This window comes from Cupressus sempervirens, chromosome 10 (assembly GCF_028749045.1).
Source record: "Cupressus sempervirens isolate cs-2001-9-10 chromosome 10, ASM2874904v1, whole genome shotgun sequence".
In the NCBI taxonomy this organism is placed as follows: Eukaryota; Viridiplantae; Streptophyta; class Pinopsida; order Cupressales; family Cupressaceae; genus Cupressus; species Cupressus sempervirens.
The window spans coordinates 703,982,653-704,126,831 of record NC_143127.1 but is presented as its reverse complement, the minus strand read 5'-3'; the positions used below and the strand labels follow the sequence as shown (position 1 = coordinate 704,126,831).

Here is a 144,179-nt window from a genome sequence, read left to right as displayed (position 1 = left end):
GTTAGAGTTGGTAACAATACCCCTTGTCCTATTATGGGAAAATAATTTATAACACTTTATGGAAAAATTAACACCAAGGATGTCTATTTTATTAATGGTTTGAAACATAATCTTTTGAGTGTTGGAAAATGTGTTGATAAGGGATATATTTTTCAATTCACTAAGAAAACATGCATAATCAAAGACAACGATGGTAAGTTGATTAGAACAATTGTAAGGACTAAATGTAATATCTTTCAATTGAATTCTAGTGAGATAACATGTTTGGTTGCTAAGATTAATGATAGTTGGTTATAACATAAAAGATTTTGCCACATAAACTTTGGAAATATTGTGAAGATCAGTAGCACTAATGAAGTAAGACATTTACCTAAGTTTCTGAAACCTTCTAGCATGGTTTGCAAGGAATGTGTTATGGCTAAATAGAGAAAGAACTGTTGCCCAAGGAAATTATTCACTATGACAAGAAAATTGGAGATTGTGCACACATATATATGTGGTCCTACAAGAACAAGAGAATTTTATGGTGAAAGTTACTTTACTCTTTTCATCGATTATTTTGAAATAGAGATGTGGTTAGTGTATGCTAAAATGTGAGTGCACTTTTATAAATCATTATTCTCAAGTAATCCCATGGGTTAAGAGAATCAAGAGGTGGCTTATAGCTCCTATCTATTATGCGCAAGAACCAAAGTGATGTGATGGTGGATCTCAAATAAACCCAAAGATGGAGACCCTTGCAAGGTGCACCTTAGAATGGAGGATTCAAGGAGTAAGAGAAAGAATTATAGTATCCAAGACCTTCAAATGAGAATGCAATTCAAGCTAACTAGAATAAGAGTACATGATTAAGCTAATATGACAATGCAAGTACAAGAAAAGGAAACTGAGCTAACAAGGTCAAGATTACAATCCTCCTAGTTAAGCTATGTGAGGTAAGATAAATGTAATAATGAACTAGAATGCAAGTACAAGAGTACAAGTGAATGCTCAAGTTCTCAAGAAATCAATAATCAAAGCAACAACATAACATTAGCATGAAGACATAAGATATGAAATAGTTAGGAGAGAGCCTCCTTTTTAAAGAGAATTAGATAGTTAGAGATTAAGAGGTAAAATCAACAGTGGAGATTTGTTCTTTAGTTGATCCATGTGCAAGAGATTCTCAAGAGGCAAATATGGATGTGATTCAGAGGTAAAAGATGAGATGAGGAGATTATGAGGCAAAATAGATTTCACTCACCTTGGAAAGTGTACATTCAAGTTGTAGACAACTTGTTTTTTATTTTTATTTTTAAATTAATAAAATACTTTTTTATGTGCACACATAGAATAAAGGGGATTTTTATTTAATTAAAAGGGACTATGTTCTCCTAATTAAATAAAACCTAGGATAAGATAGTCAAACCATAGGTTAAGATTGAATAAATATTCAAGTCATGATTTCATCAAGAAATATAGATTAGATAATTATGCAAAATTGATTAAGCACATGATGTGGTTTAGCATATAGGTTTAAAATGCTCATGAAGTGGGCTTATAGTTTACTAAACCATTTTTGGGTGATTATATTTTCCCCTCTTTAAATCAATGTGTGAGTGGTCTAAGTAAGCACATTGAGTCAAAGAATTATGATGACAAGATAATAAGAGATATGACTATAAACCTGATTGAACAAATTCTAGTGAGATAGATGATTATGAATGCACAATTTGATGTGAAGCTATGAAACTAGTCAATAGGGCAAGGTTGATAAGACAATACCAAAATTAAGAAGATGCGATGAGAATTGTTATGTCCAAAGAGTAATTAGATACACATACAAGGGATTGTGACTTCATAGTATGCATGTCTATTTTTCTCAAGTCCAAATCCTAAGCTTGAGCCAATTGTCCTAATAAATATGACAAGTATCTAATTTATTTACCTTTCAAAATTCTTCAAAATGATGTGAATTCAAGATTTTTAACCTTTGATTTTGACTTGTACTTTATCTTTTTGACGAGTTTTCTTACTGAGTTTGTGGGTCCGTTGTGATTTTTAGATATAATTAAATCAATCAAAGATATTATTACATGATTCAATTAAATGAAAATTTTTATAAAGAAAAATTAATTATATTATATTTAATTAATTGAGAAACTAATTAAATAGAAAAAATAAATTTAAGGATTTAATTAAAAGACTAAATTTGGCACAGTTATATTTATTTAATTTAATAATAATAAATTTAGAAGTTACATTTAAATAATAGATTTTAAATATTATTATTAGTTAAATTAATAAATATGTTTTTTTTTTAATGTCTTTCTTATTTAAAATTAAAAAAATTGAAGTGGGAATAATTTAAATAAAGTTTATTATAATTAAATGCAAAAATGTGCATAATGGAATTAAATAAATTAAAATAATAAAAGTTTATTTTAAGGAGAGGCCTTTGCATGTTCAAAAATTGGAAACCCTAGGTAGAATTAAACTCTTTATTAAGGGATTCAAGCTCATTCCTACACACAAATTTTGGAGGAGCAATTTCTGAGATTGAAAGACAATATATTTCTGAAGGATCTAGAAGACATGAATTTTTGTAATCATTGAGCTTTTTTCAGATTGTAGTGTCAGATCGAGGTAAGAATCTCATAGAATTCATTGTAGGCAATCTCTTGAAAAACCTTTGTCTTCTTTGCGCCTCTAAGAATGAGAAGATTATTGTGATAAATTTGTGAAAATTTTATGTTACTTCCATTTTTGTAAATCTAGTAGAAAGAATCTAAAACCCTTGTTGGAAAATGGATTTATCTTGATTGGGAAACATTTGTGAAAATTACAATTTGAAAAACCCATTAGAAGATTTCAATTTAGAAAAAAAAAAACCCCAACTAGGACTTGAAAATGAAAAAATGAAAACCAAAATTTAATTGAACAAATTTGATTGCTTGAGATTATTTCCCCCATCAAACTATTTGACTAGATTATGTTATATATATATATAATTGCATACTTACAACAATAAATAATAATTTACTATTTAACCCTTTTTGTTTGGTTGCTTGAGAAAAATGAATTTTTTATTATTAAAAAAATGATTAAATAAAAGAGAGGCGAGGGCCATGATTCCCCCACCTCCTTGTCATTCCATCGTAGCTTGACTGTGAAGGCAACAACATTTGTTGTGAGTAGCCGAAGTTGCTAGGAGAACTGAGGCAGCCTAAGCAACCAAGGGCAACCAACCCTTAAAAAAATTATAAAGTTTTTTTTAAATAGTTTTTTTTTTCTTTATAAAAAAAATATATAATAAATGACTATTAATATTAAATATTATTATTAAATGTAATGGCATTTAATATTATTTCAATTTGATTTAAATAAAGTTAATTATTAGCATATTTGATATTATTTTAACTTATTTTTTCAAAAAAAGAAGTTATTATTATCATATCAATATTTATTGAATGTAAAAATTATTCAATAGTTGGACTTTTAAAATATTATTAAATGTGAATCATAGGTAAAGTTTAGATAAAATATTTTTTCCATGTGAACTATCATTCGATTGAAACAAACATGTAGGTTATTTGAAAGGCATAGACACATTAGATTATAAACATGAATCTTGTATTTTGATCACTCTAAACTTGAAAACCTTTATCTAACTCCGAAACAATTATGAAATGAAAACTTGAAATTGACGCAAATCAATTTTATGGAATTATATCAAAAAATCAAATTGACTAAATAACTACTCTTGTTTTAAATGCATGTTGAAATCTCATGTTTTATCTTGTGATGGGCTTTGGGAAACCTAGTATTTTGACCAGTTAGGCATGTTTACTAGAGGCTTGGGAAGTGATTATTTTATGATGTTTTCATGTGATGTTGTTTAATCACAATTATTTCATTCACAACCATTGTGATGCATTCACATAATTCTGTGCTGAGAACTAGTTATGTTATATCAGCTCATGTGTTGTGATTTTCGTGATATCACCTTTGAGGGTTAATCAATTATCTTTTGGTGCTTTCTAGTTGATTGTATAGGATTGATGTGGTTATTGTGATTTTATGAGATTAGGGTAGGTTATCTATATGTATACTGGGAAGTGGCTTGGAATGGAAGCTAGAGCCTTAAAGAGGTTGCCTAGGTAACTCATTATAAGTTGTATTAATAAGTGATAACATTTCATTAATGGGAGTAGGTATGTTACCTTTCCCATGCCTCAAGTTCTAGTACAAACTAGGATGAGATTAGAGAGGATTATTGGTTGCGACCTTGCCTAATTAGTATGCCTTGTCTGTAAGAAATGATATTGGTGCCACATGGATTCACCAGGGGGACGGAGTCCAAAGAGATTGCCAGGGTAATCTTAGAGTTGAATCATGTGATGAAACTTATCCACATGCATATTAGGTTTCCTACATGTCTTTGTTGCCTTTGTAATTATATATTACTTGTGTACTTGGTACCTTTGAGATAGATTGCTATCATGATTCCTTTACCTAGATTCTTGTTATGACTTTTGGATTGTTATTCATTTAGGACTTGAGATTATCTCCTTATCACAATGGGAGTGGGCCATTTAGGTTCCATGAGGTTAGGTGGTAGTGTTTCTTATACCATTGAGATCTAGCAGCTAGAAGTCGATACTAGATGTACCTTGTGTATTTGTTCTATTCTTTTGAGCTTGTGATTATGTTCTATGGTCATATTCTGGTAAATTGTACTTTAGATCCTATGGGATGTTATATCTTATCATGATGTATATTCTTTTAGCATTTCATATCCTATGACATGTGCAAAGGATGAGTATGCATTATGGTTATGCCATATAGTATCTTATGTACTTGTATATTCTTTCATGTGATTTTGTACCTAAGGCTATTATATGACATGAACTTTCTTTACTTATAATATTTTATCTTATTAAAACTTACATCTATGATTCAATTTTATGGAACCCTTGAGAGATGTAACTATTATTGTATTGCTTATATATGGGTAAAAGCACAAACCTGTGTCACCCTTTTGTAGAGGAAAAGGATAACAAAAGTATAATTGTTCGCCTTCAATGACATAAAACTAATATTATTATTTAGAATTTGAAAATGAAGTAAATTAATAAAATGTGTAGGAATGGATGATGTTTAGGATTATAATTTTTAATAATTATTTGGAATAAGAATTGATATATTTTCCTCCTTTTTATAGAGAATTTTTTAGTTGGTGAAAATTAGGGGTCTAGTTCCCACCACAAAACTATATAGAAATAAAATTATTTCCCTTTGATTTATGGCTATGTTATAGATAACATATATAGCTAAAAGAATCAAAAATAAAAATTGGCTTTAGACCTATATTTTTGATGAATAGTCCTTTTCAATTAATAAAATTTACTAAGATTACAATTCACAAAAAAGGGGTCAGGGGATACAAGATCACCCCGCGAATGAGTTCAAATGGTCGAAGCCGGAAAAAACAACATGGCCTTAGCCATAAACTATTCACTATTCAACAAAAAAAACTTTTAACAACCTCAGGCTGCCAAGGCAGTACCAGCAGAGGGAGGATCGTCTTTATGCAGATCCTACTGATGTTAGACCTATATTTTCTCTTTTGTAATGATCCAAAATTGAACTCACCTAAAATTGATAGTTTTCATCTCCCACCACATTTTTCAAAACAAATCTATTCTTACCAGAAGAAAAATTTTACATTCATGAAGAGGTCTCTCTCCTCTAGAATGTTATATAGTTTCCAAATTTTGTTGATATGATTTAATATTTTTTTCTTTCTCAAAATTACATCTTTTCAAGTGTTAAAATACGTTCTTGTAGAATTTTTTAATTACTATATACTAAATCTAATTAAAACACTATATACTCTATAGTATAATTTTCTTGGCTTTGAGCTCTATAAAATGGTGTTTATATGTTATAAAAAAATATCATAAAAAATAGTAAGATTCATTGAAACGTCAATTTTCTAAAATAATTTTATTTATTTTGTACTTAGATACAAACTAGTATAAAATATGCATTTAATAGACATTTCCAATTGGAAAAGTGTGAGACCATATATAACTTACTTAGAATGAATTTATCTATAGATCATATATTTGAACAAATTTGATTTTTTGGTAGAAATACTCAAATTCAGTCATTTTGATAAGTCAGACCAAAAGGTGACACAACTTTGTACTTTTACACATATGTATGTGAGTTATTGCTTCCGCTTTGTATCTCTTGATTGTTTTAATATTTCAAAAAAAAAGTTTAGCAAACATGGTAACATTATAAGTTAATTTCTCTTGGGCTCTCTGATGAGGCGTTACACTAAATCCTATCATGTTTCATGGATCAAGGATGACCATAAGTTGTTGGTAAGTGATAAATGTGTTGTGAAATTGAGATTGAAAACTATTTGGATGAATTCGTATGTAATATTATGTCTATGGATTGTTGTCAAATTCTTTTGGGTAGACCTTGGTAGTATGATAGACATGGTGTACATGATGGTCGATTGAATCAATATACTCTTTGGGTGAATGGAAGAAAGAAAACATTATTGGCTTTGATTGAAGTTGTAGATGAGGTAAATTGTACTACTATTAGATTTGGCATGGTTAATGGGAAACAATTTTAAGAAGACACGAAGAAGAACAAAGTTTTCTTTGTTGTGATTCCTAGAGGACTAAGTTGTGATAGTATTCATCGAGTAACATAAGAAAGTATTGATGGAGTGACAAAAAAAGATGTAGTGTGAGCTGAGTGTCCACATAAATTGAGAAATTTCTCAATGAGTACAAATAGATTGTTGCAAAATATATACTTGATGGTTTTCCAATAATAAGAAATATAAGCCATTGTACGGATCTGATTCTTGGAGTGAGTTTTCCAAATAAAGCACCATATAGATTGACACCTATTGAGAATGAAGAACTTAACATGAAAGTGCAAAAGTTATTATAGAAAGTTTTGATCAAAGAAACATTTAGTCCATGTGTTGTATCTATTGTATTGACACCTAAGAAGAATGGATAATGGAGAATGTGTATCGATTCCAGAGCCATTAAAAAGATAATAGTGAAAATAGGATTCCTATGTTGAGAATGGATGCCATAATGGATTGTTTTAGTGGAGCAAGGTATTTTACCAAGATTGATTTGAAGAGTGGCTATCATCATATTAGAGTTAGAGAGAGTGAGGAATGGAAGTATGCTTTCAAAAAAAAAGATGGTTTGTATTAATGGTTGGTTATGCTTTTTGGTTTTACTAATGCACTAAGTATTTTCATAAGGTTGATGAATGAGGTTCTAAAGAGATTCTTGGGTAAGTTTGTGATTGTTTATTTGGATGATATTCTGATATTCAGTTAGGCTAAGGTAGAATATCTTCTACACATTAGACAAGTGTTACAAATATTAAAAGGGTATAAATTGGTGATTAATTTGAAGTGTTAGATTGTGGTGACTAATTAGGAAAGTACTGTACATACTTCATAAATTCTTTGGGGCCTATTTTATCAAAAAATTTGGGCCGACATGTAATTATTAATTATAACCCTAAAGCAGTTAAAATACTTGTATAAAAGGGTTTAGGGTTAGGGATTTCTTGATAAGGTGTGATGTGAAATTGGTTCTTGCATCAGTATTGAGTTGTAAGGGATTACGGATTGTAATCAGGTTGTAATCACTGGATCATAAAATATTGGACTTGCTATTTGGTGGACGTAGCCCAGGGATTGGGTGAACCATGTTAAATCTTGGTGCCTTGTGTTCTTTTTTGTGTGATCTATTATTTTCTAGTTATTGGTTATATTTGCATGTAATTGTTATTTCTATCTGTGCTTTAATCCTAACAAGTGGTATCAGAGCCTAGTTGTTTTTTAGTTATCCTCTACAGGAAAGTTTTACAGTTGAGTGAGAGTCTCACGATTGAGTGGGAGCAATGGTAGATGAGGGCAAACTGAGGGTTGATAAGTTTAATGGGTAGAACTTCTAGTTATGGAAGATGCAAATGGAAGACTATCTGTATCAGAAGGATTTATGGAAGCCGTTGGAAGGCAAAGCCAAGAATCAAGGATCTATGTCAAATGATGAATGGGATCTTTTGGATAGAAAGGCACTTGGAAGCATTCAATTATGCTTAGCACCATCAGTGGCATTTAATATTGCAAAAGAAAATACAAAAGAAGAATTGATGAAAACCCTAGTGGCACTGTATGAAAAGCCCTTTGCTTCAAACAAGGTATTTCTCATGAAGCATTTATTTAATATAAAAATGGCAGAAGGTGGATCTATTATAAATCATTTAAATGAGTTTAGTACTATTACTATTTGATTATCTTTTGTGGGTATCAATTTTGAAGAAGAAATTAGGGCTCTCTTGATTTTGTGTTCTTTGCCTGAAAGCTAGAATGGCTTGGTAATGGTTGTGAGTAATTTTGTTCCTAGATCTAGTACCCTAAAATATGATGATGTGATTGGTCTTATTTTGAGTGAGAAAACTCGTAGGAAAACCTCAGGTGGATCTACATTAGGAAGTGTTTTCAATGCACAAAGTAGGGGCATAACGACTAAGAGAGGAAGTAATTTTGGAAATCATGGGAAATCAAGAGGAAAGTCAAAGGGGAGGAGGTATCAATCGAGAGGAACGAACGATTGCTGGTACTGTGGGAAACCAGGGCACAAAAAGAAAGATTGTTGGAATTGAAAGAAAAATGAAGGAGATAAATCAGATGGAGACAAGGAGGCAAATGTGGTAAGTAACAAATTCAAAGAGGATGCTTTGCTTCTGTCTTTAGAAAGTGTTGATGATTCATTGGTTTTAAATTTTGGTGCTTCATTTCATGCTACACCTCATAGAGGTTATTTCATTGATTATGTCCAAGGGGATTTTGGGCTTGTTTATTTGGGGGATAATGAACCCTGTCAAATTGTTGGAAAGGGAAAAATTAAGATTAAGTTTCAGAATGGGAATCATTGGCTACTACATGAGGTAAGACACATTCCAAGGCTGAGTAGGAATTTAATTTTAGTAGGGCAACTTGGTAATGAGGGTTGTGTAGGTACTTTTAATAATAAAAATTGGAAGGTTTCAAAAGGTTCCCTTGTAGTAGCAAAAGGTGTGAAAGTAGGCACCTTATATCTTTGTACATGTCATATTGTTCCTTCTACTTTAATTGTTTCAGAGAAAAATAAATTTTTAGGAACAATTGTTGTAGTTGAGCAGGGAGAACAAACAGCTACTATAGATTCTAATACAGTGTTGTCGCACAATAGACTTGGGCACATGATTGAGAAAGGTAGGAAAGTACTTCATTCAAAGAAAGTTTTACTAGGTTTGAAATGTGTTGATATGAATTTTTGTGAAAGTTGTGTATAGAAAACAAAAGAGAGTGAGTTTTGCAAAGACTGGGAAGGAAAATAAAAGGGAGAAATTATAGCTTGTGCATATTGATGTATGGGGACCAGCTCAGGTATCTTCCATTGGTGGCTCTCATTACTATGTTACATTTATTGATGACACAACTAGAAAAGTATGGGTTTATTTCCTTAGATAGAAATATGATGTATTTCAAACTTTTAAGAAATGGAAATGCTTGGTTGAAAATGAGACTGGTAAAAAATTGAAATGTCTCAGATCTGATAATGGTGGTGAGTATTGTAGTCATGAATTTGAAGATTATTGCTCCACTAATGGTATTCGTAGACAAAAAATTGTTCCAAGGACTCCATAGGAAAATGGAGTAGTTGAACGCATGAACAGGACTATAATGGAACGTGCAAAGAGCATGAGGTTGCATGTTGGGTTGCTCTTACACATATGGGCAGAGGCTGTCAATACTACTATATATTTGATTAATAGAGGTCCCTCTACTCCTTTGGGCTATGGTATTACAGAAGAGGCATGGACTGGTAAGAAGGTGAGTTATTATTTTCTCAAAACCTTCAGTTGTGAAGCAGATGCTCACATAGATTCTGAAAAATAGAACCAAGCTAGAAGCTAAGTCAAAGAAATGTGTATTTGTTGGATTTGGAATTAATGAGTTTGGTTATAAGCTTTGGGATTTGAAAATCATAAAATTGTAAGAATTAGGGATGTCATATTCAATGAGAAAGTGTTGTACAAAGATCTATTGGAGCAACATGAGAAGAAAGAAGATGATTATGTAGTATTGGATGATACTCCAAAAGCTAATGTTCTAGCCATTCCTCATGATGTGTAACAACCGCAACAACAAATACCACACACACCAGTGAATGTTAGATGATCAACAAGGAAAATTAGACCTCCATAAAGATTTTCTCCCTCTTTGTATTCTATTTTACTTACTAATGTTGGTGAACTTAAAAGTTATGATGAAGCTATGCAGGTGGATACTAAGATTCAGTGAGAGTCTACAATGAAAGATGAAATGGACTCTTTACTGAAGAACAAGACATGGGATTTATGCAAGTTGTCTGCAGGTAAAAAGCCTTTACAGAATAAGTGGGTTTACAGGTTAAAAGAAGAGGATGAAGGTAAGAAAAGATTTAAAACTAGGTTAGTTGTAAAAGGATTTGCACTGAAAAAAAGAATTGATTTTGATGAGATATTTTCTCCTGTTGTTAAAATGACTTCTATCCATATTGTTTTAAGTCTAGTGGCTACTGAAGATTTGCATTTAGAGTAGCTGGATGTTAAACTAGCCTTCCTTCATGGTGATTTGGATGAAGAGATATATATGGCTTAGCCACAGGGATTTGTGGTCAAAGGTAAGGAGAACTTAGTGTGCAAATTGAAGAAAAATTTATATGGCTTGAAGCAAACACCTTTGCAATGGTATCTGAAATTTGACAGTTTTATGCATGAGCATGGTTACAGTAGGTGTCATTCAGATCATTATGTCTACTTTAAGAGGTTGGATGATGATAGCTACATTATTTTATGTTTATATCTTGATGATATGCTTATAGCTGGGTCTAACATGGATCACATTAAGGGGCTAAAAAGCCAATTAGCACATGCATTTGCTATGAAGGATTTGGGGGCAGCAAAACAAATCCTTGGTATGAAGATTTGCAGAGATAGGAAAAATAGAACATTGATGCTATCTCAAGCTAATTATGTTGAGAAGGTGTTACAATTTTTCTCTATGGAGAATGCTAAAGTTGTTAGCACACCTTTACCTGGTCATTTGAAATTGACTAAGGAGATGTGTCCCAAAACAAAAGAAGAGGAGGATAAGTTGTCTAAGGTACCCTATGCTTCAACTGTATGAAGCTTGATGTATGATATGGTATGTACTAGGCCAGATATTGTACATGCAATGGGAGTTATTAGCAAGTATATGAGTCATCCAGGAATTGAACATTGGAATGTAGTCAAATGAATTCTTAGATATTCGAGAGGAACATCCAATAAGTGTTTACACTTTGGGGGCTCTACTATTGATTTACAGGGCTATGTTGACTCAGATTTGGTAGGGGATATTGATACCAAGTAGAGTACTACAGGTTACGTCTTTACTGTTGGTGGGGCAGCCATGAGCTGGGTTTCTAGGTTACAAAAGGTTAATGCTTTATCCACTACAGAGGCAGAGTATGTAGCTGCAACCGAGGTAGCCAAGGAGATGATATGGCTTTAGTTCTTCTTGCAAGAATTGGGACATCCTCAGAAGGATAATTATTTTTTCATAGATAGTTAGAGTGCCATTCATCTTGCAAATAATTTTGCTTTGCATTCAAAGACCAAACACATATAGTTGTGGTACCATTTTATTCGGTTAGTTTTGGAGGATGGACAGTTAAAGCTGGAGAAGATACATACCAATGATAATCCAACAAATATGTTGACAAAGTTAGTAACAAGGGAGAAGCTGAACTCCTCTTCAGCTTTGGTTGGTCTTCTAGACTGAATATGAATAAAAGAATAGTAGAGTCCAAGGTAGTTTGATCCAGTGGGAGCCCCATGTGGTAGCGGTATTGCTACAGGATCAGTCTCCAAGTGGGAGATTTTTGTTTAGTGTGGAGTTTAATCAGTCCCCAAGTGGGAGATTGTTAGATTGTGGTGACTGATTAGGAAAGTACTGTACATACTTCATAAATTCTTTGGGTTTCAAAAAAATAATTTTGGGCCTTATTTTATCGAGATTTTTGGGCCGACATGTAATTATTAATTATAACCCTAAAGTGGTTAAAATACTTGTATAAAAGGGCTTAGGGTTAGGGATTGTTTGATAAGGTGTGATGCAAAATTGGTTCTTGTAGCAGTATTGAGCTGTAAGGGATTACATATTGTAATCAAGTTGTAATCACTAGATCATAAAATATTGGACTTGCTATTTGGTGGATGTAGCCCAAGGATTGGGTGAACCGCGGTAAATCTTGGTGCCTTGTGTTCTTTTCTGTATGATCTATTATTTTCTGTTATTGATTATATTAACATGTAATTGTTATTTCTATTCGTGTTTTAATCCTAACATGAAGAAGTGTTCATCCATGCAAAAGGAGATTGTGTATTTAGGATTTTTTTTATTTCAGTTGATGGTTTGCTGATGAATCCTGAGAAGGTTAAAATAATTCTTGAATGGCCTACACCTGAGAATGTGGGTGAGGTAAGGTCATTTCATGGTTTGGCTAGTTTCTGTTAGAGTAATAAGATATTTCCTTATTAATTAAATAATTTTGATTTAATTATTAAGTCACTTATTATCTCTAGTTTACTTAAGCTAAACTTTAGGTATATAATAATTAATTATTTTATTAATTATTATCATGCAACTTAGGTTTTACCTATTAGGGTTTTGATCTCCTTTATAAGGATGATCTCTCTTTGTAATTTATTCATTCAATTTTGATAAAAGTAATTTCTCTTTTTGCTCATCAAGAATGTCTCATCTATGGATCTGGCAATTCCAACCTCCATAGCTTTTTTCTTCTCTCTTCTATGACAGTTTTTTGCATGCAGATGATTCTTGGGAGCTTTGGGGTTGATCTTTTATCAACTTCAACATGGTATCAGAGCCCCAGATCTTCATGCCTCTGTTCTATTTATGAGAAGTTTGGCTTTCAGATCTGTGCTTTTTGTTTAAAGGGTTTCATTTTTTAGAATTTTTTTTTTGTATTGAATCTTGGGGGTCACAAAATTTTGGGTCACTTTGAGCCCAAATAGACATCACTATTGAGCTCAAAGCACCTAAGAACCCCTATTTTCATATAAAATTTCTCCAATTTGGACACAGTTGGAATTTGAGGCAAAATAATATTGCTTCTAGATTAGGCATGTTTCTTGAGGTAGTGATTTTATGATTTTTTGGCATGTTTTCGGAGGCAGTGATTTTTATATTTTTGACACAAATCAAGATTTTTTGGTTCAAAAATTGAGATTTTTGGCATGTTTTTCAAGGTGTCAGTTTTCTAAATTTTACACCCAAATAGAGATTTTTAAAAAATTTGAGACTTTACATGCTTCTTGAGGCCATGATTCTGTGATTTTTGGGTATTAAAATCGAGATTTTTTTGCATGCAAAAAAAGATTTTTGGGCACACAAACCAAGATTTTTGGTACGAAAATCAAGATTTTGGTATGAAAATCAAGACATTTTGTACGAAATTGGCACACTTCTCAAGGTAATTATTGGTACTAATGTGAACTCTTCTTGGTGAATTATGGCACGAATCCTAAGGCAATGCTTTTTTGACCTACTTATGTTTTTTGGTCATAATTTGCTCGTCCGAACTCTGTTTTTCACAAACAAAATATCGTTGGAAAGATGGTTCCAAGCCCATCGTGATGGTGCAGTTTGTTTGGATTTTTGATATTAGTTGGTTTTCAATTTATGCAGTCAAAGTTAGAGCTTCTATTTTGCACTTTGGGAGACATATTTTGAGACATTCTATTTTCTAAATTCTGCTCCAAGTACATCCCATTCATTTTTTTGTTTTTTTGCATTCTGGAGGATATCTTGGTTATTTCAGGTCTGGAGATCAATTTTTTTGTTTCAGATATTTTTTCATGGGTTATATTATCTATTATATCAGTCTTATGTCTCTTTGATATTTGTTGACATCCTTTTGTAGTATTTTTGCAAACACACTAAGATAAAATGTCACTCTATTGCAATTTGGGATCTTGCACATCTTTGTGTTTTGTTGTACTCGCACTACATTATAAAATGCCTTAGGGGGTTTCATGTTGGTCATATTTATCATCTTCCTTTTTCTAGTGAGTGTTCCTTCCATGAAATTGCCTCATGATGTGTCAATGACACGTGCCATTATAGGTGATTGCACTTCTTTTGCACTGTCAATGTTCCTGGTTCTTTCTATAGGAGATATTGCATTCAATTTTAGTATTCATCTCTTACCTCCTAGCATTATAGGGGGGTATGTTGGTTCTATTGCTTTCTTGGTTCAATGGAGTGAGCTATATATTCAATATTTGGTACTATGTACTAGTCGATTGCAGTGGCTGGATACCTATGCATTTCGGTGAGATGAATCATTTACCATATATATATATATATTCTTTCATTCTTATTTTTGGAGGCCATGAAAATACCTTCCATCTTTGATTGATCAGCTCTTCAGACTTAGTCTTCTCTACCTAGTCATCTTCTATACAATGGAGGTTCTTTAGATCAATAGTTTGATAGTGTTTGCAGCTTCATGCTTCAGTGGTGTTCTTCATAATCATCCTTTTGTTCCTATCTTTTAGAACATTCTTTCCATCTCTTTATGGAGTAGGGTTTTTCCCATGTGGTTTTCTCTATTTCTTCTCTTTTCATAGATTTGGTTGTGCTTAGGTAACTGATTAGGCCTTGTTGTTGGGACCCAAATTTTCTTTTAGTAGTAGTTTCTAGGTCTTTAGCTACTCCCTGTGTTTATCTTAAGGGGGGTGTTAGAAAAATAAGATATTGCATTATTAATTAAATAATTTTAATTTAATTATTAAGTCACTTATTATCTCTAGTTTAATTGAGCTAAACTTTAGGTGTACAATAATTAATTATTTTATTAATTATTATCATACAACCTAGGTTTTACCTATTAGGGTTTTGATCTCCTTTATAAGGATGATCTCTCTTTGTAATTTATTCATTCAGCTTTGATAATAACAATCTCTTTTTTTCTCATCAAGAATGTCTTAGCTATAGATATGGGAATTCTAGCCACCATAGCTTTTGCTTCTCTCTTTTTGTGACAAGTATTTTTATGCATATGATTCTAGGGATCTACGGGGTTGATTTTTCATCAACTTCAACAGTTTCTATAGAAAATTCATAAGGAATTTTATTTCTTTCTATATTGTTTTGACTAAGACAATGAGAGGACATAAAAAGGATTTTAAATGGACACATAATGCTGATAATAGTTTTGAGAAATTGAAACAAAAGGTTGTCAAGTTATAGAAGATTAGCTTTACTTGATTTCAATAAGGTATTTAAAGTTGAGTGTGATGCAAGTGGTAGTGCAATAAGAGTTGTGTTGAGTCAAGAAGGAAAACCTGTTGCTTTCATTAGTGAAAAGTTGAATGATGTTAAGAGGAAATATTATGCATATGATCAAGAGTTCAATGCTATTATTCAATCCTTGAAGAAGGAGACATTATTTGCTTCCTAAATAATTTATGTTGTATACTAATCATAAGGATTTACAATACTTGGGAAGTCAACATAAGTTGAATCAGACACACGTGGAGTGGGTTGAGTACTTGCAGAGTTTGAAATTTATGAAAAAGCATAAAATTGGAGTCACTAATCATGTTGTAGATGCATTAAGTAGAAGGCATTCATTGTTGACTGAGATGGATGAAGATTGAAGTTCTTGGCTTTGATGAGATGAAGGAGTTGTATGATACTGACCTTGATATTTATGAGGCATGGAGAGAGTGCAAAGCACTAAATATATTAGATCAACGGAGTAAGTATGATGAGTATTTTATTTAAGAAGGTATGTTATTCAAAGGGATTCATTTGTGTATACCAAGAAGTTCTATGAGGGTTAATTTGATTAAGGAAAAGCATTGTGGTGGATTGGCCGGACAGTTTGGTATTGATAAGACATTGAGTTTTCTTAAAGATAAGTATTATTGGCTACATATGTATAAGGATATTCAGAAGTTTGTAAAGAGTTGTGGAATTTGTCAAGTTGCAAAAGGAGTATGTTAGAATATTGGATTGCATACACCTATTTATGTCCTTAAGAAACCATGGAGATACATTGGTATGGATTTTGTTCTTGGCTTACCTAAGACAACAAGAGGGTATGATTCCATATTTGTTGTTGTTGATAGATTTTCTAAGATGACACATTTCATATCGTGTAAGAAGAAATCTAATGCAGTGGATGTTGTAGAGCTTTTCTTCAAAGAGGTTATTAGATTGCATGAATTGCCAAGAAGTTATCTCTAACCTAGACAATAAGTTTTTTGGTTATTCTTGGAAATCTTTGTGAAAGAAAATGGATGTGGAGCTAAAGTTTAGTTCTACATTCCATCTATAGACTAATGGATAGATATACGTTGTGAATAGAATCTTGGGTAATTTACTGAGATGCTTAGTTGGGGATAAACCTAGTAATTGGGATATGGTATTGGCAAAAGTTGAGTTTACATATAATAATTCTATGAATTAGAGTAGTGAGAAAACATATTTTCAAATTATTACTGGAATGTGACTTAGAGGTATATTAGATTTGAGGGATATTGGTGGTGAAGAGAAGAGAAGTGTTGAAGGAGAAGTGTTTTCTGATATCATGAAGTCTTTACACGAGGAAGTGAAATCAAGGTTGGAACAAAGCAATAAAAAATATAAGGAGCATGCAGACAAGTCTAGAAAACACCATATTTTGAAATTTGGTGATGAGGTGATGGTTCATTTGAAAAGAGGTAGATTTCCTATGGGTACATAAAGTAAATTGAAAATGAAGAAGTTTGGCACTTGCAAAATCATGAGGAAGTTTGACTATGGTAATGCATACAAAGTTGAGTTACTTGATGACATGGATATTGTTACTAAAATTCTATGCATGCTGGAATTTTACTTTAAGTAACATTACAAAAGGAATTGCAGAAGAAAAAATTCATTTTCTATTCACTTATATTTCATCATTTTGCAACCATTTTAAAATCATGAGAAAAAGGAGATATAATGTTCATTGTATCAATCATCACTGATATGTACAATTTTCATTTTTATAAAGTATGGAATGAATGGAAAATGGTGGAAATGAAAAATCTCACACAGGCCGCGAGTCTAACTACTGCCTTTTATACATATTGAGAATAAGAAAAACATAGCACGAGAAGGTAGAGTTGGAGATAACTAATCATTTCCTTTTTAGCATTTGACTGGTTATGTGATCTTCGATGTTGCTCCTAGTCCAACTCTCAATCTGGTAGATCCTATTCTTCGTTCTCTTGCAAAAGAAAGAAGTGGGATTAGATCTATAAAGATCTAAGCAATGACTAGGTACCTACAACTAGGTACCCACACATGTTATATTTCTCTTATTCTGAATACATATAAAAATAGTAAGTGTATTCTAAATGCTTAGATACAAATCACAGAAAGGTAGTTTGTGAGTGTCACGAGCCCATGCTTGAACTTCATAAAAAACCATTTCAAATATTCTATTGAGAGAGAAAAGAGTGTTGTACTATATAAAGCAATAAGAAGTATGAAGGAAATAAGAGAAACTCAAGGAGTAGATTCATTGTAAGATTTCTCTTGATGAAGCTAAATTAACATAATCAACATATTTAGTTACACAAAAAATTGGCTGCAGCAACAATGGAAAATAGCTAGAGTTTTAGTAGTGGAAAGTTTTTGGAAATTGCCATGATAAGCAACAAAAAATAGAAGTTTGGGAGTCATATGCAAGTCAATTTTGTAAAAGAAAGCAAGTAGGAATTATGTTAAATGACATGGAAATATGCTATTACTCCACACTGTGAAAGAAAAGGTATTTAGCAGGAAGGAAATCCTTGAAAAAGTTGAAAAATGAATATCAAAATATGATAAAAATAGACAGCAACTGTTAGAGTAAATAATTAATTGTTAATTATTTATTCTATTTGCTTAAGCTTACTTAGGTCATGCATTTATTTAATATTTAGTATTTAATGCATGTAGTGGTTAGTTGTTGACAACTCGGGAGTTTGCTCCTATTTTAGCATATTCCACTTTTTGTGGATATGTGCTGAGTTGTCATTCTTGTCCTCTACCTCCTTCTAGCTTGTTCTACAAGCTTCCATGAGCTCTTTATAAGCGGGCTCTTCTCATTGTATTTTCATATCTCATTGTGCATATTGTAAATACATTTTCATTGTGTTTGCACATTTGTCTCTCATGTTTGTTTAGGGTTTTTCCCTTGCTCCATGCTCTTCCCCTTCTTGGCTTCTCTTTGACAAGTTTTGCATGCAGGTGATCTTGGGCATCTTCGGAGTTGGCTTTCCTCAACTCCAACAACAACCTCCATTAACAAGAGTGAAAAGTTCAATTTGTAGCAGAGAGGATAACACTATGGGCTTTCCTATTGAGCCTCCAAGGGTAATAATTTTTTTAGCTAAGTCTTGTGGAACTGAATTTTTGCATTGCATAAGTAATTGAAGCAAGTAAAGTAAAGTCTTGGTGGGCTTTTCCTTGCCATTGATACAAAGAATCATGAAAATGGAAGCAAGGATTTGATGAAGAACATCAAAAGCAATTCCTTTTCAGCAGCATAAAAACTGTGATTGACATGTTCAATTGAAACTTGAATCCTGTACTCGTGGAATCTTCAAAGATAAGTGATTCACAAAAAGTGATCGTGTTGAACAAATCATTGAAATTGGCAAAAGGATGGGTGGAGCAAATGGATGTAGTCGAAGACAACAGCTTATATCAGTCAAAATGATTTGCATATTGTTGAGAAGATAGTGAGAGAAACACTGGATTTTGCAGCTAGATGCCAAGGAGTTGGTACCAAACATGATCAGTGGTGCATCACAAGCAAATGTGGGAGTTTTGGTGTTGACTGCTCGAAAGAGTGAGTTGGAAGCTGGATTAAAAAAAAAAAAAGCAAAGTGGGGAGGATTCTATTCATGATGAAGGTCAAAAAGAAGAAGAATTGGGTTTATATTCTTTTACTGCGGATAACAATGCATTGCACATATTTGAAGCAAATGTAATGGAGAATACAACAATACTAGCAAATGAAAAATCCCCAGTTTACGCAAAAACTACATGCTCCAAAAAATAATATAATGATTAACGTAATAAACCCTTACAGCCATAAGTAATAGTCAATGATTATGGAACTTCAAGAAGATGATACCTGAGGTATCTACCATGCACTCTTCAAAACGTATAGCAAGCTTGCTGCCAACAAAAGAGAAATTCGAAAAAACCCAAAAGAATGCATGACAGTATATAAAACACAACAATAAATTTTTTCCATCAAATAACAAGTACCTTCTATGTTCATGGCGGGATAAAGACCAGTAGATCCCTTTCATGGCGGCTTCAAGATGGCTATAAAACACTAGAAAAAACCCTCATTTTTCCTCTTGACATCTCTAGAGTATTCATGTAAAATGTGAACCTTTTAGGGCTGGGAAGGGATATAATGTGCACTTTGTTATTTTTAACTTTTTTTTTGAAATCCACAAGCTATTTTATGGGATTTTTATCCTTTCAATGTTTTTTTGTTTTATATTGAATATAGAAAGGGGATGGGTTTTTCTCTTTCTAACTTTTATTTGCACAAAGTTAATATTGTTAAAACAAGAAATATTAAATGATATTCATAAATCATTTAAATATTTTTTTTGTTATTTTGAATGCAAATAAAGGGTCATTTGTGTCTCATAATTAATAAGTCAAATTTTCAACAATTGATAAATGATAAGTATTAGGGAGTTATATCCTAGAATTTATGATTGGCATCATTATTTGACTGAAGTTATGATCAGTTGGGAAACATATGGAGGGAATATAGAGTTGTCAGTCAAATTTGATTTTGCTAAGGTAGTTGAGGGGTCTTTATTGACTATTGGAGACTTTTTGGGGTGGTTTTATGCGAGTCATAGTGTTCCTAATGACTTAGTGGAGCTTTTTCAGAGATAGGTCATTATTTTAGAAGTTTCTAAGCCCTCATTTCTAGGCTTTCTTTTTGCATTCGACCCAAGTGCTAGTATTGTATTTAGTAAAGTTTGTAACTCATTTTAGAGGGTTCTGATTATGCAGAAGATTTTTTGTGACTATTTTTTGAGTCCTTAACTTTATTTGCAGAAATTCATAATTCATTTTGGAAGTTCAATATAGATAACAACAATTGTGTTTATGTTATTTTGTGTCAATCTTTGGACCTTCTTTCTTTCTGCAATTCTGTGTGTAATGATAGAATGATTTGATAAAACAATTTGTGAACTATTCATGTTCCTCATTAATTTGTCTCATTTCAACACCTAGTTGTAGAAAAGTAAGTCTATTTGTAGGTTGTAATTTGTGTTTTTAAAAGGTGAAATTGGTAAGAGAGGGGCATCTCTATTCCTCCTTTTACTAATTCATTCCTCACACCTTATTAAAAATTACTTATGCAAGTCTTTACAAAAAGAAGTGTTTTGTTTGTACTTCAAATAGTTGTCAGTTGTGTTTAAAATTTCATATCTCTTTTGGTGTATCACCCATTTGTTAGTTTAACTGTAGGTTTTAGGTTTATTTCCAGTAATCTCTCTCCTTTTTCCCTGCAAATTTAAATTAAGCTCATAGAGATTTCACTAAATATTTTATAGGAGCTGACCTAGAACCTGGAGGTCTCACCTCATTTGCATGTCCTACATAGTGAAGTGATTCCTATGTTAGGTCATAATTACTAAACTTTTTTAGTTCAGTACTGGGTGCAAATTCTGATACTTAACAGATATATCTCCTATATCGAATGTTGTTGATTTATATGACTATAATGAGGTAGATGATGAAGTTGTTGTACCAAGTGATTATCCTAAGAAGAATATTGAAGGGATTAGATAGATATTGGACTAGAGAGTTAGCAAGAGTATAAGAGGAAAAGATTACCATGAGTATTTGGTAAAGTGGATGAACATAACAGTTGAAGATGCTACATGGATTTCCCAATATGAGTTGGATTCAGCTAAGATTGTGACACCTTCATGATTTAGGAGAATCATTTCTTTTCAACCCCAGTTGTCTGATGTAGGAGCATCCTAGGTTGCTTTGCTATCCTACTTATCTTTGTTGTTTTGTCGAGTTCCAGTATTGGCCGAGTTTTAACATTTATCAAGTTCAAGTCTAGTGTTGGCCGAGTTGCAATTTTGACCAAGTTCAAGTCCAGTGTTGGCCAAGTTCCAGTGTATGTTGAGCACTAGTATTCATTGAGTGCTATTTTGGTCGAGCCCATTTGGTGGTCATTTTGCCTGATGCTCTGTCTTGTCTAAATCTTTCTTTGGTCAAGTTTCTCTATGTGTTTGTTCTTTTATGAGTTACATTGTTAATTTATTTCAAGTTATGATTTTGTGCATTTAATGCAAGGATTGTGCATTGGGATGTACGTAGACCATTATGTGGTCAACCTTCTCTAATTTGAAGATCTAGAATCTTTTGTAAGACATTTTGGCAAGTATAAATAAAAGTATCTAGACTTCAGTTAGAGAGTTATTTTAGTGGAAGGGAGTAGTGTATAGAGTTAGATTAACAATGATATTGGATCACAATTTATGATTTGTAATTATTTTGTTGGGCGCAACTTGGAATGCCTTGCGGTCAGGCATGCTTGTGGATCATTTGATGAATTTGTAAGATATTGTTGTTTCTCTCTCTTGTTGGCATTTTTCTCTATGTTTTTATTCTATTGTGTTTACTCAACAAGGTAGTTTGATAGTTAGGTGTTCCTATGACTCTAATTATCTTTACCTACCTTGCATAAAATGTACTTGATGACTTAACTCCTAGGAGAAGTATTAGTCATTGTGTGGATCTGATACCTAGAGCTACTTTGCCTAATAAAGCACCACATAATTTGACACTTGATAAAAATGATGAATTGAATAGACAAGTGTAATAACTACTTGAAAAGGGTATACTTAAAGAAAGTTGGAGTCCTTGTGTTGTAACTATTGTATTGGTACGTAAGAAAAATGGAGAATGGAGAATGTGTACTAATTCTAGAGCTATAAACAAGTTCATAGTAAAATATAGATTTCCCTTGCCTAGGATGGATGATATAATGGATTATTTGAGTGGAGAAAAGTATTTTACAAAGATTAATTTAAAAAGTGGTTATCATCATATTAGAATTTGGGAATGGGGTGAATGGAAAACTTCTTTTAGGGCTCATTTGGTTGTGGGCATAGGAATGGAGAATAGGGATGTAATATTGGGAATAGGAATGACTATTCCAACAACAACTATTTTTTGGAATGGGTATAAGCTCATTTTAGAGGCAAAGTGGGAATATGTATTCCTATTCCATATTCCAATTGATGAACCAAATGAAAAATAGAAAACATATTCCAATTTTTCTATTCCTATTCTAGCAACCAAATGGGCCCTTAAGACAAATGAAGGTTTGTATGAATCGTTGGTTATGCCTTTTGGTTTAGCTAACACACTTAATATTTTCATGAGGCTGATGAATAAGGTTTTGAAGAAATTCTTGGGTAATTTTGTGATTGCATATCCTGATGACATTTTGATATTCAATAAGACTAAAGAAGAACACCTTGAGCATATCCGACAAGTATTGCAGAGATTGAAGGAAGAAAAGTCGTTGATTAATTTGAAGAAATGTTCTTTTATGAAGGAGGATATTTTGTTCTTGGTTTTGTAATTTTAGCTAATGGTTTGAAGATGGATCTTGAAAAGGTAAAAGTTATTCTTGATTGGCCTACAACTGAGAATGTTGGAGAAGTTAGATCATTTCATGGATTGGCAAGTTTCTATAGAAAGTTCATCAAAAATTTCAGTTTAGTATGCAATGTTATGACATAAATTTTGAGAGATGACAAAAAGGAATTTAGGTGGACACATGGAGCACATTAGAGTTTTGAAACATCAAAATAAAGGGTAGCATAATTTCCTACACTTCCTTTTCTTGATTTCAATAAAGTTTTGCAAGTTGATTGTGATGCTAGTAGAAGTGTCATTGGAGCTATTTTGAGTCAAGAAGGAAGACCTATAGCTTTCTATAGTGAAAAGTTGAATGATCCTAAGAAAAAATATTCATTTTATGATAAGGAATTCTATGCTATTGTTCAAGCTTTGAAGAAGTGGGGACATTATTTGATGCCTAGAGATTTTGTGTTGTACATTAACCATAAAGCTTTGTAGTATGTGGAAAGTCAGAATAAATTGAATTAGAGACACATTAAGTAGGTTGAGTATTTGTAGAACTTTTCCTTTGTATTGAAACATAAAAGTGGACAATCAAATAAGGTTGTTGATGCCTTGAGCAAAAGAAGGAATTTGTTGATAAAAATGAGAATTAAGACACTTGGTTTTGATACTTTGAAGCATTTGTATGAAACTGATCTTGATTTTGCAAAACCTTATAAAGCTTGTAAAAATCAATTGATGAGTGAGCGAAATAAGTGGATTGATTTATTCATTTAGCATTGATACATGTTGTTTAAAGGAACTCTATTGTGCATACCTAGAGAATCTATGAGGGATAATATCATGAATGAGAAACATGGTGGGTAACTTGTTGGACATGTTAAAATTGAGAAAACAACAAAGTGTATTTATGATAGGTATTTTTGGCCTCAAATTTACAAGGATGTATAGAAGATGGTTAGAAGTTGTAGATTTTTTCAAACAACAAAAGAAACTAATCAGAATTTGGGATTGTTTTTACCATTATCTATACCAAATAAACCTTGGGAAGATATCAATATGGACATTTTTCTTGGTTTACCTAGAACTCAGAGAGGTAATGATTCTATTCTGGTAGTGGTTGACATATTCTTAAAAATGACTCATTTCATACCTTGTAAGAAGACATTTGATGCATTTCATGTGGTTGAATTATTCTTTTTAAAAGAGATAGTGAGATTGCATGGGTTGAATAGGAGTATTGTTTTAGACATAAATACCAAGTTTACTGGTTATTTTTGGATGGCACTTTGGAAAAACATAGATATGAAGTTGAAGTTTAGCTCTACATTTCATCCATAGACAGATGGACAAAATAAGGTTGTGAATAGAAGTTTGGGTAACTTACTAAGATGTTTGGTTGGGTATAAGCCTGCTAACTGGGATTTGATTTTACCACAAGCAGAGTTCACACATAACAATTTTGGAAATAGAAGTACCAAGAAGACACCTTTTGAGATTGTTAATGGACTGAATCCTAAAGGAACTACAAAATTAAGATATTTCAATATTGAGGTAAAGAGAAGTGTTGAAGAAGAGGAATTTGCAAATTTTATGAAGACTTTGCATAGGGAATCAAAGAAGAATATGGAGGATAGTAACCTTGAGTATAAATAGAGACTAGATAAAGGGATAAATCTTTTGAAGTTGTAGATGGAGTGATGGTTTATTTGAAGAAAAATAGATTTCTAGTTGGTACTTATAGTAAGCTAAAGAGTTATAAGTTTGGTCCTTGTAAAATCCTAAGGAGGTTTAACAGTGGAAATCGTTTTGAAGTTGAATTACTTGAAGACATGGACATTTCACCAATATTCAATATTGCAGACATCTTTCAGTACTTTGAAGTAGATGAGGAATTAAAAGATATCCTGGATTATCCCAAGAAGAAGGTTTGCATCATTGAGAAGGTTTTGGATAGGAAAGTAAATAAAAGTACCAAAGGAAAAGACTACATGGAATACCTTTGTTCAGTAGAAAGATAAATCGGTTAACGATAGTTCATGGATAACACAAGGTGTTTGATGTAGGAGGGTCTTGGGTCAATAATCAATCTTGCATCACCTTAAAACATTTTTTATTTTCTATACTAGTTTGTTGTTTGTGAAGTAGCCATTGCTACCTTGAGTTTTGTGCCTTGCATGGTTAGCATCTTATTGAGGACCTATTTTTAGTCCTTACCTTAAGAGCACAAAAGTTGATGTGTCATGTTCTTTGAGTTCTATGTCATTCTTTCCAGTCTCTATTTGTTGCAAATTTGATCCAACAAGGTGTGATATTTCTTTAAATGGCGTGGTTCCCTATGATGATGTGTCATCTTATGTTGTTGGGAGCTAACTCCTTGATTGTGTTTGGAACTATCCTCAAGAGTGCGTTAATAATTGATGCCCATTACTTGGGTTATGGCTTACACCTCCAAGGTAGGACCTATATTGTAATTAAATGGCTGACTGACTGACTTGTGGTCTAGCCAACTATATTAAGACTTGGATTTATTGTATGTAAAAATGTTCTAAGGAGTAAAAAGGTAGAATAAGTCTTTTGAGAACCTTGATATTGTCCACAACCCAAAAGGACTCATAGTCGAGTATATTGGATGTTATCACATATATCTTATTATACTAGCTATGTAATCAATTGGTAAACTTGTGAATTCTATTGTCTCTTGTGTTGCAATCCCGTATTTGCTTCCGTGTGTACTCTTGGCAAGGCTGTTAGGTGATCGGACTTCCATTCCCTCATCTACCTCCCCTACATTAGAGGAGACCATTACTCTATTCCAAAGGTGCTATTGGAGGGCCTCTCATTTATGTTGTTACTAATACATCCATTTGGTGGGGAATCCATCTCCATATAATAGTCTTAGACAATGTGATTAATGAATGATACAATATATTATGTTTCATATTTCTTTTTGAGTAATTGTACAAACTTGCTATGTGTATTCTTTGATGGACACAAAAACTTTTGTAAAGTGATAGAAATATACCATGATTTGTAGGGTCGTATAATAATGTATAATATGCAAAACTATCTCAATTCTAACTTAAACTGGAAGAAGGTGTACTCAGTTTATAAACTATTTTAATATTAAAAAATCAATAGAAAAAAATAAAAATAAAACTTAATAAAAATATTAATATTGTCATACAACCATATTATACAATATTTTAAAAAAAACCATAGCTACCTAAAAATTAACAAAGATATTCACATTTTATAATTGCAAATATTACCAATTTTTTAAATCCAAATTGAAAAGTCTCAAGTATTATAATAATATTAATAATAGTAAATAAGTATTTTTTTTTGGTTTTTCATTGGTAAGTTGAAATCAAGATTAATTATTATCGTTTGTTGCAAGTAATTATTTAGATTATTAGTTAATTTGAATAGATTCAAATTTAAGACGTTGCAATTAAGAAGCTCACAATTCACCCTTGTAGTGTAGGCTCTTGCCTAACAATTAAATAATTAATTATATTCAATATAATTTGAAAAAATCTGTGTATCCCGAAAAATAAAAAATAAAATCAACTAAAGAATATAAAGAATTTAGATATCAAAGAAAATACGTTTGAATCTGTCATAATCCAGTTTTACTATTAAAGAACGGGAGAACGCTAAAATAGAAGATTGAACGAAGACCACCCTTTTATAATCGGACAATCACCTTATCTGGCTACGACATAATATCATCTAACCTGTGTTATCAGCAGAACAATATCATGCATTCGAAATGGCTACGGCAGTAATGGCTACCGCATCTGCAACTCTGGTCGGTAGTCCTATTCATCCTCCTCGTCACCACAACGAAAAAATGCATTACAAAATCGCTCATACATGGGTAACTAACTTATCGATTTTCACGCTCCCAGATTTCTATTTTAATATGCAACCCATTGATCAATCCTTCAAATTTTATGAAGGCTCAGGTTCAATGCTACCAGGGATCACGTTTCAGTACTTGTCACAGTCAAAATCAGGCTAAGGTTACAATTCTTTTTCTTCCTAATTGCAATTATATGGAAAATTTTATACTAATTATTGGGTTTATTACAGTAGATTTATTTGCTCAGAAATTGTTTATGTGATTGTCCGAAATTATTTTCTCTTAATTGTGTTGTCTTTATTTTAAGAGTTAATGCAATAGGTAATGACTGCAAATATCTTTGCCATCACGTAGGTTGGTAGCAGCAGACTTAGGCCCGGTTCATGGAGAATTCACGGTTTTCCAGATTTGTCTTGGTATAATTTGGCAGTTGAGCAGCTGCCAGAGTTAATAGAAAGGTCAAATTGGCATCTAGACGAAGAAGCTACAAAAAATGTTTGTAAGAGCTTTGATCTGTGTATCTTTTTGTGTGAACAGATTGTTAGCTCAGAGTGGTATTCTCCCGTGCCTTCTCGTTTAGGTTTTAAATAATAATAAATATCATTTCGAATAAAAATGGTTAATTGCACAATACGAAACTTGCCATACAACTAATTGTAGGAAAACTGGAGCAGTGAACAGTTTTCTTTTAAGGGCTTGAGGATGCAAGAGTGCTTGTAAGGTCTACCATATCAATGTTTCCAGTATATTTGTTATGCGTAGCTTCCCAGGGGCTTCTGAAATTTGGCGTTCAGTAGCATTTTATCTTTTAGGGTACACGGAATCATTTTTAGGATGGGAAATCATTTAGCTCAGATTGATGTATCTTCACAAAGTCTTTCCAATTATGCTGTGGAACTAGTAGCCGGTTTGGTTTCAGGTTTCGAACTAGGTTTGAGAACCCACATTGAAAATTAGAACCAAAATCATGGTGACAGCAGATAAAAAAGATAACTTTCAATATTCATATAGATCTGGCTGCACACATAAAATCAGATTACATGGCCTCTATAAATAGAAGACTTCCAGCTACAAAATAAGAATCTAGAGCCTACATGTGGATGGTGTAATGTGACAGCACTAACACTAAATTTAACAACCTTGCCATGTGTTTGGAGACATATTCAATCATGCACACACATGGTGGAGTAAATTGCAGTTTCAGTTGCAATAGGAGAAAGACGTGGAGATCTATTCCAATACCCTCCTTTAATTTCTACCACTAAAGACTTTGTTTGTGGGGGAAATTAGTACAATGAAATAATTCAAATAGGATGGGTCCCGGCATTAAGCCTTCTTAGGTACCCATTTACAACATAAGATTTTGGTTCCCCTTATCACTATCAATTTGAAAATTACTTTGGGTTTTTAACCGGTTTACCCATAACGATTTGTAATTTCCCCCAACTAATGCAATTGATTTGCTTTTGGGTTTCTCACCCAAACAAGTGTTTTTGGCTTACCACAAACCCTTCAAAAAACTTTTAGGTTTTGCACCTAAACAAGTGGTTTTGGCTTACCACAAACCGTTCAACAACTTCACCTAAACAAGTGGTTTTGGATTACCATAAACCCTTCAAACTTCACAAAAACATTGTTCCAATGACGGGGAAACCAACTCTAAACTTTTCTCATGCACACTAATATTGAGCCCATATGAAAAAAATAATCCATCTACCGAAAGACATGGGTACCCAGCCGCTGTGCTCGCTAGTTCTCTAGGAATGATTTTCAGATACATGGTTCATCAATAAAGTAAAAAAGATATTTAGGGTGTCGGCTACTACCAATAATGCACCCCTTAAAAATGATCAAGCACAATAAGTTCTAAATCAATCTTCATCACTTTGTTGAGAGATATCAATCCAACAATCTTCTATTGCATGACTACTTTCGCACCAACATAGCCTTCATAATTAATTAAACATTTTCTCACGGACCTTTACATCATGACAACATTCTTACGACACCATCTCACCTTTTATTGAAACATTTACATCAGGCATACATAGTGTGTTCACATGTGCATGGACTAAAACAATACCATCTTTCTTACCAGCAACTTTAAGTTAAACACCTTTTCGATGACAACTTCAACAGATTTTGTATGTATGGCGACTTCTTCATGCATGGACAGACCTTTCAAAAAAAAAATTTTTAACACAACTGCAGCTTTCTGTTCGGAGACTTTAGCTTCAAATAACACTCGATCACATAGCTCAGAAAATATGATCACTTTGCATAGTATTATTGACAGCCTTCTTTATAGTGATTCTTCCTTGAATACCAAGAATCACACTCACAGATTTTCTTGATTCTCAGACGGCTGATAAACAATGGGCTGCAACACTCTTGGATAGTTGATTATCACATAAAAACCAATACAAAGATAAACACAACACAAAACTTTCATTTAGACCTCTGATCTTTCCATTGCTACAATAGTCTTTGTTTGCAGATAAATGAATCACTGCACACTCTCAGATCGCAGCTGTAAGAATACAGATTCATACAAAAAGAATAGTATTCACAGCCCAAAACATCACAAAGGCTCTGATACCATATTGAAAATTAGAACTAAAATAATGTTGACAGCAGATAAAAAATGATAACTCTCAATATTCATATAGATCTGGCTGCACACATAAAATCAGATTACATGGCCTCTATAAATAGACGACTTCCAGCTACAAAAGAAGAGTCTAGAGCCTACATGTGGATGGTGTAATGTGACAGCACTAACACTAAATTTAACAACATTGCCATGTGTTTGGAGACATATTCAATCATGCACACACATGGTGGAGTAAATTGCAGTTTCAGTTGCAATAGGAGAAAGACGTGGAGGTCTATTCCAACAACCCGGTTTATCAGTATAGCAAAGTTTTGAAAAGGTATTTTGGGTTTGTTTGTATAAAACTAATATGTGTGTATTAAATATTTATATTTGCATGTATTCATTTATGCAGTGTAGAAGCATGTATTAAGATTATAATGTCAGATAGTATCTTATAAAGTTTAAACAACAAAAACACCATCAAGGTGTAAACATAGCTTCGCCATTAATCATCATATCTTAAATTTCTGTATAGAAGTAGAAAAACTAATATCTTCTATGGTTTGATTGACTGGCAAGACCCACAGGCACACTAAACCAAGACCTCAACCGGGTTCAAACTGGACTGGTACTTGGGGTGCCAGGGGTCAAATCCTGCAACTTAACTAGCTTTTAATAGCATCCATTCCTGTATATATCAGCAGTTCTTTTGAGTTAGAAAGTTGTGTTAACTGAATCAAGGAATTTGGAAATTAGACAGTTTAAAACACATTTCTACGCCCTATAATCTTTTTGAACCTTTCCCTTAATTCTATTGCCACCCCTGCCTGGTGGACTGTCTAGGCCACTAGAATGCATAACTCAGCGGCTTTATACCCACTAACCCTACATTTCTGTGCATCTGCTTAAGTACAATTTCTACTTAAAACTCAGCAGTTGAAGGGTTCCCATACAAATTGTTAACAGGAAAATGATAAATTTAAATCTTTCCTCATTTTAGTGGAGCAATTACTGCTTGAGAATTGAAAATAAAATCTTTGAAACCAAGGCAGCGCTGGAAATGAACAACAACTGTTTATTGAAAAAAATAACACATGGCTCCATAAATTATTTTTCCTCATATTTTATTTATTTCCATTTTTTTAAATTTTAACCTTCAAAAAATTTTATTAGTAATTTCATTTAAAATTAATATTTAACATGACTTGTTCAAAATAAGTAAGGTAGCTATTAACTTCACAAATAGCTGCTCAAAAAATTGAGCAGTAACTCTAACCAAAGTAATTGTAAAATTGGGTCCTTTGTGACACGGTCTTAAAGACATGCTGGATGGGGCCAATTTTACAATTATTTTTCTTAAACACATCATATTTGAGCTTTATTGGTTGTGAAATGTTTCCTGTCCAACTAAGCTATTTGTATTTTGTTTTACTAGATAAATTCAAACAGCTAGTGTCCTATTCGATTCTGCAGGACAATATGCAGCTGGAAGGATTCAACTTTGAAAGCTGTACCTTACAAGTTTATGGAAAAGTTTTGTATTTGTGAGGAGTTTTTTAAGTTCAATCATGAAATCTTGTGAAAATTGACATTAGACAGTGAAGTTGATATTTTTCTATATATGGTAACGAATTTGATCAAGTTTGAGCTAAAAAATTAGAATGCAGAATCGGATCATTGGGTACTATTAATAGCGTCTTTTTGATATTAAGAGAACAATTTTTGATGGGGATAGCTACTCTGTTACAGTGATCACTAAGGATCTGCACTTTTCCTCTCAAGATATCTTAATCTCATGATTATAGGAAGAAGATAATGTTGTCTTCCATGGTTGGTATCCAAGTCTTCAGTTCATAGAACCATGCAAATTAGTTGATGCTATATGCACTCATAATATGATATTGTAAAAACCCTTGGTTTTTCCTTTGCAAATCTTAGACAGCCAATGAACTAATTCCACTGTTTTATTTTATTTAACCTATATCTCTTTGAATTCTTCAGTTTGCATATTAACACAATGGAGAACACAATGACCATAAAAACAACTCCAGATTTATTTAAATTTATTGAAATGGAAAGATGAGTTTTTATGAGCAAACTTATTATCAAACTACAATATTTTGCAAGAACCTGTTTGCTGAATATGTTTGCAGTTGCCTCCAATTAGCAAGGACGTCTAGAATGCATTCACGTGGCTTCAATATTTGGCGGCTGCTACCTCCAATTTCAAATGCAACCCGACTTCATGCCCAATATCCGAATGGTGAATTCCGATTCTAATTACAACAGCAGCAGAATTATAAAGGACGTTTGATGTCAATGTCACTTCACAGGTTACCCATGTGATTGCAGAAGATTTACTTGGCCACTTGCTAGCCGTATTTCAATGTTGCCAATCACTTGCAATACCTTAGTAATGTCCAAACTGAAACCCCCAATACCACACGTATTTCCAGAGTGACACTTCCAGCTATCACAATAACTAGTTCAATCCCTCCTTAATTGCCAAACGCCCGCAGTTAATTAACCTCCAGGATATTCGTCTGCTTAGCCACAGTGAACATAGTAGGAGAATCTAACAAATATCAAATCCACTATACTTCAATAGTGGAATGAAAAACTGCTCAGATACAGTGATGAACAGTAGAGAAGTTGGGCAAACTTAGCTATACCTCAGCAGTTAAATTGCAAAACGAATTTCCACCCTTATACATCAGCAAGGGCATATAGTTTAGAACCCAAGAAAAAGCCATGAAGGCACAAAATCAAATATATAATTAAGCGTGTCTTTACCAATGAGCTTGGCAAAAGTTTCCATAAAACTCCATTTCAGAAAACGTGCAAGTTTTCCAAAAGAACTCAACGCTAGAAACTTTCCAACTTTCTTTTTAGAAATATCTCTAAAAGTCATTATTATAATAATATAAACATTATAATAATGCAACTCAATGAATAATAAATAAATAAGAGCTCATGCAATTATTAGCCTGATCAACCGCAGGTGACGACCAGCAGCCAAGCCACCCACTGCACTGCCAAGAATAGCAACTATTAAAAATAGACTTACTAAAAATAGTAAATCCATAACTGAGACCCCCAAAATGCCCTGTCAGCTCACGAGGGTCGCTATGGTGAACTAACTTGGCCAACTGCAAGAACCTGCTAAAAATGGGGATAGTATAGTCCTCCCTCCTTAAGATTGCTTGTCCCCAAGCAATCCTAGAGAAAAATGAACACACAATCCACTTGGATCCCAAAGGTAGAATTGTGTACCATCCTTGCTGTGTACAAACAACTCCTATAGCACCAACAGCCAAATAATGGATATCAACATTAGAATCATCTGAAAACTAACCTGAGGTGCTAATGAAGGCAACAACCCATTAGAACTCAATGCAATTGTAATACCAATTCTATCCACACTTGAGTTCCCATCAAAGTGATAATCACACCTAACTGCACTATGGAGATGGTAATAACCACAAGTACCTGAATCACTAACACCAACTTGAACCTTTGTCAGATTGTCTTGGGTGTGTAGATACTGCAAGTGGTCTAACTTGCAACCGTCAATCGCATTTGCAAAAGATGGTGCTATCCCATCCCATAATGGATGGTATGAAATTGGAGCCAACCCACACCAACATGAAACCAAGTCCTCTACCTGTGGGTTAGAAGAAAAATGATAAGCACACCTCACAGTGTAATGCCAATAAAAAATCCCAATCTCTATCAAGGGCTCATCATCATCAAACTGGGAATTGAAAGATGGCTCCAATCTCTGACTTTGAACTATTGGTCGGCTAGGATCCTGGGCAACCCTTTCAACAAACCCAACCTCAAAATCCCTGTGGGGAAGCATAGCAGATAAAGTCTCTACAATCTTTCCCACAACCTCTGAATAGCATGAGAGCCTCGGATGAGAGTACCCTTAGACACTCTGTATGAATCCTTCCTAATATCCGAACTCTCCAATAGATACTCCATGAAGGACTCTCTGCTGTAGAAATTATATGTGGAAGCATTCACTTGCTCCCCTGCGACCCACAACTGATCCCTTTGAAAATGTGGCACTGCTAACTATCCAATGCTATCAACTGTATGAGATGAAGAAATAGATTCGCTTCCAGTAGAAGGAAGCAAATCAGCATGAGAGCCCAACTCCCTTGATGCTCTCATCTCATCCGTACCTACTGCACCCATATCTTGGACGGATGTGTTGGCCACATCATCACGTCCATCATCCCTAATCGTAGAAGCAAACTCACCACCAATATGCAACTGAACTGGATCTGGGGCTGGTGTGGTCTGAACATGCTCCAACTCCATGGTCACCTCATCCAATCGTGACTGTGACTCTTCAGAGCCAACTGAGTACACTGAAAAGAGTCTGCAGTCACCTCAAGCTCTTGGGTGAGCTCCACCACCTCCTCCTCTTTCTTTAACAATGTCTCATGATAGGTGCTACCCCACTCCAGAAGGTAATCCCGATCAACAACTAGCTGCAAGTAATTATGCTTCAAGATCCTGACAACCTCTCGAAGCGCATGAACCTCTGCTAGAGAAAGAGTACTACCATCGCGCTTCTCAGACATAGGAGCACCCCAACCAGATGTAGCTAGCATCTGACAGACAACATCATGATGCCCAAGAGCTAAAGAAATGTCACTATCGCTCACCTTCAACTGACTGGTCACATGATGTCTCTGTAACCCTTGACTTCAATGCAATCTCTCTGTCTCACTAACTGCACTGTGATAGGAAACTGAATCAGAACTGGCCACCACTAGATCACTCATATGTGTGCCGTCATCCTCCCACAACTCCATATCTGAGATACAACTACTAGATATCTCAACCAACTCCTCATCTGAAGAAATGGAAGCCCTCGCAATATCAATCTCTTTGCATGTCTTAGCTTCTACCTCAAATATAAGATCATGTAAACATTAATTCTGGACGCATCAAAAATCTCCTCAAAGTCATCACCCAATATCTGATAAGGGATATCATACCCGGTGCAACTCATAGTATCATCAGATGCGTCCATACCATCTGCATCCACATCTCCCAACTTCGTTGTAACACCTATATCACCAACATCATAGTTGGGTGACTCCATACATTTCTTGGTCCCACCTAAGGAAGCAGTTGCCTCTTGTATTGGAGCAACACTGCAGTAGTTGACATATAAGTCGCCAATAACAACTCCCTCCTCCAGTGAGTCTGAAAAGTCAGTGACAACTACATCATCAACTGCCTCTGAACTAACCATAGCTACTACATTGGGAGCCTCAACCTGCTGAGTGTTGCTATCCATCACGGGCACATCCACATGTCCCAGTGAAACGAGTCCATCATCAACACTGGGGATAGGACTAGCAGGTGCCGTACTAAATATAGGTACATCAGCACCATGGACACCTGTCGAGGAAAACTCAAGCTTCCTTCCCTGCAACCTTGATGTCGGCCTTCTAAAGGCAGAAACCATATACTTTGTTGCCCTCTCAACTGTCGCTAGATCCGACAAGCTCTCCACCAACCTCTGTTGATGAAGCTTCAGTTTCTCCAAACTCTCCTGCAAAGCATTCATTTTTACGCTAACTTCCTCATTACTCCACCGACTTTTAGAACTGCCAGTCCTGTGTTTGTCCATAATTGGAGAAATTAAAGTGTTGGTCACTCTAGAAATCAGATCTGAAAATCTTCAAAGTCAGCACCAAACAAAATAAAAACTGAGCTCGATTCCTGCAGGCTGGCAGGAAACTGCTCTAATACCACTGTAAAAACCCTTGGTTTTTCCTTTGCAAATCTTAGACAGCCAATGAACTAATTCCACTATTTTATTTAATTATATCTCTTTGAATTCTTCAGTTTGCATATTAACACAATGGAGAACACAATGACCATAAAAACAACTCCAGATTTTATGAGCAAATTTATTATCAAGTTACAATATTTTGCAAGAATCTGTTTGCTGAATATGTTTGCAATTGCCTCCAATTAGCAAGGATGTCTAGAATGCATTCACGTGGCTTCAATATTTGGCGGCTGCCACCTCCAATTTCAAATGCAACTAGACTTCACGCCCAATATCCGAATGGTGAATTCCCATTCCAATTACAATGGCAACAGAATTATAAAGGACGTTTGATGTCAATGTCACTTCACAGGTTACCCACGTACTCTGTTAAAACTCTTCTAAACTTTACTTTGTTAAAAGTTAAAACCCATGGTATTACTTTCAATGCCCCTCAGTGTTCCAACTCTCACAGACCAAGACACGTCCATATATTGGTAACATTTGATTTGATTATTAGGGCCCGCTTGAACCTTGGTTATTTCGCATAGGATTTGAAATTTATCAATCTGCCCCTTACCTGATTATAAAAACTGACAAATTCAAGTGATTGAAAAATGGCACTCAGTATAAGTGTTCTCTGGTCCAAAAGTTCTCATCCTGTAAGTTTGCATCTTATGATGACACCCAGATCAAAAGATGTTCATTACTGAACATGCATATTTCATTTAACTCTGCAACTAAGAATACCAAACACCAACATTTTGCATTTCATTTAATCTTGGTAAAAATACCAAATGGAGTCTTTGGCTGAGAAATTTGGCCAATGAGTATATGAAGATATAATAAATTCAGGATAGTAATTAAGATTTTATGATAATTTATAGATGAATAGATATAAGACTCCAACATAGTTACCTGAAAACAAGTTAACTGCCACTGTGGTAAGCAGAATAATTGCGTTTAGAATTGGCTCCAAAAACTTAGCAAGTGATCACATGGAGGTCTGCAACTTGGGACATCGAATATTTTTGATATGAAGAATATGTAGATTCAATTTGGGCTCTTGAAAGTTGATTGGGCACATTAAGCAAGCCTCTAAAGTTGGCTACTTCAAAATGCAGAAGTTGACACATTTGCAGAACAAAGTTTTTTGCAAATGAAATGGAGCTGGAAAAGTGGGCAAAATGAATTGGTGAAGACCTGAAAACTGGCATGGTGGCAGTTTTTTTAGCATAGAATCCAGGGGTAGCATTAATTCATGCTCATCTATCACAGGTTCAGAACTATGCTATCACAAACAGGGCATCCAATAATTATACAAGACTTATTAGTATCAAAACATGAGGAAATGTATTTGGAATCCTATTGGCAAGCTGATCAAATGGATTCATCATGACCTGAAAATTGGAACATAGACTGTCTCTGACCCCTAGAATAGTAGTGCAGGAATTTCCTCATTTGGGTCAATTGGACAAAAGATATTCAACTTCAAACAAGGCTACTTGGATTTCTCGACAAAGTGTAACAATAGGATAACCAAATTTGAGAAATTGGAAAACCTATCAAAACTTGTCATATTGACTTGAAATCTAAAACAGAAGTTATCTGATATGCATATAAGACATCCCCAAAGTGTAAAGCGATGACACATAATAGGACACAAGATATTCAAATGCAAAGTAGGCCTGTTACAACAATTTGACACTACAGCAAAAATGCAGAACTGACAAGTGCTCAAAATGGCATCTCATCAAATGATTTGGAATCACAATCTAATGACCTGAGATGCATGGATATGCTAAATGAAAGTTGTGGAGCACTTGAAACTCATGGTAGACCTCTAAACATCGGCTGGGTACATGTGCACTAAAAACTCACATAGGGGTCACAATTGCAAAGTTTTCAACATGGCACTCCAAAATTCTTGCAAATTTTGAGAGTACCAACAGGATACAAGGAGACACAGTTTCAATAATGAACTGTCAACTGTTTTGGATGCCATATGCTAAGTATCATAAAGTTTGTCGCAATGCCATATCAAGACACTTGCACATTAAGTCTAAATAGTGATGGTTGTGAGTGGTTGATGCTACATGTAAGAAGGAGCTCTCTCACAGCTACTATAAACAATTAAACTCCCTCTTAGCAAGAGAGTGAGCATTCATATGCCATAGCGTGTCTCAACCTGACAAGTGCAATGGAGCTGCAGGCAAAAAGTGTTAATAACAAAATCTCATCACAGATTTTTCTCAATGTGATATTGTCATCTCAACATGACATTCACCATGGCTACTCCTAGAGGGTGAAAGACCAAAAAATAATGGCATGGATTCTCTCATATGAAATCCACCCTGGCTACTCCTAGAGGATGAAAGAACAAATACCAAAGTCATGCATTCTCTCACATGACATCTACCATAGCTACTCCCAAAGGTTGGATCCATCATGACTACTCCAAGAGGGTGGAACAAGGGCTTTCACCTCAAAATTCTCTTGCAGAGAATAAAGCATTAACAAGTGATTGCACCTCAAACTTCTTCTTTTTAGAGAAGAACTCAATAATAAGGGATTGTACCTCGAACTTCTCCTTTACAAAGAAGAACTTCATTAACAAGGGATTGCACCTCGAACTTCTCCCACACAGAGAAGAACTCATTAACAACATGAATAAGAATCATGAAGCTGAGACTATTTCTCAATAGGGGCTCCCTCTTAGCAAGAGCAACATTCTCCCTACTTCAATTACCACAATATAAAGAACTAATTCCAGGTTTGACCAAAGAAGGAACTTTTATAGTCACACTGCTACACGAGCTTGTTGATCCTCTTCAAAGGGCTCAACATTCTCCCTCTATCACAAGTTCCCTTTGAATCTCATCTTGAAGAAACAAATCACAATGACAAATTGAATAGAATCTTCATCTATTATGAAGTTATGTGACACTAATTCAGTCCTGTGGCTGCAAGCAGTGTCTCTATGAACATTTTTACAGCCTGCATGACTTTGCATGTAATGTCTCATCATTCCATTGCTTCTCGATCTGTCTTGGAAGCATTTTAGGAGAATTAGAAGTAGTTCATAGACTATAATAAGAGAAATATACAGACCAATGATAAAAGCATGCATGATTCATTATTCCAGTGATATAACATGAATCAATATTAACTACATAATTTAGATGTGCAAACATAAAATACTTATTCCTTATTGTTAAATTTCCTCGAAGATTTTGATCTCCATATTAATATGATAAAGTTACTCTTCCAGATGATCTCCATGACCCATTGGGTGTGAAATGCTAAGTGTTGGTTGATGATCAATAATTCTGGTTTGGGATCTTTACATAGACCTGCTCTGATACCATGTTAATGTTTTGAACCAGAATAGCAAATAACAAATAACAGATAATCATAGAACACATAACACCACAGATACCCTGGGAAAACCCTCCACTTGAGGGAAAAACCTAGCCACGCCCAAAAATGATCCTTTATAGATAATCAAGAGTTTTAATACAAAGCTTCACAAGCTTAAATTGCAGATAGACTTCTTCATCAACTGTTATCACATGACAGATATTAGAAGTATATCCTTCAAGGATTAGTTATCTACAGAATATATATGTCTTCACTTTTAATCACAGACAATATGTATAAAAACAGGTTAGATTATCATATTTCTGAGAATGAATTTTCACATAATAAAATTACCCAACTATCACTGTATATCTGTCAGAACATTATCACGGTGATCAACTTAATAGATTTTCCAATCACACTGCTGGCCAGAAACGACCATGAGCAGATTTAACTTCTGAGCACTAAAAAATGAATAACCTATAAGCTGAATATAAAACCCAGCCAGCCATCATGTTTATATCTCCCATAAGCATAGACTTTTCAGTTACAAGACTCAACTTGGCCCACAAGGAGATGATGACAATTACTCTTGCAGTTGCAAGGCATGAGAGCTACTCAATTCTTTTAAAACTACACAATGCTTCAGCACTAAGGTCACCTATAATAATTCTTCAGAATCACCATACAGTAGTCTCTATACACGCCGCTATTTTTAGTGCTAAAATTTGTACAAATAGCCTTTTTCCTAGAATACAAGGAGACACATGGTTTCAATAATGAACTGTTGACTGTTTTGGATACCATATGCCAAGTATCATACATGCAGTCACAATGCCATGTCATAACACTTGCACATCAAGTCTGGGCAGTGACAGTTGTGAGTTGTTGACTTAACATGTAAGAAGGAGCTCTCTCGCAGTTACTATAAACATTAACATATTGCACTACACAAGTACTGTACTGGCTTAAGATTTTCCATGTAGCCAGTAAACTCAATCATTCCTAAGCATGCCTTTTTTCATTAGTATAGTTTTTACACATATTTTTGTGAAGTGCTTAACTCATTAGTACAACAAGATTGCTATGTTAAATAGAAATAGAGGTGACAATTTCAAAATGAATGAGCACTACACAACTCAAAAATACTCATAACCCAAGGTTTACTCTACAAAAATCCTTTTGCTACAAAACTTACAGAACACTCTATGTATTATCTTCATCACCTAGATTACTATGTAACAACTAACAACACATATCAGAGTAGCAGTCATTTCAACAGAAACCTTCAAGTTGTGTCTGAAGAAAATCAAGCGGCATAACCCCTGCAAATCTACAAATGTGTATTGCCTCCATCTTGAGTGTCCAATAAATGGAGCAAGACCAAATTGGAGACCATGAGCCAAATCTAGGATCCAAATCAGTCTTTCCAATTCCAGCACCACTGTCATAATGAGTCAAAACTCCTGATCTCATAATTACACCTACCAAACTTGTGTGTTTCATTTCAGACCATTCAAATCTCCTACAAGATTCTCTTATATGTCACGGACTAGGTAAAGGTCATCCACAAAGCGCCAATTTCTAATAACCCCATCTAGGTTATAGCTACAACAAGCTTCAATTTCTTTCACATTTCAATGGTTTGACATTTTGTCAAACACTTGGCAGGCTAACTCAAAATAACTGTAGTGACAAATCTCTCGTGAAGTTTGAGTTAATTACCTTTGTATTTAGAACATACATATTGAATAATGAAATCATTATTGGTATTACAACTTTGTAAGCACAATTTTTAAGTGAATGCCAATGCTGAAACTAACACAATCACATAGACTAATAACCATCTTTATTCGATGCAAATCTTATTGCTATCATGATAGATGGCAATGGTATAAATTATAATCAATTACAATGGAACCTGTGTTTGTCATAATGATACAATTTCCTTGTAATAACAACTTGCCAATCAATCACAGCTTCCTAGCAACCAGACCAGACCTTCAAAATCTCCAATGCAAGCCACCAACACAGGCCTAGCAAAAACAAATCGCAGCCCCTGCAAATTACATCTGCTGTCCTCAAACAAATATGCAGCCACTCTCACAGATTTCAACTGATGCCAAACACTGCTACAGGGTAAACAAGAGCCTCCAAACATGTACAAAAGGCTCCCAAGCCAAACCGCAGGTCTGCAAATATATGCTAGACTTCCATATAACGCCCAATGCTGCCCAGTTCATGGCAGTCTCACAAACACAAATCAATGTCCCAAATCTGAAACACAGTACAATTATTTTCTTCCAAGCCACAGGAAATACAGTAATGGAAGAGTAGGAACAATTCCCAGGATTGATTCACAATACCTCAGCTGTGAATCCAAACCTTTTTACCTCAGCAAGGGCATAGGAAATTAGAACTTCAGAAATGTTACTAAGACACAAAAACAAATAAGATAAATAAATGATTGGATGCCTTTCCCATCAAATGGCCTCATATATATAATCTTCAAAATGGCACAAGTTTCCCAAATGAAGTTCACTTAAGAAGCTTCCTCCACACAACATTAAAATATAATAAAGTGTCATTATAATATAATTTATTAATTGCTTTTGGTTTAAAAAATGACCTTTTCCACCATAACATAATAACTGGACACACAAGGCCATTGTTTCTTATTTCCACAATTTACAACTTTTCATCCCGGTTCCAATAGGCTATAATACTGAGTTGACCAGCAAACAACACCAATAAAAATAGCAACCTTAGTGTATTTAGATGAATAATAATAATAATTCACCACTTTTGCGAAAATAATTGAAGAAGCATCAAAATCGAGATCTGACAACACCAAAGAGATCCTGATGATGAAAGACGATGAATGAATCTGATGGGGTGACTTACTATAATATACGTTCCCTCCAAGATTCTTGGAGCCCAATCTAGAAGCCCGAAATAAAAACTAGAGTATCACTCAACTATGCTAACTCAATTGAGCTAATCAGAACCAACAACTTGACTTACTATAAATAATGAGCTCCTTAATGGAGCTAAAACACACCATAGGCTGTTGAAAAGCCTTATAACTCCACAATTGAGACCTTCAAATCTCATTGTTAGCTCATGAGGGTTGCGATGATGAATTGACCAAGCCAACTGCAAGAACCTGCTAAAAATGGGGACATTACACAATTCTATTCTGTATTTCCCTTGTACGCGCTCTTCATATCTTGTAATGTCATAAACGCTATTATGCATCGGATATGACAGATTCTTTTACATGTTATAATACTATGTTCCTCGGGGATGTGTACCCCGCCTAAAACCAAGAGTTTCAGAAATGGGGACGTCTCGGGGATAGGGGACGGTTATGTGACATCCCCCAGCCATCCCTAGAAAAGGCAAATTAGCAAGGGACATCCCTGAAACTTGGGGACGGCCGGAAAAAAAAAGGGGACGGCTGGTCGTCCCTGATACAAAAAGGGGACGGCTAGACGTCCCCCAATCGTACTGGGTACGGTCAACCGTCCCCAAATGTTTTTATTTTTTTAGTTTTTATTAACAAAAAATTTATGCAAATAAATAAAAAAGCTAATATTAAAAAATAATTTAAAGGCTCCTTACTAGGTCGCTGAGGTGGGCCCCACCCCTCCAAATGCGGTAGAGGCAGAATAGGAGCAGTAGTCTATTTCATTTTTCTATGTTATGTTTTTTATGTTAAACGTGAACATGATTATGATAAATTTATACTTATTAATTTATGACAGCTCTCTAGCCTTTGGGCGTATAGCTTTAGGCATATAAGGATTTAGATTTTCAGGTTTATCATGTTTATCATTATGATATTGTTCACTGATATTGATATGCATTTTGACAATTGAGTATTGAAATCGGATATTATTTTGTAGATGGCATTCAAATGTTGTATGTTATGGTTCTATAATGTTTAAATGACATGCTTTGTGCTTAGTTTCATATGAATGATATGTATATTTGCAAATTTCCCTATATATATAGTCGCTCCCCCTTCCAAATCGCCAAAAAAAATTGCCGTCTTGGAAACCTGTCTCGCTGTCCCCCGCCGTCCCCGTACCAGAAACTCAGGGGAACATAGTTATAATACAAAAAGCCAAGTGACATAATCTGCTGTACCAAGGAATCCTGAGATGTAACTTCCCCATTTGAGAAGAATAAATTTGTTAGCTTTTAGCTTAGTTTCCGAGTTTTTCCATAAGCTTCTTCATCAGTTAGGGAGAACTCTAAACTTTTTGGAGCACTTTGGGCTGGTTAGCAGGGATTGGGTTGTTCTCCGAATTTCTCAGAGAGAATGTCTATTGTAAGAATGTCATTTGGTTGTTTCTGATCATAATCCTACTTTAGTTTCATCATGGTTTGATTAGAGTTGGATTCTAATATTGTTGTAGTGCTTACTGCAACTTAGGTGAAATATTTTATTATTATTAATTTGACAACGAAGTATAATATTGTTTTAAACAGATGATTATGTACCTCAGAAGTGAACATGTAGGAGAGATAAGGGGGACTTCCTGCTAATATTTCAAACAGTCTTTTAAAGTGATAATAAATTATATAACTTTGAAATGCTTTTTTCCTTCCAAGAAGCTTTAAAAGGAGGTTGAGGGAGCTCATTTTGGATATACTAATAAAAGCTAGTCATTTTATTGGAATGAGGTCAGAATTCTTCCAAATCTTTTGAGTGTAAAGGCCCTCTTAAGATTTCTAGCTTCAAGGACAAGATTCCTCTAGCTAGATTGACGTGTTTTCAACCAGGAATGACCATTCATACGAATGAAAGCTTCAATTTACTGGTTTCAGTGGCGGATGTCTTTGATGTTTTACTTGAAGGTTTAATAGGCTTTGTGTTTTTCAAAATTTTGTAGAGTTGTCTGAAGATCATCGAGGGCGCTTGAAGATTTCTTATGAGTTGGCTGAGCAATATAATTGTTGGCCATAGTACATACTACTTCATACCTTTCTGTACCATTTTCAGGTAGAAATTTTCTTTGCTAGAGGATACAGTGTTGTTTAGTCACCATTATATGAAAGTGCAAGCCTAAAATTGGAGGTTAAAACAATCAAGTGGATGCTGGCCATACAACAGGAGGAGGTTGTGCCTTTCCTGGAGGGGCATGTGAACTTGTTGCTCGAGTGCCTCATTTAGTGCTTTCTTCTCTTTGGTTGATGTCACCAAGAGTTTACAACTTCATTTGAGGCAATTTTAGAATCAACTTTTTGATTCTTTGTTGAGTTTTGAGCATTTTCGTTCCTGTTGCTCTATTATCAGCACTATGAAATGTTGTTTTAGATCTGTAGTGTGCTGTTGTATCCATTTCAACTTGTCCTATTTTAATTAGCAATGTTTTGAGGTGAATTCAGTGATCTTTGAAGAGATTTCTGTACTGGGTACGTTTTTATGCTTTAATGCCGAGTTTCCAAAGCTTACCACAGTGATTACAGTCTGGTTTACCTGTGATACAGCAACAAGTGCCAACAAACCTGCAAATGTCTGAATACAATTCCCAGTCTGATTTATGCAGGTGTTTATATGAAGTTTGATTGTGCTGGATGTTGTTCTTTATTGGCAAGTTGGGTATGTGCGTAATGTCCCCTTTCTAGCATTCATAGCATGATGTGTCGTTAGCCTATTTCCCTATGGTCCCATAGGCTAATTAGGACATCAAAGGGACTTAGAGGCCATTTGACCTAGAGAGTTTTAGTTGCAGGTGTCTTTGTGGGTTTTTGAGGTAGTTTTGGGCATACTTACTATTTATAGTAAGTCATTCTGGATATGATTGGACATCCTATGGCAGCAACATATCGATGGTAAATGTTTAAAATCGACAAAAAGATTCATTTATTATTGATATGATTTGTTTTGCATTAATAAAGTCATTTTATAAAGTTAAATTCAAATATTTAACTTTGTTAATGCTTAGACTATAGTTGGTGGGAAATATTTAAATAAAAGAGTCCTTTTTATTTTATTAGAGACATAAGTTACATAAGGGAGTTATGTTTTATCCCACATTGACAAGACGAAGGCATGGGTTTTGTGAGAACAAAATAAAAGAGGTGGAAGAGCTTCCATTGAGGCATGCTTGGGTTGATTGAAGAAATTACTTGTTTAGTTTGGAGATAATCTTTCTGAGGCTTTGAGGACGAAATCCCTCTCAGCTATCAATCTCCACGCTATTGCAATATACAGTTTGGGGATTTATTTGGTGCCTGCAAATCAGAAACTAATATGCAAAGTGAATGTTGAACAGTGACAGCGCTACAGTACTTGCGTGAACAGTACCTGAGGGAATAGTGCTGCGCTACAGTAACTCGTGAACAGTAAAATCGCTACAGTAAGATGCTTGAGTTTCACTGTTTTTTCTGACCTGCATTGGAGTTCTGGGTGTTATTCTCCAGTCCTAGCGGATTAAATCAGAATCACAGTTGGAGATGAGAAGATGGACTTGTTCTTGGTGGCTGCCAACAATATAACAGGTTTCTTGTTAATTCTGGGTTTGCATTTCTGGTTGTTACACACAGCAAGTTGGTTATAATCATTGTAGTTGCATTTGAGGCATTCGTAGGCATGTAAGTTTAGTCTTCCAAGCATTGAAAAATCAGTTATTCACTGTTGCATAAGTTTGCATTAAGTTGCTGCTGTAGGTACATGTTGTATCAGCATTTGCTATGAGGGTTTGAAATAATCAGTCACAGCTGTACATGTTATTGGCATTAAGATTTCATGTGCTGTCCATATATCATGAAGATTTCTAGATTAAGTTGTTGAAATTGTACCCAGCTGTGTAAGTGATTGGTAAAGTAGAATTTGTGTGCCAAATTGTTTGGTCTGGAAGTTGCAAACCGATTGTAAAAAAACCTATATCTTTGTTGAGTGAATATATTGGTACTAATTTGCATTAGTAAGTTGAGTGGATTTGTTGCTCAACACTTTGTCCATATTCAGTCCTTACTTTCCAGCAGTATAGTTGTTTGTTGCCAACTGTTTGACGAAATTTCATAGTACATATTCTCCCACAGCACAGTTCAGATTGCATGCCAAGTGTTTGACAAAATCCCATACTTCAGCATTGGTGAGTTTTAGAGGTTTTCTTTGGCAAGGGTCATTACAATGTGTTGGTTGTAATTTTTGAGTGATAATACATCTGTTCACCTGTAGCAGCATTTTCCCTATGCCTTCTGGCCTGTACCAGGTTGTATTTCACCAATCATAAAGGTATATTGCTGCTAATTTGAGCTGGGTGGATTTGTTCAAGTTACTTAGCATCATTTTGGGGTATAACAATAGTTTGCTTTATATCAGCATTGTTATTAGCATCTTTATCAGCAATTAATCACTGAAATGTTGCATAGGGACTATAACACTGTTTTGCTTTGTGTTGCTGAAAGCTTTCGTTTCTATGTGCTTCATTTTGTAACATCGATTGCTACCACTAGTGATTTCTGCAAGTTTATTACTGAAACTTACCCCATTGATTAAGTTGTCGTTGTAATTGACTGCAATTGGATAAGTGGAAGGAGCTTGCTTTGTATTTCAAATTTGTTTAAGCTTTCCCACTGAAAAGCTGATGTGCTCATGATATTTCCCATTTAAAAGTAGAAGTGCCGTTTTAATGCCCACTAAATAAATGAATCTTTACTATTTTCAATATCACAATGCATCCCACTGAATAAGTGGTATTGGTTGGCTGTTTCATTGATGCTTTCTTTTTTACAATTTTCTTTTAGTTATTATCCTGAACATCATATGTTCTCACCTTGCCCTCTCCAAGATTTGGGTGAGCAAAAATTGGGAAGGAATTTGCATTGTCTCTTGTAGTTGAAGATTGTTTTAAAACAAATTAGGAGTGTATATTACAGGAGATATCTTCCAAGTGAGGAGCTCTTTTCAATGTGAGCTCAAAGTTGCATTATATTAGAATATAAAATAAATTAAGTGTTTCATAAACATGCAAGGTGTACAACACCTCATCCTAGCATATGCATTAGTGGCAATTTTATATTTTTAACTAGAAAATTGCGGTCCACAAGTGGTAAGAATGCTTTCTAGAGATATTGATGATTAGGTTATCACTTGAAGTAATATCAAAAGGCTTTTATGTACTGTTTCTGTTTTGACCAAGGAGCCTAGATGCCATACTATGGAAATTTAAACAAACTTATAATTCATGTTATCTAATGAGAGATGGAATTTGTTGTCTTCAAGTAAGAAATGAATCCATTTTGTATGTAAAAGGGTTAGCTATTCAATGTTCATATTTTGATAGATTTAAGGGAGAGGGGCAATAATGGCACATGTTTGTATGTTTTCTTACCCTTTGGTTTTAAAAAGTCAAGAGATAAAAATGATTCAGTTTAAGATGAAAATGTCCTTCATATTCTTTAAAAGTCATAATAAAGGCCTAAATAGAGTCCTTGACATATGCTTTCAAAGTTTCTATACATTGGAGTAAATCATGTTTCAATGGAAGAATGATGTTTCTTTATTTTTCCTCTCTATCTGAAAGATCCCTGATGGATCTCTTTTGCTGACCTGCTGTAAATTTATATTTTAAAATTTGTTTTCCCTGTTTATTAAAATTTTCTTGCAGAGCTAGACAAAAGTTGCAAAAGGGTTTGATTGTTTTGTATTTTTGATGATTTTCAATAAGTAATAACAGAAGTACATTAACATGAACCAGTTCTGAAAATGTATTCCAAATATATTTAAAACAAAGTTGCTTCAAGCAGATATTCTTGAATATACGCCTAATAAGTAACTAGATGAAGATTTATAATCATATCTAGATGAATACAACCAAGGATAAAGCCAACCTGAAGGTGTGAATGAGAAATATGAGCCCAGAAAGAACTTATGGCTAGATTCCAGCTCTTCAAGTGCTGCACGTGGGAAAGAATATGGCTGCCAGGCACGGCCGTACAGCTGCAAAGTGCCCACACGTGGATAAAATGTCCAAGCCCTAGCTAAAACTCTGACTCAATATTGCGTTCCCCTGAAGAAACAATGCACAATCTCCAAGATGCTTCTGACTGCTAAGAATCCAAACTACTGTTTTGGGGGCTACGTCCCAAACAAGCAAAGCAAGAGGGTTGGCGTCTCAAATGCTGAAGCTCAATCAGAGCCCAAAACCCAAATCCAAAATGTAATATGTCAATAATGCCTTCAAACTTTGCCTTTATCTCCTTATAACCAACCAAACCTAGCTCAAACCCTAAAAGTGTCTTCATGTGGTGTTGGGTTATGAAATAATATATTTCTCATTTTTAAAGTGGTTAAGTATCTAGAAAATGACCTTGTTCCCAATAGAAAGAAATCCATTCACCAAAATGCTCCGAGTCAGAGAAATATTTCGAAAAGTTCAAGACCTTTCCAACAAGCTATTACACCAAGGGATAAGCAATCCAGATGAGGCAAAAAACCCCTTATTACTCCAAAATGGCTAATAACTTAGCCTTATTTAATTATTAAATGCTAACTTAGGAAATATTAAAAATATAACCCAAATAGCCACAAAATGCCCAACTGACATCACAAACCATAAAATCATCCTGTCACCTGTTTGTGGCTGAAGTCGGAAATCAAGGATCCACTGGCAGTCTCATCCCTAAAATCTAGGGATGCTCCTAAAATTTAGGAAACAAGTCTTATTCCTCTGAAACTGAACCCAAATAGTAATCTCATGGAAACCCAACCTTGGGCATGATCATACCTCCTAAAAAGTAGGAACTGCCTCCTAAAAACAAGGAATGTCTCCCAACTGATCAATAACTGCCAAAACATCAAGTCCCCAATACTGAATAACCATACTGGGTCTCTATCCAACCCTGTCAGCCTACAAGACCCCATAATAAGCTCACTCACATGTCTGTCTCTGCTAGACTGAGCTAAAAGAGGGGACATGACAGTCCTCCCCTCTCGGAGATGCTTTCCCACAAGAAATACAACACTAATCCTCCACTATCCCAAGCAATCCAAATAGAGAGCACTGATTGACCCCAAACTTGAAGTGTCTCGTCAGGACAAACATTCTCCCCACTGTAAGGTGTAGAAGTGAAGTAGATCACATCGTCACAGTAGAGTATCCACCCCTGAATACCCTTGCGTCCAAGAACCCAAACAAATGGCCATCCTGTCCTCCTGTCAAAATTCAGACCAGTCGGTCCCAAAATAGTCTTGTTATGCAACCCGTCCCAAACCTCATACAATCTCCATGGCAAATCTAAGGCACCTGCTCCTGTGTGTTGAGATATTGAGGGACATGGGGTTATGATCAAATCACTGTTACTATCTAAGTCCTGATCAGTAATCATACTCCTAGCTGATCCACCCTGAGACGGAAGTGGGCATACCTTGAGCACGATCTTCCTTCTCCCAACCATAAACTCCAGTTGTCTTGTCCTGAAATCTTGGCTGTATCTACCCAACTATTGCAACCACTGTACACCTGAAACTACATCTGTGCCCTCTAGATCACACATGTAAAAGTCATCTATCAAGGTGTATCCCCTCATGCCTATGCTCAACTGTGGGATACCCTTGACGCATTGCAGAGTAAGATGATTGGCCACAGTCACATTGATTCCTGAAAAATTTTGTGCTTGCAGACTACATCGGTCTACCATTCTTGTTTTTATAAAATTATGTGTAGACCCACTGTCCACCTAACAATACACAGTATGCCCATGGATCATACCCGAGATGTAGAAGAGGTGAATCATCGGTGCACTTGACAACGTAGCCATAGTCCCATGTATTGCGACAGCTACCTTAGCATCTTTGAGCTCAATTTGGACACCATCATCTTTGTCATTTATATCCCGAACCTCCTCATCGTCTGCATCTGATATGACCTCAATAAGATGTGCCTTTCCCTGCCCAAGGCACCGATGTCCTGGTACCCATGGCTCCTTACAAGAGAAACATAATTTCCTCCTCCTTAGTTCATTTCTAGAATCCAGGTCTACTTTGGGAGGTGGAGGTGGCATGTCCTTAGCCTGTAAAGGAGGCCTCTGTGGTCCCTGTATATTCCCAGATGGTTTCTTATCAGTCTGATAAGAGGTAGGAGTGGTGTCCAATCTCAATGTCACATCAATAGCATCCTTAAGAGTGGTCGGCTGGAAAGCACGAACCAATCCCTCAAGCCTATCCTGCAATCCCTCAATGAATAGCATTACACTACGCTTCTGTGTCATATCAGGTACCATAACTGAAATGCGCTGGAACTCATTAATATAAGCTTCTACATCACTAGTTTGTCTCAGATGAGCCAACTCTCTATAGTAAAGTTCTGTATCCTTACGGTCAAACCGTGTAATGAGTCGCTTAGTGAACTCAGCATAGGAATGTACTAAGGCGTGATCCTGGGTAACCAATCCATGGTGCCACTAATCATAAGCAATCCCCTCTAGATGCAACACAACAAACTGAATAGCCTCACGCTCAAGCATGGGCCGTAATGAAAGATATATATCTAGCCTGTGAACCCAAGCTCGTGCGCTCATATCTCCTGAGCCATTATATGTAGCCAATGTGATCTTCCCAGTAGCTCTATTGAGGTCATAGTTTTGCTACTGCTGTGGCGGTCTATAACCACGATCTCCCCTGAACCTAGCTGTATCTCTACGCTGTGCACAATACTGGGGAAGAGGGAAGACATCCCTAACCTCAAAGGGTAGAGCTCTCCACTCAGCTGTGGCTGCCAAAACTGACTCCTGGAACCCCACCTCTGGTGGTTCCACTTGTGCTGACCGTTCACCTGGTATGAACTGAGGAAGCAATGGTCTATTTGTAGTAGGTGTACGATGGCGATGCCTCCAATTGGAATGGAGCTCCCAACTAAAGAATGAGACTAATGGCTGCGTTGACTACCAGCCACTGAAACTGATCTACATCGCCTACCTCTGTGTCCATCCATCTCCAAACGATCCAAGGTATCCTGTAATCTGTTTAAAGCTTGTGCGATCCTGGGCTGAGTAGTGATTAGGGTCCGCACCATCTCTCTCTCTTCATCATCCTAATTCCCTTTGCCGCCCACCTGTTCTTCTGCCATAATAGGTCCTTGGTCTATTCCAAACCCTTGCTCAAGTTGAGCTCTCCTGCGCGTATAAAATCTGTGTATCTCAGCTCTTGGGTGCATAGATTTGTATTCAGTCCACCAACTAGTGACTACCGAGATGCTAATATGAATTGTCAAAACTTTCTAGCCAGCACCTAGATGTCAAAATGAATTATCAAAACTTTTTATCCAATACCCAGATGCCAAAATGAATTATCAAAACTTTTTAGCCAATACTTAGATGCTGAAATGAATTATCAAAACTTTTTATCCAATACCCAGATGCCAAAATGAATTATCAAATCCTTTTAGCTAGTACCCAGATGCTGAAATGAATTATCAAGACTTTTGTTGAAATTTGTTGTGACAATTTCTCACAAACCTTACAGACTGGCAGGATGTAAACTTTGATATCACTGAAAGATCCCTGATGGATCTCTTCTGCTGATCTGTTGTAAATTTATATTTTAAAATTTGTTCTCCCTGTTTATTAAAATTTTCTTGCAGAGCTAAACAAAAGTTGTAGAAGGGTTTGATTGTTTTGTATTTTTGATGATTTTCAATAAGTAATAACAGAAGTACAATAACATGAACTAGTTCTGAAAATGTATTCCAAATATATTTAGAACAAAGTTGCTTCAAGCAAATTTTGTTGAATATACGCTTAATAAGTAACTAGATGAAGATTTATAATCATATCCAGATGAATACAACCAAGGACAAAGCCAACCTGAAGGCGTGAATGAGAAATATGAGCCCAGAAAGAAGTTACGACCAGATTCCAACTCTTCAAGTGCTGCATGCGGGAAAGATTATGGCAGCCAGGCATGGCTATACAGTTGCAAAGTGCCCACACTTGGATAAAATGTCTAAGCCTTAGCTAAAACTCTGACTCAATACTGCGTTCCCCTAAAGAAACAATGCACAATCTCCAAGATGCTTCTGACTGTTAAGAATCCAAACCACTGTTTTGGGGGCTACGTCCCAAACAGGCAAAGCAAGAGGGTTTGGCGTCCCAAATGCTAAAAGCTCAATTAGAGCCCAAAACCCAAATCCAAAATGTAATATGTCAATAATGCCTTCAAACTTTGTCTTTATCTCCTTATAACCCACCAAACTTAGCTCAAACCCTAAAAGTGTCTTCATGTGGCTTTGGGTTATGAAATAATATATTTCTCATTTTTAAAGTGGTCAAGTATCTAGAAAATGACCTTTTTCCCAATAGAAAGAAATTTGTTCATCGAAATGCTCTGAATCAAAAGAGAAATATTTAGAAAAGTTCAAGACCTTTCCAACAAGCTATTACACCAAGGGATAAGCAATCCAGATGAGGCAAAAAACCCCTTATTACTCCAAAAAGTTCAAGACCTTTCCAACAAGCTATTACACCAAGGGATAAGCAATCTAGATGAGGCACAAAACCCCTTATTTAATTATTAAATGCCAACTTAGGAAATATTAAAAATATAACCCAATAGCCACAAAATGCCCAACTGACATCACAAACCATAAAATCATCCTGTTACCTATCTGTGACTAAAGTCAAAAATCAAGGATCCACTGGCAGTCTCATCCCTAAAATCTAGGGATGCTCCTAAAATTTAGGATCCAAGCCCTATTCCTCTGAAACTGAACCCAAAGAGTAATCTCATGGAGACCCAACCCTGGGCATGATCATACCTCCTAAAAAGTAGGAATTGCCTCCTAAAAACAAAGAATGTCTCCCAACTGATCAATAACTGCCAAAACATCAAGCCCTCAACACTGAATAACCATACTGGGTCTCTATCCAACCTTGTCAGCCTACAAGACCCCATAATACGCTGACTCACATGTCTCTGCTAGACTGAGCTAAAAGAGGGGACATGACATTTGTGTTCCAATTGGAGGAAGTATTTCTATAGAGAGAATCTTATAAATATTAGGTCGAACAATATTAGCCTCGTCTTTGGAGCAAGTTTCAATCATGACTTCATCCATTATAGTCAATACAAGAAATTGACTATTTTAATTTATATATAATCAACGATTGTGGTAGAAATCTTAGCCTTGTCTTTTGATTCAGGGGAAGTTTTTGCATAATGCTATTTTGTTGTTGTGTTTGTAGTAGTGAATGGACATCCTTCAATTTCATGCAAAGATACTTTTGATTAGGAAGGATCAAGTATTTGAGCTAGAATTGAGATCTGAAATCAACAATACATTTGCATTAATAATCAGGTCATATCATTGTTACTCTCTAACCATTGTAACAGTGTATTAAATCTCTTAATAGAGTTGGCTTAACAGTTATTTGCCAAATCCTCTAACAAGGTGACATTTCTAGATTGAAGTGTCTAAAGACCTCTAACAATGCCACTCTTAATAGGGTGATTAAATCCTCTAATAGGGTCACACCTAACATTGTGTTTTGTAACCTTTAATAGGGTTGGCTCTTAACAGGGCTCACTTCAGAAGAGTGAAAAACAATAACTAGTTGCAATTGGTGGTTTTTCCCAAATTGGGTTTCCACGTTAAATCTTGTTGTCACTTGTGTTCATGCTATTTCTTTCATGTGTATGCAACTAAGTTAATTAAGCTTAATCACAGATAAATATCTTAAGATCTGCATGTTCAGTATTTGCCGAGTTACAACATATTGTTAGTGTTAACTGAGTGCCTGTGTGTTAACTGAGTAACAACAGTTTCAACAGATTTTATGTTTTGTATTGACATCTAAGGGATCTGGGATTTATTTTTGTAGTAAATGATTCACCTCTCCCCTCTCAGTTCTCTTATATTTCCAACAATTGGTATCAGAGCTTTTGGTGCTTGCAGAGAAGGTTTCAAGGACCCTTGCTGAAGATCAAGATGTCTTATAGAAGAGAGATTCCTAAGTTGAATAAAGATAACTTTGAGGCATGGCAAGAACTTATGAAGCTACATTTGGTGACCATCAGTAATTCAGGTTTGAAATATTTGAATACTTAGTATAAGGCTCTTGTTGGAACAATGACTGTGGAGGAGATTGCTGAAAAGAAGAATCATAACATTATGATGATTGACATTGCATCAACTCTTAACTATGCTGAATTGTTGAGGTCAAAGGATGTGCTATTGCTCATGAAATGTAGACCAAACTAAAAGATATCTATGGAGGTGATGATAATGTAAAAAGAGCCAAGGAAGAAAACTTGAGAGGTCAGTTTGATCAGATGAAGATGAGAGAGGATGAAAATATTTCAAAATATGTTGACAGGATCAAAGCTAGTGTCAGTGCAATCAAATCCTCTTGAGGGAAAATTGAAGATGCAATAGTGGTAAGCAAGGTACTCAGAACCCTTCTTCCTATCTATGCAATCAAAGTGTTTCCTATTCAAGAGATGAGATGTGATCCAAATAATAAGATAACCTTGGATGCTCTAGTGGGAAGATTGACAACATTTGAGCTAGATAACTATGATAATTATGTTCCTAGTTCTAGCAATCTTGAGTCTGCATTTGAAGCCAAGTTGTTACTCAAGAAGAAAGATGCAAAGTCTAAAGACAAACAATCTGAAAGTGAAAAGGAAGACAGTTCTGATAGTGATCTTGAAGCTATTGAAGCTTTAGTTGCAAGAAGGTATCCCAAAGGCAAAGGAAAGTTCAAAGGTAAAATTCCTTTAATCTATTTTTCATGTGAAGAAGTAGGTCACATTGCTGCAAGGTGTCCAAACAGAGAAGACAAAGATGAAAAGAACAACAAATTCAAAAGCAAGAAGGATTTCAAAAGCTACAAGGATAAAGGTAAGAAGTCTTCATTTATGGCTAAAGATTCAGATAGTAGTGATGATGATGAAATGGTCTATATTGTTGTAAAGATGAATCTGATGATGGAGAAGATAAAATGATACTTATCTTTCATGTTAGCAAAAAAGATACATGGATTATTGATAGTGGTTGTTCTCATCATATGACTGGTGATAGAACAAAGTTTGAACATATGAAACACTATGATGGTGGAAGTGTAAGATTTGGAAACAATGAACCATGTTGCATAAAAGGAAAATGTTGTATTTCTCTAACCAATGAACTTAGATGTGATAATGCTTATTAGGTTGAAGGACTGAAGCATAATCTACCGATTGTCACACAATTGAATAACATTGGATTCAAGGTAGAATTCATGAATTGGAAGGCCAAACTGCTAGATGGAAAATGAAATCTAGTTGGGTCTGGTAACCAAACAAAAGGTAACTTATTCTACTTAGATCTTAGTGAGAGTTCATGTTTCACTGCTCAAATAAAAGAAAGCTGGTTATGGCATAAAAGGTAATGTCATGTGAACTTTGATAACTTAATCAAGATAAGAAAAAACAAAAGAGTGAGGTATTTCTAGATTGAAGAAACCTGATATGGGCCTATGCAAAAATTGTCAAATTGGTAAGATGGGCAAGACAAGTTTCAAGAGCAAGAACTATTATTCTGAAGAAGTCTTGGAGCTAGTTCATACAAACCTTTGTGGATCTATTAGCATTGAGAGCTACAATGGAGGTAAGTACTTTATTTGATTTGTTGATGATTATTTTAGAATGATGACAATAATGTATCTGAAAGATAAGTCTGAAGCTTTTCAAAAATTTAAGTGGTATCTGGCTAGAGGACAAAAGGAAACAAGAAAGAAGCTGAAGTGTTTGAGGTCAGACAGAGGAGGTGAATTCATTTTTAATGAATTCAATGAATTTTGCATTGAAAGAGGAATTAAAACACAAGTATCAACCCCTGGTACACCACAACAGAATGGTATAGTAGAAAGAAGGAACAGATCAATCATGGATTGTGCAAGAACCCTAATGATAGAAAAGAATGTTGCAATCAAATACTGGAAGGAAGCAATTAGTACAACAGTTCGTAGCTTGAATAGAGTACAATTTGTTACATCCCAAATTGACCTAATTTTAAATTTAGTTATAGCCGTTAGATTGAACGGATTTACCTTCATAATCATGTGAAGAAGGTAGTTAAATATATCCATTGTATTCATTATGTTAATTGTTTAAGGAAGATGGCTGTTGTCCATTATTTGTCATGTGATGTTTAGCAGTTGCTTGATTTTGGAATTATGGTTAATAAATTAAATTCTTTATCTATATTGAATGTTATTGTGAAATTATTATGGAACTTGTTATTATCGTGGAAATATTGCACGGGTGATTGCAGGAGAAGATGAAGGGGGGAAGCATTGCTAAACGGGATCAACGGAATGGGAGACTATCTTAGTCCAATTATCAGGTTGATAGGTATGACCTTTAATTGCCTTGGTAAGGACCTAGCGACTTGAACATCATGATACAATCAATGGACCTGCATGAGCTATTCAATAAACATTTAAAATATAAACTAAATTAATTAAAATAATACGTACCTCAAATGGTTTTTGATTGATTTTTCTACCACATTATTATAATGTATACCCATGTACGTGCACATAGATATAGAAATAAAGTGACACCATAATATTATTTTTATAAATAATATGATGCCACCTCATAAGTATATTTATGTGCAAATAGATGGATATGAATTATAATTATTCTCGAATTATAACCTTCAAATCTTTTTCCATATTTATTCATTTTTCTCGCTAAAAACCATATGAACACTTGGCATATTTATTTGGTGACCAAGAGCCAAGTCTCTTCTTTAGGAGTTACAGCTTCTTGAAAGCCAAAGAGACTTATAACCTTCTTATATTATGAAGTCAAGAGAGGCGTAAGGCATGAATATATCACTTGACTAACTTGTTCATCACTTGACTTCCTTGTTTATCACCCAACTTCTTTCATAATACCCGACCTCAGTTTCATAACACCTGATACCTTTGCAGTATAAATTGCATTATTTTCCTTCCACGATTTCCCTTTTATACTGATGTTCTGCTGAAATTGTGAATGACAATCATACTGGGAATTGCGTTAAAGATTTCTTTCGTGAAGAGTGAGGTGGATTGTTAGCGTCCAACAAGACTCCATTCTTTTCTAGATTATACCAGGTTATGTGGTTATCCAAAATCCAAGCATTGCAATATGTTTCATTATCATTTGTTACTGCGTTCTGATTTATATAGCAGTAAGCTACAATTTATATCACGATGCAATCATCTTGCTTAATATCATAGGTTAGACCTCCTCTAAGTTAGAGTTGTTTATGGCAAATAAAAGCCAAGTATCCATGATATGAAATCATAATTTATTTATGCCATTGAAAGTCATAATCAAATGATATTTTTTTGCAAGTCTTTAAGAACACATTTTTCAAATCACAGATTGTGATAAGTCGGAAACATATAATATACATGTATTAGTTGAGGATCAACGGACAAAGCCGATGGCTTTGAGATTCGAGCACTTAGGACTCATTGGTTGTATAGCCATGGTAAAGGTGAAGAGGTGAGATGGAATCTGCAAATGACATGGAAATAAAAGTCAGACATGATACAAAAAATCTAAATTAATTTCATTTAATAGCTCATGCTCGTTCATATTATTGTTCCCCCATTGTCAAGTTAAGCGGTGGTGATCGTGTCATTGAACCCATCAGAAAACCTTGGCCGAGGTCGTTTTAAGGCATGTCTTCCATCTATGATCACTTGATGTCAGTAGAGCCAGTTATTCAGACGTGTCCGTCCATAACTGTGCAGACATTCTAAACACCGGAATGCTCAGGTGGTTGGACTTAAGGTATTCCAAGCCTGATCCCGAGGTAGGGAGGGCCTTTCTATTCAATAGATTGTGTGGGGATAAATATGATCCGAGGTTGGGAGGTTAAGCCTAAGTCAATGCTTCTCTTCTTACTGAAAGCCGAGGCTTGCACAACCAATTAAAGACTCACCAGATACATCTCCTATGTTCTTCTTTCTTTTTCATGTTATGCATTTACTTTACTTATATGCATGGAAAGATAGTAAATCGTTATTTCAGTTATTACAGTTGATCATTGTTACAGTTATTTCAGTTGAACGTTATCATAGTTATTTTCGTTAATCGTTATTTTAGTTATTACAATTGATCATTGTTACAGTTATTTTAGTTAAACGTTATCATAGTTATTTTAGTTAATCGTTATTATACTTATTACAGTTGATCATTGTTACAGTTATTTCAATTGGTCATTGTTATAGTTATTTTAGTTGAGCTTTGTTATCTTGGTTAATCGTTGGTAGTTAAAAGTAGTTAATGTCTCATGAAAAGGATTCAATATATTTGTTCAATAAATAGTTGAGGAAAACTCTTTATAGATTATTTTTATTTTGTTATGAAAATCCGTTTGCTACATATGTTATCAGAGCGCTGGGTTCGACACTGAACCTAGGGCACACTACTTTCTAGTAAACCTGAAAATTCCTAGAATAAATGTACAGGATGCAAGTATGTAAACATCTCACAAGAAGGCATGACATCCCATCTTCTTGTACTTAATTGAGAACATGGCAAACTTCGACTACACTTGTTCCATGCCTCAAGACAATGACACCTTGAAACAAGCTTTGCAACGAATAAAGAAGGAAAGAGTTAGGTGGACTCCTACTAGTAAAGCAACATATAGAAACGAACTAATTCAAAACTGGAACGCTCGTCAGGGAAATTCTCTTATGCACTTCCATAGATCTTGGATAGAGTAGGATGTGTACAAATCTGAATCAAAATTGAATACTGAGAAGTAAAATTTAGATTCCATAATGTAAACATCCTTAGAAGAGGAAATTTTTGTAAATAAAGGCTGCTATAAATGCAACAATAGAAGTATTACAGTTGATTAAATAAATTGGTTTATTCATGTGTTATATTCACTTGCAAACTCTTTAAATTGACAATTTTTTTTGTAAATTTCCAGGTTAAACCAGTAAACAAACAAAATGAACAGCGATGAGAATGTTGCAGGTCATGACATGGTTCATGGAAATAACACACAATCATCCACTAATTTATTACTTCAGATTTTGCAAGAAACGCAACTGAAGTTGGATAATATGGAAAAAATAATGAATGAGATGACATCCCAGATGGGGCAGAACCAAGGGGAAACACAATCTTCGCCTCCTCCCAAAACGGAGACAGAAGTCTTTGAATGCAACAAGAAAACCTCACAAGTTTCACCCACTCAAACCGAAAAACAAAAGAAACAAGAAATAGTGAGTGATTTGTTCGCAGATATTAAGAAGATCAAACCACCCAAATTTGCTGGTGCTGAATCCGGAGACAATGCAGAGGCCTAGTTAATCGAAATGGAGCAGTATTTTGAAATTAGGAACTTCTCAGAAACCTCAAAAGCAGTTTAGGGAATATATCACTTTATTAGAGAAGCTGCTACATGGTGGCCAAACAACGAGGTTGAGCTAAATATTAAAACCACTGAGATTACCTGAGAAAAATTTGTAACCATTTTTAGGAACTATTGGTTACCTCAAACCTTTTATGACCAAAAGTTGTTGGATTTCCAAAATCTTAAGCAAGGAGACATGACTGTACACAAGTACTAGGAGAAATTTACTCGATTATTGAAGTATGTACCACCATGTCAACAAGATAGGAATCTGAAAGTGAGGAAATTCATCATGGCTCTGAATAATAGAATAGGAGCAGTTGATGTTCTCACTCCTCGAACCATAGAAGCTGTAGAGAAGGCCGTCCAACAGGAATATAAAATCAAGAGAGATGACTCCATCTGGGATAATAAAAGAAAAACAAACTGGAATACAAAAGGTACAGATACTGGATCTCGGAAGAAACAGTTTAAGGATTATAAATTTAGCAAATCAGAATCGAAAGGGAATGGAATCAAGGATTTTAAAAGTAATTTCAGTACAAGTAAGAGTAATAAGAGTAATGAAAAAAAGGGGCCACCTTCAGGATGTTTCAATTGTGGAGGAGATCATTATGCTAATAAATGCCCTGTCAAGACTAACACCAATCAGCTGCACTGACCACCCCTTCTACAACAACATGTTTATCAACAAAGGATCCAAACAGCCCTTGACAATAGACAAGTAGAACAATAGTTAGGCCCGATCAAAATTCCGAGTAAGATCTACGAGAACCACGTTTCTATTTTAATTGATACTAGAGCTTCTGAATGTTTTATATCACCTAATCTATTAAGTAGATTTCCAAAGAGATCTAGTTTTATGGCAAAACCATGGATAGTCAAGTATGCTAACCAGTCAAGGGCTATGGTAGAGTAGTGTTTGTTTGAGGCTTGGGTTGATTTTCCAAATTTCTCAACTGAATTGAATTTGTATGTAGCACCTCTTGGGCATTACGATATTATTATAGGCATTAATTGGCTCAGTGAGCATAAGGCCAAGGTTGATTGTCTTGCTAAAACTGTAGATTGTATGGATGATCAAGGCAAACTTGCAAGCAGTAAAGGGATTAAACATGAAATTAAATCAAAATCGATATCCGCCATGCAACTCAAGAAATGTGGAAGAAAAGGCTATGAGATTTTTGCAGTAAGAGTTGAAGATACGAGAGATCCTATAAACACCACATATGGAGATGACTACATTTTTGAAGATGGGGAAATCAGAGAAAAATTAAAGGAATCTTTCGAAGAAAAGTATCCCTACCTTAAAAATTATCAGGATGTGTTTCCCGAAGACCTCCCCAATTTACCTCCATCTCGATCTTTGATTTTATTATAGATTTGTTACCAGGAGCATAACTCATCTTTCGAGCACCTTATCGGATGACCGCCACAGAATTAATGTAGTTACAAATACAATTATAGGATATGTTAAATAAGAAACTGATACGGCCCAGCGTTTCACTATGGGGAACCCCAGTATTGTTTGTTAGGAAGGACAAAACTATGAGATTATGCATAGATTATAGAATGCTCAATAAGGTTACTATCAAAAACCGGTACCCACTTCCTAGAATTGACGACCTCGTTGATCAAATGAAAGGCGCTACAATATTTTCAAAGATTGATTTGAGGTTAGGATATCACCAACTTCATATTAAGGATGAAGATATTCACAAAACTGCATTTAAAACTAGGTATGGGCATTATGAATTCACAGTGTTACCTTTCGGGTAAACCAATGCTCTAGCAGCTTTTATGAACTTAATGAATAACATATTCCAAGATTGTCTAGATAAGTTTGTGCTAGTCTTTATAGATGATATCCTAATCTATTCAAAGAACGAGAAAGAACATCAAGAACATCTGGAAAAAGTCTTACAAAGGTTGAGAGAACATATATTATACGGAAAATTATCTAAGTGCGCTTTCTATCAAAAGGAAATTTAGTATTTGGGACACATTATATCAGCTCAGGGAATAGCTGTAGATCCGTCAAAAGTCAAAGCAATCAAGGAATGACCCGTACCTAAAAATGTGATAGAAGTCAGAAGTTTCATGGGATTGGCAGGGTTCTATAGGAGGTTTGTCAAAAATTTCTCCAAGATAGCTTACCCGATCACATCACTTCAGAGAAAGGGAAGGAAGTTTGTTTGGACTGAAAAATGTCAATCAACTTTTGAATGTTTGAAAGAAAAGTTAACTACAACACCCATACTAAGAGTACCTGACCCACAAAAGAAGTTCGTCATCATAATTGATGCATCAGGACGAGTAGCAGGTGTGCTAATGCAGGATGAGCAGGTAATTGTATATGAGTCTAGGAAATTGAAGAATTACAAGAAGAATTATGCCCCTCATGATTTGGAATTAGCAGCTATTGTTCATGCTCTTCAAATATGGAGACATTACTTGATTGGAAAACCTTTTGATGTTCAATCTGACCACCATGGACTAAAATACATTTTTACCCAACCCAACCTTAATGCTAGACAAAGGAGTTGGCTGGAATATCTAGCAGATTATGAGTTTGACATTAATTACATCAAGGGCAAAGAAAACAAAGTGGTAGATGCCTTAAGTAGAAGGAGACGCATTTTTGCAATGGCTATTATAAATTTCAAATTAAAAGATCAGATTCTAGAACATCTAGAGTATGATGAATTCTATGTAGAGATCAACCAAGCTCTCATCAGAGACCCACAGGATTCCAAGTATTCAGGATTTAGGATAGAAGAGCATGGAATGTTAAGATATCATGACAGGATTTATAAACCCAACAAAACTGAACTTCGGAGAATGATTCTAGAAGAATCTCATTCAGCTTCATATTTAGGACACCCTGGAGTAACTAAAATGTTGTTAGATATAAAACTCCTATATTTTTGGAAAGGAATGAAAAAAGAAATAACAAAATTTGTGGCAAGATGTCTGGAATGCCAAAAAGTAAAAGTAGAACATCGTTACCCCGCTAGCCTTTTGCACCCAAATGAGGTACCAGAATGGAAATGGCAGATAATTTCCATGAATTTTGTACAAGGGTTACCCATGACACAGAATAGACACAACACCATTCTTGTAGTAGTAGATAGATTGACAAAAGTTGCTCACTTTATACTAGGAAATCTAATCGATGGAGCACCAAAAATCGCTCATAAATTCATAAAGGAGATTTTCAGATTACATGGAGTTCTAGAGAAAATTATTTCGGATAGGGATGCTAGGATAGCTTCCAGATTTTGACAAACATTATTTTTAACATTAGGGACTAAACTAAACATCAGTTCAACTTATCATCCTGAGATTGATGGTCAAACAAAAAGAGTAAACCAGGTATTAGAAGATCTTTTAAGAGTTTACTATATGGATTAGCAAATACCAGTCGGAAACATATTTACCCTTGGTAGAATATAATAATTCCTATCAATCCACCATTAAAATGGCCCCCTTGGAAGCTCTATGTGGCCACAAATGTAGAACCCCTGTGAGCTGGAATCAATTGGAGGACAAAATTATTGTTGGACCTGAAATGCTTAAGGAAATGGAAGAACAGGTAATCTAAATTCGTCAGAGATTGAAAGAAGCCAAAGATAGAGAAAAAATTTATGCAGATGCAATAAGAACACCTAGAGAATTTTCAGTGGGAGAAAAGGTGCTATTACGAGTAAAACCTCAGAAGAGTACCATCAAGTTTGGTAAGAATGCCAAGTTAGCCCTAAGGTATGTGGGACCCTTTGAAATATTGGAAATAATGAACTCAGTAGCCTACAAAATTGCCTTATCACCAGCTCTTGCAAGAATGCACGACGTCTTCCATGTGCCATACCTTAAGAAATACATCACTCATCATGATCATATAATTGATTGGAACCTATTATAGGTGCAAGAACCTGGGGTGGTGGAAATAGAACCACTCAGAATACTTGAGGTGCGTAAGCTATGCTTATGAAATTGAGAGGTGATTCAATGCAAGGTCTAGTGGGATCCGTATGTAGAGGATAATGCTACCTGGGAAGATTATCATGAAATTTTTCAAAAATACCCTCATCTTTTCTCCAGGGCTAGATCCTGAACTTTTACTTTCTTGAAATGATCTGAACAGATATTGTTTTAAGTTTTGTTGTGATATTCATCGAGGATGATGAAAACAATAAGGGGGAGGGTATGGTACATCCCAAAATTTGACCTAATTTTAAATTTATTTATAGCCGTTAGATTGAACAGATTTTCTTTCACAATCATGTGAAGAAGGTAGTTAAATATATCCATTGTATTCATTATGTTAACCGTTTAAAGAAGATGGTCGTTATCTATTACTTGTCATGTGATGTTTAGCAGTTGCTTGATTTTGGAATTATGGTTAATAATTAAATTCTTTATCTATATTGAATGTTATTATGAAATTATTATAAAACTTGTTATTATTGTGGAAATATTGCACGGGTGATTGCAGGAGAAGATGAAGGGGGGAAGCATTGCTAAATGGGATCAATGGAATGGGATACTAGCTTAGTCCAATTATCAGGTTGACAGTTATGCCCTTTAATTGCCTTGGTAAGGACCTAGCGACTTGAACATTAGGATACAATTGATGGGCCTGCATGAACTATTAAATAAACATTTAAAACATAAACTAAACTAATTAAAATAATACGTACCTCAAATGGTTTTTGATTGATTTTTCCACCACATCATTATAATGTATACCCATGTACGTGCACATAGATATAGGAATAAAGTAACACCATAATATTATTTTTATAAATAATATGATGCCACCTCATAAGTATATTTATGTGCAAATAGATAGATATAAATTATATTTATCCTCAAATTATAACCTTCAAATCTTTTTTCATATTTATTCATTTTTCTTGCTAAAAACTGAATGAACACTTGGCATATTTACTTGGCGACCAAGAGCCAAGTCTCTTCTTTAGGAGTTACGGCTTCTTGGAAGCCAAAGAGACTTATAACCTTCTTATATTATAAAGTTGAGAGAGGCGGAAGGCATGAATTCATCACCTGACTTCCTTGTTCATCACTTGACTTCCTTGTTTATCACCCAACTTCTTTCATAATACCCGACCTCGGTTTCATAACACCTGATATCTTTGCAATATACCACTTAGTAATCATTGCATTATCTTCCTTCCATGATTTTCCTTTTATACTGATGTTCTGCTGAAATCGTGAATGATAATCATACTGGGAATTGCGTTAAAGTATTCTTCCGTGAAGAGTGAGGCGGATTGTTAGCGTCTAGCAAGACTCCATTCTTTTTCGGATTATACCAGGTTATGTGGTTATCCAAAATCCAAGCATTGCAATATGTTTCATTATCCGTTGTTACTGCATTTTGATTTATATAGCAGTAAGCTACATTTTATATCATGATGCAATCATCTTGCTTAATATCATAGGTTAGACCTCCTGTTAATGTTTGGTAGCTTCTGTCGGATAACTCTATGGATATACATGTAATTATGTGTGATATAATTCTATGTGAGATATGAACTTATTAAATGTGAGAAATACATTTATATATAACAATAATTAAGTTTATATAAATTAATTATTTGATTATTGAATAGACATGTCTATTGAATAATCTATGCTCAATATAAATGAGAGGATGTTGCATATGGAAAACATATACCTTATTACAGGCGATGCAAGTACATTTGCAGCAATCCGAGAAACATTAACATGGTATCAGAGCCGCCTGCAAATGTTAAAGGATATATTTTGAAATTACTATTGACTTCTTTTGTTGTAGACAAAAATTAAGAGAACATCGATTACAAACAACTATGATACAACTAATACTTGGTGTCATTCTGGATTGAAACACCTAGTTTGGGGCACCAATATTTGCATATCCTTCAACATCTCAACCCGTGGTGGATAAATTGATTGACAAACAAAATGCCATATATACCATTATTCTCATATGTGATATGCAAAGATCGATTCTACCTATTTTTGTTTTCAGAGAGATTTGATTCTAAGAACTCTTCATGCCAACAAGTTATGCTTTTAGTTTTATATTTGTCGCTGAAACCAATGACTTCTTCACTTTATGCATCAAAGAGAATATATAGGAGAGAAATACATTAATCGCCATAGGTTAGATTTCTACGTACTATGGCCTTTAGAATATTAGATGACAAGACCAGACTATAATACCAAGAACTTTACAATAAATCATGAGTGGCAGATGTCGTATTCCTTTATCAAAGAAATAATTGCTTGGAGCTTAATGTGTCATAAGTTTGAAGAAAATGGAAGTCTGTTCGATCAATATTATTTATGTCTAGACTATATATATCATACAAGATTGGAGAGCGTTTGAGGAGAGTATTAACTTTTAAGCATTGAATTCAAACAACAGTCAAGGTAAGTCACCGAATTCCCACAAGACATTTGATATACATATAAAAGGTATGAGTTCACATGTTAAATTTCTATTTTAAGAAATTTCTATTACTTTGTAAGTAAATAGAATTGATATTTAAATTTTTAATATTGATAGGGATAACTATTGAATGTCTATTAATATTATAAAGAATAATATGAGATTTAATAAATTGATAGATTTTATTAATTAATTGATATGTTGCAAGATATCAATATTATTTATTATGATATTAGTTGAGATAGATTTATATGTAGGCATATGTGATTATAATATATCTATGGATAAATAATATGCTAATGGAAATAAATCATGATGATATATCAATTAACTACAATGATTATTGGAATATAATTAATTCATCATGAGTTAATTACAAAAATGTTGATATTATTATTGAGAATAATTATTATATGTGATTTTTATATTTCTATACGAGATATTTGCCTTGATCTTTTTTTTCTCCGAGAATGTTCTTGTAGGAAAAAGAGAGAGATTAAGATTTAGAGGGGGAAAGACTGAGGATGCTATTTGGTTAACCTTCAGTGAACCCGATTTTATTAATTGAGAGGAGTACACCATATTAATATGGATTCCCTAGTGATCCATAAATAGTGACAATCATGAGGACTGTGATTCATAAATTGTGGCCATGTGATTTTAATGGGGCCTACCCTTGTGTACATCATGAGGAAGTGACGACTTCCAAATGATCATCACTTGTATTTGGGAGAAGTTGTTGTAAGGTGACAATCTTACAATCAACTTGTATTATGAGATCTAATAAATTGAGTAAATGGTGAATATCTTGTATCTCAACATTCTTGGAGGCCATTACTAGAGTATTTGGTGAATATTATTGATATTTTGGGAGGCCAATACTTTTGATATCAAATGTGATATCTAAATGTTTTGAATAAGTGGTGAATATCATTAATATTCTAGGAGGCCAATACTCTTGATATCAAATTTGATATCTAAATGTTTTTGAGTGATTGGTGAATATCATTGATATTCTGGGAGGCCAATGCTCTTGATATCAAATGTGATATCAAACCTTGTTTTTGGGTACTTGATGAATATCGGATGTCGATATTCTAGGAGATCAAGACTCTTGATATCAAATGTGATATCTACGCATAAATATCATATGTTGATATGTTGGAGATCAATACTCTTGATATCGTATGTGATATTAAATTATGGAAAACTTCTGAGATATCCTTAAATTCCTAATATTACCATTGGTGTAATATTTGTCTTGTGTTTATCCTCCCTTGCTAAGAGGGAGTGTTAATGTTTGGTAGCTTATGTCGGATAACTCTATAGATATACGTGTAATTATATATGTGATATAATTCTATGTGAGATATAAACTTATTAAATGTGAGAAATATATATATATATATATATATATATATATATATAACAATAATTAAGTTTATATAAATTAATTATTTGATTATTGAATAGACATGTCTATTCAATAACCTATGCTCAATATAAATGAGAGGATGTTGCATATGGAAAATATATACCTTATTACAGGCAATGCAAGTACATTTGCAGCGATCCAAAAAACATTAACACCTCCTCTAAGTTAGAGCTGTTTATGGCAAATAAAAGTTAAGTATCTATGATATGAAATCATAATTTATTTATGCCATTGAAAGTCAGAATCAAATGATATTTTTTTGCACGTCTTTAAGAACTTATTTTTCAAATCATAGATTGTGATAAGCTGGAAACATATAATATACATGTATCAGTTGAGGATCAATGAATAGAGCCGATAGCTCTAAGATTCAAGCACCTAAGACTCACTGGCTGTATAGCCATAGAAAAGGTGAAGAGGTGAGATGGAATCTACAATGACATGGAAATAAAAGTTTGACATGATACAAAAAATTTGAATTAATTCATTTAATAGCTCATGCTCATTCATATTATTGTTCCCCTGTTGTCAAGTCAAATGGTGGTGATAAGGTCATTGAACCCATCAAAAAACTTTGGCCAAGGTCATTTTAAGGCATGTTTGCCATCTATGATCACTTGATGTCAGTAGAGCCAGTTATTCAGACATGTCCATCCATAACCGTGCTGACATTCTAAACACCGGAATGCTCAAGTGGTTGGACTACAGGTATTCCAAGCCTGATCCCAGGTTAGGAAGGGCCTTTCTATTCAATAGATTGTCTGGGGATAAATATGGTCCGAGGTAGGGAGGTTAAGCCTAAGTCAATGCTTCTCCTCTTACCAAAAGCTGAGGCTTGCACAACCAATTAAAGACTCATTGGGTACATCTTGTATGTTCTTTCTTTTTCATGTTATGATGTTATTTCTTTTTCATGTTATGCATTCACTTTACTTATATGCATGGAAAGATAGTAAATCATTATTTCAGTTATTATAGTTGATCATTGTTACAGTTATTTCAGTTGAATGTTATCATAGTTATTTCAGTTGATCGTTATTATAGTTGATTATTGTTACAGTTATTTCAGTTGATCATTGTTATAGTTATTTCAGTTGAGCTTTGTTATCTCAGTTAATCATTGGTAGTTAAAAGCAGTTAATGTTTCATGAAAAGGATTCAATATATTTGTTCAATAAATAGTTGAGGAAAACTCGTTATAGATCGTTTTTATTTTGTTATGAAAATTCATTTGTTACATAGTTGAAGAAAGACTTGAATCAAATAACTTACGAACTATGGTATGGCTACAAACCTAATGTAAGTTACTTGAAAGTATTTGGTAGCAGATGTTATATCTTGAAGGAGACTAGAAAAGGTAAATTTGATGTGAAGAGTAACAAAGGCATATTCCTAGGATACTCCGGCAGAAGTAAAGCATACAAATGTTTGAATCTAACTACTCATAAGATCATAGAGAGTACACATGTGAAAATTGATGAGTTTGTAGAAAAGAGTAAAGAAAAGAGCAACAAAGAACCTGAAGATTACAGAAAGTTTATTTACTTGGAACTTGATACATTGCCAAATCCCATTGGAAGTCAGTAGACTTCACCTCTCGAGTCCCCAAAATCTCCAGAAGCACCCGAGTTGTAGCTAGTGCAACTTGAGTCACAGTTTGAAGACCCAAGTCACAGTTAGAGGCTACCGAGTTGTAGCCAGTGTAACCCGAGTCTGAATTTGAAGGACCCGAGTCACAGATAGTGGGACTTGAGCATGATGCAGAAGATCATGATGAGGCAAGTGGAACAAGTTCTAAATCCAAAGTACCTGTATTAGCAAGGTATGTTAGAAGGCACACCGTGCACTTGTGCGGATCATTATAGACAAGTCAGATGGAACAATGACAAGGAACAAACTGAAAGGTACATGTTTTCTTACTGAATTTGAACCTAGATCAGTTGAAGATGCTTTGGATAATGAAAGATGGATTAAAGCAATGAATGAAGAGATAGAATAGATAGAAAGAAATAAGCCTTGGACTCTTGTTCCTAGACCCAAGGGTAAGAATGTGATTGGTACAAAGTGGGTTTTAAAAAACAAGCTGAATGAAGATAGAAAAGTTTCAAGAAATAAAGCAAGATTAGTATGCAAAGGTTATTCTCAAGAGGAAGGTATTGATTATGGGGAAACTTTTTCTCCTGTTGCAAGATTAGAAGGTGTTAGAACTTTACTTGCTTATGCTGTAGATAAAGGACTTAAAGTATATTAGATGGATGTGAAATTTGCATTCTTGAATGGAATTCTAGAATAAGTTTATATAGAGCAACCTGAAGGTTTTGTAGATCTTAGCAAAAAGGATATGGTTTGTAAACTACACAAAGCATTGTATGGTCTCAGTAAGCTCCCAGAGTTTGGTATGAAAGATTTTATAATTATTTGATGAAGATTGGTTTTCAAAGAACAAATAATAACAACAGCTTATACATCAAAGAAGGACCAAACAAGATTTTGTGTTGGCAGAAATCTTTGTGGATGATACATTGTTTATTGGAAATGATGATTTTAGCAAATCTTCTTCGGAGGAAATGAGTAAGGAATTTGAGATGTCAATGTTTGGAGAGCTAAAATTCTTTGTTGGCTTACAGATTCAATAGAGGAAAGATGGTATCTACATTACTCAATCTAAGTATAAGGAGATACTTAAGAAATTTGGAATGGAGGATTCAAGACCAGTTGGAACACCTAAGTCTATTGGACATAAGATTTTCAAAAATGATGATTCAAAGGAGGTAGATCAAACCACATGCAGATCAATGATTGGAAAATTGCAGCATGTTGTACATACCAAGCCTGATATTGCTCTTGCAATTGGTATGGTGGCAAGATTTTCAGCTAATCCTAAAGAAAATCATATGATGGCAATCAAGAGAATCATGAGGTATCTAAAAGGTATTGAAGACTATGGATTATGGTACAAGAAAGGAGGCAGTTTGGATTTGAAAGCCTTCATTGATGCAGATTGGGCAGGACGTGTTGATAACAGGAAGAGCACTAGTGGTGGAGTGTTTTTTCTTGGTAAGAGACTAGTGTCTTGGATAAGCAAAAAACAAAATTGCATTTCTCAGTCTACAACAGAGGCAAGAGTATGTTGCAACAGTAGTTAATTGTTCCAATGTTGTTTGGTTCAAGCAATAGTTGGCAGGTATGAAGGTAGAGATAAGGATCCAATGGTTATCTTCTATGATAACTGATAACACAAGTGCAATTAATATATTAAAGAGTCTTGTGATGCATACCAAGACCAAGCACATTGCAATAAAATATCATTTTATGAGAGAATTGGTACAAGACAAAGAGGTAAGATTGGAATATGTAAATACTAAAGAACAAATTGTAGACATATTCACAAAGCCATTACCTAAGGATGCATTTTTGTATCGAAGAGGTAAGTTAGGGGTTATTCCCCTATCTGAAGCTCACTAAATAAAGTTTAGCGATGCATCAACTAGAGCTTGTTGAAGATCAGTTAGTTGATGCATTAATGAAAGAGTAGATTGCATATGAATCAGTACATGAGGTACATTGATATTCACTGAATATTGTCTTCGGCATAAAATGTCAAAGACGAAGAGTTGTGTCATATGCCATATCACAAAAATTTGTTTGAAGATGTCAAAGAGGAAGAACTTGGTCTGATATCAAAGAGGGAGAGTTTGCTATCAGAAGAAGATGTTGAAGACAGAGTTTGCTGACAGAGGGAGAAATTGAAGTCAGAGGGAGTTCACATTGACAGAGGGAGTTCTTATGGATGAGAATTAAAATGAAACTAAAGATATTTTCCTTACTATTATTTTGCTTTGAAATTTCATTGTATCATGACATGTGTTGCCATCAATACCAAAGAGGGAGATTGTTGAAAACAATTGATCAATTGTATGTTGTCCTTGATGTTACACAAAATGTCATATCTTTATCAGTTAGTGTATGCCGAGCTCACTCGGGTGATGAAGACAGTTTCCTGTATCTGATGAGCATTTTAGTATTTGTGAAGTTCAGAAAACTGTCTACCAAGTTCACTCGGGTGTCATTCTAGTGTTTGCCAAGTTCAGAAGATAGTGTCTACCAAGTTCACTCAGACGTCGAAGAGAAGTTAGTAGAAGTTGAGTAACAGAGGAAAGTTGGATGGAACTAGTGCTAATTGAGCTCACTCAGTTACCAAAGGAAGTTTGCAAAGATATAGTGTTAACCAAGTTCACTTGGTTAACACAGGAAAATCATATATGAGTTAGTGTCTACTGAGTAGGGTTGGCTAACGAAGAATTTTCTTGTTTTGGCATATTGAGATTAATAGATTTGTTTGTTGGTTCTAGTAGACCGAGGAGATGAATATTTATTATTTTAAGTTGTATTCAAGCCGACTTGACAATATTGATGATATAAGTATAAAGTCGAGGATTGAAAGTGTGAGTGTGTGGAAGAAAAGAAGATGCTTGGAGGAAGTGAATTGAAAGGATAAGCAGAATACCTTGAGGAGCTGCAAAGATACATTCGATCAGGAAGGATCAAGTATTCGAGCTAGAATTGAGATTTGAAATCAGCAATACAGTTGCATTAACAATTAGGTCATATCATTGTTACTCTCTAACCATTGTAGCAGTGTAACAAATCTCTTAACAGAGCTGGCTCAACAATTGTTTTCCAAATCCTTTAACAAGGTGGCATTTCTAGATTGAAGTGTCTAAATCCTCTAACAGGGTCACACCTAACAGTGTGTTTTGTAACCTTTAATAGGGTTGGCTTCTAACAGGGCTCACTTCAGAAGAGTGAAAAACAATAACTAGTTGCAATTGGCGTTTTTTCCAAATTGGGTTTCCACGTTAAATCTTGGTGTCACTTGTGTTCATGCTATTTCTTTCATATGTATGCAACTAAGTTAATTAAGGTTAATCACAGATAAATATCTTAAGGTCTACATGTTCAGTATTTATATAGTTACAACATATGGTTAGTGTTAACCGAGTGCCTGTGTGTTAACCGAGTAACAAAATTTTCAACAAAGTTTATGTTTTGTATTGACATCTAAGGGATCTGGGATTTATTTTTGTAGTAACTGATTTACCCCTCCCCTCTCAGTTACTCCTCTTATATTTCCAGCAGTGGAGACTACCCAAAGGAGGGGCATTCATCTTTAAGATATAAATGATGAAGAGGGAGAGTGACTTATGAAAGTCAAGGCCATAAAGAACTAGAGAACACTACCAAAACTAGACATCTCCAAGTTGGAAAAGATTGGGAATACACCCAAGTTAGATACTCCTTATTACAATGGGAGCTTGAATAACAGGGAACTCATAGATTGCATTTAAGTAAATGGAAGTTATTTTGATTATGAATCGATTGAAGACTCCAAGAAGGTAAAGATTGCCTTCACTAAGTTAGAGGGTCATGTAACCATATGGTGGGACTATGTACAAATTGAAAGGAAAAGGAAATGGTAGGAAAAGATTGAAGGGCCATGGTAGGGAAATTTGTCATGTCCCCTTCCCAGTGACATGATTTCTATAGTAGATTGTCCTATCATTGACTCTCGTAGGCAAATGATTTTGGTGAGAGAGTCATCCTGTGCTAGTTGACAGCATATTGCTCTCGGAGTGTTATAATTGAGCCTATATCTAGTAAGTTGGGGCCCACATGTTTTAATTTTGAATTGAGATTTGCACTTTTAATTTCATAAAGTTATTTAATTAATTTTATAAAGTTATACATTAATAAAGTGCATTATAATAAGACTTTATAAAAAGATGTTTCTAGAAGCTCCTGGTGCCTTCTTAAAAAGATAAATAAATAGAGGGCGGTAGGAGCCCATTTGGACAAGCGGTTTTTGTGGTTTCAACTTCTATCTATGTTGGAGCGATTTGTAGTCATCCGGTCTGCAAATTCTCAAGTTATCTTTGGGAACGAAAAATCCCATTGATAAGCAATTTTGAGGGTGTGGAATATCGCTTGAATTTTTGCAATCTGGAAGTGATATTACAGTCACTTCATCTGAGCAGAAATCTGTGGCCTAAGGCCAAGTTAGGGATTCTTGCATTATTGATTGACTGAGAAGAATCAATTTCCATCCACCAAATTATTGCAAGACTGGAGAAATTCGAAAGGAAGCTAGGAGGGGAATATTGATTGGTATCAGAGAAGAGTTCGATTCACGTCTCAGATCAGAGGGTTTGAATTTCGCTAATAGAAGGGGATTACAAGCAGCGTTTCATTTCCAAGTAAATAAGTTCAGGTCATCTGGTTCAGGCGTCCCTTCTTATGGTATTTTCGTCATTGTTTGGAGCCAAGAAAATATCGCAGGGTTGAATGCTAAGAGTTTAAAATTTGCGGGTATCAATTTTCTTGCAAAGATTTGAAAGCGGAATTTCGGGCTAGAACTGGGACGATCTGCAACTCGATTTGCATCAAAGATTGGGCAATTTACTCTCAGGATCCTTCCCGACTCAGTCTGGGTTATTTCCGGCGGATATCCAAGGGTAAGATTTGCGGGGGTAGAGACTCACTAGCCTCAAGTTCTTCCAGTCGACTTTGCACACGGGCTGCATGCTGCACATCTTCAGAGGTTCGACATCTACTCTAGTATTGGCATATCTATTAGCAAGCACATATGAAATTCGACTGTTGATGAATTCGCCAGCAGTATTACAAGGATCTGAGACCTGTTACCAACTCTAGCAAACCTTTGGCGATTCATAGTTATCCAGGTTTCAACGTTTTTTGATATATTTGCTAATGCATCAATAGTTTCATATATTGATAACTGAAGAAGCTATTTTGATTACAGACTGCTTATTATACGTATCTGCCATGAATATAAAAATACATTTCCATCTGTATTGGAGTTAGAATTTTATCTAAAATAGCACAGATTTGATTATTTAGCCAAGTATTTGACAAAATTCTCCAGTGTAATATCAGTATTAATATTGATTTAATTAGCAAGGGTCATCTCAATGGTATCAGAGTCGTGTTCTTGCCATCCTGTTGGGTAAAACATCTTATGCAACCTTATCCCAGGTATTATATGCGCAGAAGAGCAACACTTAAAGGCGAACATAAATTCAGAGACATGGGTGAGAGACAGTCACAGAGTCCACCTAGAATTGATGACGATGAGACCAGAGAGTTTTACAGAATCATGACTACCAGACAGGAAGAAATAGCCTAGTCATTACAAGCATTAACTACCATAATGGAGAGAGTTGTTCCGCCCAGGATTCAGGAACATGGTAGAGGTACGCCTGATAATGATAATAGAAGTGTGGCAGGCTCACAGGGTGCTCCGAGGCGCAGATCATGGACAGCAAATAGGCCTACTCGTCCCACTTTCCTCAAGGAGGAGGCTCAGGAGATAGAAGAGGACGACTTACCGGAGGACTTTCAGGATGATCTTAGAGCTGCTACTGCAGAATGGCAGGCATTACCACCCCATGTGCGTGAGTTACTGAAATTTGATCGCTACCTGAACCAGAGGAGAGAGCATATGAGTAGCAGCTGTCAGAACAGGAGGCCTAGAGGAAGTCATGAAAATGAGTTGCAGCGAGCTGCTAGTAAACTCACTTTACCGTCTTTCGATGGTAGTGGACAGGTGACAGCACAGGCATGGATTCATAAGTCGGATACGTTCCTAGCATTGAGGCCTATGTCGGAGATAGATGCCATCAGGTACGCCACCTTGCATTTGGAGGGCGCAACTCATGATTGGTGGTCACACGGGATGATTACTTTGCAACACAAATAGGTAACATCTTTCCAGGACTTTGTGGATAGATTGGTTGAGCATTTTGATAGGAAGGATCCAAAGATCTATTTTCGTGACCTCGCACAGTTGAGACAGTTAGGTAGTTTGGAGGTTTATATTAGCGAATTTCAGAGGTTATCAGTTATGGTACAGGATGTGTCTGAGAGACGGTTGGTTATCTTGTTCACAGAAGGATTGTTTGAACCCCTCAAGGGGTGGATTAAGGCATTTGACCCACCAACACTTCAGGAAGCTATGAGGAAAGCACAGAGTATGGAGCTTACAGCACCTTCTAGCAGGTTCACTTCCAGGGGTACTACTTCTTTCAGAGACAATAAGAAGTTTGATAAGAATAAAGGGAAGAGCGTTGATACCAAAGGGAAATCCACTACACCCCTGGATGCAGAAGCATTAAACAACCTGTGTAGGAAGAAGCTATGCTTCTATTGCAAAGGCCCATATGATAGGGACAATGATTGTCCTTTGAGACCTAAGGGAAAGGCCAATAGAGTTATGTGGGCATATTATGAAGGATCGGACTCTGACAGTACAACACATGAGGATGATCACAGTGATACAGAGCCTGAGGGAGAGACAGGGAATTCAGAGCAAAAAGAGGAACCTGAGTTACATTTAGAGTAGGGGCGTTTGTCTAGTATTCAGCAGGAGGGATCCTTTAGGTTACGTGGTGTTCTAGTAGGACAGAAGGTGATCACATTGGTTGATACAGGTGCTACGCACAACTTCATTGATGCACGTCTGGTTGAGCGCCGTGGTATTAAGACAGAGGAGTTTGAGGGTCTCCGAGTACAGGTTGTTGATGGTTACACTCTTAAGTGTAACAGGATGGTTAGAGACATGCCTTTACGCTTGAATAATTATGAGTTCAAAGCTGATTACCATGTGGTCAATGTGGGTGACTTGGATATCGTTTTGGGTATGACATGGTTACGTTTATTGGGTGAGGTCACTTTTCGGCTCAAGGACATGGAGATCAAGTTTGAGGTAGATGGGAAGCAGCATGTGTTGAGAGCTATCAGGAATAGTGACATCCGAACCATTTCTCTCAGACGATTGGAAAGATTGGTGAGGCATAATGATATTGAATGGGCAGCCATGTGTACTCTCATGCCCACAAAGGAGGAACAACAAAAGACAGAATATCATCCAGATATCCAGATATTGAGAAAGAAGTATAATAAGGTATTCAGCGATATTCCACTTGGTACACCACCTGATAGAGGGATTGAGCACATCATTGAGTTAGAAGAGGGTGCTAAACTAGTTATGATTACTCCATATAGGCATCCAAAGAGGCTCAAGGATGAAATAGAGAAAACCATCAAGGAGCTTCTCGCAATGGGACACATTAGACCTAGTAAGTCTCCTTTTGCTTCTTCAGTAGTTTTGGTAAAGAAGAAAGATGGTTCACTTCAGATGTGCATAGATTACAGGGTATTGAATAAGAAAACCATTAAGAATAGATATCCTATTCCGCGGATTGATGAGCTGATAGATGAACTACATGGGGCATGCTACTTTAGTAAGATTGATTTGAGATCCGGTTACCACCAGATTAGAGTCAGAGAACAGGACATAGAGAAGACTGCATTCAGATGTCATTGTGGGCACTTTGAGTTTGTAGTTATGCCATTCGGTTTGACCAATGCACCAGCTACTTTCCAGTCCACCATGAATAAGGTCTTCCATCATCAGCTGAGGAAGTTTGTGTTGGTTTTCTTTGATGATATCTTGATATACAGTCGGACATGGCATGAGCATATGGAGCATTTAGAGACAGTATTGAATACCTTGCAGGCAGAGTCCTTGTATGCCAAAGAGTCCAAATGTGATTTGGGTATGACCGAGTTATTATACTTAGGTCATATTATCAGTAGAGAAGGAGTACGAATGGATCCTGATAAGATCCGTGCTATAGTGGAGTGGCCTATCCCTGAGAACTTGACCCAGCTGAGAGGATTCCTTGGTTTATGTGGCTTCTATCGCAGATTTGTTTGCGGATATTCACGACATGCAGCTCCTATGACAGACTTGCTTAAAAAGGGAGCCTTTGTTTGGACATCAAAGGCACAGGCTTGTTTTGACAGATTTAAGGAGATCATGACTTCATGTCCGGTACTAGCATTGCCCGATTTCTCGAAGCCATTTGAACTCCAGTGTGACGCCTCAGGAGATGGTATTGAGGCTGTTTTGATGCAGGACAAACATCCTATTGCTTATGAGAGCAGGAAATTCCGTGGGCCAGAGAGATCATTCAGCATTTACGATAAGGAGATGTTAGCTATCATGCACGCATTAGCTAAATTCAGGCAGTATCTAGTAGGTGGTAAGTTTTGTATAAAAACTGACCACAATAGTTTGAGACATTTCCTTGGACAGAGAGATCTCAATGATAGACGGCAGAAATGGGTGAGTAAGCTGCAGGCCTACGACTTTGATATATCATACGTTAGGGGGACTCAGAATGTGGTAGCAGACGCCTTGTCACGCAGGCCACATCTTAGTGCGATGGTTGAGATCTCTGAGGATTGGAAGCATTTGATTGTTGCAGAGTATGCTAGAGACTCTTGGGCATCTGGGACAGTTGATGGGACAATTATTGATACCAGGTATACACTTGTGGATGAATTGATTATTTACAAGAACAGGATATTTTTAATCCCAGGATCGAAGGTGAAGCGGTCTATTATGAGGGCTCTTCATGATTCACCTATAGCTGGTCATCCTGGGTACTTTAAAACATATAGACAGGTGCGAGAACGGTTCACATGGAAAGGACTCAAGACAGATGTATTGCAGTATGTTCGTGAGTGTCCTGTTTGTCAGCAGAATAAGCAAGAACACACCTTCCCAGTAGGACTCCTACAGCCACTTCCCGTTCCGGATCGGAAGTGGGAATGCATAGCCATGGACTTCATTACAGGTTTGCTTAAGGCCCAAGGACGCGATTGCATTTATGTGGTGGTGGATAGACTGACGAAGTATGCACACTTCTTTCCCATCACTACTACTTACACAGCAGTACATGTAGCTGAGGTATTCTTTAGAGAGATTTTCAGACTACATGGGATACCCCGAAGTATTGTGAGTGATAGAGATAGTAGATTCTTGAGTCATTTTTGGCAGGAGGTGTTTCAATTATGTGGCACTGAGCTCACACCCAGTACTAGTTACCACCTGTAGACTGATGGACAGATGGAAATAGTGAACAAGTGGGTGGAAGGCTACTTGAGAAATTACGTGGCTGATCAGCAGAAGGCATGGGTGAGATGGATTTATTTGTGTGAATATTGTTATAATACCACTTCTCACATGTCTATTCAGATGACACCTTTCCGAGCTTTATATGGGTATGATGCACCGAGCTTTATTGACTTGCTGATGGGTGATGTTCGGGTTCCACATGCCGAGAGTTTGATTCAAGAAAGTAAGGACATTGTTGATGCTCTCCGGGATAACATAGCCAGGGCACAGAATTAGTATAAGCAGTATGTAGATCAAAAAAGGACAGAGAGGAGCTTTGAAGTTGGCGACATGGTTTACCTCATGCTTCAACCATTTCGACAATCTACCCTTAAAAAGAGTGGATCAGAGAAGCTTAAGCCTAGGTATTATGGGCCTTTCAGGATCACTAGGCGTATAGGGGAGTTGGCTTATGAGCTTGAGCTTCCAGTAGATAGCAAAGTGTACAATGTATTCCACGTGTCGCGCCTCAAAAAGGCGTTGGGACAGAATGTGGTACCTTCTGCGGTATTACCTCCCTTGGATGATGAAGGGAAATTGATCTTAGTGCTGGAATTCATTTTGGATTGTAGGGAAAAGCAGCTCCGCAGAAGGGTGATCAGAGAGTATTTGGTTAAATGGAAAGATCTACCAGCTGAAGATGCCACTTGGGAAAATGAAACAATTCTACAGCATCCAGCATTGAGATTGCTTGAGGACAAGCAATTTCAGGAAGGGCGGACTATCATGTCCCCTTCCCAGTGACATGATTTCTACAGTAGATTTGCCTATCATTGACTCTCGTAGGCAAATGATTTTGGTGAGAGAGTCATCCTGTGCCAGTTGACAACATATTGCTCTCGGAGTGTTATAATTGAGCCTATATCTAGTAAGTTGGGGCCCACATGTTTTAATTTTGAATTGAGATTTGCACTTTTAATTTCATAAAGTTATTTAATTAATTTTATAAAGTTATACATTAATAAAGTGCATTATAATAAGACTTTATAAAAAGATGTTTCTAGAAGCTCTTGGTGCCTTCTTAAAAAGATAAATAAATAGAGGGCGGTAGGCACCCATTTGGACAAGCGGTTTTTGTGGTTTCAACTTCTATCTATGTTGGAGCGATTTGTAGTCATCTGGTCTGCAAATTCTCAAGTTATCTTTGGGAACGAAAACTCCCATTGATAAGCAATTTTGAGGGTGTGGAATATCGCCTGAATTATTGCACTCTGGAAGTGATATTACAATCACTTCATCCAAGCAGAAATCTGTGGCCTAAGGCCAAGTTAGGGATTCTTGCATTATTGATTGACTGAGAAGAATCAATTGCCATCCACCAAATTATTGTAAGACTGGAGAAATTCGAAGGAAGCTAGGAGGGGAATATTGATTGGTATCAGACAAGAGTTCGATTCACGTCTCAGATCAGAGGGTTTGAATTTCGCTAATAGAAGGGGATTACAAGTAGCGTTTCATTTCCAAGCAAATAAGTTCGGGTCATCTGGTTCAAGCGTCCCTTCTTATGGTATTTTTGTCATTGTTTGGAGCCAAGAAAATATCGCAGGGTTGAATGCTGAGAGTTTAAAATTTGCGGGTATCAATTTTCTTGCAGAGATTTGAAAGCGGAATTTCGGGCCAGAACTGGGACGATCTGCAACTCGATTTGCATTAGAGATTGGGCAGTTTACTCTCAGGATCCTTCCCGACTCAGTCTGGGTTATTTCTGGCGGATATCTAAGGGTAAGATTTGCGGGGGTAGAGACTCACTAGCCTCAAGTTCTTCCAGTCGACTTTGCACACGGGCTGCATGCTGCACATCTTCAGAGGTTCGGCATCTACTCCAGTATTGGCATATTTATCAGCAAGCACATATGAAATTCGACTGTTGATGAATTCGCCAGCAGTATTACAAGGATCTGAGACCTGTTACCAACTCTAGCAAACCTTTGGCGATTCATAGTTATCTAGGTTTCAATGTTTTTTGATATATTTGCTAATGCATCAATAGTTTCATATATTGATAACTGAAGAAGCTATTTTGATTACAGACTGCTTATTGTACGTATCTGCCATGAATATAAAAATACATTTCCATCTGTATTGGAGTTAGAATTTTATCTAAAATAGCACAGATTTGATTATTTAGCCAAGTATTTGACAAAATTCTCCAGTGTAATATCAGTATTAATATTGATTTAATTAGCAAGGGTCATCTCAAAATTGATAGTTGAACCTGCCTCCCAACAACTATAGTAGGCTTCCATCCAGAAGCCCATAGAAAAGTTAGAATAAAATGGTGTCTAAACTAAAAGCTGAACTCTTATCTTTAGATTTTAGTAGGTTAGCATATTCAAGAATTCAAGACAAATGAATTGTATGTAAAGGAGTACATTGACGAATTATGTAACCTTGCCATAAGAGAGACATAGATAATGATAGAAAAGATTGCAAGGTACTTAACGGATTACAATAATATCCAAGATCAAATTAGTTTCTTGCATTTCAAAAGCATAGAAGAAGCTTATACAATGCACCTAAAGGGTAGAAAAGAAATTATCCATAAAACTAGAGGAAGAGGAAGATTATCAAGGGAGGGGCTCAATTTGGTGAAGATAAAAGGAAACAAAGTAATGAAAGGGATTCATAGACTACTCAAACTGAAGAATCTACTCAAGATGTCAGAGATGGAAGAAGTACCTTTAGAGGAAGAGAAGTTTTCAAGAAAGGAGGCAGAAGGAGATTAACTTGTTATTAGTGTGGAAAGGAAGACCATAGAGCTTATGGATGTCCAACTAGAATCATTTGATTATGAAAGTAACAATAGTGAAAAACGTGATGAAGGGTACCATCATTATATACAATAGAATACAATAAAACCCGATCATGGAGAAGCCCTTATGCTAGAAATACTAATGAAGACAAAGAAGGAAGAACTTAAACTAGCACAAAGAAGAAAATGTTTTGAGCTTTTTGTAAGTGTCAAGGAAAATGTTGTAGAATTGTGGTGAATGGTGGAAGCACTAATAAATTGATATCTGGTGGAAAAGTTAAGATTGCAAAGACTCAAATGTTCAAAACCCTACAAGGTATTGTAGTAACAAATAGAGAATCAATTAATGGTGAATGCTTAATGTTTAATTAATTTTCATTTTGGGACTTGTCAAAATGAAATCTTGTGTGACATAGTGCCTATGGATGCTTGTCACATTTTACTTGGTTTGCTATGGCAATACGATAGGAAATCTATTGATGATGGTGAGAAGAACACTTATATGAGCGCCAAGGGTTTGAAGAAGGTGAAGCAATTTTTAAATGCAATACAGGATGAAAAGGTACATTTTTCTGTTACTCCTAAGTTTGCATGGAAGGGAGAAAATGCATTAAAGGAAGAAGAAACTCCTATAAAAACTCAAAATTAGTCATCATATAGATCTAATTCTTGGAGCAAATTCGCCTAATAAGGATGCATATAGGATGATCCTAGAGGAAAATGAAGTATTAAAAAGACAATTTCAGGAGTTATTGAACAAGCAATTGGTTAGAGTAAGCACAAGTCCATCAGCTGCCCCAGTAGTGTTAGCAGCCAAAAAAATGTGCACTCATACTTGGGCCATAAACAAAATCATCATCAAATACTGGTTTTCACTGCAACAAACAGATAACCTAATGGATTGTTTGATTGAAGCAAGGTATTTCACAAAGATTGATTTGAAAAGTCGTTAAATTTGAATAGGGAAGGTGATGAATGGAAATTGACATTCAAGACCAAAGATGGATTGTATGAATTGCTGGTCATGCTCTTTGGGCTAAACAATGCACCAAAAACTTTTATGAGGTTGATGAGTGAAGTGCTTAAGCCATATCTTGGTAATTTTGTGATCATCTATCTTGATGATACTTTTAGTTTTATATTTAGTAAAACAAAAGAGGATCCTATGAAACACATGTAATTGGTTTTGCAAAGGTTAAAGGAAGAAAAGTAGCTAATTTACTTGAAGAAATGTAATTTTATGGAGTTGGTATATTCAGGTTTTCTAATTTCACAAGGACTAAAAATGGAACCTGAAAAGGTTAAAGCCATTGTACAGTGGTCATCACCTAAAGGCTCATTTGAAGCAAAGATCTTCCATGGATTGGCTAGTTTCTATAGGAAATTTACACGAAACTTCAGCAGTATTTGTGGCCCTACTACTGAAACTATGAAAGGAAAGAGGATTGATTTTCATGAGCAGCAGCAGCCATAGGAGTTCTCAGCTTCTCAACGAAAAGGTGACAGCACAGTCTATGTTGGCCTTACCAAACTTTAACAAGGTCTTCCAAATAGATTGTTGTGCAAGGAACCTGGCCATTGGAGGAACTGTAAGACAAGAGCGAAGACCAATTACCTACTCCGGCAGAATGCTAAATGAAGCCAATAAGAAATATTCGGTTTATGATTCAGAATACTGTCCTATTATTCAGGCAGTAAAGAATTGGAGAATGTAGTTTCTGCCTAAAAGGTTTATCCTATACATTGATCATCTTGCTCTACAGTACATTAGAAACCAACACAAGCTCAATCCAAGGCACACAAAGTTGGTTGAGTACTTAGAATTTATTCTTTTGTATTAAGACATAAGAGTGGGAAGACTAATCAGGTAGCAGATGCCTTGAGTAGAAGAAATTTCTTGTTGACTGAAATGAAAATTGAAGTTATTGAATTTGAAGCATTCAAGGATCTATATGAGGAAGATGAAGATCTCAAAGAGGCTTGGACTGCATGTAAACACCCAATGAATCAAGATAAATCTCCATGGTTGAAGTATTTTGTTCAAGAAGGTCTACTTTTCAAGAAGAAATGTTTGTGCATACCCTGAGCACCCACAGGAGAAAATTTAATAACGGCAAAACCTAGTTGGGTCTTGTCTGGTCATTGTGTTAGGGAAACCTCTTGGTCCAAATACAAGAAATTTATTGTCCTAGAATGCTAGGTTGAGGGATACAAGCTTCTTTATACCATGTATTGTGATCTTTTTTATACCACAATATCACAGGCAACGAGTTTTGTATACCTTAGACACTTGACAATATTTATGTTTTAAAAAATGATTTTCCTTTAGTTTTTTTAATACGCATGATTAATGTATTGTATATGTGATCAAAATAGCTTCTATTTTATTCGTTCATTGTGTCTATTTTATTGAAGGGTGCAAGATAATAGTAATAAAAATATTCATAGTTTTTTAAGTTATTCAATGATTCGTTGAGTTTGAGTTCGGATCAAATTCTGCTTGTTGAGTGTGAGCCGAGTCCGAGTCAGCGTACATTCTTTCAAAGATTACACAGATTATTAGTGTATTTTATGCTATGATAATTTCAGTTTATGCACACAACCTCATTTACTTATAGATATATATAGTGAATGAAAGCCAAAACTTTGGTTTCTTCTTGTGAATAATTAAATTTTTGGATTGAATTCTTCTAGCTTTTGAACAAATTTGGATGATTTGGGATTTGAGGCTGGCCTAAATATAGTTTGTCTCGTGATTATGCTCATTTCATGTTTCATATTTCTTTTCTTAGTTTTCCAAATTTTTGAACTTATTATAATGAATGAGAGCACCTTGCTATTGCAGAGAACTGCAAAATGCTGTAAATTTCTTTCCAAAGACATTGTTTCTCACATGTTTGATTTCACTTTTCCAGTGTGATTTGGTTTATACTTTATAAAAATATCAAAATTTGGGGGGTTTCTTGTATGCTGAAATTTGTTGAGTTAAAGATTCTTGAAGTACTTCTAGAATTTCTAGTGAAATTGGAGTCCTTGGCACATATAATGCTCTCGGGGTGTCCTTAATAAGGTTTTGAAGAAATATGAATCTACAATATATATTTTTATGTCAGGCAGCATGGAATGAATCTGGGCATTTAGGAAACTCTACCCATTTTATAAGAAATTGGTTGATATGCTTTGATGCATTAGGCATATTGCTTCAAATTTAGCAGAGATGATTTCCCATTTTTTATTGTTTGGAGGTAGTAGCATGAGGATTTCGTGTTGGTGAATTTTTTGTACTATTATTATTTGCTTGATCTCACAAGTGCTTGTATATTTTTCTTACATCTCTTCCTGCTAAGTAAAGTTTTTTGGACGAAACTGAGAACACAATTGTTTTATAAAGTTGGACACAAGATTTACTTTTATTTTGCCTTGCCTGCAAAATTACTATGGATTTTGCACTAAACAAAGGCTTTTCTATTTATTTTTTTTGCAAAGATACTTTGGAGATTTTTCTAGCCTTTGTTTCAATTTGTATTCCATCTTATTTATGCATGCTGATTCAAGGTGGAGAACTTGGATAAGGAAAATTAGACATGGGGGAAAAGGAGAATGTCATTGAGAGTGGAAAGGACAGAAAGGAATCATGATAGATAGGGAAGACATTTTCTACAAAGGAGGTATAGAGAGAGGGAAGTGGGATGTGATGAGAAGATGGAATAACAATGGTATTTGGAAAAAAAATCAGGTAAAGGTAAAGAGCTCATTGCACATAGTGGGCAGATAAAGAAAGAAATCTGCATTAGAGATTGTTTGTCTGTGATAATAATGATTATAAGATAAAAAAAAGAGTTTCTTTTTTATAGTAAATTTGTCTGCTTTGGAAAAATTGTTTCCTTTTAATAAAGGCAAAGGCTAGCAAGCCAAGCAATGGCCTTGTTGCATTGCACAATTCAATAAACATTTGTTGAATTGTCTTTCAAATTTTCTACCATCCTTAATGATACCTTCAAGTGTTCAATACACACATATTATGCATATCTTGTATTTTTTATTTTATTTATTGTTATCTTTCTTTAAAGGTTTATTTAATAATCATTGATATATATTTCTTATAATAGATATTATATATATATCTCTTGTTGTAATATTCATTTTAACTCTTCCACTTTTGGTTTGTTTCTCACATTATACAATTATGTTTTACCATTTCACCTCATAATATGCACATTTATCTTTTATTTCTCGTCTGTTGTGCTTGTTTCTCTTTTCTCCTCTTTTATTTGTGGAGTGACTCCAGAGCTGCAACACACTTTCTGTTATACATCTCTTGCTATTCATCCTAATGATGGATCACAGAGTGATCCAAATGTTGATGCTAAAAACACACACAATCTAATCCAGAAACCTTTGATAACAAGAAAAAGACAGTAATATTTTGTTCTAACCTTAGGCTGGTTCCACAAATTATTTTACTCACACAGGTAAGCTTCTGATCTTAATCACACTCTACAAATAAAACTGTCTCAACTTGATCCCTTTCTGTGTCTTTCTAGAGTTTAGATTAAACTATACCGATTATTCTGAAATATTTCTTTCTAGACCCAGTAGGATATCATAGTATAAGATAAAGAATATTGATCCATAAGAATTTGAAACAAATAGGACAAGGCAAATAAGAGATTAAAAGAAGCGAAGAGAAGGGAGCAACCAGTGGGGGATTAAATTTCTTCATGAAATTTGGCTGCTAGCGATTTATGTACCTGCAGTAAAATACTAAATGTGAAACCTTGTCGTCCACTTCCATACATATGGTATACCTAGTAGGGGCCCAGGAACCTTTCTTTCTCAAATACTATTTTACGAGAACTTCACCATTTGTATCCAGCCAAAGGAAAGTCTCTGCTTTCAGCAATGTTTTTAAGAACTGCGCTTTCTTCCAAACGTCATTAATGTGATAAAATAACTCCTATAAGATTTTGGCATCCAACTACCAAAGAACATTCTCTAGTCTAGTTTGACATCAACCAATAGTATCCTCCATAAAATCAAGAAGAAAACTATTCAGCCCAAAGTACTGTTTCCTTACAATAACACCTGTGATACAATTTCCATGGAAGAATCCTTATGTTTGCAGTCCTACCAGGCAAATGCTTCATCCTTAACTTGGATGAGGATTACCTCTGGGGCATTCCTGATGCTTCACCCCTGTGATCATTACCTTGGTGCAGTGAATGCTTAGGTGTAACATTCATGCTTATGAGAGATGGATTGTTGCAAATCACTACTCAAAAGTTCAACTCAAAAACTATGTAAAATAGTACATGATTTTACATGCTTCCAAATTGCTCAGTGTCACAGGTCATTACAAACTGATCAGTTGCAGCTTAATTGTTTTCATTTTACAAAACCACCACACTAGTCAGGAGTGCCAGTTTTGAGCCTTTTATTGATCATCTTTGTGATGATCTTGTACACTATATCACAGAGGGAGATAGGCCTAAAATCTTTAGAATCATGACATATTCCTTTAAATCTTCAGGCTATATTTCATTGGTTTAATCCTAATGCAATAATGTCAAGCATTTTTAAATGCATTAATTATTTGTAAATGCATTAATTCTAATTGGATGCAAACTGATTTATGATAGTATGCTCCTCTATTCTTCTACAAAATTGTCTTTGTCCTTCTTACAGTAGTTTGTATACTAATTTTAATTCCTTTTAAGTAATGATTATGATAAATTGCATTCATTTATCACCTTCGTCACTAAACAGGTGTTTCCACATTTATGTTTACAGATACTTTTTATATATGTTTCACCGTTTGGGGATGCTGTGTTTTTGGATCTATGAAAGTAAGTTGACTTGAATGGGGCTCTTCTTTGTTGGAAACATTTGCATGAGCACTATATTTACATTTTTGTTTCTGGTAGAGAGCATGGATGAATAAATTTCATTCTCAACGTAAATATGGATTATCATTTTAATCACGATGAACTAATGTATGTTCAATTCTTTATTAATTTGTGAATTTTGAGAAAAGAACAAATGAGAATATTTTGTGCAGGACCCATTTTATGATGGTGACCCATACAGAAAAGATGGTGGAGATGGATCTCAAAACTGGATGTATGAGAAGGTGAGGAATGGAATTTAAGTTTTGCATCTGTTCTATAATGGACATAATTTGAAAATTGCTGCTTAAAAGGAAGCCGTTGTATTATCATCTTCATGAAATACCTAGTCTCTCCATATCCAAAATTGTAATTTCTTTATAGATTGGTTATTTGGATGTTTGACATTTAGTTTGGTCTGTGGAATCAAAAAAAATGTAAGAATATATGCAAACACACACACACACACACATATAGACTCAAGGATTATAATACTATTTCTATATATAAATAACATCAATTTAGCTATGATCACATTGCAGGAAGAACAGGATGAAGCATCAGCAAGGGAGGAACTTTTGAGAGAGGAGTTAATTCAGGAAATAGAAAGGAAAGTTGGAGGGCTGAGCAAGCTTGAAGAAGCAGAGAAAAAGGAGAAGGAACCAGTCTAAACAGCATGCCATGATCAGTATTTGTAATAGACACATTTTTTCGTCTCTGGCAGCAGATCATTATATTTTTCTATGCATCCGTTGATGCACTATAGTTTGAAATGGATGCTTATCATTACATCTGATGATCCTATGTTTACAGGATACATCATACGATAAAAGGATCACGAGTCTAAGAGATCTGGTTATGGCCTGTAAAACATCCACCTGTAAAAAAGAGTGGAATGGTGTATGCTAATGCTCAGCCATGGCAAGGCACAAACATAATACTGTACACTCAGTAGTTTTAATACTATGTATCTTAGTTATTGGCTATTGCCAAATTATGTTAAGATGGGTAAGGCATGGTTGTAAGGGTCATACATGATTGTTTCTGTTCTTCTTTGTTGGTCATTTGCCAATAATCATTGCTCTTCACAACTGCTTTCTGGTCAATGTAACTAATAATATCCTCCTTTGGAAATAAATATTTTGTTACCAAAATTATGATTGGTTCCACTTTTACCGATCAACCCCTAACTAATTGTGTTACATGCATAATATGAATATAGATCTGATAGTCTGGCCTTTTTAACTGTATAAGAGATAGCTCTTCATCTCAAATTACAAATCTATTACTTGAAGACAAATCAAATCAATATATCTGTTCAGTTGGTTGGTTCAGTCATCAATGTTTGGAAAGTTGGCCAAGTGTTGGGAAACATTTCTGGGAATGGAAATACTTTCTGAATCACTGTTTTCAGTATTGGGAATATAATTTCTGTTGGCTACCGCCCATCTATGCCAAATAAAAAGGTTGGTTTGGTTCAGTGCAAGTAGTTACATGACTGGTTAGTCTCTGTGGTGGGTTCAATGCCAACCACATTGAAATTCACTATGCATTGGAAGGGAAGAATATTTCAGGAGTGTCAGGAGGGGGATTAAGAAGAAGATTTTCATCAATCTTTCAATCAAGAACTTCAGGGCTTTCAATTTTTAATAATTTGTTAAAATCACACCCTGGTCTCCTTTGTTGTGAGAGGCTATTATGACTTAATGGAAATTCATTAGTCTGATAAATTATAGGACTTGGTGACTGCATTTATTGAATAGAAGTCAAACTCATCGTGTCCACAAGTAACAATTCACTGTTTTGATTTTTTTTTACTATGGAAACTTCACATCATCAGCAATTTATTACATAGCAGTCAAATCCTTTATGAGAGATCTTGAAGATAAACTGGAAACTTCAGTATTCAAGATGGTGACATGACGAATTCAGAAAAGTGAAAATGTAAAATGTCTAGAAGTGGAACTATGAAAACTCTCATTTCGCTATATTTATGATAAAAAATGGTTTCTTCAGCAAGAATATGGTATGGTACAATTAAAAAATCTTAATGTGTCAAGCAACTGAATAGAATAGGGATTGCTGGTTAACAGATTTCTTTCTTGCAAATTGGCTCTTCAAGATACTGAAAGACTCAATCTAAGATCAAGGATGCACTTACTTCCATTAAGTTCTACAAGTTGATGAAATTTATATTGATGTGTTCAGATTGCATCTAACATGTGATAAAAGAAACAATTAGTCAAGTTGGGTTGTCAGAAAAAGTAGAAACATGAATTTAAAAGCAGCAATATTATGAGTGTGCACACAAGAATAAAATAAGGTGTGGCAGCCTAGATTTGGATGAGCTAGGGCGAGATAAACAAGCGATGAAGATTTGTCATTGTATGCTAGATAGAGCATATGGCGTTAAAGCAAATCTTCTCTTTAATATGCAGATATTGTATTCAGAATCACTAGAAATGAGAGGATGTTTCTGGTCTGAATGACTTCACTACTTCTTCCTTTCCACGATTATTTTAGCCTATTGAATTTAGTGAGGGAGGAATCTACGACCCTGTCACCCAACCCAAAAGATTTGAGGAATCTACAAAGAAAACACCAATCCACCCAATCATACAGCATGGAAAGATATATCTTCATAAGAAAACCCTTCTCTTTAGAACTTTCAAGGGAGTGGATGTTCTCATTAACGGTGAGGATGGAGACCAATATCTTCTTCCCAGGGAAAAAGCCATTCTGTAAGGGATAAATAATATTTGAAAGCAATGAAAGTAATCTACTGACGAGGGCCTTAGAAAAAATCTTATAAAATGAATTGCAAAGGCAGCCAGGTCTGAAGCAGTCCATAGTCTCTGTGCAAGCTTTTTTGGGATGAGGACGAGGAAAGTGGCATTAATCTTCTTAAGAAGGGGTTTGGAACCAATACATTCTTTAACAACGTCTAATACATTGTTCTCCACAATGTACCAAAACTTATAATAAAAATACATTGGAAATCCATCGTCCTAGGAGCTTTCTTCCCCTTAGAGAGAAGATAGCATTTTCAATTTCTTTTATGGATGGGATAGCAGAAAGGAAATTATTTTGATCCTCACCTAGAATACAAGGAATAGAATAAATACGGTCTTGATCTAACTTTTTCAGCTCCAAATGAGAAGATAGAAAAGTGGAGAAGTGTGTGACCATCTCACTCTGAATCTCTTCGTCCTTGACAATTCTGCCCCTATAAATTTGAAGACGAGAAGTTCTATTTAGAGCTTTATGCTTGAGCAAAGTCATATGGATGTATTTGGTATATTATCCCTCTCCTACAAATAAAGACAATTGGCTCTTTGCATTTAGAAGCTCTCTTCTTTGGATATGATATCATGATACTTGATAAGAAAGAGCTAAATTTGGTAAATTCTGGAATCAACAACAATGTTAGAGCTAAACCAAGTGAAGTCATCTCTATTATTTATCTCTACTTTTATAATAGACCCAGAGAGTAAACCTCAATTTGGCTTTTATTTTGGATAACTTTAAGTTACAATTGAGTCTCAACCTTTGAATAAAAAATATCACCAAAGACCATGTTCCACTTTGAGATATTGTCTTTAACAAATCTAAGTTTTGTAGCCACCCTACAGATATTCATTCCATCAACTCTAACATTCCACCAGTATTTGATTCTATCCTCAATGTTGGGATGTGATAACTACATTTTCTCAAATCTAAAATGATAATTTCTTTTACAAGAACATGGTCAATAACAAAAGATATGGGAAAGTGATCTGAACCAATTATAGAGATAGAGGGAAGAGAGAAAAATTAATTAACAATTCATTAGAGATCAGGACCCTACCAAGGTAAACTTGAATTAGATCATTTTAAGTCCAGTAGGTTTAGTTAATTCCTTGGAGGTCAACATCCACAAGAATGTGGTTGCTGATAAAGTCCACGAGGTCCAGTCTCCTATCCATTTAGGTTTGAGCACCTCCAAACTTATCATTGTTCCAAAGGGGAATATTGAAATCTCCCATTATGAGCTAGCTAGAATTTTTGGAATATCTTCTACATCCAGGTAGTCAATTCCACAATTTAGCTTTGTCGGTCCTATCGTTTGGCATGTAAATGTTAGAGATAAACCAAGCGAAGTCATCCCTAATATGATGAAATTTGACACTAAACACATTATCCTCTATTAGCAATACATCCCCTCTGATTGAAACTCTCATTCTAAAAAATGACAACACCCCTTGAAGCTGCATCCAAACTGCGACCATCAACCCCATGATAAAAAAAAAAAACCCTGATTTTATCAACCCTTTTTTAGACATTAGTTTCTTGGATCATAATATTATTTGGTTTGTGATCCCTAATAATATTCCTTGACACATTCTATATATGGGGGCCATAAAGTCTCCTAAATTCCGAGAGATGATTTCATTTCTTACCTAGGGAATACACCTCTTGGAGGGTTAGTTGTTTACCATCCACAAAGTTCTTATTGCTCTCTTGCTCCCTCATATATTTAGCTGATATTCTTCTTGGACTAATCACCAACATCTCCCTTCAAGATTCATGACATGCTTTAACAGCCTCTTGTGACTTCTATATGTATTAGGCATTAACAAGTTGATCTTTTGGTGCAACAAAAGCCACCTGCCAACAATTGGTATTAGAAGTTGGGAATAAGTTCAAATCCTCTCAAGTGACACTGAGGGCGGGGAGATTGTTGGATTAATCACCAACATCTCCCTTTAGGATTTGTGACATGGTTAAACAAGGTTTTGTGTCTCCTATGTATCGAGCATTAATAAGTCAATATTTTGGTGCAACAACCATCAACACTCTAACAATCCTTCCATTAGTCTTATTTGGAGTGCTCACATCATATTTCATTCTTCTTATGGATGCCCCACTTTGTGATGAGGGAGAAAATGTCTAGTTCACCAAGTTTTTCTTCTCTTTTTTGCATAAGGCCTTATGCAAAGTTCTTAGATTTCGATTCCACTATCTCACCATTAAAGGCTTCAGGTGTATAAATACAGGCAGTGGATTTCACACACCTTTGGGAGCCCTCATCCAATGAATATAAAGACAGGACCCCCTCAAGAATATTACATGGCTAGGCATCCTCCGTAGAATTCAAGATCTAAGTATTCCCTTCAGCCAAGTTAGAGTCCTCCACCCTTGAGGGTATTCCATCAATCTTGTTTGGAGAGCCCACACTTTCATTTATCTCCCCTTCATCTAGAGTTAATTGTTGAGCACCATCATTAAGACTAGCATTGCCATATGCATGTCAGTCCTTTGTTGGAGTAGTGTCTTTCTTGGTTTTATCTTCCTACAAGTTGTCTATTCAGTTCCTACCATTATCTCATATATCTTTATTATCACCATCTCCTTTCTACATATTCATTTTAGATGAGTCCTTTACAATACTTTCTTTTTCACTCTTACCCTTTTCTTTGGTCTTATCTTTATTTTCTTTCTTCTAGACTTTTTTCTTCTGTAGTTTCTTATCCTTCTTTTGTACATTCTAAGGGCATTGTTAGCCCAATGTCCTATGTTTTTGCAAACATAACATGTAAACAACAAAGATTCAAACTCACCGGATTGGGGCCACTTTCCCAATTAAGAAAAATCTCTATCTATAGGAGAAGGCCAATAAATTAATGAACTCACACAAGTCCTATTATAAACCAGTCATGTCCTTAACACAATCATAGAATCGATTGACAAGAGTTCCCCAAAGGAACATGCCAACCCTTTGAAGATGTCTCCATTCCAATAATTCAATAGTAATCCAGGAAACCTCGCCCAAAAAGGGGAGGATACAAAAACATATTATTTAGGTCAAGGTTTGGTGACAATTTTTTAGGGGTCAGAGATGATTTATCTAAACTAGTCATGTCCTTTACACAATCATAGAATTGATTGACAAGGGTTCCCTAAAGGAACCTACTAGCCCTTCGAAGATATCTCGATTCCTACTATCTAGTAGTAATCCAGGAAACCTCACCCAAAAAGGGGCATACACAAAAACATATTATTTAGGTTGAGGTTTGGTGACCATTTTTGAGGGGCATAGGATGATTTACCTAAACTAGTCACATCCTTAACACAATCACATAATCGACTGACAAAAGTTCCCCAAAGGAACCTGCTAGCCCTTTGAAGACGTCTCCATTCCAATAATCTAGTAGTAATCCAGGAAACCTCACCCAAAAAGGGGTAGATACAAAAACATATTATTTAGGTTGAGGTTTGGTGACCATTTTTGAGGGGGCTAGAGATGATTTACCAAACATCTATGGACCTCCATAGAGTCTATGTGATAAATCATCATCATTAGAAAAGTCAAATGAAAAGAAACTTTTTGACATAGGAAATCATCGCACACTGGTAGTGACACAAATTGTGAACTTTTTGATATGGAGATCACTGCACATTGGTAGTGACACAAGTTGTGAAACCCATAGCAGGTCTACCATTTCTTGTTATCTTGCTCCAAAAAAGTTATTTTCATCCCCAAAAATAATTGCACTCGAGGCTTCCATTTCCAATGTGTAATCTTCCCCAACCTTAAATACATGAACGATAAATCAAAGCCATTTTCATTGATCATAACAAAATATATTTGAACAAAGATGACTTTCATATGGTGTGGCAACATCCACAATGAACATAAATCTAGTAGAAATGTAATTATTTATGGAGATTTGAAGGGCATGCCCCATAAGCATGTAATTATTTCTTTAATTGCATTACCATGAGTGAAAGCAAAGAAAGAAGGACATTAACACACGAATAAGTGATTGGAATATCAACAACTCGCATAGAGACTAATAAAAAAAAAAAAGTGAAAAGAAAAAAAGTTGAAAATCTGTTGGAGAATTACATAATTTATAATGTCTAGCTTCTCCATGGTGGCAGTTACAAACAAATTGAAAGAAACTCTTACTAAAATTCATCAAGTTGTCGACTTGTATTATAATTTATTTTCAAGGAGCATGTCATCAAAACAAATAATTACATTTTTGCAACATTTAAATTAGAGAATTAAACTATATCATGAACATGAAGTGTAGTGATATTGAATACATCCTTCATTTAATACTTACTAATATTATTCTAACTTTTTGATAATAAATCTACTACATACAAGGAATCCATCTATCATTATGTGAGATTTCAACAAGGGAGGGAAGGAGTCAGGGAGGAAGAGTATCAAGTATCCACATGTACAATGTCCTTTCATCCATATCTAAGTGTGATATTTTAGCATTATATATATATATATATATATATATATATATATATATATATATATATATATATTAGTAAGAGGCTGAAGCTAAGGTTAATTATTATTATTTTATTTATTAATCTTGAGTAGACTCGAACCCAAGACCTCACAAATAAGAGGCTCACAATTTACTATTTGTTGTTATAGGCTCTTATCTAATTTATTTTGAATATTGAACATATACATATAGTATTTATTATTCAATATGTATAGTATAATGTCTAATATAGTATAATGTATAGTATAATAGGTTAAATTTAGGAGAATGCTTGCGTCTGCATTTGCTTTCCCCTTGAGGATGTTTGCTCTTGGTTCAACTTCTGACCAGGCCTATGTGTGGGCCTCTTCCAAGGGCATGGTTGTAGCTGGGGTTGGCACAACATCTTTTTCTCCTGACTCCATTTTGCACAGCGATGCCCTAGAAGGGTTTCATTCTTTGTCCTCTTCTGCCCTTGCTTTAGGTGTTAGCTTTGGTGGCCTCTTTGTGGTTGGTCTTGCTAGGACAACTATAGCTCCGCTTCGTGGTGCTACAGGTAGATCCACCAACTCCTACATTGATGTTGCTGCTTATGAGACTGGCATTGGAGGTCAGATTGTGCTCTTGGAGCTTAGTGATGCTATGCTAATCGTGGTAAGCAACCCAATAATGATTGATTTAGAACCTGATATTGTTGATGAGATTCCACTTATGTGGATGATTTCTCTTCCACTACTGCTATCTTTCATTTTAAGGGTTTCTAGTCCTCTCTATCGGATTTGCATACCTAGATTACCCATGTTTGGGAGCTCATCATTTCGAAAACAACTGAGATATACGCTGTGGCAAGGGGTTTTTTCATTGTGAAATTTGATACTACTGAAGATAGAAATGTTATCTTGCGTTGGGGCTTCTCATGGGGGGAGAAGTTTCCCTTGATGGTTAAACCTTGGTCTAAGGATTTGACCCATCGACAAAATCCTTAATAAGATCCCTCTGTGGGTTAGGTTGCTGAATCTCCCCCTTCACCTATGGGTGGATTCAATCCTAGAGGTAGTGGGAGATGCCCTCAAGGACTTCTTGTTGGTTGATATTGCATCTTCCAATGTGTTCTTGACGACATATGCTCACATTCTGGTGGAGATCGACATCTCCAAGGGACTCCCTGAAAAGATTAAGTTGGCCTCTCCTCTTGGATCTTGGATCCAACTTCTTGATTATGAGGGTATCTACTTCCAATGCAGGAAATGCCACAAGACCGACCACCTTGTTGCCCGCTGCTCCTCTGAAAAATCTAGACCGAAGAAGTCTCCTTCTTGGTGGAAGGGGGTTTCATCTGATCACTACACGGTTTAGAAAGTCCCCTCTGTTGGGGATGGTGACTTTTCTTAGGACACTTTGGTGGCAGACTCAATTGCTATCTTTGATGGTATGTTGGCTACCCCAATGGTGGTGACCTCTTTTGTTCACCCTCTTTTAGATTTTGTCTTTGGCAATTTGACTGTTGCCCCTCATGTGACTCCATCTTTGGATGTTTAGCTTTGTCTCAAGATGTTGTTGTTCCTTCTTTTGATGCGGTCCTTCCCCCAACTGTAGAGGTTTTGGGGGCTGGTTGTGGTGTTGTTGACTTTGCGTGGTAGAAGGCCATTGGTATGGTGGAGGATGGATGGACCACGACAAAAGGTAAAAAGGTTAAGCCCTCCACTCCTTTTGATATGGCATTATGATCTCAAAAGATGAGATCAAAAGGGAAAGCTTGAGTCCTTGTTGAGGCTGTCCCATATATTTTGGCCTGTTGTTCTTTGTAGTCTGATATGGTAAGGGACTTATTGTCTATTTCTCTTTTTACCATGGGGATTCAGATGCCTGTTCAAAACCTATTTTTGTGGTTGAAGAGTACTGTGTTATCTGTGATGCCACCCTGGTCACCTTGTCTTGGTCGGTGACCTGTTCCACCTTTGGGCTATAGTTTTGTTTGGTTTGGGATTCATTAAAATTTTCATGATTTGGAAAAGGTTTTAGGTACCCTTTAAAACCTATTTTCCTTAATCAAAAACATATAATATTGTTATAAATATTATATATTGTAAGAATTTTCCCAAGGAAAAGAATGAGATGTTAAGATCTAGAAGCTCAATTGATAACATAGTTTAGAAGCTCAATTGATAACATAGTTAAGAGAGACAAAATGATATGATCAAATAATTGACTAAATATTGATCAAATTATAATGGATTCCCAATCAATTAAATACAAAGTAGACATTCCTGAATACATCTATGGAAATGTGTAATAACTAGGAGACATTCATGACATAACCTATCAATCATAGAAGGTGTAATCACATATATACTTGTGGGGGATAATCCTCCATTGTATAAAAAAGTATGTGCAACAATGAGAGGATAATAATGTGATGAGAGCAATAAAGGTGGATCTTATACGTTAAAAGTATGAGATGACAACTAACTCCACCTCAAGTTAATTTATCCAACACCATGTGCTAAAATGAAGTGCAAACTACTATGAGTCTATATGAAAACAAATTCTTAAATGCACTACCCTAATAAAATTAGTTATAATTAGGATTATTTGATTAACCACACAAAGCTAGATGAAAATGCATGATGGATCTTGACTAGTAGGCCATTTAAGGTACCCATGTACAATATGCAAGTGCAAGTGCAAAAGAAATGTAATCTCTCACAAGGAAGACAAATAGAGAAAACCTCTTGGAAAAAAGATTCCCACTAAACAAAAGATGAAAGAAGAAGAAGATGCAAGCATGGTTGGAGTAATTAAGACCCCACCATTATGACATACACCATGCATATAAAATTTAAAGAATCCCCACATGGGAAATAATAAGTGAAAGAGAGACCAAGCAACACCCCCCTCCCCAAATCCCTCCCTAAATGTAAAATGCACACTTATTCTGGTAGATTCTCTATTGTCGATGAAGAAACCACTCCATGAGTGCATAACAATGTTCCTCCCCTTAAGAACAAACAAAACAAAGGTGCATTAGTAAAGCCTCTCCGATCGGTAGGAAGAAACCTCAAATTGTATGGAATATCTAAGACCTTCTCAAGTGTCCCCAAGTCAATACTAAAAGATGCCTTCTCCAAATCATGTGTCTAAGGCAACTCTTCTGAAAAATATAAGTCAAGTTCAACTAGGATGAATCAAAGACTCAATTGTTTTCTCCAAAGATAAAGTGACCTCCTTGGTGTAGTCATAGATGGAGGGACCTCTAATAGATCTATGTAAGCATGCTGAAAGAGAAAAACCAACAAAACCAAGAAGGGATATGAGATAGAAAAATATAGACCAGCCTTTAATCAGTTGGAAATTTCCAATACAATCAGTTGGCAATACGCCTTCATACATGCTAGGTAAATAGGCCCAATTACTTGTAAATCTTTAGTCAAAGAAATTGGATCTTGTAAAGTATCATCTCTTGTATCACTATTACTTAAAGAGGTTTAATTATAATGCAATATAAAGGCCACATGACATGCAAGTTGACCGAGAAATTAATTACAATTCACCAACAAGAAATATATAACCACAAATGAATTGCCTAAATTCCTTAGTAGAAGACCTTTCTATCCAAAGCTAAAATTCCACATCCATTTCTTTAAAGATTTGTGATTGGAGGAAGGGTGGCGGGGGTGTGAACTATTTGGATGATCTAGAGAAGATTGCAAAGTCAGAGAATGACAACAAGAAGGGGGAAACAGATGCAAGGAGGGGAGCACCAAAGGGAGGAATGAGGACATGGGAAGGGGTAGGGAGTGAAGGGTCTCCTAAAATAGGGAGAGAGGGGGAAAATGAGGAATGAGAATGAGGCATAAGGGAAGCCATGAAGATAGTGAGGCTATGGAGGAAGGGAAAGGGGTATGGAAAATAGGAAATACAAGGTACTTCCTATGATGCCAACTAAGGGAATCAATAAATATGAAGACCTCCTAACTCGAGGGAACACCCAGGGGCCTCGAGGGCCTCTAGAGACCTTGAGAAGCCTTGGGAAGGTGGACAACCAATGATTCTAGAACTATTCAATTTATATTATTTCAACAATCAATATCTTATAATCTTATGAAGTCATACATATATCAATTGTACATGACACCCCAACTCAAAATTCATTTTGTAGATCTAAGCTAAAGAAAAAATAAAAGTGTTCCATTCATCATGCAATGAGGTAGTGGGTTTGTTGCATATATGTACACATTGTGAGATAAGTAGAGACTTCCCTTTCACCTACCTTCACTTGGAAATGATAATAGCTCAACATACCTTGAACAAAGCATCTACTTTTCAAAAAATGTTGTCTTGAGTATAACCCTAATGACCCATCTTTCTTTTGTGAAACCCTAACAAATAAATTAGAAATGGTATGCCATGCAATCACTCAACAACTAAATAAACCAAAATTGACTTAAGAAATCCTAACAAAGTTGACTAATTTACTCCTCGTAAGACCATTATCTTCCTCTTCTATCAAGCCATAGAGGTGGTTTATAAATGATGAATCCACTTTTGGAATTTTTATTCTCCTCATAGTGTATGGATTACATTGGAAAACCACATTATGGATGAAATAGACAATTTTTTTTTGCAATATATGTTTGTGTGTCTCCATGTAATACATTATATATGCACATGCAATGTAAATAAATATCAACACGAAACTCAAGTTAGACCACTCTTTATTAGTTCCTGCCATGAAAGAGAACTATTTCTGAGAGTTCTTCACTTAAACAATGATTAATGCCTAATTGTTTGAAAAATCAAAGTATGATATTTATTGCATAAATTGTATTTTTCAATGTATGCAATGTAGAAGTTGCACTTTTTTAAATCTATATCATTGATGAAAAATTAACACCATGCAATTGGTTTTGTAGAAGGCTTCACAAAAACCAACCCAATATAACACACGACTCTAGAGGAGCCATAGCCAATAGAACATGTGTTTTGAGATGCTCATTTTTGGGGATAATTATTTACACAAGAGATAAAAAATTAATAGTCAACATATTTTTAAAGTTGGCATGGAGTGAAGAGGTGGATGGTTTTGCTAGACTGCACAAATATACATGATTAATTATTTGGATAACAAGACAACATCCTTGATGAGTCCTGATAATGCCCTGTTTTTGTTAATCTTTTGCCTCATACATTTCCCACTTCTTTGGCATAAAATTCTCTTTTTGCTAAAATATTGATAGGAAATTAGAATATTTAAGTACTTCTCTAAAGAGGGAAGAATAGTTCCTAAAAGGTTATTAAGTTTATGAAAATGATATATTGTGATTGATGCTGCTACAAGAGCTAAGTAAAAAAAGGATGCGTAAGAGTGGAGCCAGCCGTTTGAAGTGAAGCCAACCGTTTGAACAGTTTGAAAACTATAGTTTTGCTATGACATTTTAAGCAAATACTTTGAATGTTTAAAACAGAACAGTTTCTGGCTGTATGTTATTTTAGCTAGATAGTTTTATAAATTGTTATGTATGGCCAGTGACCAAAACAAACTATTATCCATGTTTAGGAAATAGGCTAGCGGCCATGCTAGGTAGTCTTTAATGTGGTTAAAGATTTTAGGCTATATAAGTGAATGTGAATTCAAAGAAAAATCAATCGATAATCGATAAAAATACTCTGTTCCAAATTACCTCTGAATTCTAAAAGCACGGTTTTCAAGTAGTAGTTGGTGTTTTATCTCTCACCTTGCGAACTAGAGGAGGGCCCCCTCTTGGGAAACTTGGTGAGATTCTAGTAGATTACTTTGTAAGTACTTCAGTATTATTAATTGCGTGTGTTTCCCTTAGTTTTGATTGCATGCATTTATAATAAGGTTGCCATATATATTTGCTAATCAAATTCACACAGAGCTTGCTGATTCAATTGTTTGATGGAATTATTGACTATGATAGTCTTATAAAGAAATCGTTTGACGTTTCTATCTATTCAGTCTATTCTTCCTACCGCTCCCATTCAGCCTTGGCACTCATAATATCATCTTCTGAATTCACTTTACTATATACTTTCAATTGTTAAACCGTAATACTTACAACCTCCTGTCGCTATTTACAATATCCCTCGTCGCCCTTTATCAACTTTCTACCGCATCTTGTATTTGAAACTAGCCCATTAGAAACAACTTCCTGTTGCAGTCTAAGCATATTACATTAAACAAAAACTCGGCAACAAACATTCATTGAGATTAAATGTTTAAAAGATTGTAATTGATTGTTAATAGTATTTGGGATTAATTAATTAAAGGAGTGTTAAAAGTATTTGTGATTAATTGTTTAAAGTGTGTTGATAATATTCATAGCATTCATAAAGACATTGTGTTTTGTTTCCAAGTGTGAACTTTAGATTAGAATCCATTTGCAAAAGCAGTTTTAGATATGTGGTAATTTAGACAGTTTAATTTATCCACAAGTAGTAATTGCATTTATAAACCTCTTGATTTATTATCTTCACCCCTTGAGAAAACAACCGTGATATCTCTTGCAAGTCCACAATTCTCGAATTGACATTTTAAGGGTAATTTTTGATTCAACTATATCCATATAAAGGCCATCCAATTGAACCTCAATTTTACCCAACATTTTTGGCGCTGTTGCCAGGGAGAGATATTAAAGGTGTGAAACTATAATAAGTCAAGATAGGAACAGTGAGCCCTTGAGAAATCTTGAGCAATTGTTGACCTTGCTTAGGATAGTACCTTTGGTTTCCACTGCAGTAAATAATTTAGGTGCATGAATAGGCCTAGAGATAGTCAAGGTAGATTTGTTAAGAAGGAATCCGTAGGTAGCTCAAAAAATCAAAAATCACAACAAGAGAAAATCCATCAACCATTGAAACCAAACCAAGTGGTGAAGTTAAAATCCAGCCATTCTCTCAATTCACCTCTCCTACTACACCCTCTAAAACTACTGAACAGTTTGCAAAATCATACAAAATTAGGTGTAGTAAGCCTCCAGAGCCTTAGGAACAACCCTTTAAAACATATTTTACACCTTGGGCAACTGAAGTTTTGGAAGAAGTCATGGTTGAAAATGTCAAAAACAACAATGTAGGGGGAAATAATGATGAAAACAATAGGAATGAAATTGTTCAACATAATATAACCTTTGAATTTCCTATTCAGCCTCCCATTGATGATGCCCCTATGAAAAATATCCCTCACTCAGCACTTCCCATATTTCGAGGGTCAACCTCCAAGGATCCTGATATGTTCCCGTTTGAATTTGATGTCCTTTGTAATAGCTAGGATTATCAAAGTAATGCACAAAAATTAAAGCTCTTTCCAGCTACTTTGAAAGATGCTACACTACGATGGTTCATGAGTCTTAGGGACATTAGAACATGGAACTAAATGAAAGATGCTTTTCTATCAAAGTATCAGGACAACTATAAGACCAAGGAAGTATGGGATGAAATCTTTCACATGACTCAATGAGAAGAACAGTCAGTTGAAGATTTCTTGGAACGTTTTGCCTTTAGCTTACAATGCTCACGATGTCCTGATTTAAATTCAGAAACCATCAAGATGCTTTTCCTAAGAGGAATTCACGATGAAACCATGGATGCCTTAAATTTAATTGGAAAAGGTGATATTTCTAAAATTTCCTTTGAAGATATTTGCAATATATGCAGGAATTATTCACGGTCTCATCGATCTATTCGTGGGAATTCAAGTAAGTTTTCTACTATGGGTAATGCATCAGGTATTTCCAAGTGTGAAATTGGTAATTTACTTGAAGATCTTTAAATTGACTTATTAAATCATATGGGCAAACAAATTGACACATTGTATTCTCTTAGGAAACACGAGGAAGCTAAAAAGGCCTTAGCCGTATATTGTCCAACTTGTCATAAGAAGCATGGACTGGAGGATTGCCCTTATAATTGGACTCATGTAGCATCACTTGAGGAAGCTAGTAAGACTTCAACGCTACGACCTCTTCCTGAAGGGATGATTCCTATGGAATATACCGAAGAACCAGTTTATTATATGGCTCCACGACGCCAATTTTTACCTCAAGGGTTCTCCAATGAATATTTTTCCAGACCACCTTAGCAATTCTCTAACCAAGGCCCATGGTATGGAGGTTATCAACAACCTCAACCTTATCAGCAATGGCCCCAAAGCTTTTAGCCTAGTACACAACCATGGCATCAAACATGGAGGCTGCAACCTACATGTCCACCTCCTCAATCATCATGTCAACCTTCACAACCGTATATGCAACCTTATCTTCCACAACAGTCCTTTCCTCCACCACCATTAATAAGACCCTACCAACAACCTCAACAATTCCTTCCTCCCATACCTTCATCTTCTTCGAACCCACCTTCAAATCCACCACAACCTCCTAAACCCACAGCAATGCCAACTCAACCAAATCCAAATCCCAATAATAAACCTCCTCAACCAATCTATCACACTGAAGTGACTAATTTGCCCACCTATCCTATTAATTTGGTTGAGTTGGATGGTGTACACCTTAGATCTAGGAAAGCTCTTAAAGGACCTACTATCACAGAGATCCCAGATGAAGCTGAAGAGGAACTAGAAAAAGAACCACCCTTTCCTGATCGATTCATTCATAAGCCAGAGCCTAAAGAGTCAGCACATCATGAGTTTGATATTTTAAATGAATTATGCAATGTTAACATCAAAATTCCTCTTTTGTAGGCTCTTAAGGATGTACCAGTATACAACAAGACAATACGAGAATTATGTACCTGGCATCAGAAAAAGAAGGATCCAAAAACTATTCAAGTTATTGGACAACTTGCAGAATTAATGTTGGGAAATATCAGCATCCCAAAATATGTAGATCCTGGCAGTCCTATTATCTAGGTAAGTATCGGTACAATTGTTATTCCTAATACACTTGTGGATTTAGGTGCTGCTATAAATGTAATGACAAATGAAACAAAAATAAAACTATCCTTAGAAGGACTTTGACCTAATCCTATAGTGCTTCAAATGGCTGATCGCTCCTTAGTTAGACCAGAAGGGGTTATAGAAGATGTCATTCTTTCCATTGATAGTTGGGATTATCCAACCAATTTAATGATCCTAAAGCCCAAAGCTAAGTTGGGGGGATATCCTCTCATCCTTGGAAGACCCTGGTTAGCAGTAGCCAATGCCCACATTAATTGTCGATCAGGTAACATGGTTATTTCTAATGGTGAGCAAACAAAAGAATTAACCTTATATCCTCCTGCTCAACCATTATTAGATACTGAGGATCCAACTTGGGTCACCAGTGATTCAGACAACTATGCTCCAGTCCTCACCATTGGGCAAGTACAATATTTTGAAGATGCAACTGATGAGGCCATTTTGGTAAATTTTCTTCCGAATAGGTATGAGTCTAATGATATCCTGGAAACTATGGTCTTTCCTTCTCATGCGACTGTTGACTATCCTTTTGGAAATTTTCCTTTAGTTGGCAATCCTAGATCCATTTAGCACTTCCTCACGTTACATCAGCTTCTGCCAAATTCATGTTTATATAGTCCATTATTATCTTCAGAAAAACCAAAAACATCATCAAGACCTACCTCATCTGAACCTATGGAAATCCTACCTGGGCGTACCCTTAATATTAATCCACAATTAACACCAGCTCAGGTTAAGGATCTCATAAGTATGCTTAAAGAACATAAAGATGCTTTTGCATGGTTATATCAAGACATGCGCGGTATTCATCCCGACACTTGTACCCATCACATTTTTATTGAGGAGGGAAGTCGCCTAGTCCGACAATCATAGTGCCGACTCAATCCTGCCTTGCGTGATATTGTCAAAGAGGAACTCCAAAAACTTTTGAATGTTGGATTTATTCATCCAATTTTGAATAGAAAGTGGGTATCTCCCTTGGTTGTCGCTCCAAAGAAAAATGGTAAGTGGCATATTTGTGTTGATTATCGAGCTTTGAATAAGGCTACTAAGAAAGATCATTTTCCATTACCTTTTATTGATCAAGTCTTGGATACTCTTGCAGGGAAGCAATTCTTTTCCTTTCTAGATGGATTTAGTGGTTACAACTAGATTCGCATTGCCCCAGAAGATCAGAACAAAACTACTTTTACTTGTCCATGGGGAACCTTTGCATCCAATGTTCTTCCTTTTGGGTTATGTAATGCTCCTGCGACATTTCAACGTGTAGTATTAAGCATCTTTGCTGATCTAGTTAATGATTGTGTAGAAGTCTATATGAATGACTTTACTATTCATGGAAATACCTTTGAAGAAGCCAGAGATAACTTAGGGAAAGTGCTTAAGTGATGTATTGATACTAATTTGTCTTTAAGCCATGAGAAATGTCATATGTTGATGACAGAAAGAATTGTCTTAGGTCATTTAATCTCATCGAAAGGTATAGAGGTTGATCCCAAAAAGATCCAAATAAATCAAGATCTCCCCACACCTTCGACACAAAAAGATGTTCAGAGTTTCCTTGGTCATGCCGGATACTATAGGAGATTCATTTAGAACTTTAGTAAAATTGCTTCTCCTTTGTTTGCCTTGTTAGCTAAAGATGTTGTTTTCACTTGGACCCCCAAATGTCAAGAGGCCTTTGAAACCATTAAGAACAAGTTAGTAACTACCCCTGTTCTTAGAGGTCCTAACTGGGGATTACCATTCAATATCCAGACTGATGCTTCTGACTTCTCAATAGGAGCAATACTTGGACAAAAGGAGGACAATCTCTTCTATTCAATCTACTACATTAGCAAGAATTTCACTGGTGCTGAGGTAAACTATATGGTAACTGAAAAAGAATTTTTAGCTGTTGTTTATGCTATTAATAAATTTTGGCATTACATTACTGGTTATAAAGTTTTTTTTTCATATTGATCATTTAGCAATTCAATTTTTGATGAATAAACCTGTGGTAACCGGTAGGGTTATTCGATGGTTGCTTTTATTACAAGAATTTGATGTCACTATACTTGATAAGCTTGGTCAAGAAAATGTGGTTGCAGATTTCTTGTCTCGAATACCTCAGTTAGATAATGAAGTTGTTCCTGTTGATGACTCGTTCCCTCACGAACACCTCTTTGCAATCTCTGCCAAAAGTTCGTGGTATGTCGACATTGCCAACTATTTAGTTACATGCAAATTTCCACCACACTTCTCCCCTCATGAGCATCATAAGTTGGTGGGCCTCAGCGGATAGTATACTTGGATTAGTGGTCTTTTATTCTGAACTGGCATTGACAATATCATGTGCCGTTGCATTCTTGAGGAAGATGTCTTTGACATTCTCCGTGCTTGTCATACTGAACCTTGCCGAGGACACTTTGCTATTCAATGAACTGATCACAAGATTTTGACTGTAGGTTATTACTGGCCTACACTTCATAAGGATTGTAGACGTTATGTTCAACATTGTGACCAGTGCCAACGCATGGGTCGTCCTACACGATCAGACGAGATGCCACTTCACCCTCAACTTTCTATTGAGCCTTGATTTTGTTGGACCTATTAATCCAACTTCCAGAAACAAGGAATATATTCTTGTTTGCATAGATTATGTCACAAAGTGGGTTGAAGTAATTGCACTAAAACATGCTAGGGATACCAAAGTTGCTGAATTCTTATATTCTGAAATCTTCACTCACTTTGGTGTTCCACGCAAAATCACTACTGATCAAGGACCTCAGTTCACTTCAGACCTCATTTCTACATTAATCAAGGAATATGAGATTCGCCACAATAAATCATCACCTTATCATCCTCAAGCGAATGGACAAGTTGAGGTGACTAATCGAGAATTGGAGAATATCCTTACCAAAATTGTTGCACTTCATAAGCGTGATTGGGCCACATGACTTCTTGAAGCTGTGTGGGCCTATCGTACTATGTGGAAGGCCACCACTTGTCTGACCCCTTATGAATTTGTTTATGGTAAGAAGGTTGTACTTCCTATTGAGTTTAAGATTAAGACTCTTCGAACTGCACTTGAACTCGGATTGAGTCTCTCTGATGCTCAAAAGGAACGACTAACCCAACTCCACTCCCTTGATGAGTTACATCAAGAGGCACTTCTTCATACCAAACTTGTTCAAAATCAACGAACATTGTGGCATGACAAACACATTTTTCAGCGTTCTTTTCAGCCTGGCGATAGGGCACTTTTATACGACTCCCAATTCTAGGATTTCAAAGGTAAAATTCATACAAGGTGGCTTGGACCTTATGAAATTGAACATGTCTATGACAATGGTGCGGTCTAACTCTGTACTGTGGATTCTGAATGTTGCAAGCTTCTTGTTAATGGTCATCGATTAAAGCTATATAGGAGGCCTCTCTCAAAGGAAGCTTTCTTTCTGGAGATTGCCAAGGAACTCACCATGGTTCCCTTTCATCTCCTTCAGCATTGATAGTATATATATATATATATATATATAGATTTTTTTTTTAAAAAGAAGCTCCAACAATGAAAACCAGATCTCTGGTGTTGTTGGCCAACTACTTGTTGAAAACTAGGTAATCCAGTGACTTGTAGTTGTTAGACTTCTTGGATGTGAAAACTAGTTCGCCAGCGCTTCCACTTGACACTGGGTTGAAAACTAATTTTTTGGCGGTCTTGTGTCATTAAAAAAAAACCCAACCTTGATGGTTGTGACAGGAGGTTTCTTTGCTCTTGTTGCCCTTTGCTTTTCACACCCATCCTTCTTGGCTGGATGCGATAGGAGGTTTCTTAGCTCCTGTCGCCATCTTTGTGGTGTCCCTTTTTCTAGCTCTCCTATCGCTCTGGCCTTTTTAAATACCTTCCATCACTCTCCTTGCATGTGTCTCTATTCATGATCTTCTCTCTTAATGATCGTTCTTTTCAAATCTTTTCATTGCAGGTTTCACGTGCTTCCTTCATTTTCCATGATGCTCCTTTGATTTTTTGACATAATTACTCCATATTTGGCTCGTGTGGCATGGATATTGCTCAATCATCGTTTCGACATCACCATTCCATCATTCCATTACTTTTCAAGGAGTTTTCTTACCCTTCTTTTTAGTTGTACTTTGTTTTCAATTTTTTAATTTCTAGTTTTAGCGAAAATGGGATGTTTTCTTGCCAAAGTTTGGGGGGGTGTCGTACCTCTGCATTCCCATTAATTATTGCCATTCCTGCCACTTTCTCCTTATAATTTATTCACATAGGTTGAAGCCCTATTACCATTATTTTACCTCTACATTTGTCATTAAAATGATGAATTTTGATCAGCCCTCCATTCCTCTCTATTTGCCCTTTTGAATTCAAACTTTTTTGCTGTAATGGGTGGAAAATGTAAGCGGTTTGAACTAGACTCCATGGACAAGCTACTGGAAGACAATGAGGCCTACAAGATTTTTTGCCATGCAGGATGGCATCAATTTTTTCGTCGGCTGCAGGGTTATGACCTTACCATTGCTGAAGAATTTTCCCATGCCTTTGATCAAGACTTTGTGATAATATGGGGCATCACCTTTCCCGTGATGGTGCAGACAGTGGCCGCTATAACAGATCTTCCCCAAATTGGTGAATTATATTTTCCCATTGCTAGTACATGGGTTACAGAATTAAAGGCCGGTAGAACCAATTTTCTGCAGTGAAATGAGTCTGTGGAGGTTGTTAAGGGACAAGGAGCTAGACGCAAAACCCTTCCTTCGCCATGGGATTCAGTAACCCAATTTATAGGTCAGTATATTACTTGTGAAGGTCGCTTTAATTTTGTTCATGCACATCATTTATAGCTCATGCTTCATTTGAGGATAGGGCAACTAGTTAATCTTCCTTATTATCTGTATTACTCCTTGAAGAGAGCTTGCACTCAGTTTAGAGGTCATGAAAATTCCCTAGCACATCATGGTTTAATCAAGCTACTGGTCATACATGGTCTTCAGCTCCAAGAAACCCCCATAGCATAGGACGCATTTATTGACCCTGCATATAATGCCCTTCAAGCCCAACAAAAAGAAACTGAAACTATGATTGAGGAACAACCCTCTCTAGACCATGACCCAAACAAAACCCTTGTTGTTGAATCTTTGCAAACACCCAAAAAGGGCCTATGCATTTCCTCTAGTACAAAAATACCTAGCCCCTCTCCAATACGCTGTAATCCGCCACGCTCTACTAGCCGCTTAGAAAACCTAGCCAATGTTGCTCAAGCTACTATAGACAACGAAGTTGAGGTTCTGACTAGTAGCTCTAATAAGAAATGAAAAGAAAAAGCGAGTAGGGAACACCACTGTCAAACTAGACACACGAAGAAATAGAGGAATGCACCATTCATAAAAGGTTTGTTAAACCCTGCTAATGAAGAAGATAATTCTCACAAAGGTGATACTACTGCAGACCAGTGTGACCCTCAAGATGAATTGGAAAATCCTAACACAAACAAGGAAGGAGAAATCCTTGAAAGCCAAGCCAATAAGGAACCTAAATGTGAACCCATAGAACAAATGAGCCTTAATAAAGCTATAGAATCTCCAAAGAACTATCTTGATCAAGACATAAGTAAACAAACACTTGAAGCAAGAGGTGAATCTGAACCAGGTGTTGTATGGCAAGATGATATAGTGCAAAATACCATCTAGAGGGCTTATGAATAGGGTGAGGATCATTTAAAGAAAAATGTGCAAGAAAAATCTGAAACACCCCAGAAAGAACCCCTTCGAGGAAGTGCTACAGGAAATGCAGAGAGTTCTTGTCACCCGGTGACATCACAGTCTTTGATTGTTCCTGAGATGCCTCCAAAGGATCTATCGGGTGCCTTTAGTCCTCTTCTTGATCCTATTCCATTGATAATGGAAATACCAGGAATTCCTATGGTTACTGTCAATGAATTTCTACATACTTTTATGCTACTTCAGTAGGAGCTTCAACAATTCAGATCCAGGGTCGTACAACAGGATAACATCAACAGTCCATCTATAGTTTCAAAAGAGCCCATGGAGCACCTTGACAGCAATGTTCCACCTGGTTTGTATCCTTTGTTTGCATGAGGACATGCAAATCCTTCAGTTGGGGGGAGATGACAAGTCCTAATAATGCCCTATTTTTGTTAATCTTTTGCCTCATACATTTCCCACTTCTTTGGCATAAAATTCCCTTTTTGCTAAATTGTTGATAGGAAATTAGAATATTTAAGTACTTCTCTAAAGAGGGAAGAATAGTTCCTAAAAGGTTATTAAGTTTATGAAAATGATATATTGTGATTGATGCTGCTATAGGAGCTAAGTAAAACAAGGATGCGTAAGAGTGGAGCCAGCTGTTTGAAGTGGAGCCAGCCGTTTGAACAGTTTGAAAACTATAGTTTTGCTATGACATTTTCAGCAAATAGTTTGAATGTTTAAAATAGAATAGTTTCTGGCTGTATGTTATTTTAGCCAGATAGTTTTATAAATTGTTATGTATGGCCAGCAGCCAAAACAAACTATTATCCATGTCTAGGAAATAGGCCAATGGCCATGCTAGGTAGTTTTTAATATGGTTAAAGATTTTAGGCTGTATAAGTGAGTGTGAATTAAAAGACAAATCAATCGATAATCGATAAAAATACTCTGCTCCAGATTACCTCTGAATTCTAAAAGCATAGTTTTCAAGTAGTAGTTGGTGTTTTATCTCTCACCTTGCGAACCAGAGGAGGGCCCCCTCTCGGGAAACTTGGTGAGATTCCAGTAGATTACTTTGTAAGTACTTCAGTATTATTAATTGCATGTGTTTCTCTTAGTTTTGATTGCGTGCATTTATAATAAGGTTGCCATATATGTTTGCTAATCAAATTCACATAGAGCTTGCTGATTCAATTGTTTGATGGAATTATTGACTGTGATAGTCTTATAAAGAAATCATTTGATGTTTCTATCTATTCGTTCTATTCTTCCTACTGCTCCCATTCAGCCTTGGCACTCATAATATCATCTTCTGAATTCACTTTGCTGTATCCTTTCAATCGTTAAACCGTAATACTTACAACCTCCTATCACTATTTACAATATTCCTTGTCACCCTTTATCAACTTCCTACCGCATCTTGTATTTGAAACCAACCCATTAGAAAAAACTTCCTGTCATAGTCTAAGCATATTACATTAAACAAAAACTCTGCAACAAACATTCATTGAGATTAATTGTTTAAAAGATTGTAATTTATTGCTAATAGTATTTGGGATTAATTAATTAAAGGAGTGTTAAAAGTATTTGTGATTAATTGTTTAAAGTGTGTTGATAATATTCATAGCATTCATAAAGACATTGTGTTTTGTTTCCAGCTGTGAACTTTAGATTAGAATCCATTTGCAAAAGCAGTTTTAGATATGTGGTAATTTAGATAGTTCAATTTATTGATAAGTAGTAATTGCATTCATAAACCTCTTGATTTATTATCTTCACCCCTTGAGCAAACAGCCGTGATATCTCTTACAAGTTCATGATTCTCGGATTGGCATTTTAAGGGTAATTTTTGATTCAACTATATCCATATAAAGGCCATCCAATTGAACCTCAGTTTTACCCAACATTTTTGGTGCCGTTGTCGGGGAGAGATATTAAAGGCGTGAAGCTATAATAAGTCAAGATAGGAATAGTGAGCCCTTGAGAAATCTTGAGCAATTGTCGATCTTTCTTAGGATAGTACCTTTGGTTTCCACTGCAGTAAATCATTTAGGTGCATGAATAGGCCTAGAGATAGTCAAGGTAGATTTGTTAAGAAGGAATTCATAGGCAGCTCAAAAAATTAAAAATCACAAAGAGAGAAAAATCCATCAACCATTGAAACCAAACCAAGTAGTGAAGTTAAAATCCAGCCATTCTCTCAATTCACCTCTCCTACTACACCCTCTAAAATTGCTGAATAGTTTGCAAAATCATACGAAATTAGGTGTAGTAAGCTTCCAGAGCCTCAGGAACAACCCTTTAAAACATATTTTACACCTTGGGCAACCAAAGTTTTGGAAGAAGTCATGGCTGACAATGTCGAAAACAACAATGTAGAGGGAAATAATGATTTAAACAATAGGAATGAAATTGTTCAACATAATACAACCTTTGAATTTCCTATTCAGCCTCCCATTGATGATGCCCCTATGAAAAATATCCCTCACTCAACACTTCCCATATTTCGAGGGTCAACCTCCGAGGATCCTGATATGTTCCTATTCGAATTTGATGTCCTTTGTAATAGCTAGGATTATCAAAGTGATGCACAAAAATTAAAGCTCTTTCCAGCTACTTTGAAAGATGCTGCACTACGATGGTTCATGAGTCTTAGGGACATTAGAACATGGAACCAAATGAAAGATGCTTTTCTATCAAAGTATCAGGAGTATTGTAAGACCAAGGAAGTATGGGATGAAATCTTTCACATGACTCAACAAGAAAAAGAGTCAGTTGAAGATTTCTTGGAACATTTTGCCTTTAGCTTACAACACTCAGGACATCTTGATTTAAATTCAGAAACCATCAAGATGCTTTTCCTAAGAGGAATTCGTGATGAAACCATGGATGCCTTAAATTTAATTGGAAAAGGTGATATTTCTAAAATGTCCTTTGAAGATATTTGTGATATATGTAGGAATTATTCACGGTCTCATTGATCTATTCACGGGAATTCAGCTAACTTTTCTACTATGGGTAATGCATAAGGTATTTCCAAGTGTGAAATTGGTAATTTACTTGAAGATCTTAAAACTGACTTATTAAATCATATGGGCGAACAAATTGACACGTTGTATTCTCACAAGAAACACGAGGAAGCTGAAAAGGCCTTAGCCGTATATTGTCCAACTTGTCATAAGAAGCATGGATCAGAGGATTGCCCTTATAATTGAACTCATGTAGCATCACTTGAGGAAGCTAGTAAGACTTCAACGCTACGACCTCTTCATGAAGGGATGATTCCTATGGAATATACTAAAGAACTAGTTTATTATATGGCTCCACGATGCCAGTTTTTACCTTGAGGGTTCTCCAATGAATATTTTTTTGAACCACCTCAACAATTCTCTAACCAAGGCCCATGGTGTGGAGGTTATCAACAACCTCAACCTTATCAGCAATGGCCCCAAAGCTTTCAGCCTAGTACACAACCATGGCATCAAACATGGAGGTTGCAACCTACATATCCACCTCCTCAATCATCATGTCAACCTTCACAACTGTATATGCAACCTTATCTTCCACAACAGTCCTTTCCTCCACCACCATTAATAAGCCCCTACCATCAACCTCAACAATTCCTTCCTCCCATACCTTCATCTTCTTCGAACCCACCTTCAAATCCACCACAACCTCCTAAACCCACATCCATGCCAACTCAACCAAATCCAAATCCCAATAATAAACCTCCACAACCAATCTATCACACTGAAGTGACTAATTTGCCCACCTATCCTGTTAACTCGATTGAGTTGGATGGTGTACACCTTAGATCTGGGAAAGCTCTTAAAGGACCTACTATCATAGAGATCCCAGATGAACCTGAAGAGGAACTAGAAAAAGAACCACCCTTTCTTGATCGATTCATTCATAAGCCAGAGCCTAAAGAGCCAACACATCATGAGTTTGATATTTTAAATGAATTACGCAATGTTAAAATCAAAATTCCTCTTTTGTAGGCTCTTAAGGATGTACCAATATACAACAAGAAAATATAGAAATTATGTACCTAATGTCAGAAAAAGAAGGATCCAAAAACTGTTCAAGTTATTTGACAACTTGCAGAATTAATGTTGGGAAATATCAACATCCCAAAATATGCAGAGCCTGGCAGTCCTATTATCTAGGTAAGTATCGGTACAATTGTTATTCCTAATAAACTTGTGGATTTAGGTGCTGCTATAAATTTAATGACAAATGAAACCAAAATAAAACTATCCTTAGAAGGACTTAGATCTACTCCTATAGTGCTTCAAATGGCTGATCACTCCTTAGTTAGACCAAAAGGGGTTATAGAAGATGTCATTCTTTCCATTGATAGTTGGGATTATCCAACTGATTTCATGATCCTAAAGCCCAAAGCTAAGTTGGGGGGATATCCTCTCATCCTTGGAAGACCCTGGTTAGCAACAACCAATGCCCACATTAATTGTCGATCAGGTAACATGGTTATTTCTAATGGTGAGCAAACAAAATAATTAACTTTATAGCCTCCTGCTCAACCATTATTAGATATCGAGGATCCAACCTAGGTGACCAGTGATTTAGATGACTATGCTCCAGTCCTCACCATTGGGGAAGTACAATATTTTGAAGATCCAACTGATGAGGCCATTTTGGTAAATTTTCTTCACAATAGGTATGAGTCTAATGATATCCTGGAAACTATCGTAAATAGTCTCAAGGCAATTTTTGATGATTGCATAAGATATTATCAGCTTAAGACAGATGATCAGAGTTTTTTGATAGCAGATGAATAATTTTTGATAGTTTTTGACATTCCAACATGTGTCATTGATGTCAAAGGGGGAGAAGATGCATAAAAAAATTGTAAGTAAGGTAAGGTATGAAATCATATTGAAAGGGGAAGCATATGTAAGATGGATAAGTTATAAAAGATGATTAATGTATTGATATTGTAATGTTTTGACAAGTTTTTGATAATTAGCCAGTTTTCCCTATTTTGTTGCCATCAATGCCAAAGGGGGAGATTGTTGAAAATTGGCTAATGAATATATGTAATTTTTGTCATTTAATAGCAAAAAATGATGTACATGCTTGTAGAAAACCTAAAAAATAAAGATACTTAGGTTTTGGTACCCATAAAATTGTCCAATTATGAAATTGGTTTTCAGCAGTGTATTGTTTTGTAACTTGTTATTGATGTCATATTATGATGAGAAAAGTTAAATAGAGATATTATACATGTTGATGATGATGTGTATAACCTCAAAGATCAATATGGACTGTACAAAAAAGAGATATTCTTGTTCTACTAGTGAAACAAGACAACTAAATTAAAGGTAAAGGAATTACTTTGTTTACAAAATAATTACTTGACCAATTAGGGTCGACATCCTAGATGTTTGCTCTAAGTTGGAAAAGTATATTATAGTCTTACCTGACCTAGAAGAAATTTGTGAAAAGACATAGTATTTATGCAAAGGAAATATTGCGAATTCAAGTGTGCAAGTGTTGAGCAATTTTATTGTGATAAATGATATGCCAACTTTTGTGAAGCAATATATGCAAAATTTTGACAACCTAATTTTGTGATTTGAGATCTAGCTGAGGTTAGCGATCAATAAAGAAATAAGTTACAACACCTGTATACCATAGGACTAATTACTTTTTTGGGCAGTGAGCTCTGATTGTAATTGGAAGTGCATGTTTGGGAAGTGGACTCATCTTGCATCTACTGTACTACAACTCCTAATAGGGTTGGAATCTCCTAACAGGGATTTAAAGTCTCCTAACATGGACTCTCTATACTAAATTTTCTCATTGAATCCTAATAGGGTTCATCCTCTAACAAGAAACATATATATCAGTATATTATCTAGTGGGTATCAACTCCATCGGGGTTTTCCCTTGGCCAGGGTTTCCCTAGTTAACAAAATATGGTGTTATGAGTTATCTTTGTGCATGGTTATTGTTAATATTCAACATTACTTGTTTACTTTCTTATGTATGGTTCAAAGTAATAAATAATATTTAGTTGGCGACTAAAATTTGTAAATTACTAATTCACCCCCCCTCTCAGTAATTCCTATTTCTAACAGTAGTTTATACTTAGCTACACCTATATTTGAAGGATGACCACCTTTAAGACAATGCATTAGGGGGACATTTTAATTATAAACTTAGAAACTAGAAGAAGACATTAACATGAAATGGGGCCAATGCTAGAACCATTCAAAACACCATAGATAAGCTAATGCTCACTAATAGTGAGAGAATGAAAAAATCTAAAGACCATACTGAATAAGCACAAATCCACATAGCCTCTAACCAAGCACTAATACGTATAAAAAATTTCCTAGTAAGACAAAGTAATGATGAGATTGAGCTAAGATGGGCATAGGTCCCTCCCTATGAAATTACAAAGGATAATATCACATGAAAACATGGCACAATATTTGTAATATCAGATATTATATACTTCTAGTGTTGATAACATGAGTGGGGGAAATTATTTGTGAGAGAGTGAGGTAAGGAGAATTATTAAAATAACCATCATACTAGATTTATATTTTAATTTTCTAATTAAGAAGTAATAATGATGAATAAAGCATCCATATTTATGTCTACAAGAAGAGAGAAAAAACCACATGCTCAACCCACTATCATTGATTGTGATACTCAAAGAAAATGCAATCTCACTATAAAATAAAGATTTTAAACCATTCTAAAAACAAGAGAGAAATCAAACTTGGCCCATGGTATGAAGGTCTTTTACCATGAATACTCATTTGGGGGGAGGAATGAAGGACATAACAAAGAAATTAAGGGGTACTAAAAATGGGATAAAATTGACACCCTTGGGCTTGGAGTGTCAAAAACTATAGGCATAGATGGTTGGGGAGGAGAAACATTGGGGATGTTGTGGGGGGGGGTGGTGTAATAATTGTAGCTTTCCCTATCATGAGGGTTTTGGGGGGCCATATTCATGCCCAAAAAAATCTTCCAAACAATGACATCCCATAAGGACCCAACTGATATTGCCTTATCAAAACCCAAGATTATACATTATCCATAAATCTCACAACATAAATTGTTAATGAAAATATTACCCAAAAAACTAAAATTAGAAAAAAAATAAAGCCATTTATCCAACATTATAACATTGGAGCCAAAAATACATAAGAAGAAAGTATTATTAGTATACACAAGCACTAAGAGCATTTGACAGTCTTCATCATTAATAGGTCTAAAAAACCTATGCAATTCTAAAGAAAAAGCCTAGATATATTTTGTAACCATCCCATTCTTCCTTAGAGGAAGAGTCTAATTCATAGTTATTTTCATTGACTCTATTAGCCATTCTAAACCATGCTAAACCATGTCATTCAAGAGGGTGACAGATGTGCATGATACTAAGATAAAACCATCAATTCAACCTAATTTAGGGGAACCACATATTGAATTCCTCCATGTTCTTGATAATAAATATGGGCTAGACCTCTCTTACTCTATTAGTGACACCAAAGTCACTTCACTTGGGGATGTACATGTTATCATAAATGTTGTCAAGAATGAGCTCAAGCTTGACCACTAGATGCTATTTGTAAAGGTTGCAACAAAGGTCCAAGATAGATCTTTTATCCCCACCAATATGTAGGATATATGCCATGAACATAGCTACTATCTTTGCATTGAATTTTGATTTGTCAATAAGTAAAGAAAACTCATTACCTAAAATATTCCTCACAACTTGAATGATCAGACTATGAGAAGCATTCATCATTAATTTGAGTCTTCTCTCGGTAATGGGCCCATAGAATTGCATTATTCTCTTCCAAATTTTTATGTGGATATTGATGTTCATATTTGTAGAGATAAAGTAAAATTCATTTCATTGAAGGAAATTTAAGGAGAAAACTACCCAAAAAATATGTGGACAGTTTGGACCAAAATAATGACAGAAGTATGATAGGAGAGTGGGAGTTTTAGAAAATAATGGCACCTAGGCCACTGAGAAGGGTTAGACACTTCAATGAACCTTAGTTGTGTAGGGTCCCAATAATGAAGTAGGAAAGATAATACAACCATGATATATCTAAATTGGGAAAATGATGAAAAATGGAAAGGGATAAGTTGTAAGATCTATGATTATTAATGATAGAAATGGGAAGGCATCTAGGGAATGATAAAAAAGGAAATAGTTAAGGGGGAAAAAGGATATGGGTGCTATAAACACCTACATTTTTTAAGGAATCAACTTTAGAGTTACTTCCTCTCTATGTATGAACAATTTTATGAAGAGGGAAGTGATTCAAAGAGATAGGGTTCTATCAAATCTTGAATTAAGGGTCCAATTTGGACTATATTTTTTCCCAAGGGCATTTAAGGGGATCTAGGAATCACCTTCTATGGTCAATTATCAAAATTGAGGCACTTGCAATCCCTTAGTCCTTCTATTAGGACTTCTACTTCTACTATATTATTAGTAGTAAAACGATTGGGCTTAGCCAATCAGACACAAACCTTCCCATTGTTATTATGAATGATGCATTCCATGCCTTCTTGTTTGAGATTTCTCCTCGAGGCTCTATTAAAATTAAGTTTATGCCAAGGTGAAGTGGGGGGAGATCAAAAATACTCCTATCTTCTCTTTTTGGCTTCAAACACAACTTGACTAGTGCAAATAGGGGTGATTAAACTGAACACCATATTTTTCATTAGAGTCCCAATCTCAGAAGGATCCTTCATTTTACACAATACTAGCCTCTATTTTTTTGCATATGGAGGTGGGAATCATTTCTAAATCTTGAAAGATTCTATGATTTCATTCTTTCCATAGTTCCCATAATAACATAGCTAGGGCTGATTTCCAAGGGCATCATAGGCATTCTTTCAAGATTTGTAAGGCCATGATTGAAGGTGGTTTAGAAATTATTTTGGAGGGCCAAGTGGAAATGGAATATATCGCACAACCATAGTCAACAATGTTGAACATAAGGGCATTGGAGAAAGGGGTGGTTAACTGTTTCTTCTTATTTTTTGCATAGGGCATAGCGGGAGGGGCCTTCATAGCCAATCTTCTTGAACCATTATGTTTTCAAGATCCTTTTCTGGGCTGCAACCCATAAAAATTTTCCTACCTTTGGTAGGTCAGATTTGTTTCAACATAGATCCAAAGGGATCTCTAAGGAACTCCATTGCATTAGAGAATAGATTTATTTGTGCCCTTGTTTAACACTATAATGACCTAACTTAGCTCTATTCCAAATAAGGGAGTCTTCTTTATTTTTTGGAAAAAAACATGTCTCTCTTTTAAGATGACATTTAATTCTACTTTTATTTAGGGGATAAGGGAATATTGTCCATTGATTTCCATTCCCATTCTACATAAGGATCATTTTTGGGAAGGAGGTATAATTTCTAAGATAGTCTCCCCAAATGTCTTTTATAGTGTTGGAGATATTGGGGGAGATAAGGGATGAGAGGGGAGGGTCTAACCACCCAAGAGTCTTCCTAAAATAGGGAAGATTGTTCATCACTAATGTCCCAAAGTAGGTATTGACTAATACGAGGTTTTCTATCTTTCATTAAATTCCAAACTCTAGACCCTCTAGGGGGGAATTAGTTCTAAATAAACTAAGTGGGTCATCTGGGGTTAAATATTAATGAAAAATTATCTTATCCCATTTGCTATTGGATTCCTTGAAGAGCCTCCAAACTAATTTAACTCCAAAGGCTCTACTTTGCCACCTAATATTCTTGACCCCAAGTCCCCCAAACTTGTATGGGTTATAGTTGTTTTCCCATTTAATAAGAGAAATGATTTTTTGTTGGGAAACACCTTGCCAAAAGAAGCTTCTAATTTAATATCAAGTTCATTTTTAGCTTTTCCAAAAATAGGGATGTAAAACATTTGATAGGTTTGTAAAGAAGTCAAACTGATTTAATTGCCATTAGTTGGCTAGCACTAGAAATCCATATGGGCTTCCAACTATCCATTTTGTTGTCCATATTTGAAATGGTATGATCCTATAGTTTACTAGACCTATTCCCTTTTTCAAGAGGCATCCCCAAATAATTTAAGGGAAGTGATCCTTTTTTGAATCCTAAGATGCTGCAAATCCTATCTTCGATCTCATGGCTTGAGTTGATAAAAATTATTTTTGATTTATCAAAATTGATCAATTGGCCTGAGGGCTTCATGTAAACATGAGGAATTCATTTTAGGGAAGAGGCTTTTTTGGTTTAACATTGGGTTGGCAAGATAGTATCATCATCGAACCATTTGTGTGTGATATTGGGGATTCTATCTATAACTTTGATGCCTTGAATGAGATCCTTGTCTTAAAAATATTTGGTTAATCTTCCAAAGGATTTAGCCATTATGATAAATAAAAAGGGAGATATAGGGTCTCCTCACTTGATACCTATAGAAATACCAAAGAATCCTTATGGTGCTCCTTTGAATAGGATATATATTTTGGGGGAGAAGATGCAAATAAAAATAAGATAGATCCATTTTCTAGAAAAACCAAATGCATCCATGCATTTGCAAAGGAATCTCCAATCCACTTTATTATATGCTTTCTATATGTCAAGTTTAACTAGCATACATGAGTTCTTAGTGTTTTGAATTGAGTGTATTATTTCCTAGACAATGATAATACCATCCATAATCAACCTACCATGGATGAATTTAGTTTTTTCTTTAGAGATGATGGTAGGAAGAACATGCTTCAATTAGTTTGCCAAAGCTTTGGTGAGGATCTTACAAATTATGTTGCATAATGTTGTGGGCCTAAAGTTTCTTGGATGGATTGTTTCAATTTTTTTTTTGCGATGAGGGTAAGAAAGGTGTGATTAATTTCCTTGAGTGGATTTCTAAAGTTCTTGGTGCCTTATAGAGCCTCCCATAGTTCACCCCCAAGGAAATCTCATCACTTTTGGAGGAAAAATTTCTAGATTCCATTAGGATTTGGGGCCTTATGAGGGTGCATTTTGAAGAGAGTTTCCTTGATTTCTTCTTTCAATTTTTTGTTGCTAAGCATTTCATTATGACTCCTTGAAATAAGTTTTGGAATATCACTCAACAACTTTGATTGAGTAAAGATGTTAGAGAGCCCCAAATTATTTAAAATGTTCTTAAAATAGTTAACCATCTCACTGGCCATAGATTTTGGGTCATCAAGAAGGCTTCCCTGAGAATCCTTTAATCTAGTGTTTCAGTTAATACAACTATTAACTCAGGAACTATTATAAAAAAATTTAGTGTTTCTGTCTCCCTTAGAGAGCTAGATTTCTTCATAGAGAAGAAATTTCTTCTTAAAAAATGAGTCATTTTTCATTGCTTTGTTTAATACTTCATCATTTAGATTCTTGATTTAATGTTCAACAATGGTTAGTTCTTCAAAAATAATTTTGAAGTTGTGAGCATTCCACCATTTGATTTTGAGTTTGGAATGCTTTAGTTTGGAGGCAAAGTAGAACATTTTGGAGCCCTGAAAGGATACTTCATTCTACCATTTTCTAAGAGATATAAATTCCTCTCCTTAAACCATATATTCTCACATTTAAAGGAGTTTCTACAAGGTTTGGTAGCTTCATCATATGTCAAGTTAAATCAAGAAATGATCTGATCCTCAAATAGGGCTAATACTAGTAGAGAGGGAATGGTTAAAGGAAATGAGGTATCTAAAGAAGAGGAACATATCTAACCTCTTAGAAATATGATCTTTCCCTACCCTCCTGTTACTCTTGGTGAAGTTTCCATTTGAATTTTTGATATCAAGTAGGTGGCAAGAGGAGATCTAATTCTTGAAGTTTATAAGGCTTGGTTTAAAGTTATGATGCCTCCTACCTTTTCCTATAGGTATGTAATTGCATTGAACTCCCCTCCTAGGATTATGTTACTATTTTTGTGGGTATCCAAACACTTGGATAGCTCCTCTCAATTTTTTTGTTTTCTTGAGTTAGAGATGGGGCCATACACATTGACAAGAACTAAAGAAGGGGTGGAGGTTATGTTAAGCATGAATGCCAATGGTATTCCTATGGGGGAAATATCCTAGAATTATTGAATGCAAGATACAGAGGTTTTATATTGCATTCATGATAGAGTTTTTCATTGATGTCAATAAACTAGTTATTTTGTAAAGACTAAACAATACAATAGAAAGAGTTTGGATTCACAAGGTTCCAAGATTGAAGTTGAGCTTATGTGGACTTGGATAATGTTTTACATAGTGCTTTTTGTTGACATATCAGTCAAGTTTTTTATTAGTGACACACACTTATTTAGATTTTGTATGGCTATCAAGCTCATTGAACAATCTATAGTGTTTTCAATGTAATTCAGTAGCCACCAAGCTCTACGATTGCTATTGAGTGTTCTGGACTAATTCCACTAGCTATTGAGCATTTTAGTGGCTACCAAGTGTATTTAGTTGGAGTGAAGCCTAGTAGTTCAAATCGAGCAGATTTAGTTTAGCAGTTCAACCCGAGCATTGCAGTTTCTACTGAGTTCATAGTTCATGTAATGCGAAGATAGTGTAAATCGAGCTTATGTGTTTATCGAGTGGTTTAGCTTATGCCAAGTTACACAGTATCTACTGAGTCACCAGTGCAAACCAAGTTCAAGACTACTTTGAAGTGATCAGTATGGACTGAGCTTCTATGTCTACTAAGTGCATGACAATGTTGAGTAATGATAGTGGGAGTCGAGTATTAGAACTTCACCAAGTCAGTCTTCAGAACCTGAGTGTCTTCATTTGGGTTGACTTTTCATATTTGTGTTAACCTATATGATGGATGACTTTGTAATTTTTCAAATTGATTTGATATATATATGTGATGTATTGTATCATAACAATATGAAAGTATGGAATGCAATGTGTATGTAATGCAAGTGCAAAAATGTGAATATAAGCAGAAGATAAAGATTTATAAAGGCCATATCAGCATAAGGAGGAATAGTGAAAAATCTATCATAGAAAGGTGATCAATAAACTTAAGGAAACTCTATTGGCAATCCAATTATAAGTCAGAGTTCTACTGTTTCATCCTAACAGGTGAATTAGTCAAAATCCTTTCATAAGGTAGACTTAACAGTCTTTCTTAAATCTCTTAATACAGTGCATACTTTATTGTGTGTTTTTAAAACCTCTAACAAGGTGGACCTAATAGTCCTAATTGCTCCTAATAGGGAAGATCATCAGAAGTGATCAATGTAAGCCTTAACAGGCCAACTTTATACTGCAGTATTGAAGTTTTGTGGGTATCATACCCACCCTAGTTTTACTTTCTATTTGGAAGGTTTTTGGGTCACCAAATCATTGTGTTCAAGTGTTATGAATGTTTTATGTTTCCAATTTATTATGCATGCAATTAGATTAGATATGATAAGTTAAATGGTAATTGGATTACTGCAATTCAGATATGTAATTGATAAAGTTTTTAAGGTTACTGATTCACCCCTCCCCTCTCAGTAACCTAGCATAGTCTTGAATAATTACAACAATTGGTATTAGAGCTTTGTGGTTCATAGGAGAAAGTTTAATAGCTTGAGCAAAGATCAAGGATATGGAGATATTCAGACTTGATATGGCAATTGACAATGAAAAGATGGATCTAGAAATGGCCATTGTACAACTCAAGAAAGCTAAGGAGCAACTTTCCCAATCCCTAAAAAGAAGAAAGGAAATTGAAAATAAAATGAATGATCATCTCTACATTGAAGAGAGAATTGAAGATTTTTCCCCTTCAAGTAGTTCAAGTGAAGCAAATGATGCAATCAAAGAACTCTTAGAGAAGAATGGTTCCCTGCAAGAAGAAGTAAGGAATTGAAAAGAGAACAAGAAATTCAGTCAGTAAGGTTGTGTGAAATCTTGGAACAAAGGAACAAGATAAAAGAAGAAATGGACAGAAGAAATAATGAGATACAAAACTAATCAGTTCAACATGCAGATCTTATGGATCAAATCTCCAATGCAAATGGTGAAATCATGAGCCAAGATAGATCAATGAAAGATTAATGAATGATCTAAATTTAGAAAGAAAAATCAATAAAAGAATAAGAAATGAGTTGAGATCTACAAAGAAAATCAGTGAAAGATTAAAAAATGACCTAAACACTGAGAAGAAAATCAATGAAAGAATGATGAAATCTCAAGCAGACATGATTCAACTGAATGAGAAAAACCTCTACAGGGAAAAAGGAAAAGTAGGAATTGGATACAAAGAAGAAGGTGAATCCTCTGAACAAGATGCTCAAAGGAATCAAAGACCTACCTGCAGTCACTGTGGTAAGTTAGGTCATACATCAAACAAATGTTGGAGTAATGGTAAAGAAAAATTTAATAGAAAATGCTACAATTGCAATTAGCATGGTCACAGGGCTAATGAATGCAAAGAGAAACCAAAATTTGAAGGCAAGTCACAAAGCATCAAATTGTAGAACTAAGTCATTCAATCCAGCAGAACAAATTGTGAAAGCAATATTTGGTTGGGATTACAATACTTGGTGTAGATGCCATTAGTGTGGAGAATTTGGACACATTGGCACGAATTATGTTAAACATCACACAAGGAAGCAAGATACCACCATAAGATGTTTCACTTGTACCAAACTTGGTCATCTAGCCAAAAATTACATGAATATTGGTAAAATTGAAGATGAAAAGAAGTAAAAGTAGATAACATTCAAAAGTAGATGAGGTAGCAATGGATTCTTAAATCTACCAAGGATGTTAGTCCAAGTAATGATGGCCATGTCACTCAAGAAGTGGGTGACTCCACCATTTCCATTTAGGTTTCCAAAGGAGAATTGGAAGTGCATTATCAATATCACATTTAAATAGTTCCAATTGAAAGGTGATAAAGATCTGAATCAATATTCAAGATAAAAAAGGATCACTAAGGAAGAACGATATTAGTTATCACTGAGTTACCTTCTCTACTGAGTAAGGTTAGGTCATGGACTCTACCAAGCAAGGTCAGGAGTAACAAGACACACATGGTTACCAAGTCACAAAGTCTTCATTGAGTAATCAATAGAATAGTGGATGAAAAGTTGTCAAGCACAATGCCAACTTAGCTACCTTTGTACCAAGCATTAATGGTGAAGCTTTAACAAAAAGCATGAAATCAAACTCATTTTTCACCGTGAAATCTAAATGCTATTGTGAAGAAGCATTTCACAGTGTGATCATGTGACTTTAAGAAAATTTGTAGCAAGTTATCAATGTTCTCATAGTTTACCAAGTACAATGGTATCGAGTAGCAGCAAAGTGAAGAGAGGGTCTAAGATGTTGGTTTGAGGAGTCAAGTGGAAAGTGCCAGATTTCAAACTTGTGCTCGCAATTGTAGAAACCCTTGACTCAAGTAGAGCTCAATCACAAATTCCTCCCAAGGTACTCCTTATTAACAATATTCATACTCATTTCAAGTGTTCCATTCAAGAAATTAGTACCCTATAAATGGATGATGCCCTAGGTGAATTGTGTGTTAATGGAATTCTTAAACTTGAGCATAAGCATTTGGAAGACAAATGTTTAATTTATATTCCCCACATGCCCCAAGGTTTTCAAATTAAATGGATTAGATACATCCTAAGCTAGGTGCATAATGGTCAACTATGGCTTGAGCAACCAATTGTGATTACAAAGAAAATGATTCATCACATCACTGGCCTCCCCATGCTCACCAAATCTAAAACCACCAAAACCCTAGGTCAAGCTGAGCTAGAAAAGAAAATCCTAACCGAGTGGGATGGAACATGCATGAAAATTAGCAGTGTAACTGATATAGAGCTAAAATTTGGGATTCATGTTATAGCACATAAGATATATAGTTTGAGCCATATCAATAGTGTATTGTGTGAAGCTATGGACTTAGCTTATAAAGTGGAGAAAAACAATCTATCTTATGACTTGGCAGATCTGTTGTTGAAGAAAATCAACAAAAACATGGAAAGTATCAGGACATCCAAGAACAACCCTTGTAAATTTGGTTCACTCTTGACATGTTTTTTCTTTTATGTTCAGAAGTTCTTCCCTTCCAAAGGCATGGTAGTATGGAGAAAAGATGTGCCTGTATTATACCAGATAAATGAATACATTGCAGAAATGGGAGAGAACTATGTTAGTATTATGGACAAGTACTTTGAAGTGTTCAAAGAGAAAATGAAAAATAGGTTCAAGATACCTAAGAAGTTAGTTGAGAATTACAAAGATGATGTATGCTTTATGGTTGATTGTGACAAAGTTTACATCTAGGCAGTGAAGCCCAAAATTGTATGGGTAAAACCTCTTCCTTATGAGGTAAATATTGATAAGGCAAAGGATATTATTGAAGCTCTAATTAATGAACCTATTAATCAAAAGGCACCATACTTTGGAACCTATGATGAGGTCAAGGTAGGGATAGAATTGGTGATAAAACTCCCTTAGGTAGTTAACAAAGGAAAGATGAGGATAACTAAACTGAAAACTAGCACACCTCTCATGTTAATTGAAGGCAAAGGAGAAGATGTAGAAGAGGCAGAGGATGAAGAGGAATAAAAAAAGGAAGAAGAACCTATGAAGAAGAAAGGCAAGATGATCATCACCAAGCCACCTAAGCCATCCACTATAGTCTTCACAAGGAGGTCTAGGAAGAAAGGAAGTGATATTGTCATTAGCAAACCTCCTCCCACCTTCTAGGAAAAGTTGAAACAAATGGAAGAAGGTGCAGGTATAAAAAACTTCAAATCCTTGAAGTATGAAACAAGGACATAGGAAGAGAAGAAATAGGTTGAAGAACTGGAATTGATCAAAATGGGCAAATGGAAGTATTCACCAGGTCAAATTGCCTCCCAAATCTCTAATGAATTATTACAGAAAATAAACCCAAGATGGGACTTTGCAATGCAAACAACAAAATACATTTATGCACAAACCTTGAGGCAGTTATTATCGAGCATGATAGATGCTAAGGTAAAAGAGTTTTTGAAGAAAAATGAAGACAAAATGACTCTTAGGTTTAATACATGTTTAATTTTGATCAAAGAAATAGAACACGTGGTTAAGAATGCCAAAAACCCTTGGAAAAATGTCTATCATTTTCACAAGCCAAGTGAGCAACTAGTGGAAATAAAAGATGATGATGATGATGACATTGATGATGATGAAAAGGAAAATTATACTAAGCCTACACATTTTGACAATGAGGAAGATGAAGAAGATAAAGAGGAGAAAGCTATCGAGGAAGATAAAGAAGACGATGAGGAGACTAACCCAATGAAGATAGTAGCTACAGTCATTGCCTCACTTCCTCACTCTCCAAGAAAACCAGTAGCTATATCAAGCTTGAAGATAGCTTCAACAAGTTTGATTGTGACAACCACAAACACTTCAAATGTCCAATCACTCTTTGCCCCCACTCAGCTCAATGCATCATTAATAGAAGTGACTTCCACTTCATCTACTAACCTAAAAGCTCTCACTTCTTTAGCTACCAAGTTGATGTCATTAGTTATGAATAATGTGTCTTCTACAATTTTGAGTTCTTCAGCAGTAAGTACTTCAATTTTGGATACTTCAGTTTTGGATTTAACAAGCATTCCTATTAATATTCCATCTGTTAGTATTATATCAATTTTCACTGCAAGTCCTACTATATCAACTATTGTTTCCATTGTAGACACAAAAGCATTAAGTACAAGGACAGTTGAACCTAAGGCTTAGCGGAGTACAAAATTTTTGAGTAAAGGATATAAAGGATGACATAGACTCAGATGAGAAAATAGAAATCCCCAAATGGGATATTCATAATCTTTCTTTAGATAAAATGCATGAGTTTGGAAAAACTCTTTAGAAAAAGGAAAAGCAACAAAAATTGAGAGAAGAAAGAGATAGAGAGTATAAGATTATTGATGATGCTAAAAATATTTTGTTTGAGTCTATAGGAATTGAGGTTGATACTTCTCAACCTATTTTGTTTCAATTAGAAAAAGTAGTCCAAACTTTCAATGAGGATAGTAGTGGACAAGAGAAGCTAATTGAGAAAGCTAAAAATAAATTTGATAATAAAGTGCTAGAGAACACTGCTCAACAAATTGCTATTCAACAAGTTGAGCTTTCATCAATTTTGATCAATCTTGAAACATCCTGCACCAATGTGACATCACTTTTTGTGAAGTTGTGTGATGTTTCTAAGTTTACAAAAGAGATAAAGAGAAAACTATAAAAAAATGATGAGGATCTAAAAGCCAGTGCTCAACAGTTGCAACTTGACCACAGTTCAAGTTCTGTACATCACATGAAGATTAGGATTTTGTCAGACATGCAGGCAGAGTTGTTAAGAGAAGAAGCAAGGATCCGGTCATCATTGATTGATATTTAGAATATGATTCTTCCTATAATGCATACAATGCAAAAACATATTGTTTACTCAAAAATATTGATCCATGACAACAACTTCTCTATTGCAGATCACATGATAGAACTCTCTACAGAAGTAAAAATTGCTCTACATACATGCAAAAGTTTGCAAGAGAATTGGGATAAAAACCTGGCACTTATTCGTAAGGTACATTTTGATTTTTTGTATCTCATTTTGATGTCTCCATCTAGATAAGTTCCAAATAAATCTTTGGCATTATTGTCAAAAAGGGAGAGATTATTGTTGAGACACATGGTATGCTATATATAGAGACACATAGTATGGGGGGGAACAAGCTATGAGGAGAATGTATATAATAAGATACTTTACAAAGATAAATTTTGAAAAATCTCAAAATAGTATATTCTACCAAGCTAGTATCACATGCTGATGTATATAAAATTTTGGCTAATAAGTGTTTTTGTCACTAATGCCAAAGGGGGAGATTGTTGACATATCAGTCAAGTTTGTTATTAGTGATGCATACTTCTTAAGATTTTGTATGGCTACTGAGCTCATTAAATAGTCTACAATGTTTTGCCATGTAATTCAGTAGCCACTAAGCTCTATAATTGTTACTGAGTGTTCTAGACTAATTCTAGTAGCTACTAAGCATTTTAGTGGTTACCAAGTGTATTCAGTCGATGTGAAGCCCAACAGTTCAAACCAAGTAGATTCAATTTAGTAGTTCAACTCAAGCATTGCAGTTTCTACTGAGTTTGTAGTTGATGTAATGTGAAGATAGTGTAAACCAAGCTTATGTGTTTACCGAGTGATTCAACTTATGCCAAGTTACACAGTATCTATCAAGTCACTAGTGTAGATTGAGTTTGAGACTACTTTGAAGTGATCAATATGGACCAAGCTTCTACATCTATTGAGTGCATGATGATTCTGAGTAATGATAGTGGGCATCGAATCAAAACTTCACCAAGTCAGTCTTCAAAACCCAAGTGTCTTCATTTGGGTTGACTTTGTCATATTTGTGTTAACCTATATGATGTCTGACTTTGTAATTTTGCAAATTGATTTGATATATATATATATATATATATATATGTGATGTATTGTATCATATCAATATGAAAGTATAGAATGCAATGTGTATGTAATGGAAGTGCAAGAATGTGAATATAAGCAGAAGATAAAGATTTATAAAGGCCATATTAGCATAAGGAGAAATAGTGAAAAATCTATCATAGAAAGGTGATTAGTACACTTAAGGAATCTCTATCAGTAATCAAGTTATAAGTTAGAGATCTACTATTTCATCCTAACAGGTGAACCAGTCAAAATCCTTTCACAAGGTAGACTTAATAGTCTTTCTTAAATCTCTTAATAAAGTGCATACTTCATGTGTGTTTTTAAAACCTCTAACAAGGTGGACCTAATAGTCCTAATTGCTTCTAACAAGGTAGATCATTAGAAGTGATCAATGTAAGCCTTAACAGGACAACTTTATGTTGCAATATTGAAGTTTTGTGGGTATCATCCCCACCCTGGTTTTACTTTCTATTTGGAAGGTTTTTGGGTCACCAAATCATTGTGTTCAAGTTTTATGAATGTTTTATGTTTCCAATTTGTTATGCATGCAATTAGATCATATATGATAAGCTAAATGGTAATTGGATTACTGCAATTAAGATCTATAATTGATAAAGTTTTTAAGGTTACTGATTCACCCCTCCCCTCTCAGTAACCTAGCATAGTCTTGAATAATTCCAACAATTTTTATGCTACAATTAAGATTTAATACAAAAAGAAGAAGATAATATGGAGTTATTGAAGATTTAGTGAAGCCAACATTTAGACAAAGTTCCTCTATAATAGTTACCATTTTTTGGATTATATCTCCTAACAGAGATGAAATCTAGTTATGTGGACTTGGATAGAGGTAGAAGACTTGATGAATATGTTGTGGTCAAACGTATACATCCAAATGAGCATCAAGTGAAGATTTATGAAGATTATGAGATAACAGTTGTTTTTATTTATGAAAAGTATAATGATGTAATGTAACATGAAAATATATTATCTAAAGTTGGTCCTATATTAGTACTATAAATTGGGAAAGCCTAAAGATCAACTCAATAATTTGTCTTAGGACTTGGTATAAAGGAAGGATGAGTTCCTTACTTGTAATCATCCAGTGTGGATAATTTGTGTAATGTGAGTATGTGAACTTGTATGTGAGATCTAGTGGACCTAATAGAAAATATCTTTTGATCAGAGAAGTGTTTGGTGCAATGAGGCATGCTAAAAGAAAAAAGTGACTGTATTTGGCAAGAAACTATTGTTGGAAATTTGTATACTTGTAATATTTTGAAAAAGATAATACTAAGGCCAAGTGGATAATGAGCTTGGTGGTCTTTCCCTACAGCTAATTGGACAATGGGTCCTTCTGTCTCCCTTAACAACTCTAAATAGGGTTGGAACAACTCCTAACAAGGTTGGAATCTCCTAACAAGGATTCAAAGTATATATCCTAATAGGTACTGATATGTAATGAATATATTTCATTGAATCCTAATAGAGTCCATCCTCTTATAAGTAACATTTATATTAGTACATCATTTTTGAGTATGTACTATCCCCACTACAATTTTCCCTCTAATCAAGGGTTTCCCTAGTTAAAATATATGGTCTTATTGTTTATGGTGATCTTTCTATGTTTTTACGTTCACTGTTTACATATTTTGGAATTATGAGAGTTGTTTTAATTGTATAACTAATTCAGTCCCCCCCTTAGTTATCTTGATGGACTTTACTTTCTAAAAGGATAAGCTCTTGACCTTTCCAATTATTAAACTTGCATGACTTGAATTAGGAGTAAAATGGAATAACTAGGCATGCTAGCCGACTTGATGTAGGAAGAACTAGGTGACCCCACACTTTCCAAATCCCCAGCCTTCTATCAAGACTTAAGAGATCTTTTGAATTCAATTTGGTTTCTTACATAAGTATAATATCTGACTCAAGGTTTTTGAGGTAGTGCTTTAGTAATTGTTTCTTTTTAGGGGCATTACTGCCCCTAATAGTCCATGAGGGTATCTTCACTGAGGGAGTGGAAGGTCCTTCCTCTTCTCATTATAAAATATTGAGGTAAGTTTATCTTGATTGCCAACCTCACCATCAATTTTCCTTAAGTCTAAATTTTATTTTTGACCCTTTTTTTTGAGGTCTTACAATAATTGGATGATTTCCCTCCTTGAGTGCACTTTGTAATGCTAAGATTACGTTAAGAGTGGGAGATAAAGGATCATGAGATCCTAGGTAGAGTTATAAATTAGAAGAATACTATAAGAGTTTTTAGCATATATCTACATTTGGAACCATATGGGAATTGTAGAGGAAGACATTATCAAGATTTTATCTCAACTTATGCCCGTCATGTTATAGAGTCTTTCCAATTCCATGGGTATTTGATATGATGCACTTAAATAATTTGGAGAGGATACTATTTGTGAAGGTGTGCCCTTAGGGAATCAATATTGGATTTCTTTCCATCTTAGTAATTAGTTTTGGACCTCCTCATGTGTGTATGAAAGTTCTCCCATAAGGTCATTAGGTTGAAGTATTCTTACTTTTATGGACCTTATGATGATGGCTACTTCTTTCTTTTTAGTAGTAACTAGGTTATTAATAGAGAGAGATGGATGAACAAGAGGGGAATCCCATATTGGTGGCTAGATCAGGTCCATATTTAAAAGACATAGACCATAAGGAAAATCCTAGGACTTCACATTGGTCGAAACAAAATTTTCTCTATTCTCTAAATTAATGAGGGGTGAGAGAGGGGGATGTTGAAAAGTGACTAGTGGGATTAATGTTGGAGAAAATCACCAATTGGAGGGATGGGATAGGAGGAGGGGAGACAATCTCCCTAAGTGTGGAGTAAGGAACATGAGAGGTTAGAGCTTGGTAGGAAAAATTTCCTTCTTTAAGGAATTGAATAGAGGGGGGGAGGGGAGAGTGAGTAAGAGAAGAATAGTGAAAACTATTCTTTTAGAGGATTTGGAGTGGGGAGGGAAAATCCTACAAGAGGACAATATGACTAAAATTAATGCTACCATGGGATGGTTTGGGGAAAAAACTAAAGGAATTATTTTCATTGAAAATGGTCATCCTAGAAGGATTAAATTGGGGGTTGATCAGGAGGAAGATTTCTAACTCTTATAGAGGAGATCTCAAGTCTTCATAGCCCAAGAAGGACCCAAAAAAATTCCCAATACTTTGTGGGGTTTCCCAATTGTGTACTTGGAGATAGAAAGCTGATGTAAATAGAAGCAATTTAGTAAACCAAATGTTGGGATACATGAGTATCCTTTAAAAATACATGAAATAAACTCCATTTTTTGACATCTCATGAGGCAAAACGAAACTCTTTCCAACATTGGTTTACAATACTTTGCCATTCACATGGTCTGACTGCTATACCCGAGTACATTAATCATAACTTTCAATCCTTAAATTTTATTGCAAAAAAATTTGGAATATTTGTTCTAAATTAAAAATTCTAAAACATATCAAAATATGATCCAAAATAAGTCAATCCATTAGACGTTATAGTCTCTGCATGTAGACCCATTTTCTCTGTCATAAATCAAAAGTAAAACTAGTAACCCTTCCTTGGGAGCCTAATAAATTTCTCTAAACGACTCCAAATAAAACCAAACCAATTTTCAAGAAACCTTATATGAGATTTGATTCTGAATATATAAGCTATTAAATTTTCCAATTCATAAATTGTTCTACAAGCACCAATCATTGCCTGTAACTTCAAAACAAATCTTTAAAAACTAGTCTTCATTAAAATGACCATAACTGACACATATCTGAATGAAAATGACTCAAAAAAATTGGAAATAAAAGCGGATTCATATATATTTCCAATGAATATAACTAAAACTTCTGTTTCATCCAAATATACCTGTACCAAACATATAAATCCGACTATAGCTGGGCATCCTCAAATCTGCAAATGACCACTTTTACCAAAACTAGCATAACTTTTTCAAAACTTAATAAAATTGTTCCAAACCAAAAAGAGAGAGAATATTATTCATCCTAATATTAAAATATATAGAAAATACAAGGGTTATATTCTGTAAATGGCCGTACAAGACCTGGAACCAGCACTAAAACAGTTAAAACGAATCAAAATGTCAAATTCTTGAAAACTAATTGCTTCAAAATGACTTTTTCTTGTTCTCATTCACCCCTCTCTATTTGGAACGACTAATAAAATTATTTTAAAGTTTATTTGGTGGTTTAAAACTTCCCAACCACCTTTTTAACCAACCCAACACAATCTTTTAACCCTTGTACATTTTTCAATGCTTTTTGAAGCACTCCCATTATAATGAAAATGCATTTTTTTTCTAATTTTTAATACATCACAATGCAAAGTTAAGAATTTTAACCATTTCTTCAACATGGTTATATGAAATCTAAATGACTTAAATATTACAATATTATGCAATTCATCATAATGTATGAAGGGCCAAGATGCTCCCACATCAAAAGCACCCCCAAATTAAACCAGATTGGGATTCTTTTCATCTTGAAAAAGTGTTGATTGAATTTGGGGGACCATTTAAAAAAGATAAAGGGAAAAGATTCAAAGACTAAATGCTCCTCTTCTAAAAAATAATCTTGCAAGATAATTTTGACATTTTCCAAGATATTTCTAAAATCATCTTGCACATATACTTGAATACTATGTGAGGATGTTAGGATCCAAAAACTTCACACTTCTACTCTATGGGGCTTCCTTCTGATTAGGAATTGAGTCAAGTCTGCATAGCTACTTTCTCCATCTTGATTGTGAGGAAAATTTCCCTTTCTCTTGCAATGTACTTCCTATTACCTAAGAATAGTCTCTTGGGAGTCTACCTCAACATCTCCAACCCATTTACATCCTTTTTATATTTTAAATATTCTTTCTAAGATACCTCATCTATGTGCCTTTCTTACACCTTGAAAACTAAGATAATCATTCATTTTTTCTAAAGCATGCTGGTAGAGGGAAGCTAACATGCATTACCTAGAAAGACCATGACCAACTATAATCTCATTTTTGTATAAAATTACACCTATAGTAGCTATGTATTGATTATCTGGAGAACAATGAGTTTCAGTAAATAACTTTGGTGGCTACTGAACATACAAAGGAACTATATTGTGAGAGTGTTGAGTAGAATACTATATCTAGGAACCTAATGATACCACATATTTAATGATTTCACAATTTTTGCACTGATGAACATAATGAATAACATCCAAAGCATAGTCAAAGAAATATAAAGGTCGTGTAATTTTTTTTTCAAATTATCCATGATAAATCTTTTCCCTCTAATTATCACAATCTGCACTTAAATTTTTAAAAATAAATGTCTCTTTTTAGTCTATCAATCATATAATGATTTCTACAAGGCATATCACTTATATGGTTCTAAAAAGGAAGATTGAAGCAATATAAAATTAATCTATTATTGGTTGTAATTTAAGTGATAAATTTTCCATTCGTAAAGATTATTATTCTATTGCTAATCCAATCAACGGTAGGAATCATATGATTAAATGTAAACTTACTAAGAAATGATTATACCATCAAAAGTATTTAGCTTATATATTTCAAATGATTATAAATGTAATGTACTAAAAGTGATCCAAATGTGAGTATTTACAAATATTCTTAGCATGATCGTATATGCCCAATGTATAAACTTTTGTGATCTTGCATGAAAATGTGTAGACCTTTGAAATCTTGCATGAATGGATTGGCTTAGAATGATGGTGAGAATGCTAATTGACACATTGATAGTGGATGGAACCATTGTAGCAATTTCATTATTTTCTTTTGAGGATTAAAAAAAAAAGAAATTCCATATGGGTGCTACAAGAATAGTGAGCACAATAACCCTCTATGGATAATCCCTTTCTATGATTGCTAAAATTTCCTCTTTACACAAAAAAATAAGAAAGTTGAATAAAGATTATTAGACCATGGAAGGATTGTAAAATCTTTTCCTCTCCCAACTAGGATAAATCTAGTTATTATACACATCCAATAAAAATAAAAATTTCTTTGAGAACCAAACATATATGGAGCAACTACAAAACTGATCTTAACCATTTGGGCTCAAACTCAGATTCTTCCATGATATATTTTCCCCATTGAAGTGAAAGGGATTTTTCCTTGAAGGAAATATCATCTTCATCTTCAAGGGGGATTCATTTTGACTTGAATTAGTTATGGAGGGATCTAATCATAAAAGCTTGACTGCTAGTTGTAGCAACCCAAAAAAGGCAAGCAAAAAGCATTTTCAGCTATCGATGAACTTATATTCATATAGGCTTGATTGTCACCAATGGATGAACATGGAAGTACTTGAGATGATTCAAGATAGAAGCTCACCCAGGGTAAAAGTACAAAGTTGTGTCACGTTTCAAGATGACTTATTAGAATGAATAAATTTGAGTATTTCTATCTAAAAACAAATTTTGTTCAAACATATCATCTATATATATTAATTCTAGCTAAGTTATTTTCGGTCTCACACTTTTCCAATTGGAAATGTCTATTAAATGCATGTTTTATACTAGTTCGTATCCAATTACTAAAGAAACAAAATTATTTCAAAAAATTGAAGCTTCAATAATTCTTACTATTTTTTAATATTTTTTTTAATAATATATAAACACCATTTTATAGGGCTCAAAGTCAAGAATATTCTCATATAGATTTTATTGTGTTTTAATTAGATATAATATATTATAGTTAAAAAGTTCTACAAGCACATATTTTAACACTAAAAAAGATGTCAATTTCAAGAAAGAAAATATATTAAATGATATCAAAAAATTTAAAAATTATATGAGATTCTAGAGGAGAGAGTCCTCTTCTACAATGTATAATTTTTCTTCTGGTCAACATAGATTTGTTTGGAAAAATGTAGTGGGAGATGAAAACTATCAATTTCAGGTGACTTAAAATTTGAATCATTATAAAAGAGAAAAATATAGATCTAAAGCCATTTTTAAATTTTTATTGTCCTAGCTATATATGTTATCTATGATATAATCTAAGATGAAAGGGAAACGATTTTATTTGCATATAGTTTTGTGGTGGGAACTAGACCCCTAATATTCAACATTTTTCAACAACTAAAAAATTATTTTTAAAAATTAGAAAAATATATCAATTCTTATTGAAAATAATTATTAAAAATTATAATCCTAAACTTCATCCATTTCTACATGTTTCATTAGTTTATGCTCTTTTCAAATTCTAAATAATAATACTAGTTTTATTTCATTTATGGTGAATAATTATAATTTTGTTAGCCTTTTCCTTTACAAAAGGGTTACACAAGTTTGTGTTTGTACCCCTTAGTGTTTTCTTAGTTTGAGCTCTATCAGTTAATTATGAAAATATTTAATTCAAGGAGAACAAACAACAAGTATGCGACTAAAATTCATTATAATTCATGTTAGAATGTTTAGTCCACTAATATAAATGAGAGGAGGGTGAATCAGTTATATAACTAATATCATCAATAATAACTTTAAACAATTTTAACCATATGAGTAATGTAAATTAAAACCACAACAATATAATCATATATAATAATACCAGATATGTTAACTAGGGAAACCATTGATTAGGGGGAAAACCCTAGTGGGGATGGTACCCACAAGATGATGTACTAATATAAATATTCCTTGTTAGAGGATAGACCCTATAAGGAGTCTATTACAACATTTAATACATATGAGTTCCTGTTAGGAGACTTTGAATCCGTGTTAGGAGATTCTAACCCTATTAGGAATTGTGCCAACCTTGTTAGGAGCTATAGAAGACAACTGGATTCATTGCCCAAATAGATTCAAGGGAAAGAGCAATGAGCCCACTATCCAAATGATCTTTGTATTATTCCTTGTAGAATAATAGAGCTGAATTGTACTTCCTTCCTCTGTATCTATCCTATCAACCATACTTCTTCTCCTTCAGATCTTGTAACTAGGTCACAAACTACACATCCAATAATCCCTTGGATCGCTTACATGCATTCAATCAATACTTTTCTCCTTTTCCCACTTTAGGTAGAATGCGTAATTAACATCACTTTACAATCAAGGAAAACATCTTTCCTTTATATCATACCTTCATAATAAATCCTTGAGTCAGCCTTAAGGCTTTCCCAATTGATTAAAATAAGATATATAATTAATTATAATTATAATAGCACTATTGGCTCACAGTCTATACAAATCTTTACATGTATGACTCCAAGTCTTGCACACTTATTGATGTCATCACACGACTATCCTTTATTATTCTATGACTATGCATCTCTTCATTACATCTTAGATGGAAGATAGTGATCAATCATCAAAACACTATTCTTCAATACTCTATTTCTGCACTGCTCTTAGTAAATCAGGTATAATTTCCATACATCTTCGATTTAGACTTCATCCTCTTAACCACATCATCAAGACATGCTCAAGAACATGTTTGTAACTATGCATCACTTAACCCTTACTCAGTTACTACACAACATAAGATCTTTGACTACTATTCTTTCAATTTTCTACATAAACACTACTATGTTGACATCAATGACAAGCACAACAATGAATGCAACATATCAATACTCTTCAATGCTAAGGATACTCCCCCAATGTAGTATCATCAACATTCATGCTAAAAGTCTCCCCCTTTGGCATTGATGAAAACATAGATGAAAAATTATCTAAGTTCCAAGAATACCAAGTAAACTTCCACTACTGCATGCTGTTCTCATCTTCTCAAATTCTCTTCATCAATCAAATCTGAAATCCTTTGGAACACTGTTATGTTCATCTTCTTCCTTAGACATCAATTTTTTACTTCACACTAAACATGAATATTTCTAAATCTCCCTAAAGAGACATGTCTCCTCCATTTCTTAGGAGTCCTCATGCACACTCTCCTCTATGCCTTAGGATATTTTTTTCATGTCTAACTCTCCCCCATTGACATCAATGTTAAAGGTGTCAATCACAATACCAATTGTAACATACAAATTGTAAATCAACTGCTCAAAGTCATTAACCAACTCAAGTGTCCAAAGACACTATTTAATACCAAATACCAAATACCAAGAGTCCTTTATGACTCAGTACATACCATATACTTCCTCATTCAAGAAGCATCAACATTCAGTCCATTCAAATAGTAGTGCTTTGTACCAATGGACTGATGCACTCTCTGCATCACCTACTCAAAAGTAGGTAGGTGCATAACCCCAAGCATACCTCTTAAGTAGTCAAATGTATCTTTAGGAAAAGGTTTTGTAAAGATATCTACAATCTGATCCTTAGTACTTACATACTCCAATCTGATCTCCTTTTTTGCTACTTTCTCTCTCAATACATGATACTTAATTGATATATGTTTAGTCTTAGAATGTAATACAAGATTCTTAGACATGCTCACTATACTTGTGTTATCATAGTAAATAATAAGAAGTTCATCAATCTCAATTCTAATATCCTTCAACATTTTCTTCATCCACATAACTTGATTATAGTTATTTGCTACTGCAACATACTCTTCCTCAGCTGTACTTAGTGAAATTCAATCTTGCTTATTTCTTAACCAAGAATCCAATATTCTTCCAAGAAAGAATGCTCCACTGTTGGTGCTCTTCCTATCATCCATACTATTTTCCCAATCAGCATCAGTATATATGCAAAGTGTGAAATCATTAGATTTTCTATACCAAATTCCATAGTCAGATGTTCCTTTCAGATATCTGAATATTCTCTTTATTGATGCAATTTGATATCCTCTAGGATCAACTTGAAATATTGTTACTATCCCTACTACATTTTGTATATCTAGTCTTGTGTGAGTTAAATACTGCAAGCCTCCAATCATTGATCTATACTTCTTCTCTTCTACTGCAAGTGTCTCATCTTTGCTAGATAATTTATGACCAGTTATCATTGGTGTACCAACAGGTTTACAACTTTCCAAACCAAACCTTTTCAATAGATCACTATAAAAAAATCATGAGACTCCAACAAACAACCAAGCACAAGTTCCATGAGAAAGGATGAAAGTGATGAAGGTATAGATATTCATGAGTAGGAGAACAATGGTGTTAATATGTTAAGAAGATCAAGGATTAAAAACAATGTTTTAGAGTGGGGAATGATATGATTAGTGTTCAACAATAGATAAAAGACATACATTTGTTATGTGAAAATGTAAGTGTTCAAAGACAACTATCATTGAGAGCACTTACATTGTCTTATTAAGTAGAGAACACAGCGTGCCATAAGGCAAAATGAGATAGACATGTTATAGGGAATAGTCATTTAGAGCACTGCAAAAAAGAATTAGATTGGCATGAGGAGGGAAGAGTTATGTATGTTAATGATACAGAGAAGCATGTTAATACCAAAATTTTTATTAAGTGATAAAGAAAAAACATTATGCAAAGAATATAAGAACTTTTATGATGAGAAAAGGGTGACATTAGCATAATTACTATGGTTCAAAAGGATTCAAATGCAACTCTATATATCATGCAACCACTTTAAACATCATGCAAGCAAGTCAAATTTATCTTTCAAATGACAAATGATCAAAGATGTAGTCATTAGTTAAAAGATTTGTGTATAGATTCATACAGTCAATAGAGACACTTTTTTATCTTACACAATTGGAGTTTTGAAAAGTAATACAACAATTTTACTTTAGTTAGGAGCCCCATATGGGTGTAGTATCAATTAAGGGGAAGTTACAAGTGATAATAACACTTTTAAATCATTTTCAAGGGTCTTTAATGGCATTCTACATTTTTATCCATACAAGTGGGCTTTTAATGCTTTAGTTTGAGAGATGAATATACCATCATTATTCTACATAATCTGTAATCCTAGGAAAAACTTTATTTCTCCTATCATGCTCATTTCAAATTCATTCTTCATATCTTCAACAAATTTTTCACTAGCTTCATCATTTCCTCCAAAAATGATGTCATCAACAAATATTACAATGATTAATAAACCATCTTCAATCTCTTTTAAATACAAGTCACTGTTAGCTACACCTTTAGTGAATCCAAGTTTTTCCATGTAAGTATCCAACATTGCATACTAGGTTCTTGATGCTTTCTTCAAAGCATAAGTAACTTTCTTCAATTTGCATACTATGTCTTTGTCTTTTGATAAAGAAAAACCTTCAAATTGCTCAATATAGACTTCTTCTTCTAGTTCTCCATTCAGAAATGTAGACTTGACATTCATCTGATAAACCTTGAATTTCTTGTTCACTTCATAAGCCAGGAACATCTTTACTACTTCCATTCTCACTATAGGTGAATATTTTTATTCATAATCAATGCCTTCTTGTCAAGAATAAGCTTTACAAACAATTCTAGCTTTGTTTCTCACAACTTCTCCTTGCTCATTCATCTTATTCCTGAAAACTCATTTTGTTCCTATCACATTTTTGTCCTTAGGTCTAGGGACTAGTTCCCATGTATCATTATTTACTATTTGATCCAATTCTTCCTTCATGGCTTGGATCCAATGATTATCTTTGACTACTTCATATGCACACTTGGGTTCAATTTGAGATATCAGGCATATCTCCTCATTTACTTTGTTCCTTGTCATTATACCTCTGTCTTTGCTTCCAATGATTTGTTTAGGAGGGTGATTCCTTGTCAGATTCTTATTGAGGGTAGGAGTAGTTATCTAAAATCTTATATCTTCTCTTGGATCTAAACTTTGTTCTCCTCTTTTCTCATCAATTCGCATATCATTCTGCAAGTTATTATTAGTCTTAAAGAAAAGTCCAACATTCTATCTAACAATTCTAGAGTTATCTTGTTCATTATCTAAATTATAATATACCATATTTTCTTTGGTTTCAAACTTCTCATCAATCCTTACATTTGTGCACTCAACTATTGTCTTAGTTCTATAGTTGAAGCATCTATAAGCCTTTCTTTTCAATGAGTATCCAAGGAACATACCTTCATCGCTTCTTGGATCAAAATTACCACTATCATCATCCCTCTTAATATAACATTTTCTCCTAAATATCCTAAAATATTTGACTGATGGTGAATGTCCAAACCATAAATCATAAGGTGTCTTGTCTATGCCTTTTTTGATCTGTACTCTATTCAAAGTATACATTACTGTATTCACCACTTCTCTCTAGAATGTCTTAGGAATATCATTCTCAAATAGCATAGATTTGGCTTCTTCTACCAAAGACTTATTTCTTTTCTTAGCAATCCCATTTTTCTCAAGTATTCTAGGTGCAGATAGCTATCTTTTGATTCCATTCTCTTCACATAATATGTTAAACTCTCTAAAAGTAAAATTTCCCCCTCTATCTCATCTCAAACACTTAATCTTAATACTAGATTCATTCTCAATTCTATTCTTAAATATCTTAAACTTCTCAAAAAGTTCAAACTTTTCTTTATGAAGTGCTACCCACATAATTCTATTGAAATCATCAACAAAAATCATAAAATACCTTTCACCATAGAATCTTGTGGTTCTTGTAGGACCACTGAGATGTATGTGAAGAATCTCCAATTTTTTGTAGTAGAGAACTTCTTGCTAGGAAAAGAGACTTTCCTTTGTTTTTCTAAAATGGATTCCTTACATGTAATGTTAGTAGGCTTAACAATCTTAGGCATATCTCTTATTGCAAATGTACTACTAACCTTCATAATGTTATCAAAGTTTATATGAAAAAAATTCTATGTCACAACCAACTATTATCAACTTTTTCTACCAAACATATCACTTTAGTGGGATTCATATGAAATACATTACCTCTAGATTTGGTTCTAGTTCCAATCATTTTACCATCTTTGTCTTTGATGATGCAAGTATTCTTTGTGAATTGTAATAGATATCCCTTATCTACCAATTGTCAACCACTCAACAAATTATGCTTCAAACCATCAACAAAATGAACATCACCAGTGTTAGTTTTACCATCAAGAGTAATGGATCCAACCCCTGTAATATGATAGGCTACATTGTTACCAACTCTAAAAATACTATTGTGGTTTCACAATGCACAACCCATTTCACCTACAAATAGGGACCCCTACTTTATTTTTTGGCTTTTCGAATCCCTAGTCTAGGGTCTAAGTTTTTTCTAGGGTTTTTCCTAGTTGCTTTGGTCAAATCCAAGTCCTAGCTTGAAAACCCACATTATGGAAGTTAGAATTCTAGGGGAGAAGTTCATTTTTGTGCATAAAAGTGTGCATTAGTGAAAATAGTGCACCTCACTAGGTGCACTAGTGCACTAAGTCTTATTGAAGAAGCATTACCTCTTTGAAATGTGCAACAACACAACTGTGCACCTTAAAGATGTGCGCTAGGTCCCAAGTCTATAAAAACTAGGACCCCCTACCCCTCTTCACTTCATTCTCTTTGCTCTAAACTCCATGACTACATTTTCCTAGATATCTAGGTGAGATGATGCACCATGCCGCCTTCCTCCACTCTACCTACACAAAGTGAATAACATTAAAAACACCTAACTAAAGGTTTAGAGCTACACACCTATCTAGGTACATAGCTATGCACCTTTTAATTTGCAAAAAACTTAAACTCAAAAAATATAAAAAATAAACAAACCTAACCAAAGGTTTGCAACCACACACCTATCTAGGTGTGTAGCCGTGAACCTTTAATAAAAAACATCCCTTAAATAAAGGCAATGTGCTAAATGCACACCCTTTGCGCTCTAAGTATTGATAGGGTGGGAACCTAGTGCACCCCATCAGGTGTGCTAGATGCACACCCTTGATAGTTAGTATAGGGATTAGGCACACCTAGTGCACATCCAAAGTGTGCCAAGTGTGCCCTTTTTTGCTTTCCAGGGTTAAATTTAGGTTTTAAGATGTTTTTTAACACTTAGGGGTTTTAGGGTTTTTTAGTGTCATCATTATGGTTGGTATTAATTGATTTTTTCTTCAACTTTGGATTAATAAACATTATTTTTTTTCAGATTCAATGGCTTCTTCATCATCCTCCCTTGCTACAAAGATGGTCCTGAAACTAGTGGCGTTCAAGTTTCAAGGTGTTCCAAAAAACTCACGTTTCCAAGATGGTTATTTAGAGATATGTGACACAAAACTTGGTCATACTAAAAGAAACACGTTCTTGGTGTTATGAAATAAACCTACAAAAAGGTCCCAATTGATATTCACTCTGATCCAATCGAAACTAGTCAACACAACATCACATACAATATCAATACAATCTTCATAATTGATCATGACACTGACAAAAAAATATGTTTTTGAACAAAGGGTCATGAAGAGTATAATTGAAGAGATCTTCCTAGATCTATGACCTAAGAACATAGAGAATGTAGGATTTGAACAAATATGCCAATCAAATCCATGAAGCCCAAGAAAACCTACATGCAGAAAACTTGTCATGGAGAAGAAAAAGACAAGAAGAGGCAAGGGTTTGATCTGAAAACTAAAAAATTGCATTTAGATGAAGAAAAATATTATTCAATGGATTCAATAAATTACAAAGAGATCAATCCTTATAAAGGAGATTGAAACCCGAAAAGGGTAACCTAAAGCCTAAAAAAGCTAGTGTTGCACATTATAATTAATAAAATATTAATTATATGCACCTACGAGATAGCTTAAACAAACTAGAGTAATAGGAAACTTAATTAATTAAATCAAAGTGATTTAATTAATAAGTGAAAACATATAATTACTCTAAAACCCCCCCTTAAGTGAAGCTCAGGAGGTAAGCTAACTTAGCACAGCCTTGAAAGCAGAAAAATGGGCCCCGACAATAAGGCCTAATCAGGTACCCAATACAAGAAAATCTCTATAAAATGGAGAAATAGAGAAAACCACATGGGAAAAAGCCTACTCCAAAAAGAGATAGCAAAGAATGTTCCAAAAGATAGGAACAAAGAGAGATCATGAAGAGAATCATTGAAGCATGAAAAGCCATAAAAATCTATCAAAAGGTGCTAATCTATAGAACCTCCAAGGAAATAGAAGGCATGAACTGAGCATGTCTATATGGTAGATGATCCATCCCACTAAAATGCATAGGTAGCCAGCCACTACAATTGCCTAGTATGTAGGATCAGGTACTAAATACATAGCTCACACTAATGAACCATCGAACCAAGGAAGCATTAGAACCCATAATATAACCCCCCCTTAATGTAGACGGGGTGAGGTGATAGGAAATTGAAAAGGTGGGCCAAAAATATCCTACAACATAGGAACCAAACACATCAATAGTGAGGTATAGACACCTATAAAGGTACATGTCACCGACACTGCATGAGGCAAAAGAGAAAGAGGGCACAAAATGGAAAACAACTATCGCCCCCCCCACCCCCCCCAATTGCACTTTATAAAATAGTGCAAGTACAATGAATCACAATGATGAAAAGGATCCTGAAATGCAAGAGTGACACTGAAGTGAAATTTCATAAAAATGCTTACAAGAATATCACTAATGATTAGATAAAGCATAAGACTAATACAATAGAAGGTACACCCCAAAATGAAGCATCTAAAGCAACAAAATTGATCCCTAGACTTGAAACAACCAAGATATTCACCAGAATGCAAAAACACATAAGACTGATTAAAAAGTTCCTAGAGTAGAATCTAGAACAACAACTAGGATCACTGTAAAGAGCATGGAAACAACTTTCCAATGATATAAAGAAGTCCAAAATTGGAGATTGAATGCTGAAGATATGCCTCTCAGAGTGAAAAATAGAACATCTAGCTTTGACCACCAAAATAGGCAACCAAACTACATCAAAACTCAAAAACACCTACACAAATATCTCCATCTCGAAACCAGATTTTTAGTGCATTTTCTAGATTGAAAAAATATGTCCGTATGCTCAAGTTACAGACAAAAAACCAACAGGCCTTCTAAAATGCAAGATTTGTTTTTAAAAAAAATAATAATAAAAAAAAACCAAAAAAATACACCCACCACTGGTGGAGTGGCGGTTGGGTAGAAGGAGGGAGGAGGGCCACCGTAGGACAGAGCTATGGCAGGGCCGCGACAAGGATTTCCGACGGATCCGCTATGGGCAGCAGTAACTGCTAGCAGTTCCACTGTGGTTTACTAACCATTGCGAGCCAAAAAATTGTTTGAGCTATTTTTTTGGTTATTTTTTATGATTTCTACACCTTGAATTGCGTACAGAGGTCGTATGGCCTTTCTTGGCAAAAAAAAATGCCTCCCAGATCAACGTTGTCCAAATAAAACAAATTTTATATGGAAAAGGGGGTTTTGACACCTTCTGAATCCATCTGTGATGTTTTTTTGGCCTCAAACTACTCCAAAAATTTGAAACCACCCTATTTTCTCAGAAAAAACCTAAAAAAACACCAGATCTAACCCGCCAA

At 35.1% G+C, this 144,179-nt stretch overlaps 1 protein-coding gene across 4 annotated transcripts; it reads left to right on the top strand.

The window, feature by feature from the left end:
• Nucleotides 1–26,571: 26,571 nt before the first annotated feature.
• PNSB4 (NDH dependent flow 6) lies at nucleotides 26,572–87,572 on the top strand. Of its 4 annotated transcripts, none has more exons than XM_089805101.1 (7): nucleotides 26,572–26,696; nucleotides 26,785–26,841; nucleotides 27,036–27,180; nucleotides 86,288–86,343; nucleotides 86,556–86,627; nucleotides 86,925–87,076; nucleotides 87,196–87,572. In XM_089805101.1, the coding sequence occupies exons 1-6, from the start codon at nucleotides 26,589–26,591 to the stop codon at nucleotides 87,051–87,053; spliced, it is 567 nt and encodes a 188-aa protein (XP_089661227.1). In that variant the 5' UTR covers nucleotides 26,572–26,588; the 3' UTR covers nucleotides 87,054–87,076; nucleotides 87,196–87,572. The 4 variants fall into 4 exon arrangements, with proteins under 4 accessions (XP_089661227.1, XP_089661225.1, XP_089661226.1 ...); XM_089805099.1 differs by having other exon boundaries at nucleotides 26,779–26,841; XM_089805100.1 differs by having other exon boundaries at nucleotides 86,925–87,572.
• Nucleotides 87,573–144,179: the final 56,607 nt, after the last annotated feature.

Coding starts and splice junctions, on each gene's coding strand:
- PNSB4 (XM_089805099.1), top strand. CDS start 26,589: ATGGCTACGGCAGTAATGGCTACCGCATCTGCAACTCTGGTCGGTAGT. Junction 26,697..26,778: donor ACAAAATCGCTCATACATGG/GTAACTAACTTA, acceptor AATTTTATGAAG/GCTCAGGTTCAATGCTACCA. Junction 26,842..27,035: donor ACAGTCAAAATCAGGCTAAG/GTTACAATTCTT, acceptor GCCATCACGTAG/GTTGGTAGCAGCAGACTTAG.